Below are 142671 nucleotides of genomic sequence, written 5' to 3' on the forward strand. Positions count from 1 at the left end.
TGCAGAGGGAGGCCGCCTGGGGCAGGGTGGGTGGGGGGGAGCAGGGGGCGGGGTGGAGAGCTGTTACTCCTCCAGGAAGCCAGCAGGCAGACGTGCCAGCATGCAGGTGGCAGGGCAGGCAGGCTGGACACCCCGGGCTGGGGAACTGTAATATTCAGGGAATTTCAATTGGCACTGCTGTCCGGTCCCAGCCAACTGGTTAACGGTGCCGAGTTTGAATCAGTGACCCGCCTCCTGGTCCCTCCTCCTCAGGCAGCCTCTTTCCCTCCCTCCCTCCCTTCTTCCCTCCCTCGGCCCTCCGGGAGGGGCTTTAGTTGAGGCAGCTGAGCTCAGGCCAGCCGCCGCCCGCCTGCCTGCCTGCCTGCCTGCCTGCCTGCCTGCTGCTCTCTGCCTCTCCCCTCTCGGGGCCGGCTGATGGAGCGCAGGGCCAGCGCTGCCTCTTGCCGAGCGCTCGGTCCCCTCTAGCCTCGTCCCCAGAGAGGGAGAGGCCGGGGCCCTGCCAGCTAGCTGCCCGTGCCCCACCATGCCTCTGCTGGATGTTTTCTGGGCTTGCTTCAGGAAGGTGAAGGTAAGTGATTGCCCAATCCCAGCCCATCCCACCGCTCAGCAGGGAAGGGGGCAGTTGGGACCAGTGCGTGCAGTACAGCTGGGAAAGGCAAAGCAGACCTGATTTCTGAGATGGCTCCGGGCTCTTGGAGCTGGGAAAGATAGTTCACATCTTGCCTTTGTCCATGAACTAGCTCTGTGACCTTCTGCGGCTTTCCTATGAAAACGAGTAAGCTTGTTAGTTCTTTTTTTTTTTCTTTTTTTGTAATACTGGGTTTGTTGCTTTCCTGGGCTTGCCACAAGGGCAAAGATATTGTGTGTCTCTTAGCCTCAGTTTCCTTGGCTTTAATATGAGGACTATAGTGACACCAACCTTCCGGAGTGATGAGACGAGTGTTATTGTTTAAATATTACACGTAGGCAAGTGCAAAAGATAAAGTGTGTAAAGGTGCTAGCATGATGCCTGGCGGGCAGCATCCTCGCAAACAATGCTATCTGTTATTACTTATTTCCATCACCGTGTATCCAGCATTCACTCTGGGCTAGGCACCATGGGAGCTACACAAAGATGAAAGAGGATATAGCCTCTGTTCTCAAAGAGGAGATAAGAAAAGTGACAATTACTTATCCAGCACCTATGATATACCAGACATTGTGTTATATGGTTGCCAATCAGTAAATCATTGTTGAGTACCTGCTGTATCCTGGCTGGGGAAGTTACATGGGCACCACGGAACTCACAAGGATGGATAAAGCATGATTCTGCCCTCAAGAACCAAGAACTAATATTGACTTAGTACCTGCTATGTGCCAGACACAGGCCCTTGGGGTTCATTCCCTGTGGTAGTGGTCTTCACCAGCATCCGTTTTCGTCCTGTTTTTATATACGGAGAAAGGGCCCTGGGAGTGGTTAGGAACCTCTTCCAAGGTCACTCTGCTGCACCTGGCAGAGTCTGGGGTCTGAACTCCTAGGCCGACGCCCTTCTTGACACTCTGTGACTGCCCACAGTGCAAGCCAGTGGGAAGACTTTCAAACAAGTACACTGATGGCCAGATAGGATGAAAGGAATGCCGGGACCCTGGGGCAGGAGAGAGCCATTCCACCGGGAGGGACTGGAAAAGGTTTCACAGGAGGTCATGTTTGGGGCGAAGACAGTCCAGGCACGCCTGGCAGAGAGCAGTACATGAGCAAAGAGTTTGGAGGCAGGCAAGAGGTGGTGGGCTGGGGGAAGCGCTTGTTTCACGATGTGGCTCAAGTGCAGGGTTTAGGGGGAGAGGAACTGGGGTACAGGGTGGGGGGAACAGGATGCTACCTCCCAAATGGCTAGGAATTGATCTGAGAGCTCATGGCCCTCACCTAGTGGGGTGTCTGACAGATGTTTCACCCATCTGCAGTGCAACGAGAGAAAAGAGGGAATAATAAAGTGCGGTTCTTCATAAAGCCAAATTAATTCAACTCAAGGGACTGTTCTTTATTTGGAGATTATTGTGTGTTTCTCATGGGGATTTGGGTGCATATGAGCTTTCTTTTACAAAAGAAGAGTGAGAATTTTTTTTAATTGCACTGGGCAAAATAAAAAAAAATTTGTGACACACTGACGGTGCCCCTATTCATTTATTAAAAAACTGTTTTCCTTGGCCACAAGTTGTTACAGCGTGAGGATGGTGGCTGTCTTAGGGAATGGAGGGCTGGTTCCAGGACAGCAGAGAGAGAATTAAATGGAGGGCTTTAGGAAGAGCACACCAGTAGCAGTGGGTGGGGAGAGTGGGGAAGGGCCCGAGTGGAGGCTCAGAGGCCAGGAAGGTGGTGGTGGCAGTGATGTCAATGAGGGCAGGTGGGGACAAGGTGCTGAGAGCTGGATATGACGATAGACAGCGGAAAGGGAACTGAGATCTGACACCCAAGAAGTACCGCTGTCTGCTACCCTGGTTTACTATTCTGGGTGTTTGGCATGCATTTAAATCCCTTTGCACTCACTACCCCAAGTTCTCAGATGCCCACAAAGATGTTCAGCCCATGGCAGCTTCCTGGAAACTTTGGGGTAGGAGAGCCCCAGGAGAAGGTCGGGGAGCTCTGTCCCAGGTCAGGTCCCAGAGGCTTTTATGCACACACACACACACACACATTCACTCATATATATGTCCACGAATATAGGACACACACATGCATCTGTGCACACTCAGCTGCACACATATGCACAAGCATGTCTACACACATAGGTATAGATGTAAATGCACGTGCACACCCAGTACACATACACAAACAGCTCAACTCACACGTATTTGCATGCATGATTCTACAGAGGCAGGCATACAGGCACAGATACCTTCCCATGCACAAACACACAAGGATACACAGACCCAGGTGCAGGCACAAAATAATGTAAGTGGTCCGAAGCATGATGACAGCACAACCAAATGTGGGCATGTACACGCACACACGCACACACACACACACACACTGGGCTGTGTGGTTGTGTGTGACCTTGGCAGATGCAAATCAACACATGGCTAGATATCAGAGTGAAGAGGCAGCCAGGTAGACTCCCCCACATTTCGGCCTCATGCTCTGTCTTCCAAGGCTGCTGCTTTGAGGGCTCCAGGTGTCAGGCAGCTTGTCTACCCAGTCATAGGCAGGGGCTGCCCTGCGCTACTGCCCTATTTGAACCAGGCCCCTCCTTGAGCAATCTCACAACTGTGGAAGAACTGACTTGTGGAGCAGGGCCCGGCTGTGGCAGAGCCCACCATAGCTGGAAAGGGCTTCTCAGATCAGCTCACTCAGCCTCCTCAGGGTCCTGATGAGGAAACCGAGCACCCTGGCATCCTACACCTTATGGAGCTCTCCGTGACTTGAAGCGATGGGTGGAGGGCAGAAGCAGACACCTAGTGCTTCCATCCCACCCCAACCCCACAGGTATATATGCTAGCTGTGGGCCTCTGAGCCTCGGTCTCCTTGTCCATAAAATGATACTAACCCGTGCCTGCCTCATAGAGATGCCCTGAGAGTTTGTACAGTTGCATCTTTAATGTACCTGGCACAAAGTAGGTGGTAAAGACATGTGACTCATTGGAAGGTGACTTCTAGTGACTTATTGGGGAATAAGGGGAGACCTCATGAGTCAGGGATACTGGAAGGTGGAGAGGCCAGAGCAGGCCTTAGGATTGCTTTGAGCTGCTCTGGGGGTTAGGGGCAGCCAAGGGACAAGATGTTTGGATAAGAGATGAACCTGTATAACTCGTTCCATATGTGCTTGCTGTGTCTTCCCTGGAGGCCAGCAAGGGCTGGGAAGGCATCCTTGGCCCCTCAGTCCAACCAAGCCTGCATATGAGTCTCTCCCTCTCTCTCTCCCAGTCCCCTGCCCCAGGATCATTTTTGATGAATCCTTTGGCTTCCTTCCGGTGCCTAGCATGGTGTTATGTTATGCATATGAGCACCCGGCACGTGAACCCTCTCTCCTGGCACTCTCTGAGCTGCAGGTGTACGAATCAGTTCTAGAAGGTACTGGCCTGGAAGATGAGGGGGAATCCAATTGGAGCACCATGTCAGCCATGACCTCTGGGTGACTGGAAGAGCCAATTCCCCCCACTGTCCCTCAGTTCCCTCCTGGCATAACATAGGTAAATGATCACACAACACGAGAGATGGAAAGATCCGTAGGAGTCTTATATTCCTCCCATTCTGCTCCTCGTTCCAAACCACGGATGCAGAAACTGAGGCCTCGAGAGGAAAGAGATGTGTCTAAGGTTACAGAGAGAGGCAGGACGCATGTAGATTTGAATGTGGTCTGTGGAATATATGGTGATCTCCTTGCTTAGTCTGTGGCAAAGCCCCAACACAACTTGGCTCTGGTCAAATATGACAGCAATCCTGAGCAGGATGTCTGCATATTTGTCACACACACACACACACACATGTACCCATATTCTATGCATGCAGTAACAACCCTGCCCTACCTATAGACAGGCTTCTCTGGGAATCAGAACAAATCGTGGAGAGAAAAGTGCTTTGCAAACTGCAAAGGCTGAGAGAGGCCAGCCAGCCACCCGGCAGCCTACCACTGGACACCATGCTTTTCCCATCACTGGTTATATGAGTGCACTTGTGTACAAAGGCCTTCCTGAGTTCACGTGCTCACCCAACCTGCGTGTGCATGGGACTTACATGTGGCTGCTCTTGCACTTGCCCGCCCAGGCACCTGCTCACTGAGTTGTGCACAGACTCACATTCACACACAGACACACACACCCATAAGAGTCGAGCACACATCCTCTTGGCAGTGCTTTCTCGCCCCCCGGGTGCTCTCTGTTCCCAGGCTAGATGGAGCTCGTAGCTTCCCAGCCTTTGCCGGGAATCTGCCGGCAGGATACGGGGTGAAAGTGTGACAATGAGTGGGTGATTCAGCAGTTCCACTCTCAGCTTCCAGGATGTCTCTATTTTTCTGTCCCTTTGCCCCCGTCCTCCCAAGCAAGACCAGTTTCCCGCATGTACTGTGGATTTGGTGTGGGATGGGCGCAGGAGGCAGGGGAGGTGTAGGAAATTCAGGGGTGCACCAAATGTATACAAACTTGAGGCTGGGAAGGGACTTCAGGGAATTCTAGCTACTATCTCCATATTGCATGTAGGAGTCTGCTATCACATTTTACCAGAAGAATGACCAGACACTGTTCCATACCTCCAATGATGTGGAGCTCACCACCTCCTCTGATAGCCTGTTTCATCTCAGCATACTGCCCTAGGTCTCGTATCTTCATTTTTTGATGTGAGCATGGTTGTGACTATGCATGAAAGTGAGTGTATACATGTACACCCAAAATGTGTACATATGGCTATCTCTCAATTACTGGTTTGTAAGAAAGATAATATGAAATACGCTCTCAGTTCATAGGAAGACTGCTTGGGGGAGTGGGGAGCGTTGCAGGGCAGGGCCCTATATTCCATGAAGGAGGTTTTAATTCTGGGGCCTACTCTACAGAGTTCCCAAGCCCAGTCGAGTAAAGTGTCAGCTGAGTGGTGGGTACTGGCTCACAGCATGCGTGAACAATCCACACTCTATGGATTGTCCCTGCTTGGCTAACTGTAAGTCCCCGACATGCTGACCCATATGGTGTACCTGTGAGGCACCGGCCTGGAGAGCGAGGTGAGTGAGTAAGACACTGGCATCACTCCAACAGAGTTAGAGTTGTGAATTGGATTCTGGGTGATTTGGGAAACTTCCCGAGAGGAGTTTCCCACTTCCGAATAGAAGGCAGCTGAATGTAATCCAAAAAGCACTGGGCAAAGAGTCAGACTGACCTGGATATTGTGTCCACCTCCGCCACATCTAGGCTGAGTGATTTTGGTCAAGTCGCCTCTCCCCAGGGGCTAAGACTTAATGGAGGTTCCAGTGAAATGGTGCACAGGTAAGTCTGGAACATGGTGATGCTCCATTGAGTCAGAACCGTAAGCGATGATCTATGGAAAAAAGAGCGGGGAGTCTCTTCAAGGAAGACTAAAGCTGGAGACAGGAGAGGGAACAGGCACAGCTTCAAGGGACTTGCCATAGATGTAGAGGGCAGGTGTGAGTGGCAATGGAACCAGGAGGCAGAATGAGAGACTTTGCAATTTGTGTGTTCAATGTTGGTGCTTTTGATGCAGTGAAAAGACCAGCATATATCTATAGGAGGAAGGCATGGAGCCTAGCCCTTCGCCTCTCTGAGCCACAGCTTGTAAGCTATGTGACCTTGAGAATGTGACTTCACCACTCTGAGCCTTAGTTTTTTTGCTCCACACAATGTGGATAATAATATGGGGCTGGCATAGTGATGCACTGTGTTAAGCCGCCACCTGAGATGTGAGCATCCCATATCAGAGTGTCGGTTCACGTTCTGGCTGCCCTGCTTCTGCTCCAGCTCCCTGCAAATGTACCTAGGGAAGCAGTGGGTAATGGTCCAAGTAGTTGGGCCCCTGCCACCCACGTGGGAGACCAGGATGGAGTTCTGGGTTTCTGGCCTTGTCATGGTCCTGCCCCTGCCATGGTGGCCATTTGGGGAGTGAACCAGCAGATGGAAGATCTCTGTCTCCTTCCCATCCCCATCACTCTGCCTTTCAGATAAATAAGTTAATCAAATGTTTTAATTAAAAAATGTAGTGGCATTGTGGTGGAGCAGGTTAAGCCTCCACCTATGATGCCGACATCCCATGTGGGCGCAGGTTCAAGACTTGGCTCCTCCATTTCCAATCCAACTCCTTGCTAATATATGTGGGAAAAGCAGCAGAAAATGGTGCAAGTGCTTGGGCCCTTTCACCCATGTGGGAGACCTGGAAAAGGCTCCTGGCTTCGGATTGGTGCAGCTTCAGTCATTGTGGCCACTTGGGGAGTGAAGATCTCTCTGTCTCTCTGTCTCTGTCTGTCTGTCTCTCTCTCTCTCCTCTCCTCCTCCTCTCTAAGTCTGCCTTTCAAATAAATAAAAAAAAGTCTTTAAAAATGTAGATAATAATAATCCCCACCTTATACGGTTGTTCTGAGGTTTAAATGAGTTAATATATATAAAGCTATTAGAAAAGTAGCATGTTCTAAGGGTCAATTCTTTATTGTTTAGGCGTTGGGGATCATTGTAATTCTTACTTTACAAGTTTGTTTTGCGAGGCAAATGAAACAATGATGAAAAAGCATTAGTTATCGTGAGTGAAACACAGGGTTTCCTTTGGTTGTGGCTAGCTTTAAGAAATTCATTCCTTCACTCACTCAACCAAGCAATATTTATTCAGGGCCTTCTTCCTATGTGCCAGGCACTGGGTTGGATCCAGTCTAGACAGATGATGTTGAGCAATACTGCTGTAGGTCCCTGCCCTTCCAGAGCTTACTGTCCAGGGGGTAGAAGATGAGGTTTTCTTTTCCTTTTTTTTTTTTTTTTTTTGACAGGCAGAGTGGACAGTGAGAGAGAGACAGAGAGAAAGGTCTTTTGCCGTTGGTTCACCCTCCATTGGCCGCCGTGGCCGGCGCGCTGCAGCCGGCGCACCACGCTGATCCGATGGCAGGAGCCAGGTGCTTCTCCTGGTCTCCCATGGGGTGCAGGGCCCAAGCACTTGGGCCATCCTCCACTGTACTCCCTGGCCACAGCAGAGAGCTGGACTGGAAGAGGGGCAACCGGGACAGAATCCGGCGCCCCTACCGGGCCTAGAACCTGGTGTGCTGGCACTGCAAGGCGGAGGATTAGCCTAGTGAGCCGCGGCGCTGGCCAGAAGATGAGGTTTTCATATGCACAACCCCCAAGTTCTCCATTGGTGGATATGGGATTGATTTAGTCCAGGAATGGAATGGACTCCATGCAGGATATGAAACTCTTCATTCAGTTCACAATGTTAGTCTACCTAGTGCCTGGCCTTGACAATCAAGGCAAAAGGATGGCCCTCCTAGTGGAATCTGGGTCATTCCCACAACAGTAAAGCCTGAAGCAGTCTTGGGTGTAGCCTGAGGGATGGGGGCGGGGCCTCTGCCATGATTTTCCCTGATCCTAATCCTAACCCTTGCTCCCTTCCCCCACCTGCCCCATCTCAGCCACAACTGGTGTGATTTATTCAACAGTTAGCTGAGACTGGAAAATATTTGTTCTGGGCTGGGGTGGGGGTGGGGCAGGAGAGGTGGGATGGGCATTGGGAAGGGGAGATGGGGGGGTAGGAGGAATGGCTTCAGCTGCAGCTCACATCCCCTCAGATACTGATGATGAACTTTGTCTGCAGCTTCTTTGGTGCTAATAGGGGTACAGGTGGGAGTCCTTGGGAGAGGACATACCTGAGACTATGGCCGGTGCAGAAAGAAGTGGAAGAGGCTGCACAGTGGCAATGCTAGAGTTGAAGTTTTCCTCCCAAAGAGAGAGAAGTTTAGAACTAATACTAAGTAATAGTTACAGAGCACAGCATTTCAAACCCTTCATGCATGCTAACTCATATCACCCTCGCTATAACCCAGCAAGGCACGTGCTGCTATTCCCATAATTTTCATGTTCTTGATACCCAGAAAGGTTCAGATACTCATCCACCATCACACAGCTCTTCTTAAGTGGTGACCTTGAGATTTTTTTAACTCAAGTAATCTGGTTCTAAAATCTACTATGTTTATGCAGTCTGTGACTCTGTTTTACCACCTGTAAAATGAAGAAGGTAGGTGGATTTATTGCTGACCGTCCTTCCAAAGCTGATATTTCCATCAAATTTCACATATACTTCTCTGAACTTCCAGGCCATATTTAAAAAAAAAAGTCACCGATCCCAAAATGTCAGTGATTTCCACTCAAGGTCCCTGGGGAAGAGGAAGGGGTGCCTAGGCTCAGGGAAAAGAGCCTGCACTGGACGCTGTTCCTCCCAGCAGCCCCTAGGGCCTGAGAACAGCTGGAGGCCTTGGGGAGCTCCGGGAGCCAGGGCCCGGCCTGATTTCCAAGTTACTGATGACAGTAACAAGGAGCAGTAGCTTAGGCAGCCCGTGCTGTGACTTGGGGTCAGAGGATTCTTGCTGGGGTTGGGGACTAGAGCTCCTTGGCCTCATTCTTTGGCCAACCCCTGAGTTGCCACTGCCACTGCCAAGGACCTCAGAGTCCAGTTCAATCAGCAGTTGCAAGGCTGGAGTTTGCCAAAAGGCAGAAGCAAGGAAATTGTGCACTATGGGGAATGGGGTTAAGGCCCTGGAAATGGGTGTGGCCTGACTGTCCTTGGCTTTTCTTTCAGCCTGGGTTGGGTCATACTCTGGGCGCTGGAGAGAAGAATGTGGTGTGGTGGGGTAGTGTAGTAGCTGGAAACAGGACACTGACCTACGAGCCCAGGTTCTGCCCCTTCCCCCCTCTCTGAGCTTGACTTTCCTTTTCTACATCCTACTTCATAACTCATTGCAAAGATGACATCTGTGAAAGGGCCTGGCACACCTTCGGTGCTCAGTAAGTATTAGGTAAACGTGAAGAGAGCAGATCTGTCTTTGTAAGTGCTAGGCACATGGCTTACACCAGAATGAGAACAAACTTTAGCTTGCTGCTCTCTCTCTCTTCATCCCCCGGCTAAGAAAAGCCTAGGATTGGGGACACCCTGTGGAAATAGAAGCATGGTAGAAAAGACGGATGTTAGTACTCTGAAGTTCAGGAACTAGGTTATTCAGGCAGGTCCCCCATTTGTCCTATCCCCATGCCTAGGCCCATCCCCAGTCAGGCTCGTCCAGAGTCTGGAAAAACAGCTCAATCCCACACTGGAAGCACTGCATCTCTCCCATCCAGCCTCTTCCTCGACTCACCCCTCGAAGGCCTCTCCTGGAAAGACTCCCAAGCTCCAGGCAGGAAGGAGGATCCCTGTTGGCCAGTGGGAAAGTCAAGTCTTTGGGATATGAAATTCCTGAGATTATCCAGAGAACCCCTGGGGACTGCAGCTGCTCGCTCACTCTCCTCCCTGGCCCAGCTCTTGGCTGCTGTGGAGGTGGGGAGGACAGTCAGGCCTGAGGCTGGGAGAAGGCTGGCAGAGGAAGGCAAGGGTCCCAAGGCGAGGGCTTCGGTGAGCCAGCGGAGGAGTTGGGGTGTGCAAGGAGGAAAGGAGGCCCTGTTAGGACTGGCAGGAAGGAATTAAAAGGGGGAAAGAGCCCAAGGCAGCAGGTATTTCGCTTATAGGGGTGACCTATAAAACCACCAGGCCAGGTACCCTTCCGGGCACTAGATGAGGAGCTGGTAGAGCACAGTAATCCTGCTGGGTAGGAACAGAGTCAGGCATCCTGAGGGGCCCACACACTCCCAGCTCCTATGGGGCAGCGTACAGCCTCAGGGAGAAGAGGGAATGATAGGCCTTTTAGGGGTTCCTCAAATGGTTCTCCCATACTCTGAGTTCTGCAAAAGCCTCTAGAAGTTGTTTAAATCTGTTGCTGTTTCCCAGCTGGGACGATCCCCCACTCTCTTCCTTCTGATGGGAGGAGAGGAATGCTCAAGGGCCTGCCTATTGTTAGGTAGTCCGAGGCCTAGCAAAGAATCGCTCAAAGGTAAAGGGCCGAGCCCACAATGCCTGGATCAGTCAGTCCTTCTCGAAACCAGGTCTCCCCCCGCCCTTCCTGGGGATGAAGTTGGGAGCTGCCAGGGCTGTGAAATCCCACCACAGCCTTGAACACGAGCAACATGCTTCAAGGTCATTGGCATGGGGTTTAAAAGTGGTGCTGTGCAATTGATCATAATGAAAGGACTAAGAGTCAAAGGGAGCACATAAACAAGTCTAGTATCTGCTAACACTAACCGATAGAATAAATAAAGGGGAGAGTGATCCAACATGGGAAGTGAGATACTCAGCAGACTCATAGAATGGCGGATGTCCTAAATAGCACTCTGGCCTCAGAATCAGCCCTAAAGGCACTCGGATCTGGCTGAAAAGCCCATGAGAGTATTTCAGGCATGGAAAGCCAAGACACTCTGGCAAAAAGATCTCTGTGAGTGAGATCCCAGTGGAAAGAACAGGTCTTCAAAGAGGGAGGTGCCTTTCTCTGAAGGGAGGAGAGAACCTCCACTTTGACTATGACCTTGTCTAAACAAGATAAGAGTCGGAGAACTCAAGGGGCTTCCATAGCCTTGGAAACTCATGACTGGTGCATAGGGAGATTATTGATGCCATAAACAGGAGTGTCAATTTGTAAAGTCAACAACAGGAGTCACGGTGCACTTACTCCTCATGTAGGATCTCTGTCCTTAATGTGCTGTACACTGAGGCTTAATGCTATAACGAGTACTCAAACAGTATATTTCACTTTGTGTTTCTATGGGGGTGCAAACGATTGAAATCTTTACTTAATGTACACTAAACTGATCTTCTGTAAAAAAAAAAAAAAAATGAAATTATCAATTCCCAACTTGACTCTCACTGGGATTAAACATGACAATAGGTCTGATCTGATTTCATCATCATTTAAAAAAAAATCATCTATTATTTTTCACTTTATGTTTCTGTGTGGGAACAAACTGTTCAAATCCTTACTTAATGTATACTAAGCTGATCTTCTGTATATTAAGATAATCGAAAATGAATCTTGATGTGAATGGAAGGGGAGAGGGAGTGGGAAAGGAGAGGGTTGTGGGTGGGAGGGACGGTATGGGGGGGAAAGCCATTGTAACCCATGAGTCGTACTTTGGAAATTTATATTCATTAAATAAAAGATAAAAAAAAAAAAGTGGTGCTGTGAAGGAGTGAATGGTTGGCTTAGTGGTTAAGACCCTACTTGGGATGCCTGCATCCCATATCACGGTGCCCAAGTGCACGTTCTGCCTCTGTTCCCTATTCCATCTTCCTGCTAATGCAGACCCTGGGAGGCAGCAGGTGATGGCCCGAGTACTCGGGTGCCTGTGGCCCACATGAAAGACCCAGATTAAATTCCTGCCTCTCAGCTTTGGCCTGGTCCATCCCTGAGCATTTGGGTGTTGAATCAGAGGATGGGAGTTCTCTGTTTGTATCTTTCTGTCTGTCTGTCTCTTTCTATCTTTCTACCTCTTAAATAAAAGGGGACATCATGACACCAATGCTCCAACTGAAGGCCTGGTGGCAGCCTCAATCCAGCCCAGGTCCCACACCATCCTCCACACACCCAGCTGTCTCCATGTTGGACTGGGAACTCATGCAAGGACCCAGCCTATGTCTTTATCCATGCCTGTGTTCGATGACAGCACAGCTCAACACAGCTCCTGTTCTAGACCTACATAGAATACACACACATGCTCATGCACGTGCAAGCAGCCAGATCCACTGCACCCATCTCCCAGATGAGAGACCCCAAGAAACAGAAGATTGGCTCCAGAGGAGCAAGGAAGCCTGTTTGCCACAGTGGCCACAGTCTGTGTTGGCAAAACCCAGGCCAGGTCTGGGGGCGGTGAGAGCCCACCCCACTCTGGAGGAAGGGAGGGCCAGGCTGTGAATAGAGCTCTGTGTGGCCCAGCTGAGAGGGCTGGGGGAGGCTGGAATGTGAGGAACGTGCTCTCATGGCTGTGGCCCTAGGCCTGAGTCTATGGCGTAAGGCTGGCGGCCATGGCGGGGCAGGGTGGGGGTGGGGTGGGGGGAGATGCAGAGGAGAGGCGAAGCAGAGAAAGCTAGCAAGGAAAGACCCAAAGACTCTGAGGCCTCCCCTCAGATGCAGGGCAAGGACTAGTCCTAGAGCCTGCAGGCAGAGCAGAGAGGACATTGGCTGGCGAGAGCGAGCTCCACGCGGGGCTGTACCAAGTAGCTTGTTTCCAAACTGCCCCGTTCCCTTTTGCTCTCAACACCTCCCGACCTCTTTTATTTCTGGCTGCTCTGTCCCCCATTAGACTGCAAGCTCTTCCAGGGCTGGGATGCTGCACAGATCCTCTGAGAGCAACAAGTCCAAGGGGAGAGTCGTGACGACAGGGATGAGGGTCTGCTCATGACAAGGTCCCCTCCCTCTCAGCGATGAGTTACACCCTCTGCTCAGTTCCACCAGGCTTTGTACTTTTCAGCAGTGCTTACATGGAATTGTGCTGATGATTTGGGCCTGTGATTGATTTGCCGATGTGGCTGTGAATTCCTCAAGGAGGGGAACTGACCTGCTGTGTCTGAAACCCTGAGTACCCAGCCCTGAGGAGATACTTCATGAATGAATGAATGAATGAATGAGTGAACACAATATGAATGAATGATTACTGGGTAGACAGATGGTTACCACTAGTCTTGCAACTGCAGGACTTCAGGCTCCTGGGTTCAGAACTCCCAAGTGAGAGCCAGGGAAACCAAAAGAACCTTCTCTCCCATGCAAAAGTTCATACCTCGTCTTCTCCAGCTACTCATCTTCTGGCTACCACAACAGCAGCCAGGTAAAGCTCAAACAGCAGAGCGAGACTCACTGTCCTGGCTCAATCCAGGTTATCCTGGAACCAGAGAGAAAAGGGTAGGCTACAATGCAACTGGGAGCCTTACAGACCTCAAGTGAACCTGGTTCTGACCTTTACCAGCTTTGTGATCTTGGGTGAGTCACTTCCCTTCTCCTGGGCCTCATTTGCTTCATGGGTCACCTGAGGATAAGGAAAATGCAGCCTGCTTCTGACAGAGACAGTCACGCATTTGTAACCTGGAAATCCCTGTGTAGATGTAAGGCCCAGTTATCTCCCGAGTGATCTTCAATTCTGTCACACCTCTGATGGATTGACATGGTAGAGTTGAAGAGGTGATTGAATGTGACTGGAGCAAGAGTATGAAATAGCACTCTGTCCCAGCGCTGTGGCACGGTAGGTTAATCCTCCACCTGTAGTGCTGGCATCCCATATGGGCACCGCTTCGAGTCCCAGCTGCTCCACTTCCAATCCAGCTCTCTGCTGTGGCCTGGGAAAGCAGTAGGAGATGGCCCAGATGCTTGGGCCCCTGCACTTGCTTGGGAAACCTGGAAGAAGCTCCTGGCTCCTGGCTTTGGATCAGCTTAGCTCCCAGAATTCGTCTCCTAATTCCGCGGGCTTGTCACATGTAGGAACTCAGAGACCTACTTCCTCCTTCCTTCCCTTCCACTTCCTCATCCTTTCTCCTTTTTTCTCCCCTATTGTCTATCACTGAAATTGTATTGCCTTGCTTAATCACAGTTGCACTTTGCAGCTAGGTAAGGGACTTCCAGGTCCCTCTTGATTTGTTATTCTCCTCTGGTCACACTCATCTCGTTTAATAACTTCCTCTCTCTCTCACACTAACATCCCTGAAAGAACTTTCTTTTTAAAATAGAGATTTGCTTATTTTATTTGAAAGGCAGAGTGACAGAGAGAGAGAGAGAGAGAGAGAGAGAGAGATTTTCCATCCACTGATTCACTCCCCAAATGGCCACAAGAGCTTGGTCTGGACCAGGTTGAAGGCAGGATCCAGAAACTCCATCCGGGTCTCCCACGTGGGTGGCAGGGGTCCGAGCACTGGGGCCATCTTCCACTGCCTCCCAAAGCACGTTAGCAGGGAGCTGGACTGGAAATGGAGCAGCTGGGACTTGAACATGTTTTCCAACATGGGATAGCGGCATCACAAGCAGTGGCTTAATCCACTTTGCCACAACCCCCTTCCTCCCTGCAGGGCCTTTTCATTGAACACTCGGTGGTAGGCACAGCTCTCCTCGCTCTTATCTCCTGTGGACAATTGTGATCTGCAAAGGTGGAGCTGACCTTCAGTCATTTCGGGGTGACCTAAAGCTCAGCTACATCTCCAAGGCTTGAGAGTTATTGTGGTCAAGTGTCTGTACCTACTGTGGCAGTCATCGTGCAAAGGCTACGAGATAGGACACATACTGTGACAACTCCTTTCCTGATAACCTTTCTGTTGGTTTTAAGGCTGACTCTGGAAAGGAAGGTGAAGAGGCAGGAAGATGTTTCTACCTCTAAGAAGCACTCTTCTTCCTTTCCTTCCTCTTTTCTTCCCTTCTTAACTATTGAATTAACATCTCAATGACTACCATGCTTGCCAAAGCCACTGATGCAGCCTGCCTGAACCACCACAAAGGCAAAAAAAAAAAAAAAAAAAAAAAAAACAAAACAAAAAAAAAACACCATATGTCCCTGCTTCCATTGTATTACTTCAGTCTACTCCCCCCCAACAGCAGCCAGAGTGCACATCTTAGGGTGGAAATCAGATCTTTTCATTCTACTTCTCTACACCCACCAATGGCTGCCTACTGTCATCTGAATCAACGTCAAAAATGTCACTCCTTGCCTTGAAACCCTTGCATGATTTGCCCCTTGCCTCTCTGTTTAACCTCTGGAATGTTCTGCACCCAGATCTTCACATTGCTGACTCTTGATCATGCTTACACTTGATCTTAGCCAAAAGGCCGAGAAGTGATCCTGATCACTTTTGTCTCTGCTCAAAGTTGAGCTCTTCAGAGGCCGGCGCTGTGGCATGATAGGTTAATCCTCCACCTGTGGTGCCAACATCCCATATGCGCGATTTGAGTCTCGGCTGCTCCACTTCTGATCCAGCTCTCTGCTGTGGCCTGGGAAAGCAGTAGAAGATGGTGCAAGTCGTTGGGCTGCTGCACCTGCGTGGGAGACCTGGAAGAAGCTCCTGGCTCCTGGCTTTGGATCAGTTTAGCTCCAGTCATTCTGGCCATTTGCAGAGGGAACCGATGGATGGAGGACCTTTCTCTCTGTCTTTCCCCCTCACTGTCTGTAACTCTCTCTTGAATAAATAAATAAATAAGTAAGTAAAAAAATTTCAAAGTTAAGCTCTTCAGAGACATCCCCTCTGGCTGCCTCCCCATCTGTACTACCAGACCACTCTGCCTCATCCTGGTTTTATTATTTTAAAGAGTTCCTTCTTGCCATTTAGGGATAGTTGCAATTTCCTCATTTCTTTGTTTACTTATTTATTAATTACCCCTTCCCACTAGGATTTCAGCTCCACGAGGAGTTTGTCTAGATTACTGCTATACCCTAAGCAAGGGCATTGGTACTTTATAACTATTTGTCAAATGAATGAATTTATAAAGTATTCTGCCATTTTTTAAAGATTTATTTATTTATTTATTTGAAAGCCAGAGTTATGAAGAAAGAAGGGGGGGGGAGAGAGAGAGAGAGAGAGAGAGAGAGAGAGAGAGATATCTTCTATCCACTGATTCACCCCCTACATGGCTGCAATGGCCAGAGCTGGACCAGGCCAAAACCAGGAGCCAGGAGCTTCATCTGGGTCTACCACATGGGTGCAGGGGCCCAAGGACTTGGGCCATCTTCAGCTGCCTTCCCAGACACATCAGCAGGGAGCTGGATAAGAAATGGAGCAGCTGGAATGGGAACCAGCACCTATATGGATGCCAGCATCGCAGGAATCTTAACACTGTGCCACAATGCAGGCCCTGCTCTACTGTTTTCCAAACATACTTTCATATACAGTAATTTCTCACAAAACCTGTGAGGCTGGGATTATTATTCTCCTAATCTTATGATTCAGAAACTGGAGTCCTAGGGTTATGAACAATGTCCAGCGTGACAAAATCAATAACTGGAAGAGAGCTCTAAACTTAGGGCTGTTCAATGTTCAATGTTCAGTACTGTTCTTCCCACCAACACGTCTTCTGATGGGATACTATACTCGAGATGGCATGTGCCAAACAAATGTTGACTGATCATTTGATAATCTTTATTATCATGCATTGAGACAGTTCTGGGAGCTGTGCACATTGTCTCTAACCCCTTGACTTAGGGGCATGCTCCATTCCATGAGAGTGAAGTGAACAGGGGGAAACCAGCCAATGGGGTAGGAGAAAATAGTGGAGCAGGCAGTGAGGCATCTGTAATTCTAGGCTCCACTTTGGTCCTTATTTCATTTTCCTAGTCGGTGGCCTCAGTGTACCCTTCTGTAAAATGGGTCGATGGGACTTGCTGACCGTGAAGCTCTCTTTGGATTTTGACATGGCATTTCTGCCATGCTTTGACTTTTTTTGTTGTTGTTTCCTTTGCAGTGCTTCCCGTTGCTACAAGTGAGGAAGAATGCAGGTGAGTACACGGCACGGGGCTCACGAATGGCATACGATACGCAGCCTCTCGGTCCCTCATGGGGCAGCTGAGCAAGTTCCTGGGCAGGGGAGCCAATGGCTGCCTCTCGCCACTGGGCATTTTCGGGCCTCCTCGAGCCCCGCCTTTGAGCTCAGTGACAGAGTCTCTTGATTTCTCAGATGGGGGTTTTGCTCTTGTCAGAGAGCCACAGGAGTGTTTCTCTCCAAAGCTATCAGGAAGTGGCAGCATGTGCTTCCCTTGTTCTCAAACACCTTCTACCCCCCAGCAAACATGTTAGGGGTGGAAGATTCGGCAGAAGAAGCAACAGGTAAGTGGAGGATAAGAGAAGGAAGACTGGCATTTTGGGTTTGAGGTCGGTGATATTCCGAATACTTGCTTTATCTGGAAGGCTTCCAAGAAGAGGGAGGCCTCGGGGTTAGACTAAGGGGATATACACAGCCATGATGTGAGAAAGCTCTTCCCTTTTGCTCTCCAACAAGCTTCTTTGAGCCTGCCTGCCTCTGGCATCCTCGTTGGTAGTGGACAAGTGGCTGGCATTCTACAAGCAACTTCCGTTTGCTAGAGAGGACGCTGTTGTTTAGAGAGGGATAATCCGATGCCTTTGGGGAAGACGAAAAGGACAGACACTGGCCAGGAAAGACTTTGCTGCCAGAGCCTGAATTCCTGCCATAGGCCAGGCTTTGTCAAGCTCTCTGAGGCCATCCTATCGGCTCCAGTCCAACTGCAGTCCTTCCCATTGGCTCCATTTTATTTTATCAGGATGAGTTCATTATGACTTGAACGAGCATAGCTCCTGGGTGACCTTTAGGGTTGGGAATCCCTGAAACAGAAAAGCAGCGATTAACAAGTGGCATGCTAAGGGTCTGCGCAAGGCATCTTGGGAAGGTGTTGAAAGAGACAGCTGGAGCCTTTCTCATGAGGATCTCTTAAAATGGCTGGAGCCGCTTCGGGCTCTGTGTTACCAGGAGGTAGAGTGGGGATATGGTGATATCCCAAGGACCTTCCCACCTGAGGATCCTAAGTCCTGGAGTGGTGGCTGCCAAAAAAAAAAAAAAAAGTGCCTGAGTGAGGGGTTTCTTTGCAGTGCCATGACACTGCTTTGATCAGCACAGAATACACATCTGCTTCTCCGCCACCACCACCACCCCTCCCTGCCCTGGCCTCCCCCATTCCAGGGCTTCCTGCTGAGCGCAGTTCCTGCATCACACCAGAGACCGCTGGGGGCACGAGATCTGCATGTGCTGCCTGTATTGGGGGGGGGGGGGACAAACTTCTCCATTTCAGACGCACCAGCTGCAAAGGCTAAAAAGAAAGCCCTCGAGGCTTGAAATAGTGACACCTCCTCCCAGACGGCCACATTCACAGCTGCCAGGCTGAGGCGCCAGCCCTGAGAGCCCTGGGAGAGTGGGCACCCGGTGGCTTGGCTGAGAGGTCTGCGGCTCTCCGTGGAGAGAGGAGGGCTCAGCCAGAGAGGATGGTATCCACAAAGCTGAGATACGGCTGGCCTTCTTGCTCCTTTGGGTTACAGGTTCAATGTGTCTATTTAAGGGCAACTGTGAACACACGGAGGCTGATCTCAAGTCACTCAGGCAAAAATTAAGAGTTTTTGTGGCAACAGTAGGTGCAAGGCACTGGGAATCAGAGCAAATTCATTACAAAATCACTAGTGTGAGCTCAGGCAAGTAACTTCATCTCTCCGGACTGGTGTCCACGTCTATAAAAATGGAGCCAATTACATGGAGCTCTAGTTTGAATCAGAGAAATACAATTATTTTTTAAAAAGATCAAAATCAAATATCACTTATTTTACTCACACATAAACAGAACAGATTTAAATGTTTGTGTGGTCAAAACAATATATCATTTAAAAGATAAACACATCTATGTAGAATGCATGTTAATAGTACTTACTTTTAAGGTATAATTCAAATTTCCAGTATTACTTAACACCTTTTTAAAATCAAATATAATAAAGAAACAAGTCTAGAATACACACACGCACACGCACACACACATCAAAGTGCTGAAAAATGTGATTATTTCTGATATTTAGCCCAGGCAATGAGTAAAACTCTTCACTATTTATTTGTACAACAGGTAATTCCTTCTTCATATATTTCACAGTTTAGAAGATACGAAAAATAAAAAAGAAATCTCTTCCCACCCCTGTCGCCCAACTTCCTAGCAATCCTCCATTTTACTAGCTTGCTGGGCCCCTGATGGGTTTACAAAGTCTGCAGAGAGTGAGCTATGCTAGCCAGGACTGTAGTGGGGGCTGTTGCCACCTGATTGGGGGTGGGGATAGGGCTGAGTGGAGTGTGCAGCAAGGGCAACAGCAGGAATTGTGGGAGCATGAAAGGGAGGGCAGTGGAATCAACATTCATTGGAGACCCAGTCTTTTTTTTTTTAAGATTTATTTATTTATTTGAAAGTCAGAGTTACACAGATGGAAGGAGAGGCAGAGAGGGAGAGAAGAGAGGTCTTCCATCCACTGGTTCACTCCCCAATTGGCCTCAACAGCTAGAGCTGTGCCGATCCGAAGCCAGGAACCAGGAGCTTCTTCCGGGTCTCCCACACGGGTACAGGAGCGCAAGGACTTGGGCCATCTTCCACTGTTTTCCCAGGCCACAGCAGAGAGCTGGATCAGAAGTAGAGCAGCCGGGTCTCAAACCAGTGCCCATATGGGATGCCGACGCTTCAGGCCAGGGCGTTAACCCACTGGCGCTGGCCCCGGAGACCCAGTCTTGACTGGGCCACTCATGGTGGAATGCTCCTAAGAGCTGCCCCCTCTCAGAACCTCGATGATTCCATCTCTGTGTTGAGCCTGTTGTGTTTACCAATGCTGTTGCCCTGAGTGGAATAGAAACAGTGCAGAAGACCAACCAGGGACTTTGGAGTGATGAAAAAGGTGAAACACTGTGCTGAAGCTGACAGGTGCATATCATTTATCTATGCAATCTTCATGCTCTTTGGACAAGTCAGTGAAAGATTTCTGGTCCCACTGACAGAGGAAACCTTGGGAGTGGTTATCCCAGGATCCCATGGCACTGACTTATGGGAGGGCATTGGGAATGCCTCACTGGCTTCAACACATGTGGTGACCCGAATAACCTTTGAGGGACTTACCATCCACATTGGCTCACGAGCCCACCAGCACCACATTTCCCAAACGGCATTGATTTTGTGAACCAACTTCACAATTTTTGCCATAATATACTCAATAGCTTTCCTTACATCAACTCAGTTGTAAACAACAGCCTCACCTTAAACCATAATATCTGTGAAAGTAGGTTTTTCCTAATATGTTTATGTTAAATATATATATATGTATATATGTGTGTATATATATATATATATATATAATGATTCAAATTACCAAGTTGCTTCTCCAAGCTATGCCATGCCAGTATACAGTAACTATTGGACAGTACAGAACTAGTGGTAATACCAAGGGCAAACTGCAAGGGGATTCCAGCCTTAGGGCCTCCCTCCAAACTCACTCTGTGCTCCTTGCATCACTTCCTGCTTCTCCCAAGTCCTCACACCTTGTTATTGAGCGTGAATTGCTCCCCAAATGGAAATAAGTTCTGGATCCTAAAAGGAATCTCCTTTCTCCAAACAAAACCCACACTTCAAAACTGCCTCTTAGAGACTGTGCAGTGAGAACCATTGCCTGGGGGAGCCAGAAGCTCTGGGTTCCAGTTTTTGGCTCTGCCCTCTGCCAGCTGTGTGACCTTAGGCCTGTCCCTTTCCTTCTCTCGGCCTTAGGGGCCCCAGATACGGAATGAATAGTTTTCTCTAAAGGGCCTTTAGGGTATCTTTCTGGTCCTTTCTGCATTGAAATTTAAAGACTCCTGGACTCACAGACTCCACAGTTGTGCTGAACCCATCAGCTCCTCTTCCCAACAGCTTGCAGAGGTGAGGGGGCTTCTGACCTTCCTGCCCACCAGCTTCACACCAAATCCTCCCTGGCACACACTGCTCCCAGTGCACAGAACTGCTGTCATTGGCCAGAGCCATCCCAGGCTTCTCCACAGTCTCCCACTAGAGTGACTGAGGCGACCTGGAGGGGAGTAGTAGTCTCCTTGTAACAGGAGCCCCGGCTCCCAACACAGCTGGCTCCAGTCTGGCTACAGGCTTGCTCTCCACCAGACTCCATCCATCAGCTGCCCCAGACCCCTCCCCTTCCTCCAACTCAGAGCGGGTGGGAAGGCCGATTTGAAAGGTAGAAAATAGAAGCAAACACATTTTCTTGGCTACATTAATTTAAGATGCTACTGGGTGCCACCTCCAAGGCTCAGGAGGGCAGTCAGCTAAACTACTAAGCATGTGAAAACTACCCAAAAGATAACAATTCAGTCTCTTTCCTCTGTTTTGAAGGGACAAAATCATGCTTTTAAACTAACTCTTGTCAGATCTGGCCATTTAACATTTACTATTTCACAAAAAGCATTTATTTCACAGGCCATGGCTCATCTAATATTTCACAGATATTTTACCTAGTAACTTGGAATAGCATAAAGATCTACTTACTTAGGGAGTATCTGGAATTGATTATCATTTGAGACAGGAAATCTTTCAGCCATGAGCTACAGCAATCTCAGCCAAGGCAAAACGCTGGGCTTTGAGTCCAGAGATCAAGCATCGAGTCCTATCTCTGCTGTTAACTCTTTCTGTGGCTTTTGGTCAGTCCCCTCATCTCCCTGGGCCTCAGAGTCATTGTCCACACATTGAGAAGGCTGAGCTAGGAGGTCCCGAGGTTCTCTGCACTTTGACTCAGGGTTGTCCCCTGGCCCCTGCTTCTGCCCGATGTCAGACTGAAAGGAGGGGGAGGTGCCCGTCAGGGAAAAGGGCAATTTCAAGATGTTCTTTGGCGTGGGGGAAGGGTTTCCAGGATCATGGAGGAGTAGAGCAGCCTCCTTTGGGGCCAGAGGGGCTGGAAAGCCCAAGTTCCCAGTTCCTGTTTTCAGGAATGCAAAAGAAAAAAAAAAGAGTTAGGCTCAGACTGATAGATGAGGGTCAGGCAAATATCCTGGGGCACAGTCTCAGTGGCCTTTTTCAAAGCCTGAAGCATTCCTGAAGACCAGGGCTTGTGAGGGGATTGGAAGTATGGGGGGAACAACGGGTTTGAAAAGGATCTGGTGAGTGCTCTTGGGCACTTAACCCCAGAAGTGTGTGGCTGATCCTTCCAACTCAACCCTAAAAATCCTAATTCTTTTTTTAATTTATTTTATTTATTTGAAAGAGTTACAGAGAGAGGTAGAGCCAGAGAGACGAGAGAGACGAAAGAGAGAGAGAGAGAGAGGTCTTCCATTTTGCTGGTTCACTCCCCAAATGGCTGCAATGGCCAGAGCTGAGCTGATCCGAAGCCAGGAGCCAGGAGCTTCTTCTGGGTCTCCCATGAGGGTGCAGGAGCCCAAGGACTTGGGCCATCTTCTACTGCTTTCCCAGGCCACAGCAGAGAGCTGGATCGGAAGTTGAGCGGCCAGGATTCAAACCGGTGCCCATAAGGGATGCCGGCACTGCAGGCAGCAACTTTACCTGCTGCGCCACAGCGCTGGCCCCAGGATCCTAATTCTTGAATGAATCACCAGCTACCCAGCCACACAAGCAAGAATGATGGGAGTCACGTGGACTCCACCATCGTGGACTCCGCCATCTTTCTCACTTGTTGCCATTTGATCACTAAATCGTGCCCATGAGACCTCTTTGTAATGTTTCCTAAATCCCTCCTTCTTCGCCCACACTGCAGTACCTCCATCCAGGCCCATAGCAGCTCTGGTGTAGATGGTTGCTGCTGTCTCCTCACTGGTCTCCCTGCCATTGTGCCTTTCTTTCCAGTTCACCCTCTATACAGAGTTCTCTGTTTAAAAGAATCTGGTCATGCTCCGAAAACTGTTGATTCTTCCCTACCTTTGGTCAAGGACAACTTCTTTGTATTGGCGGTCAAGGTCCTTCACAATTTCAATCACCTGTCTTTGTCCATCTCCTAGCACATTCTCACGTTTCTGAGCTCTGTGGGGCAACTCACCATTCCCTGAACACACAGTGAGCCCTTGTTCAGGACATTCTATGGGGTGTGTCTTTGCCAGGCCCCCTCTGGACCTGTCAAGTCATCCTTTGTATGCCCTTCCCGTGCTGTCTGTTTCTCTGTTATACCACATCGCACTGCTCCTCACTGGCCTCTTCTCTTCCCTGAAACTTCTGTTTCATGAGCTCCTGGTGTAAGGTGGCAGCAACTTGACTGTCCCCTGTATTCCCTGAATTAAGCCCAGGGCTTCACATAAACAAGGAACCTGCCAAAGTCCATCTTTTATTTTTGATGGCACAGCAAAAGAACTTCTGGTAACCAGACTGGTGACTTCGTCTTCTCAGTGTACCTTCTTGCCTATCATTGCAGCTCTAAACCAGCCACGACGGCTTGGCACAGAGCTCCAGTCTCCAGCTGACAGAACTCTGAGGAGCCGGTATTTCCAACCGATGGTGTAGATCCATGTAAAACACATGTCCAACAAAGCCTTGAAACTCGCAGACTGCCCTCTATCTCTCAAGGCAGGAAGGGTACTTGAGGACAATATCAAGCATCCCTTGCATCCCCAGGGATACCCTGGGCAGGGGGAGGGGAGGACAGAGTTGATGAGCATCTCATTCCTGTTTCATTCATCCAGATCTATTTGACCTTTGGGAAGTTGCATGAAATGTTGTCTGTAGACTGGAGTCTGCCCCATGAAAGTCAGTGTTGGTGATCCCAGCTTGAATCCAGTGTTCCATGGCTAACTGGCTCCCTTTTATGCCATTCTTGCTACTGGCCCACTTGACCTCTGACTAAATTCTCCAGGTAGGGTGAGACTTCCTTTTTCATTCCCCACGTGGTTAAGAGTTCTTCTTTGTACTGAGTCAGAAGTTGCCCTCTATCCAGTGGTCCTGTTTTCACTCTTTGGCATCTCCTTGGAATAGTGTGTTCCTTCTTCCCTTGGCCAAATCTGCTGGCTTTTAGAATTTCTGAAATCTGGGGGATGGATCTTTCAGCTCATACATGCTGATGCTGTCATGGCAGTTGGGAAAACTGAAGCCCCCCAGGAGAGTAAGTGATCCACACCACAGCACTGTAGCTAGTCAGTGGCAAAACTGAGACTGGAACCCAATACCCTACTCATCTATAATGTCTTCCTCAGCCTCTGTCCTTCCCCAGAGCGAACCTCTGTGGCTCCTAAAATCATCTCTCCCAGTCCTGATGACTTTTCTCCAAACTTACTCCCAGTTGACAGTACGCACCGGCTAAACAGCAGCAGCTGACCTTGTGAAAGCTTCCTGGCTCCCATGTATTGATCCGCCCCGGGGAAAAAGGCCAAGGCGAAGGGGGGCAAACTGGCATCAGAAACAGAGCCGATCCCTCACCACAGCCTGATAGCCATTCCTCACCTCTTCCTCTTCTTTCCATGGGCCGACATTCCATTCCAGCAGCCCTCCCTACATGGCAGGGCAGTCAAAGGGCAGCTTTCGGGGGCCCCTTCTGACCTGTTTGCTCCAGGGGTCCTGCTGTGTGACCTTCCCCATCCCAAATCCAGGAACAGGAAGAGTTGGTTTGCTTTGCGTTTTGAGGAGAAAAATGAAAACATAGGAAGCAGGGCTTTGGAGACCAGAGGCCTCCGACGTCTGTGTCCATTTGTCCCTAGAGCAGGATATTTCAGGGAATACATTCCACAGGGGAAGGGAACGGCCTCGTTATTAAAAACCAAAACACAAAGCCCTTCAAGTTTAGAAAGAGAAAAAGGCTAAAAGGAGGCTCTTAAGGAGGGGAAAGGCAGTCATTTTGGAATTTCTAGCCCTTCCCTGCCCCCATCCCCAGCTACTTGGGGCTGTCATACTTTGATCTTACTGCTGTTATCATCACATCTGGTCCCCAGAGATGTTCTGTTCCCTTTAACCTTTGACCTAAGAGAAAGTCCAAACCCTTTGTTTCCTCAAGGATCACCAAAGTAGGTTGGCATTCAGAATCTTCCTTTAAAACCAAGAAAAAAAAAACAGACATAAATTAATTACAGAACACACAAAGAGTGGAACATGAAGCTTTCCACGATTTTTGTTTTAAGAAAACCAGCAAATGGGGCTGGTGCTGTGGCGCAGTAGGTTAATCCTTCTCCTGCGGCGCCGGCATCCCGTATGGGCACCGGTTGTAGTCCTGGCTGCTCCACTTCCAATCCAGCTCTCTGCTATGGCCTGGGAAAGCAGTAGAAGATGACCCAAGTCCTTGGGCCCTTACACCCATGTGGGAGACCCAGAAGAAGCTCCTGGCTCCTGGCTTCGTATTGGCACAGCTCCGGCCATTGCAGCCATCTGGAGAGTGAACCAGCAGAAGGAAGACCTATCTCTATCTCTCCCTCTCATTGTCTGTAACTCTACCTCTCAAATAAATAAATAAATAAACTCTTTAAAAAAAAAACAAGCAAAAGCAAGGAAGTGCTTTATCAGTCCCCAACTGTCTCCCAGGATAATGAGTTCATCATCTCTAATGAACTGCTTTGAGCTTGTCTCGCTTTCTCCCCCTCTTAGCTCTCTGTCTCTACAAAGGCGAATTGCCATCTTGTTTCCCCTACCACTGTTACTAAAAAAGCCAATGCTAAAAGTCTTTCACTGGGGATGGGGGGAGCCTTCCAGAATGTTTTAGGGTCCTTTTCAGTTCTGTTTTCTGCACTGGGCAACATGGCTAGTTCACAGCTGGTTGTCAGGAAGGAGTGTGGATCATTTTTGAGTGTCAGAGAAATGTGTAGCCTTGCAAGGAAACCAGCTGTGTCCATATCTGGGGCTTCTACAGGTATGCATGACCATGTGTCACATGTGTACCACACATAAACATACACACACACACACACACAACCTATCTTTGCCACAAATATTGCTTTTGCAGTATAACAAGACCTTCCCCACACAGAGACATACCACTGCCTCCTTAGGGTCAGAGGTAAGCGGAACCTCTTGCTTTTTGGAATGGCCTGTTTTTCCTAAAAGATGTGGGGGGCAAATAATCATTTTGGTACTTTAAAAAAAGCATAGATCAGTGGTGGAATAGACTGCAAATTCACATGAATTTGTAAGATACAAGTGGAAACTTCAAAGAGATTTCTCACTTGTGACTAGTTGTGTGGGATTCTCCTCCAGCTCTTACGCGGGAATGAATTCATTCTGTTCAGCCATTTGGGAGTACTTTGATGCCAGAGAGTGAGAAGCCCTATCTGAAATGGTGGGTCCCTTAAGGGTAGAAATTTTTGCTTCATTTCTCTCTGTAAACCCACACTGAATACACAGCCAGAGAGGCAGGGTGGGGGGTGGTGCTTGGAAACTATTCACTTGCTCCATCTATCCATCCACCCACCCACCTATCCATTCATTCATCCATCATCCATCTATCTGTACATCCTTGCCAAGAAATAAGAAAAAAAGTAATCTTAGGGTGGGAGAAAGAATTTAGTTTCTGGAGGATTCGACGGCCCTGTGCTTGAATTCCAACTCTGCCATTTATTAGCTGTGTGCTTAACTATCCAAGCCTCAGTTTTCTCAGTTTTGAAAGGAGAAGCCAAATAGACCACCTCTGGGTTACTGTGTGGCCTAAGCGTAATAATGAGAGTAAGAGTCCTCTGTAACAGGCGTGGGAAACCTTTTTTTTTTCTGCCAAGGGACATTTGGATATTTATAACATCATTTGTGGGCCATACAAAATGATCAACTTAAAAACTGGCCTGCTACAGGTTGATTGATTTTGAGTCCCACCTGCGGTTGCCTTGGCGGGGCCAGACCAAATGATTTCACAGGCCTTATACAGCCCGCGCGCTGGATGTTCCCCACCTAGCTAAGCTCACAGGCAACACACACATTGTAATTATTAAATGATTATAAAATGATCACCATGACTAGCCCAGGCAGCAGGGTGGGGAGGGGGGTTTTGTCCAGTCCAGAAATCTGACTTGAGACTAAGGAAGCAGAATGTGAGACCTCAGGAATGAGCCCTGGGGCTCCCAGGATGGGGAGGGCTCCAGGGCCCCACCCCCACTCCAGGGAAGCAGTGCACGAGGCCAGAGGGGGAACTACGGAGTAGAGTGATGGAAGGATCACATGAGCCTCGTACAACACAGATCTCCAACGACCAGACGTGCTTTCCCTCTCATATCGGCCAATGAGCCCCTTGGGTCATTCATCACTGGGGCTAAAGTACAACCAGGCATGATGTGTTGACCTTGGACAAGTCTCTTTTCTGTGGGCCCTGACTGCCTCGTAATTTAAATGATGGAATTGAATTGGGTGGTCTCTAAGGCCCTCCAAGATGTTACACATTGTGTTTCTGTGACCTTTAATTGGAAAGGAATTCGGCTTTCATTTTCCAAAATATGTGACCCATCTGATCATCTGAGAGTTTCGCACTGAATCCTGGACGCTGGTGACAAACAGTTAAAAGCAGCTGGGACAAGAAGTGCCTGGCTGGGTACGCCTTCTGTTTATAAGTGAGCTGATCCCTGTGGCTCCTTCTGCCCTTGTCTGGCTGAACTGGCCCAGCTGGACATCTCCAGAGCAAGCTGAGATCAGTACCTGTGAGGGGTGTGTGGAGAAAGCAGATGTTTCCCAAAGCCTGGGCTCTGGCCCAGGTACCTCACAATATAAAATGAGGAAAGGGAAGAAAACAGGAAATCCTACCCACTGCGTGCACCCAATTGTTCAGGAAGAATGCCTTCTAGACAGGCCCGTTGTCTCGGAAGGCAGCAACAGCTGCTGACTTGGAATGGCTGACTTCTGCAGACTCTGGGATTCTCGGATTCCCCCCCCCACACTTCCCAGTCTGTTGAGACCTTTGCCATTCTTCGAAGCTCAGCTCAAATACTGACCCCTCCCTCTTGCAAATCCCCAGCATACTGAGTCTCTGTCTTAGAGCATGGATCATGTTCTGCCTTATGTTTGAGCTATTTCCTTTCACATGTGGATTAAAAATAAAGTACATGTTCCAAGCAAAGAGTTTCAACCTGTATATTTGGATATAAGACCAAGAGCCAAAGTCCCATAACCCCTCACTCCCATTTTGCAGAGTTAACACTACTCAGAGGTTATTTTGGTAACTTTCCAGAAACCTATGGTCTCCATGCTATTGAAATGCAAGAGCATGATGTGTCAGACACAGCAGTGGCTGTGGCATCTAGACATTTGGCTTTGAGTCTCAGCTCTCCATTTGCTGCGCAGATCAGCTTGGGTGAATTCTGTCTCCTCTTTGACCCTGAGTCCTCTGCTCTGTGAGTGAGATAAGTTCCCCTCCTGCTATTATTTCCCAAGATATTGCAAGGGCCAAGTGAGACAAGAGATGGCCATGCCTGAAAGACAGCAGGGGGCACCCTATTTATCTCCAGGTTTGCTTGTGCATCTTGACTGTTAGTGGGTTGAAACAGGAACCTCAGTCCAACTGGAGCTATGTCCCTAACACTACTAGTTGTGACGACTTGTCTAGGACAGGCAGGTGGCAATGCTGGGAGATAGGGAACTGACTCCCTGGGGTTGTACGACACCTAGAGGTGTTGTGTTCTGCTCCTGCCTGGTTTTGGGCACATAGCTCCCTGACCTTTCTTGGAAGCCAGACTCAGCTGAGCAAACCATTTTTCTGAAGTTACTTGCCTTGCAAAAATGCTGTTCCTCTACCCAGTGGGCCTTGGCCCAGCCTCCTTGCCCCAGTGCACTTTTGTTACTTTGAAAATTCCTCAACTCTTGCTTCCACCCTCTAACTCCCTCAGCTCCTAATGCTTCCAATTCTGGCCCAAGTAATGCTTTAAAGTTGCCCTGCCTCCTCCTCCCTCCCCCCACCTCCAAAGCTTACTTCTATATGAAGTGGAAAGAAATGACCAAGATGATTCAATTTCTCTAAGTGGACCAGACAGAAGACGGTTGGGAATTAGAGCTGGAGCACTCTTCAGATATTATCTAGTACCCAACTCCATCCCTCCCCTTTGACCTGAGACAGGGAAACCGAGAGTCAAAAAAGGGAAGAGCCATGCCCAGGAAATTAGTGGCTCTGGCAGTCATGTGAAGGGGGAAGGGGCAAGCCTATGGGTCGAAGGGGTTAAAGCTGAGGGAACTAGCCTGGAGAAGGTGGGTGGGACTCCAGAAGAGATGACCATGGCCAGAGAAGGCAAGGTCAATCAGGAGAAGCAGTTGGGACCAGCTGCAAAGATTCCCCTAGAAGTGGAAATGGAAGAACTGTGAAGACTGTGGTTTAGCAAGCTATTATGAGACTTGCTGAGCATGGAGAGGGAGGAGTGAGGAAGAAAAAGATACAGGAAAGGGAAAGCTAAACCAAGTCATTGTTGATTCAGAGTGATTGGACCAGTAGAGGTTAAAAGAACACAAATAAAAAGTGTCATAACCTATTTGGGGCTTCCAGCTACCTTATAAGTTCCTACCAGAGCTGCTGTCTGATTTCTTCTAGGCTCTGAGCATGCGAGACAGTGTTTAATTTATTTTAAGGTCAGAGTTACACAGAAAGAGGAGAGGCAGGGAGAAAGAGAGAGAGGTCTTCCATCTGCTGATTCACTCCCGATTGGCCACAATGGCCAGAGCTGAGCTGATCTGAAGCCAGGAGCCAGGAGCTTCTTCCGGGTCTCCCACATGCATGCAGGGGCCCAAGGACTTACGCCATCTCCTACTGCTTTCCCAGGCCACAGCAGAGAGCTGGATGGGAAGTGGAGCAGCCGGGACTCGAACCGGCGCCCATATGGAATGCCAGCACTGCAGGCGGCGGCTTTACTTGCTAAGCCACAGCGTTGGCCCCAGTGCTTAATTTCTGAGCAAACCCAGCACTTTCCACTTTTCCCTCCCCAGGCTACCTCCTCCACAGCCATGATCAGATTTTGGTCACAGTCACATTAGCAGGCAGACTCAGGTCATTTTCCAGATAACAGGAGATAAAATAATTTCCCAGGGAGAAACGACAGCAACCAGCATATCTTGATGTTGAGAAGCAAGACAGGTACTGAAAGAATGAGGAGCCTGGAGCTCAAATTCCAGTTGCAGCCCTCATTAGCTGTATGATCTTGGATAAGTTGCCAAACTTCCCTGTCTCTCCGTGTCTTTATCTATGAAACAAGGTTAATCATAGTGCCTTTCTGAGAAGGTGGCGAAGGATCAAACAAGTACAGCTTTTGAACAAGGCCTACCTAGCACATGGTGTTCAAAAACGGTAGCTATTATTGTTATCATGATTGTTGTGGGCTGAGTGCTATTGTATGCACTTACTGTATGTACTTATTGTACGCACTTATTTTATCCTATGTGACGACCTCTCAGAAGGTAACTGAGTCTCAGGTGCAAGATGAACATATCTAGCCTGTAAGATTTATTTATTTATTTGAAAGAGTTACAGAGAGGCAGAGAGAGAGAGAGAGAGAGAGAAAGAGGGAGGTCTTCCATCTGCTGGTTCACTCCCCAATTGCCCAATTGTCTGCAACGGCTGGAGCTGCACTGATCCAAAGCCAGGAGCCAGGAGCCTCTCCCAGGTCTCCCATGAGGGTGCAGGGGCCCAAGGACTTGGGCCATTTTCTACCGCTTTCCCAGGCCACAGCAGAGAGCTGGATCAGAAGTGAGCAGCCGGGACTTAAACCAGCGCCCATATGGGATGCCGGCACTGCAGGCAGTAGCTTTACCCGCTATGCCACAGCCCCAGCCCCATAGCCCATTGGCTTTTAAAATGTTCTTAGGTGCGAACTCCATCCTCCTCCTCTCCTAAAATGGAATCTTATATAAAATCCCAATGTATAAAACATAAAAGCAACATGGCTCCGATGGAAGCAAAGTAGGATAGAAGTAGAGTCCTGGAGTCTCCTGACTCAGTTTCCCTTGTTTTTCACTCCCCCAGCATCCCCATGGTAGACCTTGAGGCTCCTTCCAGGCCACTGATCTAGTTCAGCCAAAACGTCTTTGCTCTGATGAAGACACTGTAACCCTGAGAGGGCACAACACATGTCCAAGGTTCCGTAGCAAGTCAAAGGCAGAGTGGGATATGGGTTGGCACCGCTGTGCATGGTGCACAGCAACTCAAAGAGAACACAGAGCATCCAAGGCTTGGCCCTAGCTGAGCTAGGAAAGGACGGTGAGCAGGAGGGAAGGGAGCTCCCTGACTGGACATGCATCCTGTTAGGGCCCCCCAGACTTCAAGACCATAGACGAGGCCTCATCTCCATGGGACCTCTTACTGCCCAGAGTTTGGGGTTCTGTTGTGGCAAAGGATATAGTCTCATCTCCCTTAGATCTCCAGGGTACCAGGATGCAGCTGACTCGGGCCTCCATGCCATCATCCAGGCCTTCTGATTGTGCTCTTGGCCCAAGCTGGGATTTTTCACGAGGATCCATCTTTCTCCTCCAGGGTTCCGGGACAGCAATGTGGGGAAGAAGGGGAGGCCTTGGCACTCTGCCCTTTTCACAGCTTAGGTGTGCACGTGTCCCTCTGTTCAAGGGCTGCCCTCACTGTCAGTGCTCTTTATCAAAGAACCTGCGCGTTGGCAGCTTTTATTTCCAGGACTTCAGCATGGGTTGCCTGGGGAAGCCACATCGAAGAGAAATTGCAGGAGACAGTCCCCCAAAGAATTTGCACTGGCAGCTTTGGGAGCTTCTCTTGAATCCTCTTTTCTGACTTGATTTCTGGAGCCACTCATGCTCCACGAAAGCCCTGAGGATGGTCTCTGCAGGGTCAGGCAATGCGAGGGCAGAGCCTGGGTACAAGGGCCCTGAATTGCTGCCTCTTTCTGGCCAAGCCTCAGGCTTCTCTGTCTAGTCCACTACAGGTAGACCAGATGTTTTCTGAGCACCCACAGCCTCTAGGGTGGGCTTGTGTGGAGGCCCTGACCACTCAGTGCTCTCTGTCACACACTGGCCTAGAATCCCAAGGGAGTATTCCAGCGATGGACACATACAAGGCCCTCCTGGCAAGAAGGGGGATGCAGGGGGCACAGGACTGACCTCCAGGCTGCAAACTGCCACTCTGACACAAAAGGAGCTTTTGCTCTTGACAAGGCCAGTTGCTGGAGCAACTCTATTTCAAGAAAATTTAAGAAGAAAAAAAAGACAAATGTATCTCAGTGCAAAAACACTGAAGTCCATGCAGAGCTTTTTCATAGCATACTTTTTTCTTTTTTAATAACAAAAAGATTTATTTATTTGAAAGGCAGAGTTATAGAGAGAGGGAGCAACAGAGAGTGGGAGGTCTTTCATCTGCTGGTTCACTCCCCAGATGGCCGCAATGGCAGGAGCTGGGCTGATCCAGTACCAGCAGCCAGGAACTTCTTCTGGGTCTTGCACATGGGTGCAGGGGCCCAAGGACTTGGGCTATTTTCTGCTGCTTTCCCAGATGAATTAGCAGGCAGCTGGATCAGAAGAGGAGCAGCTGGGACTCGAACCGGTGCCCATATGGGATACCAATGCCGCAGGGGGCACCTTTACCTGCTACTCCATAGGGCCGGCCCCCATAGTATACATTTTTCATGAGCTTTTTGAACTACCCTCATATATGTTGCTACCCTTCTAACAATCCTTCAAAGACTTGGCTGCAAAGGTACAGGAATTGTCCTGCTCATTTTAAAGAAACCCAAAAAAGGCTAGTGATTGGGTTCTAGTGAGAGACACAGCAAGAAAGAGACAGGCGAAGAGCTGCAACTTGGGGCCTCCCATTAGAAAGCTGCAGCTCACTGCTCACAGCAGCACTCCTGCTGCCATTCTAGCTGTGCCTGGGTCATTGTCCACTTACCAAGTCCCCTCAGATCCATTATCTTGATGCTTGCAGGGCAGAAAAAATATTTCCATTTTCCAGCTGAAGACACTGAGGCTCAGTAACTGGCCAAAGGTAACCCAGCTGCTGGGAGCTGAGACCGGCGTTGTGGCCAAATTCCCCTTTATTTTTCCATGCAGCGGGCGCAGGACGGATCGACTTCACTGAAGCCTGTTTCTTGAAGATGGAAGGCAATACACCCCAACCCCCAGCGGAACATCTAAGCCCTCCTCTCTTTCCCGCATGAGCCTCTGAATCAGGGTGCCTTTGAGGGGGAGACAGAGAAGCCAGTGAGTCTGGTTTCCCAGCACAGACCCAGAGCCGCTGGCTCTCGCGGCTCACTGGATGCCTTGTCAGCCTGAATGGCTTTGTGGTCAGGGTGCCGGGTTGGGTCCAGCCACACGGATGGCAGGATGGCAGGCCAGTTTCTCTGTCTTCCTCTCTGACCGCTGCGATCGCACTTTATGTCCCTTCACCTCAATGACATTGGGGAAAGGAACCTCCGAATCTCTCAACCACCATTTACTTAGGTCAAGGCTGCTTCTGGGTTCCTTGCTCCCCCACCCAACCACCCACTCACTATTCATCCAATCCTTTAACAAATATTCTCTGAATACCAACTCTGTGCTAAACCCTTTCCTGAGCAATGGAAAGGCTATGAATACTGAAATACAGTCCTGGCCCTCAAATAATTCTAAACTCAACATAGAGTGATTGTTGAGGTAGCTGAGCTGGAGAATCATCCAGAAAGGGAAATGGTTTCTGCTGCTGATGTAAGGTGCTAAAAGGATATGTAGGAGTTTGCAAAGCACAGCTGATAGGGCAAATAAAAGCTCTTGTGTCTCAGTTTCTCATCTGTAAAATGGGATAATAATAGTACCTACAAGATTTCTGTAGGGTCTTTGTGAAAATATACAAAGAACATAGAATGTTGCCAGTCATACTGAAGGCACCATATAAGTGTTTACAAAAAAAAAAAAGGAATTAAGGATGAGCATTCCTGGGAATGCCAGCTGCCTCAGCGGGGCGAACTTGTACAGCTCTCTGAACGCCAACCTTGGAAGTGTGGACTTTCCATCTAGGTGATGGACAGCTACTACTGAAGCTGGATCTTGGCCACAGAGAATGGCAGAGGACTCTAGGCACAGAAAGTGGCTGTCTCCATTAGCCCAACAGGTGCTAGGCCCAAAAGACTGTCACCAGTCAGGAAAAAAAAAATCAGTTGCTAAATATGAATGAAGGACCAGCTCTGTGCATGTCCCAGTTCTGGGCTTAGCTTTGATCTGGGGTGGAGAGAGAAACACCTGTCCTCAGGAATGGCTCATCTTGTTGGAATAAGGCCCATTTCTGCCTAGAGTCAAAGCAATGATCCTAGAGGGAAGAAGTGGAGGGAAGGAGCTAAGAGGAACTCACGTGGCCAGAGAGACAATTAGCAGCTGAGGCTGACTGCAAACTGAGGCGACTGTGGCAAATCACTTAAGTTCTCTGCAGTTTCCCATTGGAAAATGGAGGCATGATATAATTCGACCTTTCTGGAGCCAGTGTTGTGACACAGTAGATTAAGCTGCCACTGGCAATATCAACATCCGATATAGGTCCCAGAGTTTGAGTCCTGGCTGCTTCACTTCATCCAGCTCCTTGCTCATGCACCTGGGAAGTCTGCAGAAGATGATCCCAGTACTTGGGCCCCTGCCACCCACCTGGGAGACCCAGATGGAGTTCCAGGCTCCTGGCTTCATCTTGGCCCACTGTGGGTTGTCGCTGGCATTTGTAGAGTGAGGAGTGAGCCAGTGGATAGAAAACTGTCTTTCTCCTTCTCTCTGTGTCTCCCCGCCCTTCCCCCCTACCCCTGCTGGCTCCCTCTGTAACCCTGCTTTCAAATAAATAAAATAAATCCTAAAAAAAAAAAAAAAGAAAGAGACAAGGTAAGCAAATGCCTAACTCCAGAACAGGACAGCATGTAACAAGTGCCCTAAGAACACTGTCTCCAAAATAATAATAATTCAGCCTCCTTGTAGAGTTGTTGTGATGATTACATCATATGGACAAAGTGCTGAGAATGTTGGTTTACGTGGCCAGGCTCCGCGAGCTTCAGTTATTGTGGGTGGCTAAGGGGTCTCCTTGTGCTGGGATCTGGTACCCCTGAAGCACAAGGCAGTGGTCCCGAAGCATCTAATTGCACTGGACCCATGAGGTTCATCTTCCTGAAATGTCAGCTTTCCTCAAAGGCTTCAAGAAGAAAAACAGCAATTTGTCTTGAAAACATAGGGGACATACGCTGAAGTTAACTGGAAAATTTAAGTGGAATTTAAGATAAGAGCAGAGACTTCAAAGACATTCCCTGCTAGGAGTGGAGGCTTCAGGTTACATCTTCAGCTTTCCCCACATTCTTCCCCCTCACATTCTTCAGCCCTGAGGCTATCTGAACACAAAAGTTACAGCAACACAGCCACGGGAGCTCCTACTATATGGGAGGTTCAGGATTCAAATTCTACCACTGCCGCGTTTGAGCTACTGTGAACTTAGCAAGTTATAGTCCCTTCCTCACTCCTCAGTTTCTCCACCTAGAAAAATGGAGGTGATAATGATGACCACAATAAGAGGGAACTTCAAAATGTTCGTGGAAATGAGAATTTAAAGTGCATTTTGTTTTGATGCCCCCAAAGTCTGAAAGCCACACACATGAGAGCTCTTGAAGAAGTACATGAAAACGTGAATTATGGCAAATCTGTGAATAGATTTCAAAAATATTTTGCACTGGAGTGAGTGCTGTGGTGCAACAGGTAAAGCTGCTGCTTGGCCTGCCCGCATCCCAGATGGGAGTGCGGCATTGAGTCCTGGCTACTCTGTTTCTAATCCAGCTTTCTGCTAATGCATATCCTGGGGGCAGCAGAAGATGGCTCAAGTGCTTGGGCCCCTGCCACCCACATGGGAGACCTGGATGGAGTTCCAGGCTCCTGGCTTCAGCCTGGCCCAGCCCTGGCTGTTGCAGGCATTTGTGGAGTGAACCAGCAAATAGAAGATGGCAGGTTTCTCTCTTTCTCTCCTTCCTTCTCTCCCTTTCAAATACATGAAAATGACCTTAAAAAAAACCCTTTGCACCAAAACAAACTTATCTTTTTAAAAATCTGTACTTGTTTTTTTTTTTTTTTAAAAAAAGATCTATTTATTTGAAAGGCAGGGTGAGACACATGCACACACGCACACACACACATACACAGATTTTCCATTTGCTGGTTCACTCCTCAAATGGCTGTGACAGCCAGGGCTAGGCCAGGCTGAAGCTAGTGAAGTGGGAAAGGTGGGGTCTAATTTCATTCCAGGTCCTTGCTTTCTACTTAGAGAAGTATTCTAAGCACAGGCACATATATGGTGCACAAAGTAGCAAAGATTATTTAAAAGGTAAGGAAACACACACACAGAGGCATAGGGCGTAGGTGAGGAAGGTGAGGAGTGGCATGAAGGGAAGGAGAAAGAGAGAGAGAGAGAGAGAACCTCAGCACCTCCTCTAGTCCTCCTCTTTATTTGCAAAGAGAGCGAATCCTCCCCAGTTGTTGGTCTCTTTTATGGGGGTGGTTACATGGCACCTCCTTTCCCAGGTCTCAGGTGAAGGGAGATCCATCCTGGGAAGGGTAAAGCTTGACTGACACATAGGTGGGTAGGATTACGTAGGGTGGGAGTCGCAGGGGGAGGTGAGGGAGGTGGTGGTGTGGCCCTAATCTAGCTCCCTATGTCCCATATCACTAGGAGCCAGGAACTCCATCCAGGTCTCCGACTGGGTAGCAGGGACCCAAGTCCTTGGGCCATCTTTCAGAGATTTCCCAGGTGCTTTAGCAGGAAGCTGGATCAGAAGCAAAGCAGCCAGGACCCAAACCAGCACTCTGATATGGGATGCCAGTATTGTTGGGTGTGGCTTATTTCACTACACCACAATGCAGGCCAATCATTACTTATTTGAGATGCAGAGAGATAGACAGACTTTTCCACCAATTTGTTAAAGAATCTTTCTTTGCCTGCTTTAGAGGACTGCGATAAATAAATTAATCCTTGAAAAGCAGTTAGAACCACACTAGACATGATAGCTAGTGCTCAATACACCTTAGCTTTTACCGAATCCATTCTGGCAGTTCCCATAGCAACACTGTTAGTCAGGCGTCATCCTGTCCATTTTATGGGGCAGGCTCTTGAAGTTGTAAGAGGTTAGGTAAGAGCGCCCCCCCCCCCCGCCTTTGCTAACAGCAGGCATTCTTTGCTGTGGGGGAGACCAAGGGACCTCTAAGGTCCCTTCCAGCTCCCAGGTTCCGTGATTCAAGTGTATCCTTGGAGCCTTTTCACATCACTCTTCTGGCTGGGGCTGAAGCAGCAGAACTCAGGAAATAGGGGAGGGACTGGCCAAGGAGGGAGATGCCTTAGCCGGGTAGGAAATGGCCGCTGCCGCTTAGGGGCTGCGTTCTGCACTCCCGCCCCAGCAGAGAGCAAAGGAGAAACGCCTCTGCTCACAGGAAGCTGACTGGGGCCTCCCTTCCCTAAAGGGGGAAGCCATCCCTGTGGAAACTCAGAGGCCAAAGGGTCGGCAGCACCAAGCTGGGTATAGACAGGGGCATCCCAAGAGGTTGTTGCAAGCAGCTGGGTTAGTCCAGAACAGTGACTGCCGATTTCTGATCTCGGAGAACAGAAAGGATTCCATAAACTACAATGGCTCAGCGCAGGAACAGCAGACTCACAGCTGTCTTGGTTCAGAAAGGACTCACTGTGTGACCTTGGGCCAATGCTCATCTCCATATGAAGGCTTCAGTCCATAACCGTGATGGTTCCCAAAAGGTTCGTGGAAAATGCCTGTTATAAAAAAAATGATGCAGGGATTTCAAAAATCGGGGGATCCCCAAACAAACTTATCTCTTAATTCCATTTTCCACAAAGTTTTTGTAGGGCTCCCTGCTGGTTTTTTTTTCTTTACCCCAGCATCTGCTATGCGCCAGCACTGCCCTGGGGACAGGGGGAGTAGTGAATAGCATGGAGGTGAAAATGTTAACTTCTAACTCCCTTCTGGCTCTGACATGACGTGTATGGAACATGGGTGCAAATCGTATGCAAATCGGCACAGATCAACTGCAAAAGACGCTTCCTTTTCCTAGCTTATCCCTCCACAAATAGGATTGCTTAGCTCTGGATTAGAGGCACATCAAAACAGGAGTGGAGCGGCGATGGCTGGGTCGGGGAGCTGGTAACTCTTGGCCTTCCCTCTTCAGTAAACAAACTTAGCCAGGCCCTCCCACCATCCCCAGATCAGCTAATCCGAGTTTGCTTACTGCAGGTTGGGGGTGAGGGGGTAGAGGAAGGGTCATGTGTGTTAGAGTCCGCCAGGTCCTTGGCATTCTTGGATCTCCATTTTTCCACCTGTCGCATAAGGACTGCTGGCACTTCAGGAGATTCTTGGTACTAGAAGGCTTTCAAGTTATCCTTGTCGGAATCCAGCGGCTGCCACGGCTCTGCCCAGCTAGTCAGCACAAGAGGGCTGAGGAGCACGTGAAGAACAAAATGGTGCAAGCAACTAGGCAGTGAGCCAGTCCGCCCAAGAGGGCAGCTGCCACGACCCGCTCTCCACGTGGAAATGACACCAGCTCTTCCTCACGGTGAGATATTGTAGGTGCATAAGCTGAACTCCACCCGCACCCCGACTGCCTCACATTGTGGGGGTAACAGCAGGAAACAGGGAGATCAGTGGTGAGACGCCTCTCAAATAGAAGGCAAGGGCAGAAAACGCAAGAACGTGACCTCAACCCCCTGACTGGAGACCCAAAGGCGAGAGGGTGGCACAGTGGTGGAGCAGAGTGAGGCCAGTCAAGACAGCCAGCCAGCCAGCCAGCCAACTTGTCTTTTAATTCCATTTTCCACCAACTTTGTAAAGAACCCTGCTATGCCAGAGTGCTGGTGGTGGTGGAATTTTCTAGTCACTACTGAGGGGGCGGGGCCACCACAGCCGTCATTCACTAAGCTCCTCCCTCAGCCCCGGTCCTGGCTTTCCTGTCTGCGGCTCAGTCCCGGTGCAGCCACCCCGAGACGCCAATTCCGTGACTGGCGCGCGCGCGCGCTTGCGGGTTCCGCAGCCGCCTGGCGCGGCGCGGCGCCCCCGGACGCATGGCTGAGGCGCGGGGCTGGGGGCCAGCCTTGCGGCTTTCAAAGCCTCGGACGTGGACGCCCTGGGGTGTGAAGGGCACCCGCTGGGAGCCGCCGCGCTGGAGACCAGGTGACTAGCGCCCCGCAGAGCAGGCGGGGCGGTCAGAGCTGGGCTGCCTCTTTCATTGAGACCCTCCCGCGTCCAGCGGCCCCGCGCCGGCTGCGCGAGGCTCGTGGCCCTGTCGCCTCCGCCTCTTTGGTACCAGTTCCCTTTTCATCTAAAAGCCCGCTCTTGACTGGAGTGCCCCTTTTTTGAGCTTTCCAATCCTGCATGTCTGCTTTCTTCTGACTCCCGGTCAACTTTTGCTGCGTCCCAGCTGTCCTGGTCTCTTCCCTGTCCGCCTCCGCGTCCAACTTCAGCTGAAAAAGAACACCACGGTACTCACTGACACCTAGTAGGCAGTTGCTAAACAGTAGGGGCTTTAACCCGGATTCTTCCGGCGGCTTTCTTTGTCTCTGCCTCTGGCGTCTGCGTGTCCATCCTCTTGCCTATCTTCCTGTCCCGCTGTGTGTCTGACCCTCGGCTTATTTTTCCTTCATCATACGTTGTCTTTTTGTCTTTCTAGCACGTTGAGGATCTCCATATCCTTGAGTCTTACGACCTAGAAAGTAGCTCCCACCGACCACTGGTAGCGGGCTACTTAACCTGTCATTGTGCATGGCAGCCTTGAAGACTGCCGGGTAACCCAAGAGGCATCTTCATGGTCAGCCCCCATTGCCCCAACCTCCATGCCAAGAACGCCGTGGACTCCAAGGGAACTCTCAAAGTCTCTGGCATTGGGGCTCTTTAAAAATTGAGAAGCTGTCCATCTCTTTGAGCACGTCACAGGATTTCCACGTATGGACCGTTACTTTTCGCCCGCAATTCTCTCTTACTCTCACTCAAATAGCAGGAAGGAAAGAACAGCCCGGCTTGGTTTTCTCAGCACAGATTTGTCGTGGGACTTGGAATGACAAGGGCTCCAAGACCCTCTGCTCAGACTCTGATTCCGGTAGGAACACTGCAGTCCAGAGAGGGCAAGACTCTCCCCCAGGTCACACAGCTCCTCGGGTAGGAGTCAGAGTAGCCTGCTCCAGCCTCTGCCCCAGGAGCCACTTTGGGGAAGGGGGCATCAGTCCTGCCCACCCTGGGAGCCTTGCTGGCCCCTGTCCCTGTCCCGCAGGAACTGCCATGCCGGCCCGCCGGCCTGGGAATGGGCATTCTCAGTCTGGGGTTGCCATCCCTCCCCACCCCCAGCCTGGAAGACTGGGGCCGCAGCTGCTGGGCCAGTGTGCCCCAGCCTCCACCCCTACGCCTTGCCAGGGCCTGGCACGGACAAGGGCTGCGCGCCCAGGTTCTCTGTGTGCAGGGAAGCCCCAGGCCTGGCCAAGGGTGGTGTCAGACTGGTACCTGGGGCAAATGTGCGATGTGCACGTGTGTGGAGGGTACGGGAGGGAGACTGCATGGGGGAGGACCCGCTGGGAGGAGCAGGGATCGCAGGGCCGAGCAGTGGAGCCCAGATCCCTGTGCAGAGGGGCCCCGGACCCAGCACAATCCGCGTTCCCCTGGGGTGGCCTCGTGAGTCCTCTGAGGGCTGCCGTCCAGGGCCAGCGGAGGGAGGTTGTTGGCCAGGAATGAGGCCGGGCGGCCTGACTGGAGAAGGCCAAGCCTGGACGCCCATAGTCACAGGGCAGGGCTGCACCGGCCAGACAGAGGGCCCCAGACAGCTCCTCCCCTCCCCAAGCAGCGCCCCGCTGAGGGCGCCAAGTCTGCTTGGGCCCAGGTGACCAGCTGGTGGCAGAAGGCACAGCCTGCGTGTGTGCGGGAAGACAGAGCCGTCCTCTGCCCTCCTCGGGCTCCTCCTGGGCTCCAGGGCTTTGTCCCGGGAGCCACAGTCCCGCAGGGACCCAGGAAGGACCTCAGGCGAGGGGGCAGGCTGCTGAGGTCCTTACAGGGGCTGGGGGGCCGCGGCACCACTGGGGACAGTGACCAGGACTCAGCCTCTGGGCCGACTCGGCCTCAGCCCCTTCTTCCTGCCTGCCTCTCCCCGCAGCCGCTCACCCTTCCTTTCCCGCCTGGTCCCAGATCTGCTCTTTCCGCGCCGGCCCCAGGAGGACCCTTCTGCCACCTCCAGCGCAGTCCTCTGCACCAGCCCCAGGGATAGGGGGCGTCGGGAGCCCCAGCCCCAGGGGCAGACACGGAGACGCCCTCAGAGGCAGAGAATGTTCTGGAAAGAAGGGACCCGGGGACCCAGGGCCAGCCCTTGCTGTCCCAGATAGGAAAGTGGCCCTGCCAGGGAGGGGCGGTGGAAGGCTGAGGCGGGACCAGGCAGTGGGGAGGGCAGGGGGCTGCAGGGAGGGTCCGGCCTCTGCTGCTTCAGGAGTTGGGGGTGAGGGGTGCAGGGCAAGGCTGGGGGCAGCGTTAGCCGCGGGCTTGCCCTTGCTCATCTGCCCTCCACACACTGTGACCTTCCTGTAAAGGACAGGACAGGGCGGGGCGGCGCAGTGCACATCCTGCTCTGGGGCCCCGTGCGGGGGGACCCCATGGATTGGCCTGGGGGTGCTGGTGTGGGCCCCTGGCCCTTTGAGTGCCTGCAGAGAGCCAGGCCAGGGGCCCCTCCTGAGTGTGGCACGGGGCCCCACGCAGCATTGTGGCCGTGGGCTCTGCTGCACGCCTGCTGGGGGTAGGGGGGCTGCTCTCTGCTCAGGCTCACCCCTGCCTACAGTTTGTTGGGGTTTGGAGGGGCCGGCTGTAGGCTCTTGGGTGTGGGAGCGAGCCGGGCCTGGGGTGTCTGCCTCCAGCAGCCCAGACCCAGAGCCTGCAGGAGCCAGGAGCTGCCCAGTGCTGGCAGAGGGCTGGAGGGCAGCCCTGGGAGGTGAGGAGAACCCTGACAGCCCCTGGCCTGGACCCAGCTGGGCCAGTGCTCCAGCTTCCCCCATTCAGGCATTCTCTGGGCGGGGATGGGCTGCCCCGGGGGGCTGTTGGCCTGGGCTGGGGGCAATGTGTGTGTCCTGCCCGGATAGAGCCCTGTCCCCCACCCCCACTTGCCAATGCACAATGAGGTGCCTGTGTCCCCTCTCCTGTGCCGGCCCCTCCCTCCGCAGCCCCATCCCTAGAGCTCTGCCTGCTGGGTCTGCCTGCTCTTAGTGCAAATCCCACTGCCATGGCCATGGCGGCTCAGGAATCTGTGTTATGAATCGTGACTACTATCCCATGTTGCGGTAGCCTGTCAATAGCCCTCTTTCACTAGGCTGGGTGGGGGCCTGCAGCTCCCTGTCAGCCGGCCTTTCCCCTTCCTGGCCTGCCCTGGTGGGCTTTGATGAGGCATGCAAGAATGTGTGTACAGCGTGTCAGTGTGTGCGAGGGCCCTGGTGGTCATGTGCTGGGTGGGGCTGGTCTGAGTGTAGTTCATTTTCCCCCTTAGAACTCCTGCTCCCTGTCTACACTGCCTGACCCAGTCCCCCTGAGATAATTTGCTGCTGCTCCTTCCTCCCCCTTGGAAAAGAGTAGGCTCTGTTTGGTTTCTTCCTGACCCTGAGACTGAGCCCTTCCCGCATAGGGCGTGGGCTTGCCTGTGACAGCCTCAAGAGCTCTTGCTCGCAGGCAGGGAAGGAGGGGTGCGGGGACTGCGGTGGGTGCACAGCTAGGCTCAGGGCAGCGGGACATGGAGTTGGGCTTTGCCACCGCCTAGAGGACAGGGGTGGGTTGGCCCTGTGCAACCCCTGAGCTCTACTGCTCTTTCTTTCTTCCCAGGGCTCTCTCCTACTGCTTCTCTCCATTGCCCACTGGACCTGAGGCTCCAGTCCCACTTTATGGGTGTCGAGACTAATGGTAGATTGGCACAATGTCACCTTCTGAGTGACAACAGCCAAAATGTGGTAGAGCTGCCGTGAGCACCCAGCTCCCTCACTTTCTAGTTCTGAGCTTTCTCCACCATTGCTCAGTGACTCTGTCACTTAGGAGCAATGGCTGTGCTGGCCGGCACGCTAAGAGTTTATGTAGCCATGTAAGATCAGTGTCGTAATGATCATCAGCGATGTGCAGATGGGGAAACTGAGGCACAGAGTCACACAGCTGGAGCTGGGGTTTATACTCTAAGCCTTCTGGCTCCAGAGTCCATTACACTCCCTCCTGTGTGTGACCACTGGGCCTGAGGTGGTGAGCAAACGAGGGAAGCTGCATGCCGCAGGCATAGAAGCACACCTACGCACACACAGTCTTTTTTTTTTTTTTGAGGGGGCCCTCAGCCTGCATGGTGCACTGTACAGTTTGCTGCCCAATGACAGAGCTTGCATCCAGGGTTGCAGTGGCAGTGGTGAGAGTGGAGGCTTGTGGGAAGAGGGAAGCCAATGACTTAAAGGTTCCAGATGAGCCACTCAGGGTGCAGCTCACAGAGCAACCTGGGAAAAGGTACAATTTCCTCACTCCTTAAGGGTGCTATGTGTATTACTGAGTATTTGTTCTATAGAAGACTGGCTTAAGCTGAGGACGGGGAACAGGGCCTTGGCACTAGCATAGGGGATGAGCTATCTTTGTCTTTCAGAAGCTCAAGGGATAAATGAAGGAGATAAACAAAAGGCCCAAAGAAATAGTTCTGACATGGTTTGGACCATTTCAAAATGTCACAGTGTACATGGCAAGTACTAGAGTTATAGCTTTCCCTGAATGTTGTTGTTTCCTCAGTCATTAAACAAATGTTTTTATGGAGCACTTACTCCATCCCAGGCACTGGGAAGCTTTCACTGTAATTTTTTATAGTTAGTTGCCTTTTTTGTAGTTTTATGGTTTGATTTTTTGACAACTGGTATCTTGGAACCTATCATATCTGATTTAGTTGGATATAGCTACTAAAAGTAAGTTGTTGGGCTTTCTCATTATTCTTGTGATTGCAATCTCTTCATGGTTGTCCCTTAAACATCTTTCAGCATGCATACATTATTTCTTAGTAATGTGTACACTTTACTAAGAAACCATTGTAGGCACTGTGCTTCATGTCATGGGGTGAATGGAATTGGCTCTGACATGGTTTCTTGCCCTTTGGGAAATGGTAGGATCATTGTAGGATCCCCATTTTTACAGCTTTTCTAGTGTTGTGTACAAGCAAGAACTAGGAAACTTAGGGATGCTTACAATGATCACAACCCTCCAGAGGGAGGTCTTATCCCTTCTCACCTGTCATAAGGATTTCCGAGTTTTGTTTCTGGGAGTGAGCCTATGTGTGTAGGTCTCATTCACACCCAAGACACACAGGGGCATGGCTCACTTGAACCAAAGTGCCAGAGGATACCAGCTGGAGGCCTGCAGCTGAGAGGAAAGGAGAGGTTCCCACTGGCCAGAGCTTCGCCTCATTGTTGCTCTTCTGATTCTCCTGGGGGCCAGCCTGGAAAGAAGCTGGAGGACTTTCCATTTGGCCTCATAGACTGAGAGTTGGACAGGCAGGGGCCTCCAGGAGCCAGGCTAGGTCTGGTTTTGTCATTGCCTCGGGTGGCCCTTGGAGAGTTTTTGTCCTTGGAGAGTTTTTGTCCTGAAGAACAGGTATTTTTGCTCTTATGTGTGTTGGATACTCTAGCTTCTTAGATGAACAGTTTTTGCATTCTAGGAACTTCCACTCATTTCTCCCATCCGTTCAGTATCGAGAAAAGAGCTGGGGTGTAGGTATTGGCCATGCCACAGATTTGTTGGGTAGCCTGGAGGGAGTCACCTTTCCTTTCGTTCCGTATTCATTAATGTGGGCAGTAGTGGCTGGACTGCCTGAGGTGTTGGGAAGTTGTGCTGGGAGCCGTGCAAAAAAAGACAACCGAGAGGCCAAATCATAGCACTGTTTCTTACTGAACTTGAATGGATTTTCTTGCAATACTTGCTGTGAGAGCAACTCTTGGAAGCCCTCTTCTGCTGTGATTAATGGTGCTTCCCCACGTTTTCCATGTATGAGGTAGACTCTGCAAGTCGGGGACAGAGGGTTTGGGGTCCTGGGAAAGTTGCAGAATGCTAGGGCCTTGACAAGGTGGTGGTGGGGATGGCAACTTCCCTCTCAAATAACAAATGACCCGGTTCTCTCTTTATTGGAGATGTCACCTAAGTTGTGTCTTCTGGACTGCCCATAAATCATCCTGAGTTAGTCGCTGAGCCCTCTCTCGCACATGGCAAATGTATTTAAAGTCCCCACACGGTGCCAGACACATTCAGAACTCAATAAATATTAGTCCGTGTGCCTGGCCAACTCACTCCTTCACCCCCAGTCGTTGGCTCTGGGCTTGGGCTCCTCCCTTCCATCGGTGTGACCTGAGGGAAAAGGCAGCGGCTTGGGGATTGGAGGAGCCGGCAGGCAGAGCGCCACCCGCTCCGAGTTGGGCGGCTTTCTGGGGAGGCCAGTGGGCCGGACTGAACCCTCATTGGTCGACGGTCCTGTAGGTGGGCGGGGCATCCTTACAGCCCTGTCCGCAGACGCTCCCTCCCCACCTGCGAGGCGAGCGGACTCGGGTTGACAAGGGCTAAGCAGCAGCGGCAGCTGCTCCTCTGGCTGGCCCCGCTACCCTCGCCAGACCCCAGGCTCCACTCGTGCCCCGGACGGAGTAGTACTGTCTGCGCTCGCCACCCGCCCGCTTGCCGCTGTGTGGTGACCCGAACCCGAAAGGGTGGACGCGGCCTCCAGGTAACAGTTGGGGCGACGACAGAAGGGAGACCCAGCTGGGCAGGGCGCCCGGGCTCCCTCGCCCCGCTTCGCCTCTCTGGCGTGCTGGATCCGGGTTCCTCTCCTAGCGATTCCGCTGGGCAACGGATAGAGGAGACCTTAAGGAAGCGATCGGAGCCACCTTCCGCCCCCTGAGCGCGCTCGCTGCAATTCTTCAGGCTGTGTGGCCGGGTCACGCTACTTTTCCTACCCTCTTCTTCCTGTGCTTTCGAGGGCATTTTCAGGAAGCCCGGGTCGGGTTGTGTGGGCTTTCCCGTCGGCCGCTGCCTCACTGCTTTCCTTTCCGAGAAATGTGTAGTATTTTCCTGGTATTGAGGTACCTGCGAAAATCTCCAGATAAGTGGGAGCTTTCAACGGCTCAGTTTCCATATGAAGTCCGATATGGTTTGCATTAGAGAACATCTGAACAAGTAAAAAACGCCTTCTGGTGGAAATTTTTGGGATTTCCCAGTTAGATGGTCTGGGGTTCTATCGCTGTCTCTTCTTCCAACACTTGTTAAAGTCGAGCGCTGCATTACAATTTAGGAAACTGGGGTTCAGCCAGTTCATGTGTCCTTAGGCAGGTCATGCCACTGTGGGCCATGCTGTTTTCAACTGCACCTAGGTGGCAGCTGGATTTCCATATCTGAAGAGTCCAGTCTCCTGTGCCTTAACATCTGGTGCCTTAGTGCCCCGGGCCAGGCTCCTAACTGGCAGATAAAGGGTTGTCTCTGAACCGCTTGGCGCGACAGGAGCTATGCAGATGGAGAGTGTTGTGGTGATTATGCAGCTAAGCCAGCTGGAAAACCAGTGTGTATGTGGTGGTGGTGGGGGGGGCGGGGGAGAAGCAAGACAGCGGCCAGACTGACGGTGGAGAGGGGTGGGAGTTTTCTTCCAGAGACTGGGAATTGCAGACATTGAGCTGGCTTGGAACCTGTGCTCATCCTCAAGTCCTGGAGCCCTGGCTTGTCTGAGTCCCACTCAGAGCACCCAGTGCTGACAGGGAGGAGATGGAGGGTAATGAATCACACCCAGGGCTATTTTCAAACCCTGACTCTTCCAGTGCCACCAACTCCCGCCCCCACTTGAGAGGTTCCTGTGTTCCCCCTCGCCCCGCCCAGTCTGTATCCTTACTGTTTTCCACCTCACTTTCATCTTCCTGGAATGAAAGAAGGACAGCTCTTATGTGGGGTCAGGAGCACAGGCAGCCCTTGTAGAGGAGAAGGCTACTGCAGGTGGTTCCTCGGTGGAAGAGTGGCGGGGAGGGGAGGGTTTGTGCGGGGGTGGGACATTTTCAGCTGGTCCTTGTTTCAGAGATTTTGCCATTTGTCCGTGTTCTGGGTTTTTGATTGGAGATTTCTGCTCAGGGGGCCTCTATAGTTAGGGCTATGAAACACCACACTGGACAGAGTCTGGTCTCCCCTGTTCTCCTGCCTTCTTTCCACACCCTAAGCAACTCTAGGAGCCGTATGCTAAACCTCTCTGTGCAGCTGTGGCTCCCCTCCCCCATCTGGAGAGGGGAGGCTGCCAGGAGATGACACCTGGAGGTGTTTAGACCAAGAAGAGGGACCGAAGGGGTGAAAAGGGCCTATGTACCCTGTGTGGGTCTTGGGAGTGAGAACAATGACTCTTGCAAGGAGGATGGCAGGGTCTTCATTCTTAAAACTCCTGAGTTGGAGCAGACGAGCAAAACAAAGTAGTGTACAACGAAGCAGCACCAAGACACCTGAACTTCGATCCTCTTTGTCTTGAAGTTTTAAAATTCAATTCCTGGCCCTATGGATTGGACAGGGGGAACAACCTGGGGCTAGGTATAGGAACAGGGACACGGAAGCAAGAAGGTCACGAAGGGCAGAGGAGGATGGTGCCTAACCGGCAGGCTGTTCTGGCTGGTGCTTTTCTTCTAGGAGACTCCTAGTTCTCCTTCCCCCAGCAATGGAGAGTGCGAGTTCAACAGATGGCAGGTTTCCCAAAGGCAGGCTGTGCCTTCACCTCCTCGGGAAAGGTGGGGCAAGAGGACTCGGGCTGGAAGAAGGAGTTTCCTTTGGCTGGAATAGAAGACAGAGAACCTTCTCCTTGGGCTTCCAGTTTGCGTAGGTTCAAGAATCATATCCGTTGGCCCTGAGAAGGCTTTTCAGCAAATAAAATAGGGATCGGGGATGCCAGGTTTTTAGGATGGGATGGTTGAAGTCTAGGTGAGTATTCTTCTCCATGCCACAACTGTAAATGGGGTAGTTGAGCACTGGGCTGGGTACACAGTTAAAGTCTAAAGTGTTTAATTTGTGACTCAGGGTCTTGTGTGTGTGTGTGCATGCATACATGTTCATGTGTGTACACGCGTGTGCCAGGGGAGAGTGCTAGTAGATCTGAATCATTGGATGGGAGGCTCTACAGCACTGTGTTTGTGGGTGGAACTTCCTTTTGTGCAGCCACGCATGCTGAGCAGTTGTTGTTCCTGTTTACCTCACGGACATGCAGCAATTTTAGAACTGCATGTTAAGTTCCTTAGGATCTCAGGGTGGCATGGAGCAAAGCACAGGGGATTGGGGAGAACACATGGAGCTTTAAATCCTGGCTCTCGCTGTCCTCAACCTCTGAGACCTTGTGTTCCTCCCGGCCTTTTCCACTTCACTGGATTGCATGAGGGAATCCATGACTAAGTATTTTGTCAACTACCAAGTATTAGTTGCTAGGTTCAGGCTTGGAGCTAGGTCTTGTAGAGGAACCCTCGCCTTCAAGGACTCAACCATCTCCTTTGGAGGTTGGCAGTAGAAATGCCATAGAACACACTCCAGCTCTATGTCAGTGTGGGCTTTTAGAAAGACATGATCAGTTTTGGACATATATAAAAAGAGACACTTACTCTAATAAGGACTCATGTACCCATCACCCAACCTCAGTAGCCAGTAGTCCATGGTCAATCCTGCCCTATCCATGCCCCCCCCCAGTCCCTTTACCCCCTTTCTGATTGCTTTGAACCAATCCCAGACACCTGATCAGTTCATCTACAAATATTTCAATCTCTCCCTGTAAAAGATATTAATTAAAAAAAAGGCACACTACCATTAGCATACCTAAAAGGACCCCCTCGATGTCATAAAATATCTGGTCTCCATCCATATTTCCAGTTGTTGCCCTGGGATTCCAGACCAGGGAGTGATTGCTTTAGACTGAGGGGAAGGTGAGTGACGGGGCAGTGCCACTTGAGCTGTACCTTGGAAGAGAGGCCCACGGAAGGTCCCAGCTAAAGGGATCATGGAGCCCTAGTGCTTCCTTTCACAGAGCTTGCCCAGCAAGCACCAGCCCCTCAGCAACCAATATTAGCACCTCTGGGCCTCCAGATGCCAAGGCTGACATGTGGTGTCTTCTTGCAGAGACTCTAAGCCTTCCTTCCTCACTCCCCAGTGCCAGGGCCACCCAGGAGCTTGAGGTCAGCAGGCCTGGTAGAATTCCTGGGAGGCCGCTTCCCACCCAGGCCCCTCCCCTGCCCCTGGCCCCTGAGGCCAGTTCGAAGCAAAACAGGATGCATTCAGGATGAGCGTCTTTCCCAGCTTGTCATCTAATCACCAAGGCCCAGCTTGGAGCTTCCTCTCTCATTCATGATAAAAACCCTCACTGTCTCTCTTTTCCCTGCTGCCCCAATAAGGGCGTGTTGACTTCCTCCATTTCCGGGCCAGCCATCCTCCACCCTGACAGGGAGCTGAGGGAGAGCTGCTCTCAGCACAGACCCCTGTCTGCACCCGCTCCATTATAGCCCAGTCCTTCGGAGGGGCGCGCGGGAGAGAAAGACCCCAGGAATGCTGTCCCTGGCTGCCGCCTCCTGCTCTTGGGAGGTCGTTGGGAAAGAGTGGCCCCTTTCCAACAAGCCTAGGGTCCTGCCACTGCTTGGTTAATGATTGAGTCACTTAATAACCACTTGGGAAAGTCACCTCTAGGGGATGGTCATTAACTAGCTCCCTGTCCACCCCAGGTCTTAAAGGGCCCCCATCCTGAACCCTCACCTTTCCCCCAGGGAACACTGACAAACATTCAGTCACGGGAACTTCTAGAGCCAATTAAAATTCTGCACCTCTGTCCTTTGCTTGGGCAAACAGTAGTTATTCACCTTGTTTGAAGGACACACATTCACCCTGCATGGTATTGCGAAGGGCAGGGGAACTGAGTTGATAGGGGATTTGGATGAGCTTTGGGGGTGAAGTATTTTTTTTAAGGCATCAGAGTCAGAAGGGGATAGGGATATTTGATCCCCTGCCAAGAGTATGACCCTCTGACCTGGACTGGAAAGTGGAAAAGAGTAACAAATGCCCACCTAAAGGGTTTGCTGGGGGTGGGGGTGGGGGTGGGGGTGGGAGGAGGTTGGGTGCCTGTGTGTGTGTGTGTGTGTTTTCAATACAGCTGTGGGTTCCTTCCCACAGGAGAGAGGCATTTCCAGGCGCCCTGCTGCCTTTCCTCAGAGGGCGCCTATTAGAAAAGCAGTGGGGGGTAGGGAGGGTCAGGCCAGGACCCAAACCCAGATCCAATTTAGAATGCTCTAGACCACAAGCCGTTTTCTGCAGTTTCAGTGGGAAGAGAAGGAACTGACATTTACGGAACCCTGTGGGCCTACTGTAGGGTCAAGGAAATGGCTTTTGGTTCCGCCTTCTGTGAGTAGCTTCAGGGAAGACGTTTGTCTTCTCCAGGCCTCAATTTCCACGGTTCTAAAGTGGGCCAGGCTCCCCTCCGGCTGTGCAAGTATGCAATCCCTCTTAAGACCTTTTCCTTATCCCTAAGGCAATGGCGAGCTGACTTCACATTCAGCCAGGCTGAGTTACTGAATAAGGCTCAGCTGGCTGGGTCCCTTTGGACTGGCTGAGCCCTGAGCTCCCCACAAGCTGGGTTCTTCTTGGGCATGGCATTTTGTTCATTTTGCTCTCTGGCCTCTCCTCATGCTTGCTTCTGGCTCCAGAGGCCACCCTCTGACCCATTCAGCCGCAAGTTAATGAGTGACCTGCTCCCCCCGGGTTGTACCAACCTGAGGTGCTGCTGAGATCCCAGGCCTCTGTGGGAAGGAGCCAAGGGCCCAGCTGGCTCCAGTTGCCTTTCTGATTTCTCCCACAACTCCCCCCCACCCCCGAACCCCAGACTGCAGAGGTAGGTAGGTGGACAGCTCAGTGGCACGAGGTCCAAGTCTCCTCCTGAAACACGGTCCTTCTCACCGGGTACTCCGTGCAGTTCTTGCTCACTTGTTCTCAGTATCTGGGACCACATAGTTCAAGCAGTTGCTTTCAGCTGTGGAATGTCTGAAGCCTTTAGCTCATGTTGAATTTACCTGTGTCTCGTCTAGGTCCCAGCTCTGTCCCCCTGCAGCCAGCTAGACCCCGCCTGCTCTCTCTGACCTTCAGAGGTCTCATCACAGAACCCAAATATCTCTGTGTCTTCTTCAGGCCTAACAGTCTCAGCTCCTGCAAGTGTCCCCGCTCAGACCTGGGACAGCCCCCTTCCCAGCCTCATCACCATCCTCTCTGTGTGCTATTGTTTGTGGCCCCCTGAATGTAGGGAACAGGAAATGGGGCACTGGGAGCCCCTTACCCTTCTGATTATTTCTTGCCTGAACTTTTCCAAACTTTTTCCATAGTCCTTCTCTGGTAACCCTAACAGATAGACTTCAAACTCCCAGAATCTTGGGTGCAAACCCATCATACAGATCTCTGATTTGTTTGGGTCTAGCCAGCTCCCCTGATTGCGGGGTGGCCCTTAGACAGAACTTCTCATGAATGCCTCCATGGCCGAGAACAAGCCTGGTGAGCGTTGCTGCTCGCCTGGATGAGCTGTCACAACATAATATGTGAGCACGTCCGTCCAGTGTACCCCGCTTTTTCTGCCACTGGGTTTTTCATCTGGGGAGTTGCTAGGGGGTGGAGGGAAGGGGACATTCGAGGGAGTACTGAAGCCGGAAATGAGCATGAGCCATGCCCACAGAGAGGCCTAGAAGAGTGACTCAGGGGGAAACACCAGCTCAGCCAGTCCCCCTGGCAGTTGATGACGGAGGCAACAGGTCCACCCATTTCTTTAGTTTCCAGGGCACTTTCACATCTGTGGTCCCACTCTGTTCTCAAAGCACCCCTATAAAGTCGATAGTGTGATGCCCCGCCTCCCACTGTGGTCTTGGTGATCTGCAGCTGAGGCCCAGAGAAGGGAAGAGAACAGGCTCCTGTGAGGGAGGATTTGGAACCCACGTCTCCTGCTGCTCAGCAGTCCCCGTTTGCTCCCAACCACACTCTGCAGCCAAGGCAGCTGCGGCTGACGTGGTAGCCCCACCCCCCGCCCCCTGCTGAGCGCGTGCCCCCGAAGAGGAACCTCTGCCCCTCTGCAGCTCCGTTCCCATGGTAGAGGGAGTGACTTTCAGGGGGTGGTGGTCTAGGATTTCCTGCCCTTTATCTGGGCTGACCAAAGGCTGGCCTGAGGTGTGAGATAGGCACCTGCAGTCAGCAGTTCTGGCAGGCTGGGGACAGGGAGCTTGTAGGAAGAGCTTGGCCCCCAAACATCTGGCCTGAGCAGCGACACCCCCTCTTCCCCAGGAGGGGCTTCTGAATGGGAAAAGCAAGGAGGGGAGTGTGGGAAAGCAGCCAGAGTGGAGCAAGAAGTCTAGCACCTCCTGGGCTGCACCCAGCAGCTGAGGCAGGAGGGTATCACGGAGAAGGGCATGAGGTCTAGTGTGCACAGACTGGGTGATTTGGGGCCAATTACTTAACCTCCCAGAGGCTTCGTTTTTTTTTTTTTTTCAGCTGTAAAATGGAATTATGGACCGACTTCATGGGGTTGTTGAGTATTAAATCCAACGCTAAAAGTAAAATTCTCGCCGTTGTTACTTAGAAGTACTTTTTTTTTTTTGCAACTGGCTCAGCTTGCTGTTTTTCACTGACCCCGGGGAGGGGCAGTTCTCAAATCTGCCACCTCCTGAGCATTCCCTTGGGCTATTTCTGTTGTTTCAGATTCCACCTCATCCAGAAAAGCTGTCCCTGGCCATGTCCACCTAGAGGCTCCCGTCTTCTAACCTTTAGTATCAGTTTTGACATTGCAACAGGTTGTAGTAATGATGATGGCGCCAGTAATAATAGTGAACTCTTCTGAATTCTTTTAAAGATTTATTTATGTGTGTGAAAGGCAGCGTTAGGGAGAAGGTGATACACAAACATGTTTGGGGGGGAGAGGGAGAGGGAGAGAGAGAGATTGAGAGCATGAGTGCTTCAATCTGCTGTTCATTCCCCAAATGCCTGCAATAACCAGGGTGAAGCTAAGCCAAAGCCAGGAGCCTGGAACTCCATATCGGTCTCCCGTGTGAGTGGCAGGGGCACATGCATTTGAACCACCTTCCATTGGTTTCCCAGGAACGTTGCAGGGAGCCGGATGGGAAGTGGAGCTGCCAGGACTTGAACCAGAGTTCTAATGGGATGCCAGTAGTTTAACCTGCTGCACCATGATGCCAAACCCCTAAATTCTTTATATATTTTAACTTACTTAGCCCCTGTGGCAATTCTGTAAGGTGCTTATTGCTGTCATTGCCCTCATTTTACATATAAAGACACTGAGAGGTTAAGTGAAGACTTACCCAGGTTCCTGCAGTTGAGGAGTGACTGAGCTAGGATCAAGACCCAAGCAGTCTCCACTGCCTGCATCCTTTTTTTTTTTTTTTAAAAGATTTGCTCATTTATTTGAAAAGCAGAGTTGCAGAGAGAGAGAGAGGTCTTCCATCTTATGGTTCACTCCACAAATGACCACAATGTCCAGAGTTGGGTAGATCCGAAGCCAGGAGCCAGGGGTTACTTCTAAGGACTCCCACATGAGTGCAGGGGCCCAAGGACTTGGGCCGTCTTCCACTGATTTCCCAGGCCATAGCAGAGAGCTGGATCAGAAGTGGAGCAGCTGGGACTTGAACTGGTGCCCATATGGGATGCTGGCACTGCAGGCAGCAGCTTTAGCCACTATGCTATGGTGCCAAACCCACTGTCTACATCCTTAATGACCAGGCCATGACTCCAGATACCTGGCTGGGAGGTAAGAGGTGGGTTTGAGTCTCCCTTCTCCCTCTCTGCGGCCAGAGGGAGTGCTCATCACACTCACCAGGGGTCAATCACTGCTGGTCCTTGCCTGCCCTCAGCTCTCTCCCCACCACCAATGTGGACAGATGGATGGAGAAAAAGCACCACAGCATAGGTCTGGATGCTCTAAGGCAGAGCTCCTTAAGGGGTGGGAGGGCACTCAGGAGGAATTTGGGGGGTGGACATTCTGATGTCAGTACCAAGCCTGCCCGATGAGCACCTTCCAGCTGTGTGTGTGTGTGTGTGTGTGCGCGCGCGCGCATGCGTGCGGGGGCAGGAGTGGCGATGAAGAGCAGCCTGCTGGGTGGCATCAGGGAAGAAGAGACATTTTAATGTGTTGTCTTGACAACCAGGTTGCCTTGTTTAGAAGGTGTGGGTGGTTCATGGCAGGCAGTAGGCTGGCTGGAGTGACTCGTGATTCCTCCAAGTCGTGTGGCTCATGTGAGAATTGAGTGTGGCTGGGTGGGAGGCTGTCCAGAATATGTTCCCTTACCGCAGTGTTGCCATCTGAGGTTCCCTGGGGTTGTCAGGCTTCTTTCCTTCCCTCGGGTGGCGCCAGCGGCCAGCTCCATTGCTTTGGAGATTATTTACTGTGACGTCACTTCCGGACAATTTCTAGGGGATGCTTCGAAGGACAGTCCATCTTAGCCTCTGCCACCCTGAGAAGGATGGACCGGGCAGCAGCTCCAGCCCAAGTAGCCTAGGACAGTTTAGCCTTTGTTCTGTTTTCAGTGCTTGGTGCCCGGCAGAGGTGCCCTGGTACTGTTAAGTTGAATAAATGCACAGCTGATGGGGAGTGGGTTCAGAGGGTGCAGTCGAGGGAGGCTGAGATGGGGCCAACAGGATCGGGGGTGCTGTGGGCATTTAGGCAGGTGCCAGGTCTCATCTGCAATTCAGTAGAAACCGCTTGACATGTCGCAGCCCGCAGTTCCATTTGGGCCGGAGGTATAGGCTGCTCTGGAAAAGGTTCTTATGGGGCAGCAGATGAGCTAGGATATGAGCAGGTGTTCTCCCCACTGACAGGAAGCTGCTTCAGACTAGGGGCTCGTACTGCCAAAGCCCTGACAGGTGTGTTTCATGTCTGCCAGGTGATTTCTCTTAGTGGTGATGATTCTATTGTGGTAATGCTGACTCTGGGGCAAGAGTGCCTCGATTTACATCTTTGCACACCTCTTCGTAGCTACTGATCAAGTCACGCGGCTTACCCAGTAGCTCTGAGTCTCAGTTTCTTCATCTATAAAGTAGATATTATTGGAACACATACCTCGCAGCGTGGTTGTGAAGATCCTATGATATAATCCATATAAAACATGCCCGGAGCAATCCAGGCCTGGGATGGCTTCATACTCCTGGGCTATTATTATCATCTCATTTTATCCTTGCAAAAACCTCCTGTGGTTGGTACCATGATTCTATCCCTGCTTCCTAGATGACAACACTGAGGCATAGACAAGATCCATATAAAATCCTTGACCCAGGGCCTGGTGCATGCCAAGTACTCCCTATTGGTGCCTATTATTAATTATTACTAATAATTGCATTCTATCTCTAGTTAGTGTTGTCATTAACGAGCATAGCCTCAAGTGAAGAAATTGTGAGCCAGGACTGAAAGCCATGTCACCAGGTTTCCTGTCCGTCATTCTTCTCCTTGTACCCAAGGAGCTCCGTGTACGTAGGCCGTACACAGTTATTAGGGCACCCATTTGAGCTTCTCCTTTCCTTGACCTTACTATGGCCAATGTTCTAGGTGCCTGCCCCTTGCTGTGTGCTTAGGGTCGGGGTGGGGTTGCCGAGGAGGCCACTTCTCTCAGGCCATTTCCTTTCTGTCAGAGACAGTTTTCTCTGGATCTCTGGGTGGGGCCAGGCTCCTCAAAGCATTTCCTGCCCAGGAGTTTATATTTGGTCTCAGCCAAAGGAAAGGGAAGTAGTCAAGGGGGTGGGACACGGAGGTGGTGGCACAGGGTCAGAACAGGCGAGTGCCAAGACTTGGCAGAACAAGAGAGGGGAGCGGGAGCTAGTTCATGCCCCTGGTCTCAGGTGCACTTTGGGACAACCTTGTGTAGGCAAAGCTGCGTGCTCTTTGGGATCAGAACACCTCCGCCCTCAAGCGGAGTTCATTTTCTGTTTTCCCATTTCTGAGCCTTGATCTCTGGAGCTGTGGTGTCTGCCAGTGAGTGAGTCGAGTTTGAGTTGAAGGGGTGTGTATGTGTGTGTGTGTGTGTGTATACGCTCATGTCTGTGCTTTGTGCTGTGGTGATATCAGACAATGGGTTGGAGTCAGAGGCCTGCACATGGGGCTTCCTGTCTGAGTGATCCCAGAATATGCAGCTGGGGACACTGACACCAATAGGATGTAGTTCAGTGGAGTTCCTACTTGAAAGAAGGCGACAGAGCCATGTGCTGCTGAGAAGGTAAGAAGATGTGTAGGAACTACTTACATTGAACTAAGCCATTGGGTGGCAGGGAGCTAGTGACAGGGCAAGGGAGGTGTTATTGGGAGGGGTGTGTTTGACCCACCTCTTGCCCCATAGGTAGGAGTTTACAGCTTCAAGGCAGACTAAGTTGACTTGCGGGACCTGGAGTGCCAGGTACACAGCAGTCTGATGCCTGTCCCAGGCTGTGGGCAACGGGGAGCCTGCTTTGTTGCAGAGTAGGACAGTGACAGGTAAGAGCTGGGCTCTTGGGAGAAGAGATGGACAGGCTGGCCCCCTGGAAGGTGAGACTGGATGCTGGGAACTTGGAGGGTTGAAGGAATCCAGGCACAAGAACCTAGAGCACAGTTGGGTGTGGGAAACCCTGACCGATGGAAAAGCTGACTTTTCCTGGTGACTCAGGACCTGTGGGGAGAGAGGAAGACAAGACTTAGGGTTGAAGCCTAAGTGTTTGGTGCCTTTGTGGTCAGGAACTTCGGGAGAGCTGGTTGGCAGGGGAAGATGAGTTTGGTCTTGACTCCCCTCTGAGGGCCCTCCCTTGGGTCTTCTGGAGGAGAATGTGAAGGAAGAGGACCACTCCCTCTACTGAGCCAACCACTGCCCATCACTTGTGCCCCTGCTCTGACAGGGAAACTGAGGCTCAGACAGAAGTAGTGATTTGCATAAGGTTACATAATGAGTTGCTAGTGGAGCTAAGGCCAGAAGGTAGTTCCCCTGACCTTCAACACTTTCTACCCATACCACCCTGGAGAGCAGTTACTGCCTGTCTAACATCTGCCCCAGACCGGTTTGGCTGGCATCCCTTGCCTCCAGGCTGGGGACTGGAGGTGGTGGAGTAGCACGTGATTATTAAACACCTGTCTTTCCTTGTCACCACGACCTTGTCAGAGCACCTGGTACTGGGTTGGGGGCAGTATAGCCCCTGGGGCAGGAACACTAATGGAGCAACTATGGCAGAGCAGGTGGCAGCTTTGACCTTCACTGTCACAGGAAAGCCCTGGCCTGGACAAGAATGTCAGCTGTCTACTCTGGCCCTGCTGTATTCAACACTAGCCTAGGAGACCACAGGCCAGGCTGTCTCTGGACTCAAATTCTCAAGCAGCTCCAATGAGGCTAAGGTCTGGTTTAACCTCAAGACCCATGTGACCCATGTCTGTCTGTCTGTCTCTCTCTCTCTCACTCACACACACATATACACAAACACACAGTTATATACTGGAGCCCAGGCCACAGCTTCATGGAGGGGGTTAGTGAGGAACCACAATTGAGTTTCTTATATAACTTACAGTTTTACAAAATCTCCAAAGCAGAACCACGATGTCTGCCTGGCTGGCCCTGCAAAGTGTCCACAGCATGCAGAGGCAAGGGACCTCCACTGAGTGTTGCATTCATCCATCACCTCTGTCCCCAGGTCAACCCCAAGGTGGCGCAGGGCTTCTTGGAGGTGCCTGGGGCTCACGGTAAGGCAGAGGCTGAGCCACAGTCTCACACTTGAGATCAGTCTTTCTTCATTGTAAGAGCTGCCCCGTTGTATTATAGGATGTTTGGCAGCATTACTGGCCTCTACCTGGTAGATGCCAGTAACATCCCTGACTCTCCAGTTGGGAGACTGAAAATATCTCCCAGACATTGCCAAATGTCCCCAGTGGGGGTGGGGGGATTGTCTCTGGTTCACGGTCTTCATGAAAGACTAGAAACCTTGCTCTGTGCCCGGGGCATGGATGTGGTGTTTAAGAGAGAGGACTATTAGAGGGTAGAGCCACACATGCAAACCTGCCACTGGTTGGCCAAAAGAATTCACACTGGCTTGCTGCCACACAGTCTGAGGGATCTTCCTGGGATCTTTGCTATGGTGGTGCCTCATTTGTGATGCAGAGACTCCAAAAGTATTACTTTTATTGGGCCCGGGAGCTTGGCATCCAGCTCTATAGCTCTGGTTAGGACTGAGGCTGGCATCTGAACAGGTGCAGCAGAGCCCCAAGTTCTGCCCGGTGACCTAATAAGCCGGAGGCCAGCCAGTGTCTAGCACTGCCAAGCCAGGCCAGTTGAAATACAGCGGCCCCTTGCTGTCGTGCCCCTCCGCTGAGGTTTGGAATGTGGGATGAGAGCTATTTTGGTCCTGTCTTCCTTTCTCCCTGCACCTCCCTCCCCTGCAGGAATGGAGCTAGAGCTGAAGTTCCAGCTAAAAGCAGCAGGAGCAGAAAGGCAATGAATGCAGGCAGGGTATAGCAGATCAGCCCCCCCCCCCCCTCAAATTCTCACTCTGAGGTTGGCAGGGGAGTTCAGGGGCCATGAAATCCTCTACAAGTCTCAGGGCAGGCCCTTGTGGAGACCCCTGGTCCCCCTGTTTGCCAGATAAGAGGTGACAGAGCCAGTCAGCCCCTTGCCTCAGCATCTCTGCAGGGTCACGGCCCAATCTTGAGAGCATCTTCTCTCGGCCACAGCTTCTTAGTGTGTCCTTATGGGAGGACACATCCTTGTTCAGCTGGTTGGAATTAACTGGGGCCAAGTGTGGAGGATGCAAACTTCTTTCAGAAAGCTGGCATCCCATTGAGCAGGGCCCCTCTCTGGAGGTGGGGAGTGAACAGTGGAAAGGGACCTTGTATCAACCAAGAGCAATGATGTGCGAGGGTGTTTGCCAGGGCTTAGCACTGCAGTCCCTGAATCCCAGCCCTACCTCAGGGTACCAGCTCAGCCTCCCAGAGCCCAGCCTAGGGGGCTTGGGCTGCCACACAGACAGGGGCATCCCAGGTGTTTCTCCACTCCTTAGGACACTGGCTTTTTCTGCTGTGCCCAGGGAAGATGGGAGAGGACACTGCCAATCTCAGTCCTGGTTAGGGGGTACCCCGTCATTGAGTGAGGGTCCTGGAAGAGCTAAAGGAGGCCCTTACGTTTGTTGAAAGTTGCCCTGTGGAGCAAGTGAGCTAATGGTTTGGATCAGTTACTTTCATAAACACCCAGAGACCTGCCCTCCGCCAGCCCCTCACGCACATCCATGTTCAGGGCTTATCGCTCTCTGCTGCTCCCACCCTCAGGCCCGTGGGGAACATAGACCCATGTTTAGAACAGGCTTGAGTCCACCTTATGGCCTGCCTTTCCAGGGACCAATGCCTGTGGCTTTTGAGCTGACCATGTCTGGTTAGGGCCGTTGTTCCCTATCTTGGCCGCATTTTAGAATCACCTGGCAAACTCTGAGAAAGCAAACCCCCAAACGACCCGTATCCCCAGAGATTCCAATTTAATGAGTCGTGGGTAAGGCCCAGGCCACAGGCGTTTTTAAAAGCTCCCCAAGAGATTTTGCTGTGCAGCCAGAGTTGAGAGGTGAGGGAGAAATTGAATAGGACACCTATGAGCTCCAGCAGCGACAAAGGACATCCTGCCATTTCTTGTCTTTTTTTTTAAATGTTATTTATTTGAAAGAGAGAGAGATTGAAAGAGAGAGACAGAGACAGGGAGAGACAGGGAGAGACAGGCAGGCACAGAGAGGTATCTCCCACCTGCTGGTTCACTCCCCAAATTATTGCAACAGCCAGGAGCCCGGAACTCATTTTGGAACACCTGCATAAGTGCATAAGTGGCAGGAACCCAAATACTTGAGCCATCACCTGCTGCTTGAGCAATTGCACACCAGAGTTTACAGAATGAAGCAAGTTGCCTAAGATGGCTTAAGCTGCAAACAGGGAAGCCATGTTGCCTGGAAAAAGCACCCCCCCCCCCCCCCAGCTTAGTTATCTTTGGGTATGATTGCCTTTCCTCGCTGGGAATGTTGCTGCCTTTTTTCCTGGGTACACAAAGCCTATCCTTGTTCATATAGCATTTCTCAAGGACAGAAGCCCCGTTTTTCTCCTCATTCCATCTCCTCTGAGTGGCTGAATGCTCCATGCTGAGAGGCTGGGTAGATGTAGGCGTGGCTATTGTCGCAACCTCTGAAACCACGTGCTCCGGCTTGGTCATTGCTTCTGTGACACACCCTCTGGGAGACCTGTGGCTATGATCCGAGGCCTGAGTTGACTCGGGAGCTTTCTAGAAAGTATGCTCTCCCTCCTGACTTTTCAGAGGTTAGGTCAGCTGGGCTCCTCCCCAGGGACAGAGTGTGGGCTTACATCTCAGCAGAATCCAGTTTGTAGCAGCTGAGTGTTGTCACTAGCCTGTCTTGGCACATCGTCCTGGCTTTGACCACAGCACGACCCACACAGTTAGAGCAGTTGCAACTGCTGGCAGCCATGCCCTGGAATCTGCACATCTGGACACAGAGGTAGGGCCAGGAGCCACAGACATTCCTACCTCACTCGTCTCAGCCTGCCCAGTGTCACTCTCCCCGCCAGGCACATAAGCCAATCCTTAGTCTGGGCTGTAGCCCCAGGTGACTTGACTCCACTGGGGGTGGGGTGGGGTCACTTCTGGCCACAGCCTGGGCAGGCTGGGACGAGTGGGAGGGATGAAGGCAAAGCACCTTAGTTCAGTCCTTAATCACCAAGACATATGTCGCTGAGTGCTGATGTGGGAGGGAGCCTCAGGGCCTCGCAGTCCTGCATGAGGTGGTATATTGTCGGGAGCCAATGTCCCTGACATCCTGTTTGGTAATAACCCCATTACATTCCCTAGATTCCTGCTGAGGAGAGCTCCTGGCGACTTCAGCCTATGGCCCTGCTTCAAACTCTTTTGCTCCTTTGTCTTTTGGAGCAGTTTGCAGCCTCTTTGAAGCTCCTGCCTCCCAACCCCACTCGCTTGAGCCATTTGGTTGTAATTCTGACAGTGGTGTGGGTGCAGCCACTGTCCAGACTCAGAAAGGAGCACCAGTGGGGCCTCCTTCCACAGTTTTCTCTTTTCCTTTGGGACCCTTCCGAGTCAGAGTCGCGAGGGAACACAGTGTTGAGTGCCAGGGGCTTTTATTTTCCCCAGAATTTTATTTAGTGCTCTCTAAAGCTAAAAGAAGTGGCTGCTAAGACTCCCGTTTTACAGAGAAGGAAACTGAAATATAGAGAGGTTACGCAACTTGCCCAAAGTTAAAGAACTAGTGACCGACAACAGAGGGTTTGAACTCAGTTTTGGGATTCCACTAGAGCAGAAGCGGAAGAACGTTTAGCGGGCCTGAAGTTCGTTCCTTTGATTCAAAACTCCTTGCTTGTCTGGCATTTGAGGGCAGGTGGCGTTAAGCAATGGAAAAGAGCACTGAATGTAGAATTAGATCAGGGTAGGGGTGGGCGTTGTGAGGCAGTGGTTTAGGCCCCTGCTTCGGACAGCAGCATCCCATATCAGGGTGAGGGTTCAAGTCCCTGCTAACTCTGTACTTGGGATCCAGCTTTCTGCTAATGCACCTGGAAAAACAGAAGATGACCCAAGGCCTAGGGCCCCTGCCACCCATGTGGGAGACCCAGATGGAGTTCCAGCCTCCTGACTTCGGCCTGGCCCAGCCCTGGCTGTTGCAGACATTTTGGGAGTAAACCAGTAGATGGAAGATCGATTCTCTCTCCCTCTCTCCCTCCCTCTCCCTCCATCACTCTTCCTTTCAAATAAATAACTCTTAACCAAAAAAGAGATCAGATTTGTAGTCTCAGCTGTGACACTTAACTCTGTTACCTTAGGAAAGTCGTTCGAGCCTCAGTCTGTCTCATACTGTAGCTTTTAAAGAACACCAATGGAGGCGGTCCCACTGAAGACCGCCTCCATTAACTCAGCCTTCTGGGCATTGGGCCCTAGGCATTTTGCATTTTAAACATATGTCCTAGCTGGTTCAAACATGCATCCAGGGCTGAGACGCCCTGAGCTGTGGGATTTAGATCAGCACTTCTCAAATTGTGCGTGTGCAAATTTGCCTGAGGTTCTTGCCGGATGTGGACTCTGCTTGAGTGGCTTGGGCCACGGCCTGGGAGTCTGCATTTCTAACAAGCTCCCAGATGATATTGATGCTGCTGGTTTGGGACCATGCTTGAGGTAGCAAGGGGCTAGAGGGCTCCAGGTGGGAATGAAAGAACGGGGCACCCACCCCTCCCAAATAAGCTGGTCCCCATCCTGCCAGCCCCAGCTAAGGCATCAGGGCAGCAGGTGGCCTATCACTCTCCCATGGGCTTTGTGTCTTGGGTGGATGGCACAGATATATAGGCCTCAGGGTTTCCTGGCAGAGCTGGCTGCCAGGAGGGACACTGAGGGCTGGGAAAGGTCTTCTACTAGGGGAAGTGGTTGTGGCAGCCGGGTCAGCTTCGGTTTTTTTTTTTTTTTTTTCCTTTTTAAGCTTTTATTCAGTGAGAGAAATGCATAGGAGAGTAAAGTCCCTATCTAAAAGGAGAGAGGCAAATCTGGATTCATACCAAGTACCAGGAGCCTGCCACGTGGAGGAGCATCTAGGCCAAAAAGCATGGGGTGGGTGGCCCAAAGTACACACCCTGAAGGCGCAGGACAGCAGCAAGCCCAGCACTGGCAAAAGGCCAAGGAAAGGAAAGGGGTGGGCACACTGTGTCCCAGGCTTTTAATCCACTTCCAAAGGGGAGTGGTTAATTAACCTGATTGGCCGGTGGGTACACAGGTGTGGCCAGGTAGGAGCCGTGGTCTTCCAGCTCACAAACCTGATCAATTTCATTCTATATGCCTGCCTACAACGTCACCCCCCACCCTGAGACTCCATTCCCTTAATCCTAAGGGATGTTGGTGGACATAGAGTCATCATCTCCTCTGTAGCTGCTTCCTGTTTATGAGAGGTGTAGTGCAGGCCCCGCCTGTCCAGGGTCTGGAAGTCTCTGTCTATCCTATCTAACAAATTCGCTTTGTGAGCTGGAGCAGTCTCAGTCACTGCCAATTTCTGTGTCCCCTGTATGGTCAGTTACTCCCACAAGCTGAGTTCTGAAACATGCGAGTTTGTTAATTAGCAAAGGCAAAACTGGAACAAAACCAATTGTAAGTGGAGTACCCCTTAAGATGAAAAGAATGTATTTTACAGGCTCCCAGATAGTGGGTGGTGATTGGCTACCCTTATGTGGATTATAAACCCATTTAGCTTGAGTATAGAGAATTATAATAGGAGACCCTATTAGGAGTTTTATCATCAATAACAATTTCGAGAGAGAATCAAGAGAGGCAGGTACAGCATGTTTGCCTTAAGGTGCAGCAGTCTTGATGTGACAAAGGCAAAAGCTTTACTTACCCTTTTTGCTTTGAAGAGGTACTTAAGGTCTCTGATTGGCTTACGGGAATAGTCAGGCATGTTTTTTGAGTTCACCTGTGAAGACTTAAGAGTTAGAAGTTTAATCCTAATTTCACTGAGGTAGTTGTGCTCAATAGCACTGGTCAGGTCCCTTTCCTTTAAGCTGAAACTGATCTGAAGAGGATCTTCCTATGAATGGCTTGGTCAGGAATTCCTGATGTTGGAGTTTTTGTCAAAAAACTCCTTAATTCCTTGAAACATCTGTAGCTTCCCTGTCCAGCAAAGTGTGTCTGGGTCAGGGACTTTTTAAGCAAATATAGGGCTTAGAATCCAAATCCTGGAATCCATATTCCCTAGAATCCTGTCATCAGCAATTCCCAATATCAGAGCTTTAATTAGAAGCTCCTTAGTTCTCCTGAACAACTTTTGTAGCTACCCTTTTCAGTACAGTGTCTGCATCAGGGCATTTTAAAGCTATATACAAAAGCTTGGGATACAAATCTTGGAATCCAAATTCCACAGAATCTTGCCATTCCCTGAAATCTCCTCGGCTGCCTTTTAAATATCTGACCTTATGCTAAAACATATGAGATGGAAATTTCACAGAAAGACATGTATTCAAGAGCTCACATTTGAGGCATTTAACTTTAAGCAAACACCTAAGAATACAAGCAATGGAGTTTGACACTTAGACGTAACTAGAACTTATGATGCGTAAGAATATCACACACTAGAACAAAGTAAATCTTTGGGATCAAGTTTTACCATTAATGCTTATACTGTGGCTCTTTGAGAACAGAGGTCCTGCATGGGAAGTTAGTGTTGTTAATTTAACAATTAACACTCTTATGCATGACGTCAGTGATCACCCGAGGCTCTTGACATGAGCTGCCCAGGCTATGGAAGCCTTTTGAGTCCACAAACTCTGTCAGTATTTAGACAGGGCCATAAGCAAACTGAAAGTCCTCTCCTCCCTTTGGAGAAAAGTACATCCTTTGATGACCCGCTCCAGTTTCCACTGGGGTCTCACCCAGGGGGGTTCTCCATGTAGGGACACTTTTTGCACGAGTTTTTTTTTTTTTAATTTTAAGATTTATTTGTGGCCGTTGCTGCGGTTCAATAGGCTAATCCTCCACCTTGCGGCGCCGGCACACCGGGTTCTAGTCCCGGTCGGGGCACCGGATTCTGTCCCGGTTGCCCCTCTTCCAGGCCAGCTCTCTGCTGTGGCCCAGGAGTGCAGTGGAGGATGGCCCAGGTCCTTGGGCCCTGCACCCCATGGGAGACCAGGATAAGCACCTGGCTCCTGTTTTTGGATCAGCGAGGTGCACCAGCCGCAGCGCACCAGCTGCGGCGGCCATTGGAGGGTGAACCAACGGCAAAAGGAAGATATTTCTCTCTGTCTCTCTCTCACTGTCCACTCTGCCTGTCAAAAAAATTTAAAAAAAAAGATTTATTTGTTTATCTGAAGGGCAGAATTACAGAAAGGCAGAGGCAGAGAGAGGGAGAGAGGTCTTCCATTCACTGGTTCACATCCCAAATGGCTGCAATGGCCAGAGCTGGGCTGATCCGAAGCCAGGAGCCAGGAGCTTCCTCTGGGCCTCCCAGGCCATTGTAGAGAGCTGGACTGGAAATAGAGCAGCCAGGACTCAAGCTGGCACCCATATGGGATGCAGCCACTGCAGGCGGTGGCTTTACCCCTTGTACCAAAGCACCGGCCCCAAAACCCTGTCTTTGAGATGCTCCCAGGGCCGCCGCGCTAGTCTCAGGGCAGCCAGATCAGCGCTGGCCCAGAGAGCTGGCAACTTTCTCAGGCCTGCATTGCCCCCTGCCAGACAAGCTGAGGTACTACTAGTGGTAGTGCTTACATTTTCCGGGGCCTCTCAGAGCGTCCTGCTGATTCCAAAATCTCTATCATAAAATGGGAAGTTACAGTAATATCACACACACACACACACACACACACGCGTGCATGCACAGACTGAGGTGTCTGTGGGTATATACAGGTACGCAATCCCTTATGGATTGGGGACATGAGCAAAACTTGACTACAGCTACGTGCAGAGACACGTGCTGAGGTGGGCCCCGACCTCATGCACACGCTCACAGAAATGCATAGCTGTCCATCTGTGTCCTAAACCCTGGTTGCCACCAAAGCCTTCGGGGACTTCGGGGGCTGTGGAGCCTTCTCTTATCCCCCTCAAATCCTCAGGAGCCTATTCCTTCTGCCTGACTTCACGTCTTCTCCTCTTCTTTCCCTCGTCTACTTCCTGTCTTGGAAAACCCTGCCACTCTCCTTGGCGTCCTCTGGGCAGCAGGGCCCAGGCACAGCTGTAGCCATAGGCGCAGAGGAAATGGAGGAAATGTTGAGGATGGGACTCCATGGCCAGAGCAGCTCAGGTGAAGCCAGCAGCTGTTCCCTGCCAACCCTGCAGTGCCGGGGCCCATGGTCCCAGCTGCACTGGTCCTTGGTCCCATGTGGATGAGGAGCAAGTGGCTTCCTGGCCAGTCCTAGGACTTTGCTACTGGTATTTAACCTACTCTGGCCAGGAGGGCTTTTTGTGTGGCTTCAGTCCAGCTGCACCTCTCCACTGAGGCTGGCGGCCATGCCCAGCTCCCGTGCCAGGCACCCCCAGAGCAGAAGCAGCACTGTGTCCGCATGATGTTCGGTACTGGATTATGCCACCCATAGGCTGATCCACCAAGGAGAACAGGGCCAGTCCTGGGATGTGCCCTGGGGAGGGAGGACAGGATCTTGAAGAGTAGAAGGGGACAAAGAGCCCCAGAGGAGCTGTGCCAGAAGGGGTAGGCAGCCCCAGCTGGAGTTGGACTGAGTTGGGACTCCTATCTCAGTGCTGCTGCCTTGATCATTGCCAGACTGTGGACAAGTCATCTCCTTTCTGAACCTGTTTGTGTGTAAAATGGGGAGAATGCGGCCTTCTCCACAGACTACTGTGTGTGTTAAGGGGGAGTTGGCTATCCAAGTGCTGGGGAATATTCACTGTGAAGGCGAGAAAGAGAATCATAATCTTTGTTAAACACCTAGGATGGTCTACCCAGGGCCTTCGAAGATGGTAGGAAGCAGAAGGTATCCTAGCTGGCTCTGACCTTGGGGCAAACGTGCCAGCCCCTTGGTGCTGCTCTTTCCATTCCTGGATCCCTCGAAGTACACGTGGTTACCTGCTGCCGGGAAGCTTCGTGCTCCTAGGGGCCTTGCCGCCAGCAACCTGCTAACCCCATGTTTCTCTCTCTCTCACGCTCTCTCACTCTCTGTTTGTTCTGTTTCAGAAGCCGAGGCCAAAAAAGCATGCGAATGGCTTCGCGCCACAGGATTTCCTCAGTATGCTCAGCTCTTTGAAGGTAAGGCCGCTCCATTGCAGGCCCTCACTGATTCTGAGACTTCCCCTGTCCTTCAGGTTTGCAGCTCTAAAGTGGGGAAGATTCGAGCCTGTCTCCACGTTCACACAAGAAGCTGTGCATCCTGGCCCTGCTGGATACTGTTTTGGAAACTTTGCTCCCGTAGTTGTAGCCTTATGTCATCAGCTCTCCCACGTCATCTGGGGTCGTCTCTGGTTTAAAGTGCTGTGACTAGACCAGGGCCACGGCTCTGATCTGCTCCCGAAGATGCTGTTTACACAGATACAATGTGATAACCTCCTTGCTCTCTTGTCCTTTGTTTGTCTTCAATGTTCTTTTCGTTAGAGTTTCCCATGCCAGATGTCTCCATTTGGCTTCTTCTTCCCACATCCCCACTGCACCTTGGCTTCACCCTCACCCCTCACCTTGTCAAGCCCACCCAGAGACCTCCATGTGGTCAAATTCCATGGTCACTTCCAAGTCCTCATCTTGCTCCACCTCTCAGCAGCATTAAGTTAGCCACCCTTTCCTTAGGCTCCTGGAGCACGCTCCTCCCCTGGCGGCCTCTCTGGCCACTGTCTTCGTCTCCTTAGCTGACTCTGCATCCTCTAAGTGATAGCTAAGTGTTAGGGTGTCCCAAAGGTCAATCTGGGCCCTCTTGTCTCTTAACATTTCTTTCCCATGAGATCCCTAAGTCCCATCTATATTCTGATGACTCCCAAATGTCTCTGGCCAGACATCCTCCCCGAATTCTAGATTCATCTCTTCCACCCCCGATTCAGTATCAAGATTTCACAGGTCTAACACTGAACTACCGAGGGTGCCAGCATGCACCCCTTCGCCCCCAAGCCCTGTATCCAGGAATCTTCCTTAGATTCATCTTTTCCCTTGTCCCCCATATCTAACCCTCAGCGAGTCCCTCCCCTACCCAGTATATCTTGAATAGGTCCACTTCCTGTCGCCTCCACGACCACATCTGGTGGGACCCATCATCCCTGTTTGCTTGGACTAACGCATCAGCTTCCTGACTTCCTTTCACTTTTGTGCTCCTGTGCCGTTGTCTCCACGCTGCAGCTGGAGAGACCCTGTTGTCGTAGATCTGACTATGTCCCTCCTTGGCTCCCAACCTTCTGACGGCTCCCCGGAAGGCTCAATGCACTACGTCCAAAGGCTGTACTTTGGCCCCCCAGGGCCACACTACTCAACTTGCATCCGTGACTCTCCCCTTTGCTCACCTCCTTCCAGGACTCCTGTCTACCACTTGCTCACACCAGGCTCCTCCCCCTCCTTAGAGCATTGATGTTGCTGTTTCTTCTTCCTGGAACTCTCTTGTTTCTTTGCACAGCTGACTCTTCCCATCTTTTGGGACTCAGCTCAGAAATCACCGCCTCAGAAGGGGCCTTCACTGACCTCCACTCGACAGGTAGCCCCCACCTCACCAGCCTCTGTTTGCACTGTCACCCTGGCTGATGTCTTTGATGGCATGTATAACTGCATTCACTTTGTTGCATGTGTTGTTTATTGTCTGTTTCCTATGAGAGCATAGATTCCATAAAGGGAAGAACCATCCTCGACTTGTTCTTTGTTGTCTGATACCTTGCACAGTGCTTAGCACGAAGTAGGTGCTCAGTTAGTACCAGTTGAGTGAACACATGAAGGAATGGCTTGTTTTGCAGTCAGGCAGAGAGCTGTGAGACTTCTTAGATTCTCTCTCCCCTTCTGTTGACTCCTTCCTTTCTCTTCTCCCCCATCCCCCGAGTCTCAGGGAGTGGGCTTTGCTGGTCTGGGTAATGGGAGGAAATGAAACGTTACTTGGCTACACGCTGTCCTTTCTATTCTCACTCCCTCCCTCCTTACTGCCACCAGTTCACCTTAGGCTAGGAAGGAGGTGTCTGAGCATCTCAGGTTGCAAAGAGGCTGGAGGACTCTGGGTTGGTTTTGGTAGCCACCCAGGGTGCTGTAGCTCCTGTCCTTCATAGATCTGCCTCACTGACTGTTGAGGTCCTTCGGCCCAGCTCAACCCTCTAGCCTCGCCCCAACCTTTCCTGCTACCCTGAGCTTCCTGGGTCTCTCTCCTTTCCTCCTGGATTTTTCCTTTCTGCACTGGATCTTGCCTTCCTATATCCCGCATTCTCTAGCCACACCCCTTCTGACTCAGGGCTGCTGGGGCTGAGTTTCTGATCTACCATTGGGCTCATCTTTGCTTCTCTCTGCCATACAGAAGGTTCGTTTCCCCTGGATATTGGCTCTGTGAAGAAGGACCACGGTTTTCTGGACGAGGACTCTTTGGGGGCCCTGTGCAGGTAGGGCGGCCAAGGGCCAGACCTAGGAAAACAAGAGCCCAGCTTGGGGCCTCCTTACGGAAAAAACAATCCCTGTACCCTCCAAGAGAGGAGGGGTCCATCTTATTCATGAGGCTCATTTTCTGAATCCACATTGCTCATTCTGTTTGTTTTTTTTTTTCCCCATCTGTGACACTCTCACCTATTCACTCTAAAAGCCCAAACCTAGCCTTCTTTCTTTTCTCCTTAAGTGATACCCCCAAGCATTCCTCTGATCCTGCCTTTCTCAGCTTGCACTGGCCTCAACCCTTGGTTGATGCCAAACCATGACTTTTCCTTGGATCTATTAAAGTAGCTTCCTAACTGGCTTTAGTCTCTGCATTCCACACCCTCCCTCCACACACCTCTGAATCCATCCTGTCCACAGCCCCCAGAGTCAGCTCGGTAAAGCTTCAAATGGATGCCCCTTTGCTTCAAATTGGTCACTTCCTATCGGCAAAAATGCAAAGCTTTCTTAGCATGACACCCAAGGCCCTGTGCAGTGTGGCTTTTGACGTGCCTGTCAGTCTTCGATGCACTCTCTTAACACCCACACGTGTCTGTTTACTGTTTCTCTCTCTGTCTTGGCCTGTAGCAGCTGGGACAGGAGTCCCTGTTTCTCTTACCCTCCGACTGCCGTTTCTGTCCTCTGGGAAGCCTTCTCTGACTGGCTCCTCCTCCCTTCATGGAAGTTCCTTGCCTCATGCTGTGTGTGTCTGCCGCGCCTTCTGTCTACTCTTCTCAAACTGTCCCATTTCTGTAGTGGATGGTTCCCATATCTCTATAATCTCTTGAGGGACAAAGGCCATGATCTTCCACGCATCATTTCTGGCACTTCAACCTTCATGAACACTGGGGCTTAAGAGAACTTCTGATGGCTTGGGTGTTTGAAGTGGTGGATGACAACTTGGCAGTGTCTTCATAGGCTGTGCCAGATTTGGGGGGTTCAGGCCCTTGGGTGAACACTTTGATTTTGTTGCAGGAGGCTGATGACCTTGAATAATTGTGCTTCGATGAAACTGGAGGTTCACTTTCAATGCAAGCAGGTGAGAGTCATGGCAAGGATTGGGGGCTGAGGCACCACTGGGGAAAATCCAAGAAGTATATAAAACACTTGTGAAACCAGCTCCAATGTCCCAGGACTCTGGAGTATCCAGGGCAGTGCCTTGCACCAGTCTGCAGATGAGGACATAGGGGGCCCCCTACATTGAAGACTCATGGATTTTGGTGAGGCTGATCTAGAGGTTAGTGTGTGTGAGAGCAAGTGCCCTGGCCTGTGGCCTCATTGTTCTCCTCTCCACCTTGCAACTCATACATGCACACATGCACACACGCACACATACACACACTCGGGCCACATCTTGGTTTACCAATAATTTGACCCATTGATGGCCTGTTTTCAAAGAAATCCATCTGTCTCCACTGCTTGATTTGTGACACCCAAAATTCCTTGAATAGGGAGCAGAGACAGAATGATGTAATTGTCTTAGAAGTCAGGATCCACACCTCACCCCTAGGAGGTCTTACCTCCTGTGAGTCTCATCTCCCAATCTCTACAAGGAATGGGAAGAAGACTGGACTAAGGGCCTCCCAAAGTTCTTTTGACTCTGCTGTTCTGAGATTGTACAAACCACGAGGACTCTTGGTCTGCCTCCTGGGAATGAAGGCCTGGTGACCCCATCCTTTCCTGGGGAAGAACTCTGTTGCTTTCCTCTGGGGCGTTCTCCACTAGAGGCCTATAGTCAGGTAGGGCAGCCAAGTGGTCAAAGCCCTGGTCTATGAAACAGGAAACCTATGGGATCTGGTTCCACTGTGTGTGTGTGTGTGTGAGAGAGAGAGAGAGAGAGGGAGGGAGAGAGAGAGAACTCTTCCATCTGCTGGTTCACTCCCCAAATGGTCATAACAGCTGGGACTGGGTCAGGCAGAAGCCAGGAGCCAGGAGCTGCTTCTTCTAGGTCTCCCACTTGGGTGCAGGGGCCCAAATACTTGGGCCGTCCTCTGCTGCTTTCCCAGGCACATTAGCAGGGAGCTGGATCAGAAGTGGAGCAGGCAGGACTTGATCCGGCACCTATGTGGGATGCCAGTGCTGCAGATGGTAGCTTAACCCACTACACCACAGCACCAGCCCCAAATTAAAGAATCTTAACTCCTCTCCTGCTCTGCCATTCTGTGATTGTGATCTAAGATTGCAGCCTGGAGACCTGGCAGGCTCCCTCACTGACTTCCTATTTGCCATTGTATGCCCTTAGGCAGGTGGCTTCTTATTCTCAATAATGGGTCTAAGTGTTCCTATTTGTGGAAAGGGCCTGGGGGTGGGGGAGTAGATTATTCCCTGGCCCTTAGCTTATATCTGGGCTCTGTCTGTGACTCATGGTTTAGGCCAGCTCCTCCACAGGGCCCTTCACCTCAGAGCCTCCCAAGAGTTAGGGACAGAGTGGAACATAGGCAGGGACTTGTGGGTGGGACCTCTCTGATCACCCCTGTGGTGCCCTCCCCAGAATGAAGACTCTGAAGAGGAGGAGCAGTGTACTATCAGCAACCACTGGGCCTTCCAGCGGGAGAGCAAGCGCTGGTCTCGCGTGGGCTCCTCGGACCTGCTGGCCCCACCCAGCCCTAGCCTGCCGGTGACCTCCAGCTGCGAGAGTGTCCTCACTGAGTGTAGCGCCACCTCCCTGCCGGTCATCACCGTGAGCCTGCCGCCCGAGCCGACTGACCTGCCCTCGCTGGGCCGTACCCCTAGCCCCAGTGAGCAGCCTCTCCTGAGCCTCAGCTGCAGCCAGGAGGGTTCCCAGGATAAAGTCAAGAAGCACCGTTCCCGGAGCTTCCTCAAGCACCTCGAGTCCCTGAGGCGGAAGGAAAAGGGCAGCAGCCGGCCAGCAGAGCCTGAGCACAGCCCAGCCGCCTCCGAGAAGGCCTCCAAAGCCTCCTCTTTCCGTAGCTGCCGTGGCTTTCTCTCAGCTGGATTTTACAGGGCCAAGAACCGAGCCGCTGCCTCAGCCGGTGGCAGTGGTTCTGAGAAGTACAGGGCCTGGGAGGCCTGGCCCGTGGCCACGTTGCGGCATCCTCAGCGGAGACACCGGGGGGACTGCCGGGTGCACGTACCTAGGGACCACAAACCAGGCACATTCCCTCGTTCCCTGTCCATTGAAAGCCTGTGTCCTGAGGATGGGCACCCCCTGGCAGATTGGCAGCCAGGCAGGTGCTGGGGTTATGAAGGGCGCCGGGGCTCGTGTGGCTCGACGGGCAGCCATACCAGCATCTATGACAACTTGCCCGAGCTGTATCCGGCTGAGCCTGTGCCGGCTGCGGCTGAGGCTGAGGATGAAGAGGCTGAGGGCAGCTATGCCCGCCTAGACGACATCCTTCAGCACGTGTGGGGACTGCAGCAACGGGTGGAGCTCTGGTCTCAGGCCATGTACCCAGACCTGGGGCGTGCAGATAAGGAAGAGGAAGACGACGAGGAAGGGGAGGAGGAGGAAGCCGCTTCATCAGTGGAGATGGCCACTGCTGAAGTGGAAGGCCAGGCTGAGGCTGTGGCCCAGGGCGGGTCCTCAGCCTGGATCCAGGCCGAAGTTCAGCCGGTAGTGCCAGCTCAGAGCCAGGCCCCAGCTGAGGCTGAACCATCGGCACAGGGAGAGGCCGAGGCGCCGGCCCCGGCCCCGGCCCCGTCCCCGGCCCCTGCCTCTGCCTCTGCCCTGGCCACAGCCCAGGACAATGAGCAAGAAGCAAATTCAGGTGGGGAACCCACCTCTGCCTCCAGCCTCTCTGTGGAAGAAGGAAATTCCATCTCTGACACTGTGGCCTCCTCCAGTGAACTGGACAGTAGCGGCAACTCCATGAATGAGGCTGAGGCCGCAGGGTCACTGGCTGGGCTCCAGGCATCCGTGCCTCGTGAACGGCGTGATTCAGGCGTCGGGGCCTCGCTTACCAGACCCTGCAGGTGGGAGTTTTGGCTAGGGGCGGGGACAGGATCCCCTCCTGTCTCGCTCTCTGAACCTGATGACTTCCTAGTCCTAAGGCCCAGGGGAGGCAGCATCCTGGGGGTGTGATCCTCAACATCCGGGCAGCCAATCCCAGGGAAGAAATACAAAGAATCTAGGACTTGGGTGGCACCCAGAATGTTAAATTCACTGCTTGCCTCTGCTAGGACCTTGAGGAAACAATAGCTCTTCTTTGGGCCTTGCTTTCTGCATCAAATAAAGTGAGGGTATGCCCGGAGATGGTCTCTGACCCTCAGCTTTGCGGCCCGGGCTTCCTGGAGCAGTAGCCTTGCAACAGGAAGGGAGTGAGTACTGCTCATTGGCATTAAATGGGCCTGAGCTTCCTGGGAGTTTCTTGGCCCTGGAGCAGACCTGGAGCCTGAGACTAAGCTTTATCCACCTTGGGACCCAGCAGTGGCACTGAACGTAGTCTCCTCTGCCTGCCTTGATTTTCCTCTGGGAGAACAAAAGGAATCAGAATACAGCCTTTCCTAAGGTTTAACCAAACCTACTCCTCTGACCTTACCCACCCTCTCCATCTTCCCCCCGCTCCCCGTCCCCTGCTCCAGGAAGCTCCGTTGGCACAGCTTCCAGAACTCCCACCGGCCCAGCCTCAACTCAGAGTCTCTGGAGATCAACCGGCAATTCGCGGGTCAGATCAACCTCCTGCACAAGGGCTCGCTGCTGCGGCTCACCGCCTTCATGGAGAAGTACACCGTGCCCCACAAACAGGGCTGGGTCTGGTGAGTGTCTCCTAGGCCCTCGTGGGTGCGGAGCTGCTCCCTCACATCCCAGGCCCTGGGGAGGGTTGGCCCAGCAAGTGGGTGCAGGCAGGCAGAGCTGACAGGCCAGTGAACTGGTGTGATGTGCCAAGAAGCTGGAGCGAGTATGTCAAGAGGGGTGTGGAGTAGGGGACCCCTGTCCTCCAGCTGTGCCTTCTCCGTCCCTTCCTCCCTGCTGTCACCAGTGAGATTGTCCGAGATGCAGCTTTGGTTGTCACTCTCCTGGTGGACACCTTCCTGTGACTCCCCATCATCCCAAATCCATCATGATCCTTTCAAATTCTGGGCTTGCTCCATCTTTCTGGCTCTTGAGTCTGTCACTCCCAAGAAATGCCATTTACAGGCCAGAGGAACAATTCCCCTTTCTCATGGGCCTGACCCTGTGTGCTTGGCCCACTATGGTCCACGTGAATGGTCAATGCCCATTGACTACAGTTAGCTCCTTGGCACCAAACTAAGAGCTCCTTGTGTGCCACTATGACTCCTAGGGCTGGACCCAAAGCAAGTGCTCAGTGAGTGTTAACTTTGAAGATAAGATGTGTTCCTTCCCCACCCCACCCCTCTGCCTCCACCTGGTCCCAGTGAGACTGCAGATGGTCTCCAAATTGTGTCGCCCTCTCTCTGATGGCTTGTCACCACCACTGTCCAAACAGGTCAGTCCCAAAATTCATGAAAAGGAACAAGACCCCGGACTACCGGGGACAGCATGTATTTGGGGTGCCACCCCTCATCCACGTGCAGCGCACAGGCCAGCCACTGCCGCAGAGCATTCAGCAAGCCATGCGCTACCTGCGCAGCCAGTGCCTGGACCAGGTGAGTCCTCCAGGGGCGGGCTGGGGAGCGGGATGGGATGCTAGGGGCAGTTCAAGGCCAAGGAGCTGGGCAGGAGAACTGCCCTGGCCTCCCCACTGGGCTAGGCTGTTCCACCAGAGACCTTTCCTGTTCTTAGCAAGGACTGTGAGGATGGAGCCAGCGCTTCCTTCTGGCCCAGGCTCTGTGGTTGCCAGCTTCTAGGGGCCTGCTTGAGCCTAGGGCTGTCTACTTGTACTCCTCTCCACAAAGGTCATCTTTCTCTTTGGTCCCAATACTATCAAAGCCCTTGCCTTTGACTTTGCCCAACAGGCTTGGAAGTCTCCGGGGGTGACCTAGACCTGATCTGGTGCTGGTCTCATGGTCTCCCTCCTATCCCGCCTATCTCCCTCTCTCCCTTCCTCCCTTGTATGGGCCAGGTGGGCATCTTCCGCAAGTCTGGGGTCAAGTCCAGGATCCAGAACCTGCGCCAAATGAACGAGACGTCCCCTGACAATGTCTGCTATGAGGGCCAGTCAGCCTATGACGTGGCTGACCTGCTGAAGCAGTATTTCCGAGACCTGCCCGAGCCCATCTTCACCAGCAAGCTCACCACCACTTTCCTGCACATCTACCAGCGTGAGTCACCTGCAACTATCCCCAACACCCTGCCCCGTTCTTGCCCTCCCTGAATGCTGGGGCTCGTGCAGCTTAACCTGGTTTCCGGTGATTGCACCTGGTCCCACGCCCTTACTGAAAGTCGAGAAGACCCTTGGAGAGAGACTACATTCTACTCCCCAAACCCATTCTATGGAAGGCTAGACTTTCCTAAGGTCACACTACATGATGACGGCAGAACTCAATCTAGAACCCAGAGGCTTCCCAGAACTGAGTTCTTCTCTTTCCTTTCGCTGGTGCCCCTCAGGCCCATTGTGCCTTCCTTCCTCACAGTCCTACCCAAGGATCAGTGGCTGGCAGCAGCGCAAGCCGCCACCTTGCTGCTCCCCGATGAGAACCGAGAGGTGTTGCAGACCCTGCTGTACTTCCTAAGTGACATTGCCTCTGCCGAAGAAAACCAGATGACGGCTGGCAACCTGGCGGTGTGCCTGGCACCCTCCATCTTCCACCTCAATGTCTCCAAGAAGGATAGCCCCTCACCCAGGTGACATGGGAGCAGGGTGTGTCAGCAGCATGTCAGAACCAGGCCACAAGGGTTTGGGCCCAGTTGGACTTTTGGCCTCCAATAGCGGACACTGCCATTTCACTGTTGAAGGGGTTAAGTGTGCCCCGGGGGCTTGGGGCTGATTGGATGTTGGGGAACAAGACCTACTAAAAGGCAGCAAGCTGCTGTATAGTCAATACTAGCAAAGGTGGCTTCCCCAGGAAGCCAGCTTGTCAGCCATCTTGTCTTGTTCTCTTGTGCCATCCTCTCTTAACTGCCCTCTGCCTTCAGGATCAAGAGCAAACGCAGCCTGGTTGGCCGGCCAGGCCCTAGGGACCTCAGTGACAACATGGCTGCCACCCAAGGCCTATCGCACATGATCAGTGACTGCAAGAAACTTTTCCAGGTGCGTTACCCCAGGCCATGGTGGCCACTTAACAGATCCATGACCTTTACACCCCAAGTCAGGGATAGGGCTCAACTTGACATGTACCCTTCAACCTCCTTATTTCTACCTTCTTCCCATCTTGCCACACCCTTAACATACATTTCAGACTCCAGGGAGTCTTGCTCTCCCAGGCCCCTGGCCCAATGTGTGTCTGCCCTTACAGGTGCCCCAAGACATGGTGCTACAACTGTGCAGCTCCTACAATGCAGCTGAGCTCAGCCCTCCCGGCCCAGCCCTGGCGGAGCTGCGGCGGGCCCGAGCTGCTGGAGTGAGCCTGAGCCTCTACATGGAGGAGAGCGTTCAGGAGCTGCTACGTGACGCTGCTGAGCGCTTCAAGGGCTGGATGAGTGTGCCAGGGCCCCAGCACACAGAGCTGGCCTGCAGGAAGGTGGGCACCAGCCTACTAAGGGATTTGCCATGGGACAGGCAGGGCCGGGAGTAGGCAACCCAAAGGAAGGAGCTGCCCCTCCAGTCTTGTCGGGCCTGAACTTGATACTTGGAGAAGGTCAGCCAGCTGAGCAAGTGCCTGAAGGAGTTAAGAACCATATGAGACCAAGGGATCTTTCTCAGGGACCCCTTGCCTGAACGACCTTCTGAAGGCCCATTCCACCTCTATCACTCCTTTCATCGCTTCAACTCCCATATTGCTTCTTGAACCACAGACAAGCTGAACTTGCATTTCTCCCTTTGTGCTTGTGGTCAATGCTGCCCTTCTGCCTGGCCTGCCCTGCCCCCAGGCATGACGTTTCCCAAGGTCATATGCTCCCACCTTTGTTCAGAACCTTCGGTCTTTGTGACCCAGGCTGGAGGTGACTCCTCTGGCCCCTTTGGGTCTGGCCATGCACTTTCTTGGGTGCCAGTTGTGAGTAAGCTCCCTAGTCTGAAGCTTCCCATGTATAAAAGGGTCATGAGCAAACCTCCCCTATAGGTTCAGTGGGGGTGAGGGTGGGGGATGGGGGTCTGTCCACAGTGCCTTGACACATAGAAAAGGCTCCATGAGTGGCAGCCTCTGTTGTGGTTCTGTTTCACTTCCCGTGCTAGTTGGCCCATTCCTTGAGGATACTCACCATCTTTTCCTTCCTGCTCACTTCCAGAATTTCCCAGCACTCTGCCTGTGTCATGCTAAGGCCTAGTAGGACCTGGAGAATGGGTAGCCCATCAACTCGTTTTACGCTCAAGCAGGCTGAGAGGCAGACAGCCGGAAGGGACAGAGAGGACAGTGAGCACAGGGGTGGCCCTGTCTGGGTCAGCGAGGGTTAGCAGAACAACCCTGCAGCCTTCCCTTGTCAGGGGCTGGAGTGAGAGGAGCCCCAGGGCCCTGCAGTCTGTGTTCTGGACTCGGGGCATGAATCTGGAGTTTCTCCAGTGCCTGACTCTTTCCCGTCCCCACCTCTGTGGCTCCCAGGCACCAGACGGGCACCCGCTGCGTATGTGGAAGGCATCCACGGAGGTGGCAGCCCCTCCAGCCGTGGTGCTGCATCGTATTCTGCGGGAGCGAGCCCTTTGGGATGAGGACCTGCTGCGGGCCCAGGTGCTGGAAGCCCTGATGCCAGGGGTGGAGCTGTACCACTATGTCACTGACAGCATGGCACCGCATCCCTGCCGCGACTTCCTGGTGCTCCGGTGAGGGGCTGCTGTGTCAGCGGTGTGGGGAGCTGGGACGGGAACCACCACTGGGGAATCTGAATGTGGCTGTCTTCCCTCCCCACCCCCCTTCCCACAGGATGTGGCGCTCGGACCTGCCTCGTGGGGGTTGCCTGCTTGTCTCGCAGTCCCTGGATCCTGAACAACCCGTGCCGGAGTCAGGGGTGCGGGCCTTAATGCTCACTTCCCAGTATCTCATGGAGCCTTGTGGCCTGGGCCGCTCTCGCCTCACTCACATTTGCCGTGCTGACCTAAGGTACCAGGCCTGAGATTGGCCTTACCCCATCCCTTTGCCCCTGACCTTCTCCTCTGCCCTGCCCTGTGTCACTGATCCCTGGGATTGGCAGTGAGTTCTTTCTTGTCTTCCCCTTTGTGAGGGCTCCAGGGGGAAAAACGCACTGCTTATGTCTGGCTTCTCCTCCTTAGGGGCCGTTCTCCTGACTGGTACAACAAAGTCTTTGGGCACTTATGTGCCATGGAAGTGGCAAAGATTCGGGACTCCTTCCCTGCCCTGCAGGCAGCTGGCCCTGAGACAAAGCTGTGAGCTTTGGGCTGGTACCGCCCAGGTCCCCTGGCTCCAAGAGAGTAAGAAGGAATAAGAGCAGGTGGCTTCTGCTGCCTGTCTCCCTTCCTTCCAACAGCTCCTCTATATGCACTAGGAAGGAAAGGAAAATAGATATCCAGGCCCCACCTACCTTTGTCCCAACACCATACACTACTCTGCTGAGAGAGGAGAGTCATGTCAGCAACAAGAAGACCACTGCTGCCTGCCACCTGCCCCTGAAGCCACCTCAGCCTGAAGCCTCAGCAACCGCCCTCGCCCACCACCTGCAGGAGGAAGGAGAGAGAGAGAGAGAGAAGTGTCTGGCCGCTGCTCTCCCCCAGACTGATAGGCCAAGCCATCCTGTTTGGTGCTAGGGTCCTCTCGAAGTTGGACGGGAGGTTCTGGTCCTTGCTTTTGGGGCCAACATTGACGCTGAACTGCTTTTCCAAAGAAAATAGACTGGGGTAGATGGGCATAAGGCAAAGCACAGGGCAGTCCCGACCACCACGATCCGTTTTATTTGCGTAAATACGATGCCGATTTTTATGAGGCTGATGTAGGGGGGGCACTAACCGGCCCCTTGATAGATCACATGACGATTTGGGACAGCTTGGGACATGAAGAATGGGAATCATCCTTTCTCAAGTCTCAAGAGACCAATGAACCAGTCTCCCCTGGCTTGAGCTCCACATTCTGTCTGCCACTCCCTAGAGTCCCGGGTAGCCTTTGGCCATGCACTGTCATGTCTGGAGAGCAAGCAGCCTCCTTCTCACCATACAGGACAGACGAAAGCTATAGTAGTGAGGAGACAAGTGTTTGTGACTTCGTCCCTCTGGCTTCTGGTAGTAAGCTAACATAGCAGCCCCCTCCTTGATCCGAGACTCAGCTCTGGGCCAGCCAGCTGGGGCTTGATCCAAACCTGCTATGTCACACCCACTGCCACCATCTTTGTTCCTATCGAAATCCAACTGCTCTCCAAAGGACAATGGATGCTTTATTTTTCTTTTCTGCCAGATGAACTGCACTGGGATGGGTCCTAGCCCCCATTGTATTTTCAAGCCTATTTTATTTGTACCTATAAATATTGTACAGTGAGAATATGTGTATTTGCATGTGTATATATAGAGATATATACGTATATACACACATACATACAGAGATGCAGTCTCGTGTGAGTGTATTACAATCTGTGGGTGGGAGCAGTCTGTGGGTCTGGAAGGCCCCAGGGAGCATTGCACCTGCAATGAGATGAGAGATGGTAGAGAGCAGGTTAGAGCAGGCTCCCCGCAGAACAATAAAGCATTACTAGAGATGCACTATGGCTGTGTGGCTGTCTTTTTGTTGAGACCATAAGCTAATGACTGGGGCCAGCGGTTGCAACTCAGTGTTACAGATCAGAGGTCATAAGCATTCTCTTCATGCTCTCTTGAGTTCCAGCTTACTGGTGTGAAAACGTGAGAGAGAGAGGAAGGCTACCCATTCTCTTCTTTCTAGGAAGCGATAGTGGGGTGAGACAGAAGTCACAGAAATCAGGGCTTACGCAGATGCTGAGAAAACCCAGCCTATGCCCTGACCAGGGTCGTAGGTCCAAGCCACGCAAACATGTTGCCTCTCAGGCATGCATCATAACAATGGCCCCAAGCTCCTTCCTTCCCATTCAAGTCTTGGCCCTTGGGAAGAATGAGGAGTGGAGATGCAGTCTCAGGAGGCTGTTCCACCCATAAGCCAACTTCAGAAAGGTCTTCATGCCTTGAGGCAACCTGAGGTCTGGCTCCAGTGACCAGCACAGGCCAGGGGACCACAGGTGCCTCATCATCTTGGCATCCGCAAAGGACACTTCCTTTGCCATGTTGCTGTGGCCATAACATCCTCAGGCTCTATGGACTGGAAAGGATAGACTTTGCAATCAACCCTGCCTTTGTGTCTCTTGAGTGCTGCCAGTGGCCTGAGCAAGCAAGTCATGCTCTTGGAATCTCAGTCTGCTCATAGGAGTCTCATAGTGTGGCTCAGGAAGTGTTGAGGATGGCCCGACCGAGTGTACATGCCTCCCAGCTGAAACACACTGGGGATGCCTGCCAAAGTCTTCTTTCTGTATTACCTCCTTCCAGTCTCTCCTTGATTCGGTTGTCCCTATTGTGCCCTTGGCCTTTCCTCACTGCAGCTGCCTAGAGGTCTTGGCTAGCCCTGGAAGGGAGCAAGATGGAGCAGGGGACCAGTCACTTCTTTGCCATTCAGGAAGCAGCACCTCACATGTGGGTATGGGCTAGGAAATTCTGCAAGCAGTGCTGAGCTTCAGGGACACCAATGTGAAGCCCTGGCCAGTAGTTTTCAAGGAAGGCAGCACGGGGCCGTCTGGTACAGGCCTCCCGGAAGGAGACTGTGGTAATGTTATAGACACTGGTGTTCAGCCTGCTGTTAATGGGCGGTAGGAAAATGACCAACCAAGAGGTGACAGTCAGTAGGAGACAGTTAAAAGTTAGGAAGGAGGCCCTTGAGAGGGCTAATAAATCCCCCGCTTTGACCTCTGGATGTTGCTGCCCTGCACCAGTTGGCAGGAATTGGGAAGCCCCCCGGGGTCTTAATCACTACTCCATGCTCCCCGGTGGCCACAGGGCTAGTTCCCTGGGGGCCACCTCGTGTCAAGTGCATGCCTATAACTCCTCCAGTGGAGTAAGCATCAGTATCACCCACAGGGCCTGCTACAACGTGTGTTGCTGGGCTGCCCTGTTAGAGTTTCTGATTCTCTGGGTCTGGGGTGCAGCCTGAGAATTTACATTTATCCCTAGTTCCCAAGTGATGCTGATGCCAGTCTGGGCACCACACCGCAAAATCCACTGTTCCATCAAGTAAGGAGGCTAAAGAGGACAGTGATATAAGTTTCATTCAAATGAATTCAAATCAGACCATGTTTGAACTCCCTCCTACCTCAGTGCCATGTGCAGTCTCTGAAGACCAGGACTCAAGGGATCAAAGACATTGCTTCTGTCCAGCTATGGGGCTTACTTATCCTCTCCGAGCCTCAGTTTCTTAATCTTTAAAATGGAAATAATACTACCCAATGAGATGATGAGTAGTCCACTCTTGTTTCTGGCTTATAGTGAATACTTACTAATTTGTGGGTCACCTGAATGCTATTTGTTTTGTTCATAAAACTACACGTCTTCCTTTGTGACACAGGACAGAGATCACTGCTCTCTTAGGACAGAGATGAGCTCAGGAAGGAGGGGCTGTGAAAGAGACAGTAGGGGTGCCTGGATAGGCTTTGACTTTAAGGAGCTCCCTCTCTGGAGACCCACCTTCCAAGGTCATCCTCTGCTCAGACCTTGACGGCTTGTGCTTCCTTTCAATATGGCTACCCTTTCCCGTCCTGGGATACTACAGGAGTCACCACCTGAAACTCTTACAGGAGTCAGACAACAGCACAGACAAGCAAAGAATGCTGGGTACAGACCATGGCGATTGAGGAGTGCATGCCCCATCTGAAAGGTGCAGCATTTAGACCCATTGTGGGTAAGCAAGAATATGAGTCCAGACCTAGAAAGCTACATTTTCTGATTTGTCTAGAGAATCTAGAAGCCCAGATTTTTATGGGAAAATCTGTTCATTTTTTCAATGTTGGTGAGCCACTAGAAAAAAGTTTAACATACAACAGACCCAACATGCAAGCATGATATAGGTCCACCAGTTGGCACCCTCTACTCTAGAAACACTTGCAAAATGATGTGGCTCCCTGTCCAGGGTTGTGATCACGCATCTTGTCCCTCTTGGGCTCAGCCTCTGCCAGGGCCAGGGGCCACCCAGTGCTGCTCTGCACTAAAAGCATTTGATGGACACGGTACGTGGACTGGACTTGGGCACAAAGCACGACTGCACTCCCATTGTTGAAAGTGTGCCTGGGTAGGAGGCACAGGCGATAACCCAGGCACAGGTGTGCAGCAGCAGGTTCTCAAAGGAAGAGACGCTATCTGTGTTAGGCTTGTAGCTCTGAACAGTGTCAGAAGCTCTAGAAGTAACAGTTGGGATAAAGCAAGCCTGTATGACATGTAGGGCTGGTGGGTGGAGGGGGACTGTCAGCCCGAAGACAGCCAGGCCCTAACAGAATCCACAAGAGGGCGCTGATGCTCTGTGTGGGCACATGGTGACAAGACAGGAAGCTGGCCGGCGCCGCGGCTCACTAAGCTAATCCTCCGCCTGCGGCGCAGGCACTCCAGGTTCTAGTCCCGGTCAGGGCGCCGGATTCTGTCCCGGTTGCCCCCTTCCAGTCCAGCTCTCTGCTGTGGCCCGGAAGTGCAGTGGAGGATCCAAGTGCTTGGGCCCTGCACCCCATAGGAGACCAGGAGAAGCACCTGGCTCCTGGCTTCAAATCAGTGCGGTGCGGCGGCGGCAGCGTGCCGGCCGCAACGGCCATTGCGGGGTGAACCAACGGAAAAAGGAAGACCTTTCTCTCTGTCTCTCTCTCTCGCTGTCCACTCTGCCTGTCAAAAAAAAAAAAAAAAAAAAAGACAGGAAGCTGCTGGACTCAACCCCTCAAGTCTTCTCAGTATCCACAGGTGTCTGCCTCTTTCTCTTCACAGGGTCCCGCAGATTTTGTCCATTCTCCTGTCCCCTCAGGTCTCCCCTAGCCCTCACCCCGCCCCATCACTGGGCCCTTAAACCTTCTGCCCCCTTCCTACATCCTTCTGGTTCCTTTGGGTTGGAAAACTTCTCTGCAAGTTGAGATTCACTGTCTGATTTTATCTCCTAATGGCACACATGAAGACACTTGAGGAATAGACAAGTAGAGAGACTTGTCCAAGGTCACTAGGAGGGTGGGGGTGGTGCTGGGATGGAACCGGTGTCCATTAGATCCAAGGGTCAGTGATTGAGTCAATAAGTGTTGACTGAGTTTATGATGGGCCAGGCATTGCTGTAGGCACTGGGGCGGTATCAAAAATGAGCAAAGCGGGTAAGACTCCGACCCTCTAGAGGGAGAAACATACATGAGAACAAACATAATAAGTCAGTAATACAGTGTGTTTCTTTTTTGTAAAAGATTTTTGAATTTATTTGAAAGAATTACAGAGAGAGAGAGAGAGAGAGAGAGAGAGAGAGAGAGAGAGAAAGTCTTCCAACTGCTGACTCACTCCCCAGTTGGCTGCAACGGCCGGAGTTGCACTAATCCGAAGCCAGGAGCCAGGAGCTTCTTCCAGGTCTCCCATGTGGGTGCAGGGGCCCAAGGACTTGGGCCATCTTCTACTGCCTTCCCAGGCCATAGCAAGGAGCTGGATTGGAAGTGGGGCAGCCAGGACTCAAACTGGCGCCCATATGGGATGCCGGCACTGCAGGCGGCGGCTTCACCCGCTGTGCCACAGTGCTGGCCCCAGTACAGTATGCTTCGATGATGAGTGATGAGTGCTTTGGAAAAAAATTAAGCAAGGAAGGGGGATGAGGAGTGCTGGGGTGGAGGGAGGCTGCTTGTTGTAATGGGATGATGATGGAGAAGGTGACATTCAACAAAGGTGAAGTAGAGTGATTCTTTGAGTCACAGGAAGACAGAGTGGACCAGGCCTTGAGGGATGAATGGCAAAGTAGATCATCACAGCGGCCAGCAACTGCGAGGCAGTGCTTACCTTCCAGGAAGAAGTCAGTCTTGGTAAAGTTGCCACCATTTGCACTGGTTCACAGCGTGGATGAAGTCTCTGTGCCGTCCCAGCACAGCCCGTGTGAGGCCTGTGGACAGAATGCCTCACAATGGATTGGCTTCCCTGGCCCTGAGTTTGCTCTTTAACCCAGCCCTTGGTCTTTTGGCTCCAGCTCCCAGAAAGTGGGATCAGGTCCCTTGGATGGGGCGAGAGTAGGGAAGGCAGATTTGGGAGCAGAAGAGTGGGTGCCAGAACACAAGCCAGACTTTGGGGTGGAAGAGTATACTTACTGTTTTCTGTTTATTATCTGCTATGGTTTGAGTGTGTCTTCCCCCAAAATTCATGTGTTGGAAACTGCATTCCCAAATGCATGTGCTAAGAGCTCTTGGAGGTGAGGCCTTTGGGAGGCAAGCAGGGTTAGTGAAGTCCTGAGGGTGGGGACCCGGTGGTGGCATTGATGGCTTTATAAGAGCTACCTAGAGGGGCCGGCACTGTGGCATAGCAGGTAAAGCCACCACATGCAGTGCCAGCATCCCATATGGGTGCCGGTTCGAGTCCCGGCTGCTTTTCTTCCGATCCAGCTCTCTGCTACAGCCTGGGAAAGCAGTAGAAGATGACCCAAGTCCTTGGGTCCCTCTAACCATGTGGGAGACCTGGAAGAAGCTCCTGGCTCCTGGCTTCAGATTAGCGCAGCTCCAGCTGTTGTGGCCATCTAGGGAGTGAACCAGCGGATGGAAGACCTCTCTTTCTCTCTGCCTCTCCTTCTCTCTGTGTAACTATGACTTTCAAATAAATAAATAAATCTTTACCAAAAAAAAAAAAGTACCTGGGGCCACACAGAGAGAGGCTAAAATCCAGGGCACACCTTTTCTTTTCTTAGCAGTGGGATTTTGGGCAAACCACATTGCTCTTGGAGCCTCAGTTTTTTCATCTATAAAATGGGTTCAGGAGTGGCTACCTCAGTAGGGTATTGAGAATGTCTCATAAAATGTGTATGGTATGCTTAGTATAGTCCCAGCACAATTGTGGGCATAAAGTGATCATTTAATCCCTTTTTACTGTGTTGGCTCATTCACCCCAGGCCCTTGTTCTACAAGGTGCCCCTAAGACTTGGCACACCCTGTTTAGGGTTCACACTCTTAAAGCCTCAGTCAATCTTTCCTAAGCAGCCCAACCCTAAACTATTGAAGCATTGTTTTTCAATTTATTTTTTGTTTATTTCAAAGGCATAGCAACAGAGAGTGAGAGTGAGAGTGAGTGAGCAAGAGAGAGAATGAATCTTCCCTCCACTGGTTCACTCCCCAAGTGGCCGCAACAGCTTGGGGCTGGGCCTGGTCGAAGTCAGGAGCCTGGAACTCCATCCAGTCTCCCACATGGGTGGCAGGAGTCCAGGTATTTGGGCCCATCCTCTGTTACCTTTCAAGGTGCCTTAGCAGGGAGCTGGATCAGAAGTGGAGCAGCTGGGACTTGCGCCATGCTCCAATATAGGACATTGGTTTCGTAACCGTGGCTTAACCTGCTTTGCAACAACATTGGCTCCAAAGCAGTTTCCAAGTGGACAAACCTACCTCAAATGTACAAGTGAATTTCCTAGCCTAGACTGTGGCGTCGAAGACAGGGACAGGTGGCAGTCGTGTCTCAGTGTTCAGAAGAGCCAGTACTTGAGAGCTGAGGGAGCTCAGGGAGTGTTGCTGAGTGCAGTCAGACGTCTGTGGGTAGGAGCAGGGCGACACGAGAGGACGTGGGGCATGGTCTGGGGGGGGGTGCAAGAGGACACCAGAGCTCAAAGGAACCTGAGGAAGGGTGGGTGAAGACAGCATCAACCCTTCTGGGCACCCAGCAGGGAATGCTCCAATACTGAGTGACTACTGTATACCAGGCACCATGCCACATTCTGTTGTATACACAGGATGTCCTTCCAAGCTTCCAACTTCCCCTTTTGTGGGTGGAGATCGGAGAGCCCAAGAGACATGGAACTGGCACTTCAGCCTAAGCTCTCCAGTCTGCTTTCCATTGCAGTCCCAAGCAAAGGGAGAGGAGACTCACCTGCTGCTGGTAGCTTCAGGAGCCGTGTGTGTGTGGTGGGGGTGGGGCTGAGGATGATGGAAGGAACCAAGAGTGGTAAGTGGGAGAGCTGTTGAACGAAGGGCAGAAATGTGTTGGAAGGAGGATGTTGGAGGAAAACTGTGCAAGAGAAATGAGACCAAGAGGCAGGAGAACGAGGCAGGACTGCTAGGATGCACAGTAGTCTGTATAGGCTCCCTGCGCCGCAGCCCCATGTCATGCCCACAGCCTGCCGGGCTTGACCACCTTGTAATTTTAAGATTTATTTCTTTATTTGAAAGGCAGAGTTAGAGAGTGAGAGCGAGGGCGAGAGTGAGCGAGCGAGTGAGCGAGAGAGGAGCCAAGTCCGGCACAGGGACTGGAAAGGAGTGAAAACACGCTGCTCCCCGGGGGAGATGCCCTGAAGCCGGGGCACCCGGAAGCCAGTCTGTGCGCTTTGAGGACAGCTAGCCCACGTGAGCCAGCAGCACTGCTTGCCTCCCTCGTTGTCATAGAGACCCACTTTCTCATTTCCCATCTTTACTGCAAGCCCTACTTTCTACTGCAGAGAACCATGCGTGAGTTGCCGTCAGGGACTCTGACTTCTATGACCGTGGACAAGCACCTCGCTGGCAAATGACACTTTATGGCATAGGACTCCTGACGGAAGAGGGTGGAGCAAGGTTCGGGAAAGCTCCAGAGAGATCTCCCCATTCTCTTCACAGAGCTGGGCCCAGCACGTGGCTGGTCTCCTTCCAACCAGTGCCCTGATGGGGTGGGGGGTGGGGGTGCGGGGCAGGCAGCTGCATCAATGGCTCCAACTTGTCCATGGAGCAGGACACATTGTACAGGTTACAGAACAACAGCAGCATAAACAAGTACTGCTCGTGGAGGCACAGGAAATAGGTGCGTCCTGGCCTGTGACAGCTTTATGAAGAATGGAAGCAGAGGAGATGGAGGGGGAGTGATGTGGGGTAAAAGGGAAGGGTGTTGGGGCTGATGTGGCGTAGTGGGTAAAGCCACCACCTGCAGTGCCGGCATCCCATATGGGCGCCGGTTCGAGACCTGGCTGCTCCACTTCTGATCCAGCTCTCTGCTGTGGCCTGGGAAAGCACTAGAAGATGACCCAAGTCCTTGGGCCCCTGCACCCACATGGGATACCGGGAAAAAGCTCCTGGCTCCTGGTTTCAGATCGGCCCAGCTCTGGCCATTGAGGCAAATTGGAGAGTGAGCCAGGGGATGGAAGACCCCCCCCCCCCCGCCTCTGCCTCTGCCTCTGCCTCTCTGTAACTCTACCTTTCAAATAAATAAATAAATCTTTAAAAAGGGCAGGGTGCTAAGAAGGGAGGTAGGCCCCAAGCTCCAGAAATAAAAGAACAATCCCCTCCAGGGTGACTGACCCAGATTGTCCACCTGTTTCCTCATTAGATACTCACAAAACCTGAGAGGGAGATGTCCTCTTTTTTTTAGAGATTTATTTATTTATTTGAAATCAGAGCTTCAGAGAGGCAGAGGCAGAGAGAGAGAGAGAGAGAGAGAGAGAGAGAGAGAATCTTGCATCTGCTGGTTCACTCCCCAAATGGCTGCAAGGGCCAGAGCTGGGTTGATTTGAAACCAGGAGCCAGGAGATTCTTCCGGGTCTCCCACGCAGGTGCAGAGGCCCAAGGACTTGGGCCATCTTCTATTGTTTCCCAGGTCATAGCAGAAAGCTGGATTAGAAGAGGAGCAGCCAGGACTCAAACCAGTGCCCACATGGAATGCTGACATTGCAGGCGGCAGCTTTTCCCGCTATGCCACAGCACCAGTCCCCAAGGGAGTATCCTTTTTAATTCCCCATCTCACAGGTATAGAATGGGCTCAGAAAGGTGAAGGGACTTGCTCAATGTTCTACTCACCAATTTAAGGTGAAGCTAGATTGGAACGAATCAGATCAGTGAGACTGGAGTGCTTGTGTGGGTCAGAAAAGGCCAGCAGATGGTGGTAGTGAGGTGAGGGGTGAGTGACGCAGGAGCATTTTTTCTTGTGGTTTCACCCATACTGGGAGCATGGTCAGGGTGCACACCGTTTCCAATAAAGTACCCTTGATTTGTTTTCAAAAGACCCTGAGGTGGGACTAAGCAGAGCAGCACCTACAATGTCGCAAGCACTGCGTGCACACTTCCCATGCCTTTCTTCTTCTAACATTTGCTATAGCACTCATTATGCCAGACATGGTCGGGAGTCTCTCGTATCCACTGGCTCATTTGCTTTCCACACCGATCAGACTCATGTCGGCGATAGCCCCGTTTTATGCATGGGAGACCTTGAAAGCCAGAGAGGTGAAGAGACCCACCTGAGGTCAGGATATAGTAGATGAAGGATCTTGGGTGAGGAGTTTGGGCTGGCAGACTCCAAAGGCCAAAGAAATGTTGAGATGGGGGCAGGATGGTGGGCACTGAAAACAGTAGAATAAGAGCAGAAGAGTTGGGGGGACTGCAAAGGGAGCATTACCACAAATGAAGCAACAGATGACCCAGCATGGTCTTCACGCAGAGAGGGTGGTAAGGAGTGGCTCCCCACGCCTGCGGAGCAAAGAGAGAATGTGGATTGAGGCAGCAGCAGGAGAAGTTGGAGTTGACCCTAGGAAGAGTCTCCCCATTCTGTGGATCACTGAAGTGTCCACTTAGGTGGCTGCATCTCGCATGGAAGCAAGCGGCTGTCTATAACGAGTCCCGTGAGACCTGGAAATAGAGTCAGAAATAGGGGAGGAGATGCGGACTTCCTGGCAAATAGCAGCCTGAACTCCTCCTCTGGGGATCAGCCCTTGGGCACAGGTGAAGAGAAGAAAAAAAATGGGACAGAGCCCCAAGCACTAGATTTCTTCTACCATCCGATTCCTCCCAGGCCCTTGGATGTGTATTTCCTGTTTATAGCTGAGTAGAAAATATACTCCTCTCTCTGAGGCTTAGAGGCCCAGATCCTAGGAAAGCTTTGTACTCCCTAGTCCCCCAACACACAATCTGGGGAGCCTGGGGGATAGCCACCCAGTATCACAGAATCCTGGAATTAAGCACCTCCCCAGCTGAGGACTTGGACTCCTGGGTGCAGCAAGATTAGGAAGGATAATAGGAGGTCAATGTCAGACCCCTTCTTGCTATACAGGCTTCTTGGAGCTGAATCTCACAGAAATCCCATGTGCTGGGAGCTTAAGCTCCAGGGAAAGAGAACATCAGATTGTTAAAATCAAAGAGGAAGCATGGTGATGTGCCAAGTGGCAGAGAGGCTTAGAGCAGCACACGATTTCTTTCTTTCTTTCTTTCTTTCTTTTTTTTTTTTTAAAAAGAGATCTACTTTTTATTTTACTTGAAAGTCAGGGTTACACAGAGAGATAAGGAGAGGCAGAGACAGAGAGAAAGAGAGAGTCTTCCATCTGATGGTTCACTCCTCAGATGGCCTCAATGGCTGGAGCTGCGTGGATCAGAAGCCAGGAGCCAGGAGCTTCTTCTGGGTCTCCCACGCGGGTGCAGGGCCCAAGCACTTGGGCCGTTCTCCACTGCTTTCCCAGGCCATAGCAGAGAGCTGGATGGGAAGAGGAGTAGCCGGGACTCGAACGGGCACCCATATGGGATGCCGGCACTGCAGGTGGCGGCTTTACCAGCTATGCCACAGCATCGGTTCCACGATTTATTTCTATTGGGCTGAGGCTGATGAAGAAGTATGCCTTCAAGTTCTGAGGAAAGAACTTGAAGAGTAAGCACAATTGCAAGGGGCAGGGGCAGTATGGGAAATGAGGATGATGCCATGAGAAAGAGAAGAGCTTGAGCTAGGGTTGGGAGTTGAGAGAGCACAGGTTCTACCTGGTGGACTTGAGAACCCGGGTTAGCAGAACACCCCAGTGGGGGCAGGGAGAGAAAGAGAATGATTTTGGGGCAAAGGTTTGAACCTACATGCCCAAAGACACATTTGACTTTAATTCTTCAGGCCCCAGGGATACATTGAAGGTTTTATGGAGGGAAGTATAAAATTATGACTCCAATAAAGGAACAAAATATACAGCCAATAGTTGACCTTGAAGAAATAGAGATCTGTGAATTTCCTGACACTCCCAATTCAAAGTAATGAGCTGAAAGAAGCTCAGTGAGTGCCATGAAAATGTAGTAGGCAACTAAATTACACTGGAAAAATGAACAGGAAGAGAATGAGCACCTGAACAAAGAGATAAAAATCATGAAAAATATGCCAACATAAATTCTTGAGCCAAAGAACCCAATAACTGATTTGGAAAATTTCTATATAGAGTTTCCCTAGCAGCCTTGGTCAAGTTGAAAAAGTATTCAGTGAACTTGAAGACAGGTCATTTGAAATTATCCAGGGAAGTTAAAATAAAAAAGAATGATAAAGAATAAAAAGGCTGCAGTACTTATGGGACACTATCAAGTGAACCAATAATACACATCGTGGAAATTCAAGAAACAGAGGGGAGGAAGAAAGGGACAGAAAGCTTATATAAAGAAATAGTGCCCCCCAGTTCCCCAAATATCAGGAGGCAAGTAGGCATCAAGATCCATGAAACCTAAATGATCCCAAATAGGATGAACTCAAAGAAGTCTACACCGAGACACGTTATAATCAAAATGCCATAACCCACCAACAAGGAGAATTTGGAAAACAGCAGGAGAAAAGTGGCTCATCACACACAAGGCAACATCCAGTAGATTATCGAAGGGTTTTGTCAGCAGAAAGAGGCTGGAAAGAAGTGGGACTATACACAGGGTTAAAAGAAAAAAGAAAAAGAAAAAGAAATGCCAACCCCAAATGCCATACCCAACCCAAACTGCCCACTATAAATGAGGAAATACTAAAGACTTTCTCAAACAAAAGTTAAAGAAAAGTTCTTGGAGTTGAAGTAAAATGCCACTAAGGAGCAATACCAAAAGCACATGAATGGGCCGGCGCTGTGGCACAGCAGGTTAACACACTGGTCTGAAGCACCGGCATCCCATATGGGCGCCGGTTCGAGACCAGGCTGATTCAGCTCTCTGCTATGGTCTGGGAAAGCACTAGAAGATGGCCCAAGTCCTTGGGCCCCTGCACCCACGTGGGAGACCCAGAAGAAGCTCCTGGCTCCTGGCTTCGGATTGGCACAGCTCTGGCCATTGTGGCCATCTGGGGAGTGAACCAGCGGATGGAAGACCCCCTCCCCCTCCCGGCCTCTCCTCTCTCTGTGTAACTATAACTTTCAAATAAATAAATAAATCTTTTTAAAAAAAGCATATAAAAGTATACAACTCAGTACATAAAGGCAAATAGAGACAAGGACAGAATATTGTAACGTTGTAATGGCAGGCTGTAAATTGTCCTTAATTTTAGTTATACATGTTAAAAATGAGAAGTGTTAAGAAAAACTATAATTACAAAAATGTATTGATGAATACAACATACAAAAGGAGATACATTCTGGCAGTCATAACATAAAGTGTATCTAGGTGTCTGTGGGGGTAGTATAGATGCAATTAAAATCAAAGTGGTTTCCAGCTTAAAACAGGCTGTTATACAAGAAGATATTTTATATGAGCCGCATAAAGCACAAAGAGGTCCATCAGAGATACACAAGAAGAAGAAAGGAATCAAACAATATCAGAAAACATCATCACAACAACAGAAAAAAAGGAAGACTGTAAGAGAGTAGAAGTAGTAAAACACAACTACAAGGCAGACAGAAAACAATTAAAATGGTAATATTAAGTACTTTACTATCAATAATTGTGTTAAATGCAAATGGATCAAACTCCCCTGTCTAAGGACATAGAGTGGCTTTAATGATTAAAAAAAAAAAAAAAAAAAAAAAAACAACAAGGCCTAATCATTTTGTCTACGAGAAACTCATTTTGTAGTTAAGGTTATATACACAAGCAGAAAGTAAAGGATGCAAAAAGTTATTCCACACACATGATAAACAAGAGAGCAGGGATAGATACATAGGACAAAATTGAATTTAAGTAAAAAGTGGCCACAAGAAACATAGAAGAACATTATATAATGATAAAACTGTCATTTCCCCCCAGGGGGCAGGAAATAATTACATAGGCACCCAACACCACAGCACCCCGAAGTATGAAACACACATTAACAGAACCAAAGGGGAAATAGCAACACATAACAGTAATAGATTTCAATAACCCACTTTCTGGATAGAATATCCAGACAAAAAAACTAAACAACACTATAGAATAAATGGGCCAAACAGATATATGCAGAATATTCCATTCAAGAGAAACAGAATATTTTCCACCATATATGGAACATTCACCAGGATAGATCATAGGTAGGTCACAAAGCAGTCTTAACAATCTTAAGAAGACTGAAGACATACCAAATATCTGTTTGACCACAAGGAAATAAAACTAGAGATCAGTGGCTGAAGGAAAACTGGAAAATCCACAACTATGTGGAAATTAAACAACACGACTTCAAACAACCAATGAATCAAAGGAAAATTAGATAATATCAGAAGACAAATGAAAATAAAAAACATAACGTGACAAACACATGGGATGCAGCAACAACAAAGCAGTACAAAGTTGATAGCAGAAAAATGCCTACAACAAAAAAAAGATGAAAGATATAAAATCAACAAAAGAATTGGACACCTCAAGGAATTATAAAAACAGGAACAAGCTTAGCCGAAAGTTAGTAGAAGAAATAAAATAATAGATTAGAATGTATGCAAACAAAAAAAGAAATTAGAAAAATCAGTGAAACTGAGTTTTTTTAAAAAAAGAAAGTTAACAAATTTTTAGCTAGACTAAGGAAAAGAGGAAAACTCGAATAAACACAATTAGAGATGAAAAAGAAGACATTAGAACTGATACTTCAGGGGGAAAATGAAATAATAAGAGACTACTATGAACACTTCTTACCCAAAACTGTAGAACCTAGAAGAAATGATAAATTCCCAAAAACATAAAACCTCTCAAAACTAAACCATGAAGAAAAACAAAAGTTGCACTGATCAATAACAAGAAAGGAGACTGAATCAGTAACCAAAAGCATCCAAAGAAAGGCCAAGTCTAGATGATTTCATTGGAGAACTCTACCAAAACATTTACAAAATGAACACCGTCCCTTCTGAAACGCTTCCAAAACATTGAAGAGAAAGGGAAGCCTCCAAACTCATTTTAGCAGGTCAGCATTACCTGGACACCAAAACCAGACAAAGACAGTACAGGAAAAAGAAAATTACAGCCCAATCAATGATGAACATAAATATTACATGCCTCAACAAAACACCGGCAAACCAAATTCAACAGCACACTAAAAGGATCATACACTATGATCAAGTGGTTAAATCCCAGGAACGAAAAGATGTTTTAACACATGCAAATTAAAAAAAAAGATATGCCTGTTTAACAAAGTGAAGGTTGAAAATCAAGTGATTATCTCAATAGATGATAAAAATGATTTGACAAAACTCAACACCTTTCCACGATCAAAACACTCAAGTAGACAGGGTAGGTGTAGAAAGAATGTACCTCAACATAGGCTGTATATCACACTCATCAGTAAAATGAGTATGTATCATCATACTCAATGGTAAAAAACAGAATGCTGGGGCCAGCGTTGTGGCACAGAAGGTTAAACTGCCACTTGCAATGCCAGCATCCCATATCAGAGTGCTGGTTTGACTCTCATTTGCTCTGTTTCCTATCCAGCTTCCTGCTAATGTGCCTGGGAAGGCAGAGGAAGATGGTCCAAGCACTGGGCCCTGCCCCAGACCTGGCTGCTTTGGTCATTTGGGGAGTAAACCAGCGGCCGGAAGATCTCTCTCAAAGTATTTCCTCTAAGATCATGAACAAGGCAAAGATGTCCACCTCATCACTTCTATTCAACAAAGGTACTGGAAAAAGAGATAAAATGCATGCAACTCAAAGGAAATAGTAAAATTATCTCTGCACATGATATGAGCTTACATATAAAAATCCTAAATATGCCACTGAAAAACACTGTTAGGAATAATAAAGAAACTCAAAAAAGTTGCAAGATATAAAATCAATGTACAAAAATCAATTGGGGCCGGCGCCGCGGCTCAATAGGCTAATCCTCCACCTAGCGGCGCCGGCACACCGGGTTCTAGTCCCGGTCGGGGCGCTGGATTCTGTCCCGGTTGCCCCTCTTCCAGGCCAGCTCTCTGCTGTGGCCAGGGAGTGCAGTGGAGGATGGCCCAAGTGCTTGGGCCCTGCACCCCATGGGAGACCAGGAGAAGCACCTGGCTCCTGGCTTCGGATCAGCGCCGTGCGCGGGCTGCAGCGCGCTGGCTGCGGCGGCCATTGGAGGGTGAACCAACGGCAAAGGAAGACCTTTCTCTCTGTCTCTCTCTCTCACTGTCCACTCTGCCTGTAAAAAAAAAAAATCAATTGTGTTTCTATACAGCAATAATAACCTATCCTAAGAAGAAATCAAGAAAATAATTAAATTGACAATGCTATCAAGAAGGATAGAATATTTTAGAATAAGCTTAAACCAGGAGGCAAAATTTGTCCACTGAAAACAACACAATATTGATGAAAGAATTTAAAGAACAAATAAATGGAAAGACTTCCTGTCTTCAAGAGTTATAATATATATCATTGTTAAAATATCCATGTGACTCGGGGCTGGCACCATGGCTCACTTGGTTAATCCTCCGCCTGCGGCACCGGCATCCCATATGGACATCGGGTTCTGGTCCCGGTTGCTCCTCTTACAGTCCAGCTCTCTGCTGTGGCCCGGGAGGGCAGTGGAGGATGGCCCAGGTGCTTGGGCCCCTGCACCTGCATAGGAGACCGGGGCAGGGGGGCACCTGGCTCCTGGCTTCGGATCGGTATAGTGACGGCCATGGCGGTCATGTGGGGAGTGAACCAACAGAGGGAGGACCTTCCTCTCTGTCTCTCTCTCTCTCACTGTCTATAACTCTACCTGTCAAAAAAAAAATCCATGTTACTCAAAAAAATCTGCAGATTCAATGCTATACCCATAAAAATCTCAACAACATTTCTTAAACATACAGAAAAAAAAAATCCTAAAATTCATATGGAATCACAAAAGACCCAGGACAGTCAAAGTTATCTTGAAAAGAACCAAAGCTAGAGACATCATACATCCTGATTTTGAAGTACATTACAGGGACTGGCATTATGACGCAGCAGGTAAAGTGGCCACCTGCAGTGCTGGCATCCCATATGGGCACCGGTTCAAGTCCCGGCTGCTCCACTTTCTATGCAGCTCTGTGCTGTGGCCCGGGAAAGCAGTAGAAGATGGCCCAAGTCCTTGGACCCCTGCACCCACGTGGGAGACCCAGAAGAAGTTCCTGGCTCCTGGCTTTGGATTGGCATAGCTCCAGCTGTTGCAGCCAACTGGGGAGCGAACCAGCGGATGGAAGACCTCTCTCTCTCTCTCTCTCTCTCTCTCTCTCTCTGTCTCTGCCTCCCCTTCTCTCTGTGTGTAATTTTCAAACAAAAAAATAAAAAATAAAAAAGATACATTACAATGCTACAGCAATTAAAACAATAGGGCACTGGCATAATGGCAGCCATATAGACCAAGGGAACAGAATAGAGAACCTGGAAATAAATCCATGCATATATGAGTAACTGATCTTCAACCAGGGTGCCAAGATCATGCAATGGGGAAAAGACAGTCTCTTCATTAAATTGTGTTGGGAAAACTGGATATCCATATGCAAAAGAATGAAATTGGCTTCCTAACTAATAGCATAATACCAAAAGTAAGGTAAAATTTGGATTAAAGACAAATATAAGACCCAAAACCAGAAGAAAACAGGGAAAGAGCTTCTTGACATTGGTGTTGACAGCGATTTTTTTAATTGCCTGAAGCACTTGTTTTAATTTTTGTTTTTAAAATGTATTTCTTTTTATTTGTCAGAGAGAGAGAGAGAGAGAGAGACAGAGATACAGAGAGACAGAGACAGAGACAGAGACAGAGAGATCTTCCTTCAACAGCCATTACTGGGCCAGGCTGAAGCTGGGAAGTGGGAACTCCATCTGGGTCTCCCACGCAGGTATCAGAAAACCAACTGCTTGAGCCATTGCCTGCTGCCTCCCAGGATGCACATTAGCAGGAAGCTGGGATTGGAAGTGGAGCTGGGACTGAAACCAAGGATCTCTAATGTGGGATGTGGGAATCCCAAGTGAGGTCTTAATCAGTGCACTGAAGGCCCACCCCATGGCAATGATGTTTTCAATATGACAGCAACAGCACAGGCAACAAAGCAAAAATAGACAAATAGGACTACATCAAACTAAAAAGCCTCTGAACAGCAAAGGAAACTATCAGAAGAATGATAATGGGATGGAGAGAAAATATATTTGCTTATCACTTATCTGATAATGAGTTAATATCCAAAATGTTGAAACTCATACAACTCAAGAGCAAAAAACAAAAATAAACAAACAAAAAACAAATGATCTGATTTAAAAAATGGGCAAAGGACTTAACCAGACATTTCCCCAAAGAAGACATACAAATGGCCACCACATATATGAAAAGGTGCTCAGGTTCACAAATCACCAGTGAGATGTAATTCAAAACCATAGCAAGCTATCATGTCACACCTGTTAGAATGGTTATTATTTTAAAAAGAAAGGATAAATGTGGGGATGAGGTGTAATTGGAACTATTTACATTGTTGGCAGAATGCAAAATGCTGCAGATACTCTGGAAACCGATATAGAGTATTTACAAGAAACTGAATGTGTAACTACCACATGACACAGAAAATCTCAATTCTGGGTATATATACAAAAGAATAGCAATCAAGATTGTGCAGAGATATTTGTACTCCCATGTCCACTGCAGCCTTATTCACAATAACCAAGATACAGAAATAACACCAATGTCTATCAATGATGAGTGCATAAAGAAAAAGCACTATACATGATAATTACTTAAAAAGTTAATGGAAAAATGCATGGATTTCAATTTTTTTTTGCACCAAAAGAACCCTTGTATTTTATTTCCATTTCCACAAAATCTTACAAATTTTGACAGCATGGGTGAACCTGGAGAACATTATGCTAAGTGAAACAAGCCAGTTTCAGAAAGACAAATGCATCATGATTCCACTGACGAGGTATCTAAGACAGTCCAAATCATAGCAGGAGAGACTAAAATGGTGGTTGCCAGGGGCTAAGGGGTAGGAAGTGAGGAGTTGCTACTCAATGGGTGTGAAGTTATAGCTACGTATCCTGGAGAAGTGCTAGAGATCTGTTCTACAACATGGTACCTACAGTTAGCAATAAGGTATCATGCACTTAAAAATGTGTTGAGAGGGAGCTCTCATGGTAAACGGTCTTACCACACAGAAAGGGAGGGGGTGCAGAAGGAACTTTTGGAGATAGTGGGTATGTGTTCATCACTCAGATTGCGATGGAAGAAACTTTTCTGATTGTGGTAACAAGAAACTGGCAGCTGCTCCTAAAGCATGGGTCATGGGATTGATCCGGCAAGTGTTTCAGGAAGGTACTATATTAGCTTTTTTGTCACTATAATGAAACATCTGAGGCAGGCTACTTATGAAGAAAAGAGGTTTATTTCACTCACGGTCTTGTAGACTCAAGTGCACAGCACTGGCTTTGGCTTAGTTCTGGTGAAGACTTCATGGCTACACCACATCAAAGCAGGAGTATATGTAGGAATGAGATATTACTCCTTGACATGGGAGGTGAGAGAGAGTTGCGTGGGACCAGGCCCTGGATTTTAATAACAACCACCAGGAGAGAATTTCCATGGGCTTGCACAAGAACTGCCTTAATCTCTTCCAAGGGGAGGATCCTCAACGACAACCCATTCAAATTCCACTTCTTCAGTTCCTACCATCTCAAGATGGTCACACTGAGGACCAAGTGCCCAACATATGGACCCCTTGGAGACAAATCATCTCCAAAAATAGCATTCTGTTCCTGGCTCCCACATGATTCATGTCTGTCTCATGATGTAAAAAAAAATTATTTTATTTCATTCCCAGTAGTCCCAAAGTCTTAACTATTCCAGCATGGCTCAAATGTCAAAGTTCAGGTTCAGAGTGTCTGAGTTCAAGTCCTAATTCCACTTCCAGTCCTGGCTTCCTGCTAATGTACATCCTGGAAGACAGCAGACCATGGCTTAGCTGCTTGGGTCTCTGCTACTCGTGTGGGAGACCTAGACTGAGTTTCAGGCTCCTAGCTGCAGCCTGGTTCAGATTTAGCAATTGGAGACATTTGGGGAGTGAACCAAAAGATGGAAGATTTCTCTCTCCTTTCCCTTTCAAATAAAATGAAAATAAAATTTTATTTATTTATTTATTTATTTATTTATTGACAGGCAGAGTGGACAGTGAGAGAGAGAGAGAAAGATCTTCCTTCCGTTGGTTCACCCCCCAATGGCTGCTGCGGCCGGCACGCTGCGGCTGGCCCACCGCGCTCATCCGAAGGCAGGAACCAGGTGCTTCTCCTGGTCTCCCATGGGGTGCAGGGACCAAGCACTTAGGCCATCCTCCACTGCACTCCCTGGCCACAGCAGAGAGCTGGCCTGGAAGAGGGGCAACCGGGACAGAATCCGGCATCCCAACCAGGACTAGAACCCGGGGTGCCGGCACCGCAGGCAGAGGATTAGCCTATTGAGCCACGGCACCGAAAATAAAATGAAAATAAATTTAAACAAAAAAACACTCAAGTCTGAAGTCTCAGCCCTGATCTGAGACTTAAGACAAACTCTTCCAGCTGTGACCCTCTATTAAAAAAAAAAAAAAAAAAAAAAAAACAACAAAAAACAGTTACATTCTTCTGAGCTACAATGGCAGGACAAGCACAGAGTAAATGTTCCTATTCCCAAAGGGAGGAGTCGGAAATGCAAAAGGACTATTCAGCCCAAAGCAAGACTGAAACCCAGCAAAGCAGACCTTAAATTCCAAAGCTCCAAGTTCATTATTTTGATCATACCGTAGCAATGGGGTGGGCCTTAGGCAGTCCTATCCCTATGGCTCTGCTGGTCCCAGCCCCCATGGCTACTCTCTGAGGCTGCACACTGATGTCAGTGGCTTTCCACAGTGGGAGGTCCTTGTTGCTGGCACCTCTACCCTATCTGGTGTTTCCACTTTCAGCACCACTCCCACAGCTCCACTAGGGCATCTCCGCATTAGGGGCATCCTTCAAGGCTGCAACCCTGCAGCACATTTTTTTTCTTCCAGGCCTCCTAGGCCTTGCTTTGAAATTGCTACAGAAGCTGCAATCACCCCATAATGCTCACATTCGGACTGCCTGCAAAATCATCATGTCAATACGGCATCAAGGGCTGCTTCTGCTACAGGCTGTACCTGAGTCTGCTGGAGTCATAGCTGCAGCCGCAGAACACTTTGCTGGAAAGACTGCCCTGGGTTTCCATGAAACAGTTCTGCTTTGCTAGGCCCCTGGGTCTGTGATGGGAGGTGCAGCCTCAAAGATGTCTGAGATGTCCTTGAGCCTTTCTTCCCATTGTCCTGATGCAATGCACTTGGCACTTTTTTTTTCTATCTGTGCTAACCTCTTTAGCAAGCAGTCTCAACTAGCACCCTCCTGTCCCAAACACACGTTTTTATTCTCTACCAGCTAGCCAGGCTTTGAATTTTCCAGATCTTTCCATTATGATTTCTATTTTTTTAAAGATCTATTTTATTTATTTGAAAGGTAGAGTTGCAGAGCAGGAGAGAGAGGGAGAGGGAGAGGGAGAGAGGGAGAGAGGGAGAGAGGGAGAGAATGTCTTCAGTTTGCTGGTTCATTTCCCAAATGGCTGCAACGGCAGGGCCCGGGCCAGACCAAAGCAAGGAGCCTGAAACACCCTCTGGGTTTCTCACATGGGTGGCAGGGGCCCTAATACTTTGTCCATCTTTTGCTTCTTTCTTAAGCACATTAACAGGGAGTAGGATTGGAATGGAAAGCTGAGACTCAAACCTGTGCTCATATTGGATGCCAGTGTTACAGGTGATAGCTTAACCCACTGTGCCACAATGCCAGTCCCAATTCTGATATCTGTTTTTTAAGATTTATTTTTTTGAAGGACAGAGTTAGAGAGAGAGAGAGAGAGAAAGAGAGAGAAAGTCTTCCATCTGCTGGTTTACTCCCCAAATGGGCACATCAATCAGGGAGCTGGGCCAGGCCAAAGCCAGGAGCCAGGAGCTTCTTCAGGGTCTCCCATGTGAGTGCAGGGACCCAAGCACTTGGGTCCTCTTCCCCTGCTTTCCCAGGCCATTGGCAGGGAGCTGCATCAGAAGTAGAGCAGCCAGGTCTTGACCCAGTGTCCATATGGGATGCAGGCACTGCAGACAGCTGCTTAATCCACTATACCACAGCACCAGCCCAGACGCCAAGTTCTTTGGCATAGTGTAATAAGGATGGCCTGTGGTCAGATTTCCAATAGAATCCTCATTTCCATCTGAGACGAGTTTCTTAGCATCCTCGTCTTTAGCATCCCCCCCCCCCAGAATAATTCATAGTGCTTTGCTTTCCTCATTGTAGGCTTTTGCTAGCCTGCTCTTGCAAACTCTTCCAGTTTCTGCCCATTAACTAGTTCCAAAGCTGCTTAAACATTTTCAGGCAGAGCAGTAGCAATGAGCACACTCAGTATCAATTTTCTGTATTGCTCATTTTTTGTAACTATAATGGAATACCCGAGGCAGACTACTTAGGAAGATAAGAGATTTATTTAACGCATAGTTGTGTAGGTTCAAGGGCATGGCAATGACATTGGCTCAGTTCTTGTAAGGAGCTCCTGGCTGCATCACATCATGGCAAGACCATGTGTGGGAATAAGAAATTACATCTCAATACAGAAAGTGAGAGAGAGCTAAGTGAGTTTGGGCTCAGGCTTTTAAAACAACCTTGTCATGAGAACTACCAAAGGGTAATGCAAGAACTACCTTAGTCCCTTCCAAGGGCACGGTCTCCAGTGGCCTCCCACAAGGACCCTTCTCTCACTCTCTCAACATCACCACGCTAGGAACCAAGCTACTGATACATGGACCCTTGAAGGACAAAAGCACATGCAAACTACAGCAGGTGGGACAGCAGGTGGCAGCACTTTTGTGCTGTAGTGGAAAAAGCTCTCTCCATCTCCACCATGGGTTCTGAAGTGTAGAAAGGTGAGGGCGTGCCTGACGAACAGGCTTAAGCAGAACAAAGGAGTATATATCAGTCCCCAAAGAGGGCAAGATACTCTGTCACAAAGCAACAGGCCCTCGACAGGCTTCAGGTCTCTTTACCTTCTGGTAAGAAAACGTTTCAGACCTGAGACCCATTCTTATGTGGCTGAGATTATACACATAAGGCCACCCTTCCCAACACTCACTGGATGATGGTGTCTCCTCCAAAATTCCTGTTGAAACTTATTCTCCAACACAACAGTATTAAGACTTCCTGTGAAGTCAGCATCCCATATCAAAGTGCTGGTTCAAGTCCTGGCTGCTCTGCTCCCCACCCAGCTCCCTGCTAACACGCCTGGGAAAGCAGCAGATGATGGCCCAGGTGCTTGAGCCCCTGTAGCCACGTGGGAGACCTGTATGGAGTTCTAAGCCCCTGGCTTTGGCTCAGCCCAGCTCCAGTCATTGCACCATTTGGGGAGTTAGCCGACAGATGGAAGCTTTCTCTCTCTCTCTCTCTCTATCTCTCTCTCTCGGCCATTTTGCCTTTTTTTTTTTTTTTTTTTTTTTTTTTTTTTTTTTGACAGGCAGAGTGGACAGTGAGAGAGAGACAGAGAGAGAAAGGTCTTCCTTTTGCCGTTGGTTCACCCTCCAATGGCCGCCGCTGCAGCCGGCGCACCGCGCTGATCCTGGCAGGAGCCAGGAGCCAGGTGCTTTTTCCTGGTCTCCCATGGGGTGCAGGGCCCAAGCACCTGGGCCATCCTCCACTGCACTCCCTGGCCATAGCAGAGAGCTGGCCTGGAAGAGGGGCAACCGGGACAGAATCCGGCGCCCCAACCGGGACTAGAACCCGGTGTGCCGGCGCCGCTAGGTGGAGGATTAGCCTATTGAGCCACGGCGCCGGCTCCATTTTGCCTTTTAAAGAATAAAAACTATTTTTTTGGAAAAAGAGATGGGGCCTTTTGGATGCAACTGAATCATGAAGAATCTGCCCTCGTGAATGGGATTTGCAGCCAGGGTGGGCCTGGCCTCAGGCCCTCTTCTCTTTTATGAAACATTTTATGACTCTGCTCTAAAGGGGCTTTATTGGAAAGGCCAGCTGGACTGATGGCAGCAACGAAATGATGAAAGAGTGGGAAGATAGTGGGATAGAGGGAGGTGCAAGTAGCCTCATTTCTTTCCTCTGGTGAAGTATGGAGTCAAGGTTACAGGCAGCCAGGCCAGTTCTGTGGACAATACTAATAGCCGCGTTCCCCACATCAACACGTATGGTGTAGACTGAGCAAGACTGCCAGTCCTACTGAGACCCGGGCTGGCCCAAAAGGCTCATAAAAGGGAGCATGCTCCCAGGGACCCGCAGGTCCTCTCTCAGAGACACACATATGCCCACGGGTACGTGATGTTTTGACCTGGCTGCTTTAAATCATCTATTTGGACACCAGGAACATTTTGTTCTGACCGCTTTCATGAGAGTGGTTTTGACACAAAGAGATTTGTTTAGAAGGGCGAAACTTAAGCCATTAAACTTTCAGCTTTCTAGAAAAATGAGTACTTCCCAGTACTATTAGAAAAGGGCATATTCAACTCACCAATTAACCTCTCTCTATTGGTGGCCCAGGCTCTGATGGCGGTGGGTGGACGTTTGGGGAGGAGGGGCTGTTGGAGGAGCCTGGCAGAGGGTATGCCACAGCACTAGCAGAACAGTCCCCCAGATGTTCTCGGGGTTAGGATGTGCTGCTTCCTGCTCAGGCTTGAGGATACAGGGCTCAGTTATGTGTCCACACAGTGGCACGGAACACAACCCCAGGCACAGACACAAGTGCACATACCCGGACACACGTGTGCCCGCATGAACAAACAGCAGGGGGCGTCTCTAGCATGCAGCCCAGCCAAATCTCATCCTGGCTTGAAGGGCCAGCCCGGGGAGCCAGCCTCTGGGGAATCAGGCTGTGCGGTGGGCACAGCAGTCATGGGGCAGGGGCGAAGGCATGCAGGTACTTAGAGTGCTTCCAAACATGGGGCCAGTCTCAGTTGCCTGCCTGGGAGCTTGCTTGTTGTGCACATTGTGCTGGAGCTTCCACTGACAGTGATGGAGCCCCAGGCTGGGGCTGGGCCACTGAATAGCCTGTAGCTCTCACCCTGGGCATGGCCATGCCTGCAGGGAAAGACGGGTATTTGTTGGGTTAAGCGGCTGCCTGATCCCGCACTGTCTGCCATTTGCAGGACCCCGTCAGTACCTTTGTCCCAGGGAACCCAGCCTGAAAGGGAAGAAGGCAGCCTGTCTGGGTTTCTGGCTCCTCCAGCACTGCTCTGGAGCTTGCCATCCGCGGGGCTCTAAGGAGAGGAAGAGGACAGGGTTGGGGTGGGGGTGGGCTGGAAGGAGGTACTAGTCCACACAGTTCCCTGAGCTGAGCCCTCTAAATGAACCACCTCAGCAGAGGACGCAAATAGGAGTGTGCCATCCTCCCTTCCTTTGGCCCAAGCCTGGCCAGGTTAAGTGGGGAGGAGACTCCTCTGGTGGTCAGGGAACTCAAAAATCTTCACAGAAGACCAGGGCCAGCATTGTGGTACAGCGGGCTAAGCTGCTGCCTGTGATGCCCTCATCCCATTTGGGAGGGCTCACCCATGTGGGTGACCTAGATGGCTTCCCAGGCTCCCGGCTTCGGCCTGGCCCAGCCCAGTCCATTGTTGCCATTTGTGGAGTGAAGACTCTCTCTCTCTCTCCCTTTCCAACTTATTTGAAAGTCTTGGAAGTCACAGTTACACATAGAGAGAAGGAAAGGCAGAGAGAGAGAGAGAGAGAGAGAGAGAGAGAGAGAGAGAGACCTTCATCCTCTGGTTCACTCCCCAATTGGCGGCAATGGCTGGAGCTGCACCAACCCAAAGCCAGGAGCCAGGAGCTTCTTCCGGGTCTCCCACATGGGTGCAGGGGCCCAAGGACTTGGGCCATCTTGCACTGCTTTCCCAGGCCGCAACAGAGAGCTGGATCGGAAGTGGAGCAGACGGGACTCAAACTGGCACCCATATGGGATGCTAGCTTTGCAAGCAGCGGCTCTACCCGCTCCGCCACGGTGCCTGCCCCAATAAATAAATCTTTAAAAAAGAAGAACACTAAACCTCCCTCTTTCTCCAGCCAGATGCGCTCCCTCCATCTGTCTCCCACTGCCAAGAAGTTCCTCCTGCCATCTTACCCAAATCATTCATGTGACCGATTGAGCATTTGTAAGGCATTACTCAGCACTGACTCTGCCTCCACTCTCAGTCCAATGCAAAAGAAGTCTAACTCTTCTTGGGAGGCACTGGGGGAAGGTGGGACGTCCAGCTCCTAGGTTAAGACACAACTGGGAATGAGGATCTCCCTGGGGCCAGTGCTGTGCTGCAGCAGGTTAAGCTGCCTTCTGCAGTGCCAGCATCCCTTGTGGACGCCAGTTTGAGTCCCAGCTGCTTCACTTCTGATCCAGCTCCCTGCTGTTGTGCCTAGGAAAGCAGTAGAAAGTGGTCCAAGTGCTTGGGTCCCTGCACCCATGTGGGAGACCCAGAAGAAGCTCCTGGTTCTTGGCTTCAGACAGGCCCAGAACTGGCAATTGCAGGCATTTGGGGAGTGAACCAGCAGATGGAAGACCTCTCTCTCTCTCTCTCTCTTCTTCTCTCTCTATGTAACTCTGCTTTTCAAATAAATAAAATAAATCTTTTTTTAAAAAGGGTGTCAAGAATATTTTTATAAGGGACAGATGCGAGGACCCAGGAAAAAAGAGAAAAGGGGAGAAACATGGAGGAGAAAAGAACAGTAAACAGAAATACCGACAAGGCTCCCGGGACCCCACTCTTTCTGGGTGTTTAAACAAACTGCTTGTCTTTACTAAGGAATAGCCCTAAAAGAAATCTCTGTTATTAGAAGATAATGGCAGGGCTGGTGTTTGGGGCAGTGGTTACGATGCTGCTTGGGGTATCTGCCTGTATCCCACATTGGAGTGCCTGATTTCAAGTTCCCAGCTCTACTTCTGATTCCGGCATCCTGCTAATGCATACCCTGGAAAGCAGCAGGTGATGACTCAAGAACTCGGGTCCCAGATTGAGCTCCAGCTTCCTGGACCCTTCCTGCTCTTCCCTCCTTATTGGAAGACAGAGTTACTTCTCGGAGAGTCTTGAGATGTAATGAGATGTATCCTTGGGGAGGCAGCTTAAGGGGGCGCAGAAAGGAAGAGAATGGAAGGGAAGATCCCTGGAAGGGAGTAAGTGGATAGGCTGGTTGCTCCATGAGCTCAGTGTCAAGAAGCTAATGGGAAGCCATGGAAGGCTAGGTGCTAGGTGTGTTTGTGTGCATGGATGCCCCCAGAGTCTCCTGGCATAGCAGGGTTGGCAGAGGGTTAGAATGGGCAAGTAGGATTCACTTCAAACCACCCCTCCCATCAGCCCCAGATGGCATAGTCTAGCTCTCCCTTGCATTGCAGGGGCTGGGGGAAGCAGCCACAGGGAAACCGACCCAGGAAACAGGTCTGATGGGGGTCCACTTCCATTGAGGCTAAAATCTGCTTCAGGGAAGCATAGAGTGTGTCAGGGAGCAAAGAGGGAGTTCTGCTGAAACAAATTACAACAAACTGAATGTCTTAAGGCAGCAGAAGGCTATTCTCTGAACATCACAAATCCAGAATCCAAGTATTGGCAGAGCCACAGTCCCTTCTGGGGCTCTGCATGAGAATCTGTTCCATGAATCTCTCCTCTCTTCTGCTGGCAATCCTTGGGGTTCCTTGGCTTGTAGCCTCATCCGTCTAATCTCTGCCTCCTTCTTCGTATTCCTTTCTACTCCAGGTATCTCTCAACCCCTCCCCCACTGCCCTGCCTTTCTGTTATATGGATATGTATCATCGCATTTAAGGCTCACCCAGATAATCCAGGGTAATCTCATTTCAAGACCTTTAATTGAATTACATATACAAAGACCTTTTCTCCTAGGAATCAGGATTTGCCAGCTGGGGCTGGACATTATCCAATCTACTATGCAAGGGATGAGGGTGAGTAGTGAGAGGATTTCAGGATTTCTCTTGGATTTTCCCTGGTCCATCATCAGATTGGGTGCTTCATCCCGAATCTGCTTGCAAGACAGCTGCCACTGCTTTGGGTAGCCTTTCTGATATAAGAAAGCCCAGCAGAGGTTGGAGAGACTTCCTCTTCCAAGGCATCTCTGTTTTCAAACAAGACAATCTTTCAGAAGCACCTACAGCAAGCCTGAACTGTGTCACATGGCCATGTGTAAGCTAATCACAAGCTGGACGCTGACACCTCCATCATAGGCTCAGAATAATTAGAACCTACATCTTAAAGCCCATGATTGTGCAGAAGAGGGTGGACACCTGAACAAAATCGGGGTCCCAACAGGAAAGTGAAAGGTGTGGGGTGATGGTGACCCTAGGTTTCATACTGTCAATTGGCTATAACCATGTTGATTGTCTAGGGGGACGGTATTTGTATCTTGTAGCTGCTACTGGTTATCAGGCAAAGCTCTGAGTACATGGAAAATGCATTGCTCATGCAACAGAGGCCATGTGGTATGAGATCTGAGGAGCAGACTGCTCAGGCGGTATACCATCTGTTTACAGACAGCAGCTGCACTCTTACACAGGATATTTTAAACTTAAGCTGAAATTCACATAACACAATTAGCCATTTTAAAGTATGCAAGGGTGAGTGCTTGGTGCAATTAGTAAGATGCTATGGGGGACCTCTGCACCCCGAGTGCCTGGATTCAAGTCACTACTCCACTTCTGATCCAGCTTCCTGCTAATGTGCACCCTGGGGAGCAGCAGGTGACGGCTCAAGTACTCCAGTCTCTGCCACACACAAGGGAGACCCAGATGGAGTTCTTGGCTTCAGGCTTTGGCCTGGCTCTGCCCTGACTGTTGTAGGAATTCAGGAAGTGAACAAGTGGATAGAAGATCTCTCTCTCAAATAAAAATAAACAACAAAAAAGTTTTTTTAAAAAAAAATAGAACATGCAATTTAGTGATTGTACATTCACAATGTGCGATTATACCCCTCTCTAGCTTCAAAACTTTTCATCACCCCAGAACTCCAGATGGCCATTAAGCAGTCACTCTCCATTCCTCCCCCATTCCCTGGCAACCACTAAACCACTTGTCTAGGATTTGCCTTTCTGAATATTTGGTACAAATAAGGAATCACACAATATGTGACTTTCTGCATTGGGTTTCTTTCACTGAGCTTAACGCTTCTGAGGTTCATCCAGGTTATATACCACGTGTAAGTATTTGGTACTTCCTTCCCTTTTTATGACTCAGTAATATTTCACTATTCGGCTAGACCACAATTTATTTATTCATCTGTTGATAGACATTTGAGTTATTTCTACCTTGAGGCTACTGTGGATAGTGCTGCTATGAGCATTTGTGACCCAGTATCTCAGTACCTGTCTAAATTCTTTTGGCTATGCATCTAGGAGTGGAATTGTTGTGTCATATAGTAACCCTGTTTCACTTTTTGAGGAAATGTCAAACTGGTTTTTACAGTGACTACACCTTTTCCATGCCTGCCAGCAATATACACGAGTTCCTATTTCTCCACATCCTTGTCAACACTTGTTATTGTCCTTTATTATTATTTTAGATATTCTACTGGGCATGGAGGTGTATCTCATTGATTGTTTTTGATTTGAATTTCCTTAATGATTCACTATGCTGAACATCTTTTCATGCACTTCTAGGTCATCTATACACCTCCTTGGGAAAAATCTCTTCAAATCCTTTACCCAGAGCGGGGGTGGGGGGCATTTGGTGCAGCGGTTAAGTTGCCACTTGAGACACCCATATCCCATACTGTAGTGCCTGGTTCGAGTCCCACGTACTCCAATTCTGATTCAGCTTCCTGCTAATGTGCACTCTGGGAGACAGCAGATGATGCATCAAGTACTTGGGTCCCTGCTACCCATGTGGGAGATCCCGATTGTATTCCAAGCTCCTGGATTCTCTCGCTTTCAGATAAAACAAAATTTAAAAATGTGAAAATCATTTGTCCATTTTTTTTTTTGTGACAGGCAGAGTGGACAGTGAGAGAGAGAGACAGGGAGAAAGGTCTTCCTTTACCGTTGGTTCACCCTCCAATGGCCGCTGCAGCCGGCGCGCTGTGACCGGCGCACGGCGCTGATCCGAAGCCAGGAGCCAGGTGCTTCTCCTGGTCTCCCATGGGGTGCAGGGCCCAAGCACTTGGGCCATCCTCCACTGCACTCCTGGGCCACAGCAGAGAGCTGGCCTGGAAGAGGGGCAACCGGGACAGAATCCGGCACCCTGACTGGGACTAGAACCTGGTGTGCAGGCGCCGCAGGTGGAGGATTAGCCTAGTGAGCCGCGGCACTGGCCTTGTCCAGTTTTGAATTGTGTTGGTTGTTGAGTTGGATGAGTTCTTTTATTTTTATACTTATATTTTATGGATACTAAACCTTATCATGCATATGATTCACAAATACTTTCCAGTTTTGTGGCTTGTCTGTTCATTTACATGACAATGTCCTTTGATTCACAAAACTTTTAATTTTGTTGACATTCAGTTCATATGTTTTTTTTTCTTTTGTTACTCATGCTTTTTGATGTCAAATCAAAGGACATTGAACGCTTACTCCCATATTTTCAATGAATACTTTTTCATTTTAAGTTTAAGTTTCCAGATTTTTTTTAAGATTTATTTTTCACTTCTTTGAAAGGCAGAGTTACAGAGAGGAGAAGAGACAGAGAGAGAGAGAGAGACAGATATCTTCCATCCGCTGGTTCCTTCCCCAAATGGCTGCAACAGCCAGGGCTGGGCCATGCCAAAACCAAGAGCCAGGAGCTTCTACCAGGTCTCCCATGTGGGTGCAGAGGTCTAAGCACTTGGGCCATCCTCCACTGCTTTCCCAGGTGCATCAGCAGGGAGCCGGATTAGAAATAAAACATCCGGGTCTGCAACTGGTGCCCATATGGGATGCTGGCATTGCTAGCAGAGGATTAATGTGCTATGCCACAACACCAGCCCCTCATTTTAGATTTTATATTTAGATTGTTGAACCACTTTTAGTCAATTTTGTTTCTGGAATTAAGTAGGGGTCCGACTTCATTCTTTGCATGTGATTATCCAGTTTTTCTGGCATCATCAGTTGAAAAGATGCCAATCATGTATTTGAATGGCTTACTTTTTTAAAAAATAAGATTTATTCATTTGAAAGGCAAAGTTACAGACAGATGGGAGAGAGAGGGGCGATGAGGAAAGAGAGAGAGAGAGAGAGAGAGAGAGAGAGAGACCTTCCATCCACTGGTTCATTCCCTAATTGGCCATAATGGCTGGGGCTGGGCCAGGCTGAAGCCGGGAACCAGGGCCTTCTTCCAGGTCCCCCATGTGGGTACAGGGGTGCAGGGCCATCTTCTGCAGGTTTCCCAGGCACATGAGCAGGGGGCTGGATCGGAAGTGGAACAACCGGAACTTGAACCAGTACCCATATGGGATGCCGGCATTGCAGGCAGTGGTTTAACCTGCTACACTGCAATGCCAACCCCTAGTTGGGTGGCTTAGAAATTCAATGAGCCTGGTCTAGTTTTATGTGCTCACATTTTAGCTGTGTAACCACAGATAAAGCCCTTCACCTCTCTGAGGCTCAGTTGTCTCACATGCAGAATGGAAATGATAACTGTATATCTGGCAGGGTTGTTCTGAGGGCTCTTATTTTTTTTAAGATTTATTTATTTATGTATTTGAAAGACAGAATTACAAAGAGAGAGGGAGAGACAGAGAGAGAGTTTACTGGTTCACTCCCCAAAGGGCCACAACAGCCAGGGTTGGGTCAGGCTGAAGCCAGGAGCCAGGAGCTTCTTGCGGGTCTCGCATGCAGGTGCAGGGACCCAAGGACGTGGGTCATCTTCTACTGCTTTCCCAGGCCACAGCAGAGAGCTGGATCAGAAGAGGAGCAGCTGGGACACGGGATGCCGGCATCACATGCAGCAGCTTTACCTGCTCTGCCATAACGGCAGCCTCTGTTTGTTTTTCTTTTAAATTAACATCTTATAATTGTACATCTTTATGGGATAGAATATGCTGCATGTGATACATGAGTACACTGTATAATGATCAAATCTGAGCAGTTAGCATTTTAATTTCCTTATCATTTCTTTGTGTTTTGAAGCTTTGAATCCCTCTCTTCTAGTTCTTCCTAAAATATCTCATAGGTGATATATTCCTCTGCCCTGTGTTCTTTTTTTTTTTTTTTTTTTTTTTGACAGGCAGAGTGGACAGTGAGAGAGAGACAGAGAGAAAGGTCTTCCTTTTTCCGTTGGTTCATCCCCAAGTGGCTGCTACGGCCAGTGCGCTGTGCTGATCCAAAGCTAGGAGTCAGGTGCTTCCTCCTGGTCTCCCATGCAGGTGCAGGGCCCAAGCACTTGGGCCATCCTCCACTGCACTCCCGGGCCACAGCAGAGAGCTGGCCTGGAAGAGGGGCAACCGGGACAGAATCCGGCACCCCAACGGGGACTAGAACCTGGGGTGCCGGCACCGTAGGCGGAGGTGTTCTGATACCTGTTCCGACACCTGTTATCCCTCCTTGCCCCTTCCCTTATTTTTTTAAACAAAGATTTATTTATTTATTTAAAGGCCGAATGACATGAGAGGAATATATATATATATATGTGTGTGTGTGTATGTGTGTGTGTGTGTGTGTGTGTATATATATATATATATATATATATATAGCGAGAGAGAGAGAGAGAGAGTTTTCAGCTGGTTCACTCTACCCCAATATGGGATGCTTGTGTCACAGGATACAGTTTACTTGCTGTGCCAAAACGCTGGGTCCCCCCCTCCTTCTTAGTATGTAGGAAGCACTATTTTATTCTCTCCTACTTTGAGATCAACTTTTTTAGCTCCCACATATAAGAGAGAACACATGGTATTTGTCTTTTGGTGTTGAACTTGTTTCACTTAACATTATGTCCCCCAGTTCCATCTATTTTGCTGAAAGTGACAGAACTGTATTCATTTTATGACCGAACAGTATTCCATTGTGTACATAGAGCGCATTTTCTTCAGTCATCCATCGATGGACAGCTTGATTGATGCCACATCTGGACGACTGTGTCTAGTACAGCAATGAACATGCGGGTGCAGGTGTCTCTTTGATATGCTGACTTCATTTCCTTCAGCTATATACGTGGGATGGCTGGGTCATAGGGTAGGTCTAGTTTGAGTTTTCTGAGGAAACTCCAGAATCTTCTCCACAATGGCTCTACTAATTTGCTTTCCCAGCAATGGGTGTGTAAAGAGTCCCCTTCTCTCCACATCCTCACCAGCATTTGTTACTTCTTGCTTTTTTACAATAGCCATTCTACAGCAGGGTAAGATGGTATCTCACTGTGGCTTTGATTTGCATTTCCTTGATGATGAATAATGATGAGCACTCTGTCATGTACTAGTTGGCCATCTGTGTGCCTCCCTTTGAGAACAGTCTCCTTAGACCCAGAAGTGGTCTCCTCCCTCTTTTCTGTTAGCCATAAGCAGAATCTCCTCTTAGCTTATGCAAACCCCAGAAAGGAATCACCGATGCCCTGCAGTGGCCATTCTTCTTTGTATTCTATTAATTCCTCACTGCCGCCTGGAGGTGGGGAAGGAAATGAGATGCATTTATTTAAAAGGCCACATGCTGTCCCCACCCTCATGCGTTGGAGGAATTACTGACAATGGAGGCGATTAATGGCACCCTGACAGAGATGATAGCCCTTAAGGCTCATCTAGTGTTTTCCTTGGACTTTTTATGAAGTACTTTGCCAAGCCACTCAAGTGGTTCTCAGAACGAACTTTGGAGCCCTATAGGGCAAAGATTGCTATCAATTACCCTCTCTCCATCCCGCACACAATCTGACTGTGCAAGACTCCATGATTCTTGAGAAAAGTGACCCTGCCCAAGCTTGCCGTACTTGTAAGTGGGAGAATAACTCTGAGGATGCTCTGTCCCTAAGCCTGATGCTCTCTGTGCTTCAGCACCACCTGCCCTGAGAGACCCTCTCCTCTGAGCCCCTGAGTCCTCTCTTCCCCACCCCTCACAGTCTCTACGCCCTGAAATGTAGTGGTGAAAGGGTATCCAGCTCTTCCTGATGATAGCAGTCACCAGGGCTACTTGTCCAACAGACCCGTGTCTGGGCTCCAACCTCAAAACTGCCAGAGCACAAGCCTCCTTGTAACTGGACCTAGGAGAAAGGGTCATAGCAGTTGAGTAACTCCCTCTTTCTTCTCTTCCTGAAAGGCGTCTTAGGGCAAGCTGAGAGACTTGGCACTGGTGGCCTCCCACAGAGCCGTTGGCCATGGACTCCGCTAGCCCGTCTGTTGTAGAGACTCAGAGCTTCAGCAATCTAGGTGTACATGAAGCCCCACCCCCTGAGGACACCCACTCCTTCCCCTCCCCAGCCCTGCCTTTTAGCACCTGCAAACCCCAGGGCGATTTAAGCAAACAGCAGGAGTGAAAGGGAACTGGAGTAGAGGTTTCCCCATTGCCCCCTCATGCGTGGGAAAGATAGCGTTGGGCAGGTAAGCAGGAGAATACATGTGGGGAATTGAGGAAGAGGGAAAGGGAAGACAGGGGCCAGACTCAAGGTGCTGCATCGTTACTGGGATGTGGTCTCCCAGGCAGGCGTAGGGGACACAGAGCCAGAATCACAAATGCCAGAGAGTAAACTTGTAATATTCATTTAGCAGCTTTCAACTGAAGGGTAACCATGGTAGAATTGCAAAACACAGCTGTTGAGCCATTCTATAGGCAGAGCTCAAGGGATTGAAGGGCAGGTTTCTTTTTTATTTAAAGATTTATTTATTTATTTCAAAGGCAGAGCCACAGAGGGACAGAGGCAGAGTTTCATGGGCCAAACTGGTGCACATGCTCTTGCTTGTTTCATGGACTTTCCCGAAGTTCAGTCTCACTTGAAGGGAGGATTTGTATCATTATTTTGGGAGTGTAGAAAGCACAGGAGCTTTCCCAATGCCTTGGTGTTATAGATGAGAAGAAACTAAGGCTCAGTGTGGCGTAGCGGGTAAGCCGCCGCCTGCAGTGCCAGCATCCCATATGGGTGCCAGTTCCGGTCCCAGGTGCTCCACTTCTGATCCAGCTCTCTGTTACGGCCTGGGAAAGCAGAAGATGGCCCAAGTCCTTGGGCCCCTGCACCCACGTGGGAGACCCAGAGGAAGCTCTTGGCTCCTGGCTTCAGATCGGTGCAGCTCTGGCCATTGTGGTCAATTGGGGAATGAACCCTCGGATGGAGGACCTCTCTCTCTCTCTCTCTCTCTCTCTCTCTCTTCCTCAGCCTCTATGTAACTCTGATTTTCAAATAAAATTAATAAATCTTTTTAAAAAAGAGAGAGAGAGAGAAACTAAGGCTCAGAAGAGAAAAGGCACTTGCCACACAAAATCAGAGAGAAAAAAAACGAGGCAGTGGCTGCCCAAGGCCTTCAATTCAGGCTACCCAAGACTGTTTGAGGATCACTTTTAAAAAAAAATTATCTTCTCACAATTATTTTATCACTTTTAAAAAATGATTTATTTATTTATTTATTTGAAAGTCAGAGTTACACACAGAGAGAGGAGAGGCGGGGGAGGGGTCTTCCATCCGCTGGTTCACTCCCCAATTGGCTGCAATGGCTGGAGCTGGGACGATCCGAAGCCAGGAGCCAGGAGCTTCTTCCAGGTCTCCCATGTGGGTGCAGGGTCCCAAGGAGTTGGGACATCTTCTACTGCTTTCCCAGGCTATAGCAGAGAGCTGGATCAGAAGTGGAGCAGCTGGGACTCGAACCGGTGCCCTTAAGGGATGCCGGCACTGTAGGCAGTGGCTTTACCCACTACACCGCAGTGCTGGCCCCGCCAGTGCTCTTTGATTATATGGGATATCTAATTCAGTTTCACATCTCAGCTCCCTGTCCTCAAGCCAGGTAGGGCCTCAGATCATAGTAAGTGACATATCATCCACAGACTCAAGGCCAACTAGAAGAGTGGCGGAGGGCTTGATGGAATTGGCAGTGAGGCCCTGACTCGTATGTGCACCTCTCCTTCAGGCTGTTTGTGGCCCTGACACCATGGTTGTGGAGGATCTTTCCACCCAGGAATTCCAACTTGCATCAAACTTCTGGGTCAAAAGGTTCCCTGTTTAGTGTTCAAGCCTGCACACACAGGTATACATGAAGCATGCATATAGAGAAAGAGATTCATTCACCTACTCAACATGTGTGTTTCCCTGCCCAGAGTGAGCCTGAGTGCACCTGTCAACATTATTGCCATCTCTTCTCACACTTCAGGTTTACCTGGTGGTTCAGACTTCTGAAAACACTTCCTCACCCATTTTATGCTTTCCTCCTTAGGAAATTTGAGGTTGATCTGGTGACTTTACAATTATAAATGAGGAAACTGAGACTCAAAGACCAGGATAGACTTTCTAAAGATCAAGGTCAGTGGTAAAATGAGTATTAGGACTCAATTTCCTTGACTCTTGGCTCTGTATTTGAAGGGGAGAGTGACAGAGAGGGAGGAGGGGGAGAGAGAGATCTTGCATTTGCTGGCTTACTCCTCAAATGGCCATAATAGCCCAGTCTGGGCCAGGCTGAAGCCAGGAGCCAGGAACTCTGCCTGGGTCTCCCAAGTGGGTGCAAAGGCCCAAGGATTTGGACCATCTTCTGCTGCCTTCCCAAGAGTGTTGGCAGGAAGCTGGATTGGAAGCAGAACAACCGGGACTTCAACAGGTGCATCACAATGCTGACCCCCGGTTTTGCTGTTTGAATAACGCGTACCTGCTATTGTCTTTTATAAGCATATGATCCCAATCTCCGTGGCTGGCATGTACAAGCCAACTCTGATTTTGTCACCATGTTACATCTGAGACCTCAGAGAATGTCTTGCCAAAAGAGGTCCAAGTTTTCCATGTAGATATGGAGCGAAGAGGCAGATGGGGCAGAGACTGGTGGGGATTGGGTAATTCAAAGAGATTTCAATGCCAGGGCATGGAAAACAAACTTAATATCCTTGTTCATGTGTGTCCCCCATCACATTCCCCACTCTGGGATTCTAGGGCTTTCTGCTAAGCCCCAAGAAAGATGTTCGTATTCAGTGACAGAGCAATTCCCATGGAATCTAGCTGCGGCCCAGCTGGCCCCACCCCAAACAGCCTGGTCTGATGGCTCTAGGATGCATGCTTCTCAGATAAAGGTCTAAGCCCAGCTCAGCCTGCTGGAGGGGCTGCCACACCTAGTTTCTCAGTTCCATCAACCTTCTTGGGCATCTCACACCCTTCCAAGTGACCAGAACTTTCTCCAAGAAAGATATGACTGCGTGGTCTCATCTGTTGACCTCTAGGCAGCCTTGACCACAACCAGGCCCAAGGTCCACACTTTAGACTTTGCATTGACTCCATCCTATATGAACCTGCCTGCTAGGACCTCAGATGCTGGGTTCCATGTGCTGTCCCTGAGAGCTTACTGCTTCCAAAGAGCTGTCCTTGATTAACTCCATTTTCCTCATCTCCATTTCTCATCCTGTCCTCCAGCATCATTCTTTACTGTTCTCCACCCTAGTCTTTATCCCAATGAGGCAGGGAGCGACTGAGCGTTAGCACTTGCATCCCCTGGCCTGCCTTGCTGTCTCACTTCCTGTTGGGTTCAGTCAGTGGGAGGCACTGGCAGGAGAGGAGAAGGAAGGAGAGGTAAGTCTGGTTATTTCCTCCCCTCTACATCCTCCCTCTCAGCGGCCCCTTGGATCTGGCAGAACCGCCTTTCCTGTCGGTGGCCACTGTTCCGTGACTCAAAACTGAATGGGACAGCAAACAGGCTGGCCTCTTGCCCTTTTGACTGCCCACTGGGGAGACGTCTCTGAGGTCACAGACTGGGGAACCCAGCCCCGTCTCTGCTACCCCCAGGGAGGAAGAAGACAGAGGGCAGTGAGCGGGCAGCAGCCCGGAAGAGGGCTGGGAGCAGAAAGGACAGGTCTCCGTGCTATTGTCAAGCGCAGTGTAAGAAGGAAATCTGTGAGAACTTGACTCAGCCCTCTGTGAACACTTGACCGGCTGGAGGGAGGCTGTGCTCTCTTTCCTCCCTCCCTTTCCCGCACATCCCCCTCCTCCTCCTCTTCTCTCCCCCTGCCCTGGCTTTCACACAATCACATGGGTACTCACACACACCGATACACCCAGTCACACATATGAGGTCTTGCTCGAGCTCCCCTCCCCCCCCCCCACAGACACTGGCACACACACACACACACACACACACACACAGATGCTCTATCCAGCTTCCTTCCTTTGTCCATCCCCAGGTACTCCCAGCTGCCTCTCCTGCTCGGAAGAGTGAGTTAGGGAGCCTGGCCTGTCCCACAGTTTCAGCTGAGTCCCAGGACCCTATCAGCTCATCTGTGACCTGGAGAGTCAGGAATTAGTTACCCCTGAAAGAGAATGAGGTCTTAAACGGGACACTCACCCTTTGCGAAGCGCTCAGCCCCAGCCAGACCTTAGCAGGCAGGGCAACACCAAATAATCCCAGCTGGAAAAGGCTTGGATGACCCAACTGCCCTGGGCTTTTCTTCCCCCACCACGCCTGATCTCAGCAGGGGACCCGGAGGTGGGAAGTCACCTTTCCACCAATAAACAGTGTTGAATGTCTATTACGTGCTAGGTGTAGGGAATGTAGTGAGGAGCAAACAGAGATGTGGGCCCTGGCCCTGAGGAAGTTCACAGTAGCAGGTGAGACGGTCTAAACCTGCCAGACTAGTCATTAATGATGGCTGTTTGTGTGAACCCTAGGAAGGGCAAGTTCAGGGCAGGCTGAGAGCAGACACATGGGGAACAAACCCGTTTTGGAGGCCAGGGGGTCTTCCATAAGAAAAGGACAATTAAGTGTGAGCTGAGGCATTACCAAAAGTAAGGCAAAAGTGGGGCGGAGGAGGAGAAGGGCCTTTCAGGAAGTGGAAGCAGCACGGGCAAAGGCCCTGAGGGTGGGCTATTTGGGAGTACAAGCATATTTCGAAAAAGCCTGTGGAGGAGTGGGCTTTGACTTAGTGGTTAAGATGCCACTTGGGACACCTGCATTCCCATATCAGAGTACCTTGGTTTGAGGCATGGCTCCATTTTTGAGTCCAACTTTCTGCTAATGCGCACTGTGGGAGGCAGTAGGTGACAGCCCAAGTAGTGGAGTTCTTGCCACTCACATGGGAGGCCCTGCTTGAGTTCCTGGCTCCTGGAGACCACTAGGAAGGTATATCAGGCAGAGTCCAGCTAGGAATACAGAAAGCCCTCTATGCCTTCCACACAGAGGAATTTAACAGGATTACTGGGTTACACAGCAGGTGCAAGATCTGAGAAACAAAATGGGATGATTTTACAGTGCACAGTCTAGCAATAGCAGGAAGCTGCTATCACCCCTAGGCTGGAGAAACAATGGGAAGAGGTGGAGTTACTGGATCCCAGAAACCATGCCAACCCAGTGGATGCCAGACCCGCAGCAGAGGAGGTACAGCTGCTGCCAGGGCCCCCCATTCAAAGCATAGCAAGAGCGGGAGAAACACCCTTGGATTCTCACTTCCGCTTACCTTCTAGTCTTCCAATAGTGCCTCCATGGGCCAAAGTCAACACAAAAAAGACTGGCAGAAGGGTCAGGGATCTGGGTGCATGCTGGCAAATGACTGACACAGAAAGACTGGGATAGCTATGCGGGTAAGAAATGCTGGGGGAAGTAAGTGGGCCAGGTCACTGTATGCAACTCTCTGCACCCCAACATCATGACATGTCCAGCAGCTTACCTATGGTTTGACGGTGTCCCCTGAATTCATATGTGGTCACCAGTGTGGCAGTATGAAAAGGCGGAATTTGTTACCCAGAGATTGATAAAGATGACCCACCCTGGTTCCCACCGTTTCTGGCTCGCTCTCTCTCTCTCTCTCTCTCTCTCTCTCTGTCTCTCTGACACACACACACACACACACACACACACACACCCTGTCATCTTCTGCCATGTTATAAAGAGGCACGGCAGATGCCAGTGTCACACACTTGAACTTGCTAGCTGCCGGAACTGTGAGCTAGACTTCTCTTCTTTATAAATTTCCCTTTTGTGGTGCTTTGTTATCGCAAGAGAAAATGGTCCGTGACACCATCTCCTTAGAGATGGACCTCCTCCATGAGTGTTTGATGGTCAAGGAAGGAGGGGGCAGGGTTAGGGCACAGAGAACACAGGAGCCTCCACTCACAGGTCACCACATGCCCCTGAAACCAAACCCTAGAGCAGAGGTTTTGGGGTACTTAGATCACCGATGCTTTATCCCCATCCAATCTGCAAGATACTAAATGTCCCCCATCTACCGTGGACAGCAAGGAGACACTAGACTTTTCAGTCCTCTCTGAAGAGAGCCTGTCCTAGGACTCTGCTTCTCTGCAGTTTTCTCTGCTGTTCTTGGAGCACAGCTCTGACTCCCAGTGTTACTCAGCCTGAGACTCATCACCCATTGACTCTCGGTCATCTTCAAGAGAAGGTCTGAACTTAGACGTGGGCATCTGTGATGGCTCATGAGCCAGCCCACATCTACATCGCCAGTGTGATATTCCCTCACTCTGTGAAGTCGTGGCACCAGTTACTATTTAATGAGTGTCCACTATGAGCCAGATATGATTTTAAGGGCTTTGTCTGCAATTGCTCATCAAATTATTTTTAAAGATGTATTTTATTTGTTTGAAAGACAGAGTTACAGAGAGAGAGGTAGAGACGGAGAGAGAGGTCTTCCATCTGCTGGTTCACTCCCCAGAAGGCCACAAAGGCCAGAGTTGCGCCCATCCAAAGCCAGGAGCCAGGAGTTTCTTCTGGGTCTTCCATGTGGGTGCAGGGGCCCAAGGACTTGGATCATCCTCTACTGTTTTCCCAGGCCATAGCAGAGAGCTGGATTGGAAGAGGAGCAGCCGGGACTAGAACCGGCACCCATATGGGATGCTGGCGCTTCAGGCCAGGGCTTTAACCCGATGCGCCACAGCGCTGGTCCCAGCTCATCAAATTCTTATAACATCCCTACAAAGGGAGAGAGTCTATAACCGCCCCCATTTTGGCAGATGAGGGAACTGAGGCTCAGAGAACTCAGGTAAGCTGTCTGTGATTCCATAGCTGCGAGGGCCAGAGCTATAGCTTTTATCTGTAACATGCTTCACTCGGTGTGCAACTCAGCATGCCATGTACCTTTGAATGGCCCTCTCTGCTTCAGTTCCCTGGTTGTGTCCACCTCAAACGCTGTCCACCGCCTTTGAAAGCCGCTTCTGATCCAATATCTCAATGGAAGGCATTCCTGGTCGCCTCCTTCCGTGCCAGCTTGAACAGAGTGGTTCTGTGAGCAGGAGCCACTTGTGAGGCATCATGAACCCAGCCTAGGCTTCCAAGCCACAGACCACACTGTGAAAGCTGTTTCTCCCATCTTCTGGTTTGGGTGGCCTTGGGCAATCACTTCACCTGGCTGGCTGCCCCAGAGTTGTCATCCATAACATAAGAACTGATCATAAAGGGCCGGCGCTGTGGCATAGTGGGCTAAGCTTCAGCCTGCAGCACCAGGATCCCATACGGGTGCCGGTTCGGGTCCTGGCTGCTCTACTTCCGATCCAGCCCACTGCCATGGCCTGAGAAAGCAGTGGAAGATGGCCCATGTCCTTGGGCCCCTGCACCCACGTGGGAGACCCAGAAGAAGCTCCTGGCTCCTGACTTCCGGATTGGTTCAGCTCCGGCCGTTGCAACCATTTTGGGGGGTGAACCAGTGGATGGAAGACCTCTCTCTGCCTCTCCCTCTCTCTGTAACTATACCTCTCAGATAAATAAATAAAAATCTTAAAAAAAACTAATACCTTCCTCCAGTTGTGGCTGGGGAGATTCAGGGAGACAAGAGAGAAGAATGGGACCCCTGGCAATGGGATTACAATCTCTTGACTAAGAGCTGTCTCTGATATGCTGGTGTCCTCATCATGCCCATTGGTCTGCTCTCCTCAGAGAGTTAGGCCACAATCATAGCTTGGGGAGGCAACAGCCTGTGAATAGCTTCATCACCAAAGACAGAGAGGAGCAGGGCCGGCACTGTGGCATAGCAGGTAAAGCCGCCGCCTGCAGTGACAGCATCCCATATGGGTGCCGGTTCGAGTCCCGGCTGCTCCACTTCCAATCCAGCTCTCTGCTATGGCCTGGGAAAATAGTAGAAGATGGCCCAAGTCCTCGGGCCCCTGCACCCACATGGAAGACCCAGAAGAAACTCCTGGCTCCTGGCTTTGGATGGGCACAATGCTGGCCTTTGTGGCCAACTGGGGCGTGAACCATCTGATAGAAGACTCTCTCTCTCTCTCTCTCTGCTCTTGTTCTCTCTCTGTGTAACTCTGACTTTCAAATAAGTAAATATTTTTTTAAAAAAAGAGAGGGGTGTGGTCAGTTACTGAGATTCTCCTGCAGAGGCAGCCTGGTGCTCTATGCTCTAGATATGTCCTCTTACTGACCTCTATCACTGCTTTGTGGGGCACTGTCACTATCCCCATGCCACGGGTGACAGCACCAAGTCCTTATAATAAGAAGTGAGGGTAGAAAGCAAGAGGCAGCCTGAGGCTCAGGCCCCTGCCCTGGAGAACGTTCCCCGTGCATTGTAAGAGAAGCCCTTCTATTGCCCTAGAAGGGCCTGGTCCCTCCTGCTTTCCAGAGGCTTGGTCTCCAAGAGGCACTGTGTTCTAGCCCTGAGTGACAGCACCCATTATGTTTGATGAGCCTCGTCCAGAAAGCCACAATGTGCCTTTGAAGCAGCTGGTAGGATTCCGTCAGTTCCCAAACACTCTCAAGGAGTGACCACCCACAATATTGCTGAAGCTCCTCCCCTCGCACCGTGCAGGCAAATATGCACAAACTGTAAAGAGATTTCCAAACAACCTATAAAGGACTAGCACATCCTGCCCTGCTGGAATGTGGTTGCCCTTGGGTATAGGACTCAGTGTGGAAGCTAGCCAAGTCTGGTGGCAAATTCTTCAGCTATCTGGCCCTATTCACATACTCCAACTTATCATTTTGTACCCCATTGATAATTCTACATTTCCTCTAGCAGATCACCTGCAGCCTGGCCTCAGACTGTGGCAGCCGTACCACGAAAATTTGCAGCATGGAGTACAGAAGCAGAGGGTAGCAAACTGCCAGCCACCTGCTCCCTGATTTCTTTCAGATACCTTCCTGGGTCTGTAGACTACTGCTGTGCATGTCTGGCATCTGTTCTCACAGGCCCCCTTGGCTCACTAGCTCCTCGCCTACCGTCATGTATTCTGTTGAGTTTGTCTTTTTTATCCACCAGCAAGCCTCCCACAGCCTGGGCACTTGAAAGACTTGTTTACAGGGACCGGCACTGTGGCGCAGCAGGTTAAAGCCCTGGCCTGAAGCGCCGGCATCCCATTTGGATGCTGGTTTGAGGTCCGGGGCTGCTCCACTTCTGCTCCAGCTCTCGGCGATGGCCTGGGAAAGCAGTAGAAGATGGACCCAGTCCTTGGACCCCTGCACCCACGTTGGAGACCAGGAAGAAGCTCCTGCCTCCCGGCTTTGGATCAGCACAGCTCTGGCCGTTGTGGGCAATTGGAGAGTGAACCAGCAGATGGAAGACCTCTCTCTCTCCCTCTCTCTCTCTCTCTCTCTCTCTCCTCTCTCTGTGTAATTCTTTCAATTAAATAAATAAATATTTACCAAAAAAAAAAAAAGAAATACATCTGTACGTGCTGAGAACTCTCTCCATTTCCCTAAGAACAATTGCCACTTCCACATTTGTGAAGGTATCGGATTTTTTTTTTTTTGAGATTTAAAAAGCAAGATTTATTGGAGTCAAAGTAGGTATTGGAATTCACAGCTTGGAAAGTGCTTTCACATAATTTAGTTTATCTGACTCCCAAACCGCAGTCTTACTAAAGATTCCTTAGTTTGCCCATTTGCCAGATGAGATAACTGACGTCCAGAAAGACACGATGAGGAGCTAGTGGAATGCACACTGAACACGGATGCAAAAGTCTTAGGGACAAATGCTGGCATAGCTACTTACTTATCCTGTGGCCACGAAAAACTTATTTTTCACTCTCTGCTGCAGTCTCCTTGACCATGAAATGAGGGGATTCCATCAGGATGAGGATGAAACTTTTTAAAAAAAAATATTTATTTATTTGAAAGGCAGAGTGACAGAGAGAGAGGGAGAGACATAGAGATATCTTCGAACAACTGCTTCGCTCTCCAAATAGTAGAATGGCCGGAGCTGGGCCAGGTTGAAGCCAGGAGTCTGGAACTCCCTCCTGGTCTCCCATATGGGTAGCGGGGTCCCCGAGCACTTTGGCCATCTTCTGCTGCTTTCCCAGGCTCAGTAGCAGGGAGTTGGATTAGAAATGAAGCAGCTGGGACTCAAATCGGTGCTCAAAGGGCATGTTGGCATGCGGCTGTTTAACCCACTGCACCACAACACCAGCCCCAATGATGAAACTGTTTAAACAATAGGTCACGGCTATCTGGAGTGCTGTCTGGAGCTGGATGGGGAGGCACATCTGGGCTAAGGGGGAAGAGTCTTGTGATGCGTTAAGGACAGCTACCACGGCTGAGCTGGAGTGGGGGCAGCTGCACAGGTCAGCCCGTTTGCTACCTTCAGTCTAGAGGGTATTTCAGAGCCCTTTTTGCAGCTCTAAGGATTTGCAGTTTCCAAGTGCTTTGCTGCCCAGGTCACTGAGGAAGTAGAAGCAGAGCTAGGACTGGGCTCCTTCCCCTGTGCAGCAGACTTTCTACCTCCCTGCCAAGCTCTACTGTGGGGTGCTGCACTCAGAACTGACCTCGGACCTAGGCATTTAGACAAGACGTCCTAAGTGTTTGCTTTGTAGTTTGGGGAAATCCATTTCCCCTCTGTGAACCTCAAGTCCCTTCCTGATTGGCAAACCAGGGCTTATCAGACATCTGTCATAGGCTTATGGGGATTCAGTGAGATAAACTGCTCACACCAACTTCCGGCAACTCTGTCTCACTATTTGTCAGATTTGGAAATAAGACTCGCTAAGAAAAATAGCTGAACCACTTACGTTCAGATCCTGACTGTGCCACTGTGTAAACTTTAGCAGCTTATCAGGCAATGCCTCAGTTTCTCTATCTGTGAAACACAGCTACTAACAGCTTGTGCCATACAAGTTGACAATGAATCAAGATGCTCTACGTAGTGAATGCTTAGAAGAATGTCTGGGTCATTATCTGTGCTACGGTTTGGTTGTGGTTTGTCCTGTAGGCATTCTTGCATTGGAGGCTTGGTCTTCAGGATGACAATGTTCAAGAGGCAGAGGGCGGGACCTTTAAGAGATGGGGTTTACTGGGAGGTCATTAAGCCACACGGGCACTGCCCTTGGAAGGGATTGAGGTAGTTCTCGTGAGACCCTGAGTTAGTCCTTATGAGAGTGAGTTGTTATAAAGAGCAAGGCTGCTATTGCTCGGCTTCCTGTGTCACCATATGATATTCTCTCTCTCTCTCTCTCTCTCTCTCTCTCTCCCACCATGATGGCATCTACCATGATGTCATGCAGCTAATGACATGCTATTTGGACTCTCAGTTTCTCAAACTGTGAACTAAATAAACCTTTTTTTTTTCATTATAAAGCACCAACCTAGGGGTCAACATTGTGGCACAGAAGGCTAAGCTGCTGTTTGTGATGCCACCATCCCAAATGAGTGCCAGTTCGAGTCCCGGCTGCTCCACTTCCCATCCAGTTCCTTGCTAATGCACTTGGGGAAGCAGTGGAAGATGGCCAAGTGTTTGGGTCCCTGCCACCCATGTGGGAGACCCAGATGGAGTTACTGGCTCCTGGTTTTTTCCTGGTTCAGTCCCAGCTGTTGTGGGCATTTAGGAAGTAAATCAGCAGATGGAAGATCTCTCTCTCTCTCACTCGCTGTCTTTCAAATAAATAAATAAATTTTTCTAAAATCTTTTTTTAGATTTATTTTATTTATTTGAAAGAGTTACAGAGAGAGGCAGAGCCAGAGAGAGAGAAAGAGAGGTCTTCCATCTACTGGTTCACTCCCCCAATGACTGCAACAGCCAGAGCTGAGCTGATCCAAAACCAGGAGCCAGAAACTTCTCCTGGATTTCACACATGGCTGCAGGGGCCCAAGGACTTGGGCTATTTTCTATTGCCTTCCTAGGCCACAGCAGAGAACTGGATCAGAAGTGGAGCAGCTGGGATTCAAACTGGTGCCCATATGGGATGCCGGCACTGCAGGCCAGGGCTTTAACCCACTGCACCACAGCACTGGCCTAAAATCTTTCTTTAAAAAAAACTGTCAGCCTTAGATGTTTTATTAAAATAGCAGACTAAGTCAGTGTCCAGAGATGTTGGCTATGATTACTGTCCCAGGTAAGGTAGCAAGCAAGAGGCAGACCCGGCCACCAGGACAGGAGATCCTTCCATTAGGCGTTCCTTCCATTAGAGTGATCTAGGGATAAATGAGAGAGCAGGAACAAGAAGCCTAGGTCCCTGAGCTTTGCGCAGAGCTGGCTTCTGACCCAGCATATGCAGAGCAGGCCTTTCCCAAGGCCTGTGGGCAGGTGGCAGAGGTTCAGCTGGGTAAATGTGTCAAGATGTGGCAGCCTCTTTCCCCAGTTCAGCAGAACCTGGATTCAGGAAGAGGAGGAGACTGCAGAACTTCTAGGTCCCTGGATTGCACCTGCTGGGGTGGTGAGGCCACTTGGGATAGGAAGCTCTATCTCTGAACTGCTCTCTTCTTTTCCTTCATTACCCTCTTTTCTTCTCCTCCTCTCCCTCCCTACTTCCTTATTTTTTTTTAAAAGATTTCTCATATTTTTTAGATTATAACACTAATATGATTTTTTTAAAAAAATTACTTATTCAAGAAGCAGTAAGACAGATGGTGCAGATGGTGATATACAAATGGGACCAGGGGTGGAGCACTCCCATCCATTGGTGCACTTTCCCAAATGCCTTCAATGGCCAAGTCTTGGCCAGGGCTAAAGCCAAGAGCCAGGAACTCAATCAATTCAGGTCTCCCCCATAGATGGTGGAAATCTAATTATTTGAACCATCACTACTGCCTCCCAGGGTCTGCATTAGTAGGAAGCTGGACTCAGGTGTTGGAGCTGAGAATCTCACCTAGATACTTTGATATGGGATGTGGGTGTCTTACGTGGTGTCTTATTGGCTAGGTTCAACAACTGCACTGTAACATGCAGTTTTTTAAAGTTAGATTTCATTCATTGTGCTTTTGAAATAACAGCTTTATTGAGATATAATCCATACACCATAAATCTATCCCTTTAAATCATACAAACCAATGCTTTTTAGCACATATTCAGAATTCTGCAACTATTCTCATAATCAACTTCAGAGTATTTTCATCACCCTCAAGAGAGTCTCTGTACCCTTTAGCCAATACCTCCTAACCCCTGACATCTTCAGCTTTAGGCAACCACTAATTTACTTTCTTATCATTTTTCCAAGGTTTACCCATGCTGTAACCTGGATCAATACTTCATGATTCCATGTATTTATTTATTTATTATTTATTAATATTTTATTTATTTATTTGAGAGATAGAGTTACAGACAGTGAGAGGGAGAGACAGAGAGAAAGGCCTTCCATCCACTAGTTCACTCCCTAAATGGCCACAATGGCTGGAACTGTGCTGATCCGAAGCCAGCAGCCAGGAGCTTCTTCCAGGTCTCCCACTCAGGTGCAGGGCCCCAAGGACTTGGGCCATCTTCTACTGCTTTCCCAGGTAATAACAGAGAGCTGGATTGGAAGAGGAGCAGCTGGGACTCAAATAGATGCCTATATGGGATGCGGTGCCACAGGCAGAGGATTAACCTACTGAGCCACAGCGCCAGCCCGATTGCAGATATTTGATGCACAAACTTGAGAAATACTGACAAGTACAGAGAAGAAAATAAAAATTATACACAACTGTGATCATCTAAAGTGTATGTCACTGTTAATATTCCGATATTTTTTCCAGTTCATACACACACAGAAAAAGGGATTTCAAGAAGTTCATGGAAATAGAATTAAAAGATATACTTGTTTTGTGCAAAAAAATTGATTGAAATCAATCCATGCAAGAGATCTTCAAGACCTTCATGAAAGTAACTGCTGGAAGGAGTGAGGGGATAGAAGGAGTTTGAATTTAAAAAAGGGGGAATCAGGGGCCCGCACTGTGGCGCAGCGGGTTACAGTCCTGGCCTGAAGCGCCAGCATCCCATACGGGTGCCGGTTCTAGCCCCAGCTGCTCCTCTTCCGATCCAGCTCTCTGCTAAGGCCCGGGAAAACAGTAGAAGATGGCCCAAGTCCTTGGGCCCCTGCACCTGTGTGGGAGCTCTGGAAGAAGCTCCTGGCTTTGGATTGGTATCACTCGGGGTATTGTGGCTCATGGCTTTGAATCAGCGCAGCTCCGGCCATTGCATCTATCTGGGGAGTGAACTAGTGAAGAGTTAAAATTGTATATGTGCGGGTGTAAAAAGTTAAGCTTAAGCTTACAGGTTTAAACCTTCCTGGTGCAGCTGTGAAAATAAGACAAAGTAAAGTAGCACCTTGACAGTAGGGACTCCATTTTGGAGCACTTGAGACTCCATTCTGAGACAGCACCCCCCACCGTGAGACTCTGGTCTGAAACTATGATCTCAAATAGTCCGACAATAGCAGTGCACTACATCACCCTTGGCAACGCGCAAAAACCCCCTAGCATGATTGCTCAAGCTTAAAAGTAGAAAGGTTGCACCTGGGTTACCTGGGCTAATAATAAAGATGTGATTTGTCTGTGTCTTACATTAATGTCAAGTCCTAACTGCTAATTGTAATATTGTAACTGGTATTGTCAAGATGGGGCTTGTTTTAGGTTATGTTGACCCCAGTAACCATATACTCTCTTTTGATTTTATGTACTCTCTTTTGATTTTAGCAACTGTGTATAGCAACCGTGCATAGCAACCATGTATTCCCCCCTTCCCGGTTTTGCGGTTTTTGCCTTTATAAACCCTAACCTTTGGTTATTCGGGGCTGCTCTGCTCATGTATGATCAGACAGCCCCAGCATGCTGGATAATCAATAAATCTTTAACCCTTTGCTGGTTGCATGAGAGAAAAGTCTCTTGGAGTCGTTCCTCGGGTGGTGGGCTTTTTCAGACTCTAACACTAGCAGATGGAAGACTTATCTTCCTCTGTCTCTTCCTCTCTCTGTAACTCTGTCTTAAATAAAAGAAATAAATATTTAAATAAAATAATTTTTTTAAAAAAGGGGGAATCAGAGTGTGGTTTATTAATTAATTGGGACAAATATACTAAGATGTTAATAATAGAGGAAGCTGAGTGTGGGGTATATGGGAACTCTTTGTACTACTTCATAATTTTTTTGTGTAAATTTAAAACTAGTCTGAAATTAAAAGTTTATTTTAAAAAGTGCATACTATAGGGGCCAACATTGTGGCACAGCAGATTAAGCCACAGCTTGAGATGCCAACATCCCATATCAGAACAGCAGTCCCAGTCCCGGCTGCTCTGCTTCTGATCCAGCTTTCTGCTATGGCCTGGGAAAGCAGTAGAAGATGGCCCAAGTGCTTGGGCCCCTGCACCCATGTGAGAAACTCAGCTGAAGCTCCAGGCTCCTGGCTTGGGCCTGGCCCAGCAGCTCCAGTCATTCTGGCCATCTGGGGAGTGAGCCAGTGGATAGAAGATAACTCTCTGTCACTCTGCCTTTCAAATAAATAAAGTAAATCCTTAAAAATGCATGGTACAAAACAAACTGTGTAGATTTCAAAAGCTTTTGTACCAAAATAGACTTATTTGTAAAAATTACTTATGTGTTTATTTTATTTATTTACTTGCAGAGAGAAAGAGAGAGAGAGAGAGAGAGAGAGAGGGAAATCTCCTATCTGCTAGTTCACTCCCCAAACATCTGCCAGGCTGAACCCAGGAGCCAGGAACTCATTCTGGGTCTCCCACATGGGTGACAGAGATCCAACTATTTGAGCCATCACCGGCTGCTGCCCAGGGTGCACATTAGCAGGAAGCTAGAATGGAGGGAGGAGCTAGGACTCAAACTCTGATATGAGGTGTGGATGTCCCAAGCAGTTTCTTAACTGCTATGCCAACCACCTGCTAAATTTATCTTTTAATTCCATTTTGGCACAAGCCTTTTGAAATACCCTCTTTTACAACTGAGCTCTTCGCCCCTGCCGTGTCCTTTGACTTGATGAGACCACTGAGGGACAAACCATTCTCCTGGATCAGAGCCATTCCTCTGAGCTGAGAACTGAACTTCGACAGCACAGTCTAGAGGGAAGGGACTCCCAGCCAAGGCATAAAGGAGGCTTCAGGCTTTCCCTTCTTTTTATTTTTTTAAAGATTTTATTTATTTGAAAGTCAGAGTTAGAGAGGGAGAAGCAGAGAGAGAGAGAAAGAGAGAGAGCGAGCTTCCATCCACTGGTTCTCTCCCCAATTGCAACAGCCTGAGCTGCGCCGATCTGAAGCCAGGAGCCAGGAGCCTCTTCTGGATCTGCCACACAGGTACAGGGGCCCAAGGACTTGGGCCATCTTCCACTGCTTTCCCAGGTCATAGCAGAGAGCTGGATTGGAAGAGGAGCAGCCGGGACTTGAACCGGCACCCATATGGGATGCAGGCACTACAGGTGGTGGCTTTACCAGGTACGTCACAGCGCTGACCCCCAGGGCTATCCTTCTTTGGGAGTGGTGAGCTCCCTGTGGCTGGAGGTGTGCAAGCAGAGGTTGTGAGAACAGTTGCTGGAGATGCCGCAGAGGAGCTTGTATCATCAGATGCTGGTGGCAGTAGATGTGGAGTGAGACTAGACAAACCTGTGTCTCCTGTCCTTCTTGGAGAGTTGAGATTTTGGAGATTCTGCCTAGCTGTTTTCCAGAGATGATCCCAGAGTACTACAGCCAGAGAGTGAGGCCAGACGAGGCGGGGCAACACAATTTCCCAGCCTGCTCAACAAGATTCTCCCGGGGCTAGGGAGTGATCTCAAAGAGACTCCTTGATATCCCTGTCATTCTCCCTACTTGCATTATGCAACTGAGGGCCCCACCCTCCATGTGGGCCCAGCTCGTTAGGATGCTCAAGGCAGGCCCATTGTGGTTTGGCACCTGCCAACACTTACAGTTGATGTGGAGGTGGTGGGACACGCTAGAGATCAGGCAGGGACTTGTCTGCCTCCTAAGGTATACTCCTAACATGATCTGATTCCAGCCTTGCTCTCCTATCTGGCTGACTTACCTGGAGCCTTAGTGTCTGAAATTCTCACTAGAAGCAGCGTATATAGGCAGGAGGTTCTCAGGGAGCGAGCCGGTAAAAGACGAGAGGCAGAGAGAGGGAAGAAATGAAATTGCCTTGAGCTCTTACCTATGTGCCAGGTACCACAACGAAGCACCAAAGGGCTTAATGGAATGAGAAAAGGCTTTAGACGTTCATTCACCTGGTCAAAATGTTACCCATTTCTGTAAGAAATATTCGCAGAGTCTACTATGTGTCAAGGCATTGTGCCATATCGTGGGCATACAATCACAAAACGTGTTCTCCCTGACCCCATGAAACTAGGCAACCTGGAGAGACAGATATTAAGCAACTCATTCCTCAGAGTGATCTCTAATTGCAAAGTATGATAAATGCTCTGAAAAATATAATGAAAAAATTTGAGAGCACAGACCAGAGGGAGCTAATTCAGATTGTGGGGCAGGGGAGTTTCAGGCAACTTCCCTCTATGAGGAAAAGGCCCAACAATGAGACTCACAGCATTGAGTAGGACATAGCCAAGTCAAGAGTGAGTGGGGGAATGTTCCAGAGTCAGGGACTATTCCATGCTAGGGCATCAGGAGAAGCAAGAGATTAGAATGCTTAAAGAATTGAAAGAAAACTGGTAGAACTTGGGCAAAGGGATTGGATTTCCCTGTGGGATTTGTTCTTTGCTAATTCCCTTCCTGGTGGCCTAGGATCTGGGACTTTGAGCTTCCCTGGAAGGGGAGAGAGAGGTGCTGCAGAGGTAACCACCAGCTACCAAGCTGCCCCCGGCCGGAGCACAGCTCTCCCGTTCATCCATCAGGCAGCCTGCTATGATATGGAAATGTTCAGTGAGAGATTCTTTAATCTGGAAGGGGCCTAAGCCAGCCTGGCTGCCTCTACCTCGGTTTTAGAAATCCGCTTCGGGAGTCCCCTCCTCCAAGTGTGTTCTGAGTGCCTGCTCTGGGCCAGGCCTATGCTGGGTGCTGGGGATGCAGAGATGAATTCAGCAGTTTGTCCCGCCTGGAGCTCACACTCCGGGGGGGAGGCAGAAACAATCCCCCACCTTTAGCACTGGGAAGTCTTCTGCATCTGTCTTGGTCCATTTCCTGCTGCTGTAACAGAGCACCTGAGACTGGGTAATCCAGAAAGGCAAGAGATTTATTTGGGGCGGATGGTTCTACAGGCTGGGATGTCCAAGCACACGGCACTAGAATCTTGCTCGTCTTCTGGTAAGGGCCTCCTGCTGCTTCCACTCAGGGTGGAAAGTGAAGGGCAAGTAGGCAGTGCAAAAGAGAGGAAAAGGGCTGAAGTCCAGCCATGCCTAACCCCCCTCTTATGAGACAGGTATTCATCCATTCATGAGTGCTCCAATCTCATGAGCCAGACACCTCCCACTAGGTTCCATCTCCCGACACTACCACATTGCAAGCCAAGCCTTGGCAGGAGTTTTGATGGGGACAGACCTTATTCAAGCCTTAGTGTTATCTATCTTTGATCACGCCTGTTACAGATCAGGGCCATGTCACCTCAGACTTCCTCCCACCAGCCCTCTCTCACTTTCCAGACATCACCTCGGTAGGGCTGTTGTAGGAGCTTCAGACATCAAGCCAAACTTCAGAATATCTTGTCTGCTCGCCAGGACCAAGGACTTCCAGTTTCCCTTTGGGTTTTTGTCTCCACTGCTCTGTCTGCAAGCACTCAAAACTCAGCAGGAGAATATGTGAACTTGAGCTAGTGGCAGGGCTAGGGGGAGGTGGGGCTCACTGGTTGCTTTTGTAGTCTGAGTCCTCTGAGATGACAGAATAAGAGAGAACACTGTACTTCTCCTTACTCTACGAGTAGACACAGAAAGCACCTGGGGCCTGAGAGGTTAGATAGCAAGAGAGGCATGGAGCCGGCAAGGAGGGGATTCAAGCACTCACCTCTTCTGTTCTTCCCACACCATGGCAATTACCCAGCTAACTCACAAGAGGGGGTCCATTCATTCCTTTAGGGGGCATGGGAGCAGTGGAGGCCAGTGAGAAAGAAGGTAGACCTGAAACTCCAGCAGCCCAGCACTGAGTCATTTGCTAGCTGAGGGATTGTGATAGGTATCATGAGTGTTCACCAGTATCAGCGTCTCTGCACTGCTCGATGCACAGAGGATCATACAACCCCACCCCTTTTAAGGTAGATGGGACCACGTGCCTCGTTATGGCTGATGAAGTGAGAGCAGAAGTGACAGAGCTCACAACTGGGTGTAAGCACTTAATTGTATTTCTTTGATCCCCAGCTGTCTCTTCCACTGTTTGGGTGATGGTGGAAGCCCATGTTGAGAAAGTGATGAGTAGTTATTCAGATGGTGGCTGCTCCTCCAGCCTGGGTCCTGCAACCCTCCTGCTGACCTATGATGGACATGTCAGATGAGTGAGAGGGGCTGGCGCTGTGATGCAGTGGGTTAAAGCCTCGGCCTGCAGCACGAGCATCCCATATGGGCATCAGTTCAGGTCCTGGCTGCTCCACTTCTGATCCAGCTCCCTGCTGGTGCACCTACGAAAGCAGTGGAGGATGGCTCAGGTGCTTGGGCCCCTGCATTCATGTGAGAGACCTAGATGAAGCTGCAAGCTCTTGGCTTTGGTCTGGCCCAGCCCTGGCTGTTGCAGCCATTTGGAGTGTGAATCAGCAGAAGAAAGATCTCTTCTCTCTCTCTCTCTCTCTGTCTCTCTCTCCTTCATTCTGTCTGCAACTCTGCCTGTCAAATAAATAAATCTTTTTTTGACAGGCAGAGTTAGACAGTGAGAGAGAGAGACAGAGAGAAAGGTCTTCCTTTTCCATTGGTTCACCCCCCAAATGGCCGCTACAGCCTGCGCGCTGTGCCAATCTGAAGCCAGGAGCCAGGTGCTTCTTCCTGGTCTCCCATGGGGTGCAGGGCCCAAGCACTTGGGCCATCCTCCACTGCCCTCCCAGGCCACAGCAGAGAGCTGGACTGGAAGAGGAGCAGCCGGGAGAGAATCCAGCGCCCCAACCGGGACTAGAACTCGGGGTGCTGGCACCGCAGGTGGAGGATTAGCCAAGTGAGCCGCAGTGCCGGCCCAAATAAATAAATCTTTAAAAAAAAAAAAACAATTAAATAGGTCAGTACATAAGGTGCTTAGAACAGTCTGAGGCATATAATGAAACATTCAGTCAATGTCACATTTGTTATTATTAGCTCATCCTCTTCTTTACCTAGCAACTTTTCTCCTCGAAATTGATTGGATTAACCAGAGAGTTTTTTTTTAAAATTAGACATTTGGGAATAAGAAGGAATTTAAAGCCCTCTGAGGGGCTGGAACTGTGGCTCAGTGGGTTAAAGCCCTGGCCTGCAGTGCCTGTATCCCCTGTGGATGCCAATTCAAGTCCTGGCTGCTCCACTTCTGATCCAGCTCCATGCTAATGCGCCTGGGAAAGCAACAGAAGATGGCTCAAGTCTTTGGGCCCCTGCACCTATGTGGGAGACCAGAAGAAGCTCCTAGTTCTTGACTTTGGCCAGATTTAGTCCTGACTGTTGCAGATATTTGGGGAGTGAACCAGCAGATAGAAGACTCTCTCTCTCTCTCTCCCTCCTTCTCTCTCTCTCTCTCTCTCCCCCCTCCCCCCTTCTCTCTGTTTGTAACTCTGCCTTTCAAATAAATTAATAAATCTTAAAAAAAAAATAATCTGGCTCTATCCTTGTTTTGTGTTTGGACCTTGTGGGCAACATCCTGGCCAATTTGTCTCTGGGATTTCTGGAAGTCTCAGCACTGGTTCCAAAGACAGAGCTGCAACCAGTTCTCAGATGCCTTTCCTCTCCTACCCCTGGGCATTTTCAGTAGCGCTGAGATGCACACCTGCTATATTAGTCAGCTTTGTTTTTAACTATACTGGAATTCGTGATGCAAGCTAACTTTATTTAAAAAAGTGTCTATTTTGGCTTACAGTTTTGGAGGTTCACAGTCCAAGGGGAAGGCAGGCTCCATTGGTTTGGCCTGTGGTGAGGGCATTCTTGCTGGCAGAGGCCCAAGGTGGCACAGGGCATCATATAACAAGGGAGACAGGAATGGTGTCTGTCAGGATCTTTCCTTATAAAGCCATCAGGGGCCTCAACCTAACAGTGTCATCGCATCTAATCATTCCTCAGAGACCCTCCCCCATCTCTAAATGCCATAATTGGATTAAGTTTTTACTCTGTCAGTAACATTTTTTTTTTTTTGACAGGCAGAGTGGACAGTGAGAGAGAGAGACAGAAAGAGAAAGGTCTTCTTTTGCGTTGGTTCACCCTCCAATGGCCGCCGCTGCAGCCGGCGCACCGCGCTGATCCAAAGGCAGGAGCCAGGATCCAGGTGCTTTTTCCTGGTCTCCCATGGGGTGCAGGGCCCAAGCACCTGGGCCATCCTCCACTGCACTCCCTGGCCATAGCAGAGAGCTGGCCTGGAAGAGGGGCAACCGGGACAGAATCCGGCGCCCCAACCGGGACTAGAACCCGGTGTGCCGGCGCCGCAAGGTGGAGGATTAGCCTATTGAGCCACGGCGCCGGCCCAAGTAACATTAATAGAAGGACTTGGTGGAGGGGGGGAACCAAACTCCTGAGTTCAGGGAGACAGATATTCAAGTCACAGCACCTGAGGTCCCTGCCTCCTTGTCTGAGGTGCATTTGGGGCCACCGACACCATGCAGGATGCTAGCTTCTGCTGTCACGGACATACACATGGCACGAGGGGACTACGTGACCTTGCTCTCAAGCCACTTGGCAATCATCTGCTGTCCTCCCCTGCAGAGACCCCGCCCCACTCGCCTGTCAGTCTCTCCTGAAAGCAGTTTCCCTGAACACAGAACACATTTTCTGGGCTCAGAGTCCCCTCTCTTCACCTCCCCCAGTCATTCTATCTCCTTTCCTTCTACATTCTTTTTGGAAGGGGCTCCCTGCTGCCTTCCTCCACCAAGCCACCGCATGTGCTCTTCTCAGACTTGTGAAAATTGGCTCCTTGCCTCTCCATCATCTGTACATCCCATGGTGGTCACAGCTCCCCTCCACACACACACACACACACACACACACACACACACAGCCCAAGGGAGGATTGGGGCAGAGGCTGTGAGCAAATGAAGCTCACTTGGCTCAAATGGTAGCAGATGGAAATGGATTTGCACCTTGGGACCCCTGCAGTCACGTGCACGACGGGTGCCATCTGAGAGCAGGAGAGCTTGGATCTCAAATGTCATTCCCGCCTGTCACTCACAGTGTCTCAACTGCCACCATTTGAGACAAAGTATTCCCTTGTGCTAAGCGGTAAAGAACAAGGAAGCCTGCTGTGTGGCCACATAGATAAAGCTGGAAGCTGTCCTCTGACTCCTGTCAGAGGAACTTATTGGAATCAGGTAGGGGGCAAGTGCAAATGCAAATTTCTGAAGTGGCTTCATGCAGCTGATTGTTATTGGCAGACGGGCTGTGGAGGGAAGAGGGAAAGCAAATTTGGAGTGCAGGTCCTAAGTCCTCAGCCTCTCCGCCTAATGGCCACCCAGATCGTACCTACAATTTCTGCCTGTCACAACCCTTACAGGCCAAAAGTCAGAAACGATGTGCCTTGCAGCTCCTGCTTTTGGGTAAAGAGAGTGGAGGCAGTAGGAAGAATTCCTGACAATAAAACTTCCATTTTGTTGGTGAATATGCTTTATCCAGTCATTTCATAACCACACTCTTCTTGAAGCCCACAGCCCTGTGAAGTAGCTACATTTATTTTACAGAATTGAAAATCGGGGCTCAGAGAGGTTAAGTGACTTGCCCGAGATCACACAGCTACAAAGTAGTGGAGGAGAGATTTAACTCCAGGTTCCCTGTCCCGATGATAATTATGGGTGATTTTGTGCAATCTAAAAGAGGGGATCAAGTAGATGGGAGCCCCCCCCCCACATAAAATCCTCCACCCTCCTTGTGATACCTTCTTCCTCCCTTGGGGAGGTCTGGAGGAGACAGACCCTGTTCTTTGTAGGTAATTAACCTTTAGTGCTCTCCACTGGACTCTCAACTATCAGTAGCCACTGTTTGAACAAGGGAGTTATCTCGGGCTGGCTGATAAGGCCACCGCTCCAATGGGGGACTGTTGAGTTTGCAAGGCACAGATCTTACTTCTAGTCCCATGGGCTGATCCCAATTGCTTTCAGCTGAGATGGTCATCTGACTGATTACTGTTTGAGAGGTTCTGCTTATCTCAGTGAGCTTGGGAAGGTGGCAGAGGCCAGCCTCGTGCAACTCCGGTCTCGAAGGAGTAAAGGCAGAGTCCATTGCACAGGCACAGCCATTCTCTGCTGGAGCAGTGAGCAAGAGATTTCATAGCGTCTCTTTTATCTTCACAGCATGGGCCCACCTCTCTGTTTGCTGATGTCTCAAGCGTCCCTTTTGGTGCTGGGAAGAACCCACTGGCTGCACTTGAGCACCAGCCTGGGGTACAGAAAACCAGATTCTAGCCCCCTCTCAGTTCTCAGTTCACGGTGTGACCTTGGCACCTCACCTGCCTTCTCTGATCTTCACATTCTCAGGGCCCTTCCATTTAATAGCTCAATAGATCTCTGATCAGATGGTACTATGCCCAGGACTCCATGTATACATCTGAGGTGTAAAACTGACCGATAGCAAAGAGCATAGCATATGAATTGAAAATACAAGGGGTCTTCCAAAAGTTCATGAAAATGTCTACTACAAAAAAAGAATTATGCATGCATTTAAACATTTTACATCAAAATAGACTTATCCTTTAATTCCGTTTTCCATGTTGTTTTTCAAGTATCCTCATACTAACAGTCCCCCACTTACTATGATCCGACTTAAAATCACCTCAATGGCATCATGGTCCCAACCCAACTCAGCCTCTTTCCACTCCTGATGCAAATCCTCCAGTCAATTGGTTTTTTCCTCCCCTCCCAATCTCTGGAGTTTGTCTCCTCTCCCACCTCCACACTGCCACCACCAGGCCGCCATCGTCCTTCACCGCTCACCTAGAGTATTATTGTGCCTCCTGATTTCCCTGAGCTCCTCTGGGTTCCTGCACCACACTCCCCAGCGCTGAAATCCCCTGCAAATGGCTTCGTGTTACTGTTCGGATAGCATCCGGACTTCACCTGATGGTTTCCCAGGTTCTGTGGAGTCTGGACTCCAGCTTCATCCCCAGTCTCACTTCTTGCCACTAGCGGTGCAGCTGGCGACACTCCCATCTGACAAAACGACTCCTGCTCATCTCCAGACTTGGGCACACACTGCCTTCTCTGCCCGAAGCGCCTTCTCTTCTTCCTGCTTCGTCACTTGGAGAACCTTTTCTCACTCTTCAAGAGACAGCTTACACAGCTCTCCTTGCGGGAGCCGCTCAGGGTTGGGGGTTCCACTTGTGGGCTCCCCTATACTTCTCGCTGCCCCAGAACAGATCACATTGACAAGTCTTCTATGCTCCTTCACCAGACTGGGCTAACCTCGGCGCTTCATTCCAGTTTCAGTCCCATTTCCCACTCCACTTCCCATTCTCACCACACATACATGCAATGTATGAAGTCTCATGGCCCTGAGCTCCTTGAGGACAGTAATCATATATATATATATATATATATATATATATAATATTTATCTATTTATTTGAAAGACAGAGTTACAGAGAGAGGTAGAGACAGAGAGAGAGGTCCTCCATCTGCTCGTTCACTCCCCAGATGGCCGCAATAGCTGGAGCTGCGCTGATCTGAAACCAGGAGCCAGGAGCTTCTTCTGGGTCTCCCACACGGGTGCAGGGGCCCAAGGACTTGGGCCATCCTCTACTGCTTTCCCAGGCCATGGCAGAGAGCTGGATTGGAAGAGGAGCAGCTGGGACTAGAACCGGCGCCCATATGGGATGCTGGCACTTCAGGCCAGGGCGTTAACCTATTGTGCCACAGCGCTGGCCCCAGTAATCATATCTTTTTTGTCCCAACATAGCATCTGGTAGATGCTTAACAGGGATGTTAATCCATTCCAGAATGGATGTTCTGGGAACAACCTTTTACCTTGTGCACAATAAGTTGATGTTTATTGGAGTCAATATCCAATAATCAACATCTAAGGGGCAGTAGATGGAGATGTCAATGAAAGATGGTGGGGTTGGGAAGGAGTTCATGTTCATGGGGCACAGTTCTGGCTGGAACCTGAGGGTTTTGCTTGGAAACACAAGGTCAGTTGAGAGAAAAGGAAGCCTGTGCAGCTTGTAGGCGCCAGTTCGAGACCCGGCTGCTCTACTTCCGATCCAGCTCTCTGCTATGGCCTCGGAAAGCAGTGGAAGATGGCCCAAGCTCCTGGCTCCTGGCTTCAGATCAGCGCAGCTCCAGCCGTTGCGGCTATCTGGGGAGTGAACCAGCGGATGGAAGACCGACCTCTCTGCCTCTGCCTCTCTGTAACTCTGCCTTTCAAATAAATAAATAAATCTTTTAAAAAAGAGAGAAGTTAAGTAGCTTGTCCAAGATCACACAGCTAATAAGGGGCAGAGCTAGGAATTAAACCCAATGAGCCTGGGCTCTTGGGAATGTGCAAATTACTTGAAACCCTGAGAGTTTCTCTACAGGATAGAATGGCAGGACGACATGGGCGAGGTAAAAGGTCATAATGCCAACTGTAGCCTGAGCTAGCCCCCACCCCCACCCCAACTCATCACCCCTAAGTGGAACCACCTGCGGCTCTTTCAAGGGCGGGGCAGAAGGTGATGGAGCGAGGAGTTGGGTGATTTCCATGCCGCAGCAAAGAGGGCGCCAGGTGGCATCCACCAAGGGCCTGTAGAACCCACTCTAAACTTTGTGCATCCTTTTTATCCTTCTGTATCCTGCACTGGAGGTAGGGCAGAGGTTTCATATTACAAATGAGGGACCTGAGGCTCACAGAAGCAACAGGAACGTCCCAGAGTTTGCGAGGCTGCACATACAAGGTACTCTGAAGAGCTTGTGTGAAATGGAATTAAAAAATACATTTGGGGGCCAGTGCTGTGGCGTAGTAGGTTAAACCTCTGCCTGTGGCACCAGCATCCCACACAGGTGCCGGTTTGTGTCCCGGCTGCTCCTGTTCTGATTCAGCTCCCTGCTGATGGCATGGGAAAGCAGCAGAGAATGGCCCAAGTGCTTGGGCCCCTGCACACACATGGGAGACTTGCAAGAAGCACCTGGATCCTGGGTTTAGATGGGCCCAGCTCTGGCCATTGCGACCACTTGGGGAGTGAACCAACAGATGCAAGACCTCTCCCTCTCTCTGTAATTCTGCCTCTCAAATAAATAATTAATGCTTTTTTATTTTTTAAAAAAGATACATTTATTTTGGCACAAAATCATTTTGAAATCCATGCATAGTATTTTTCATCATACACACACATTTTCCATGAACTTTTTGAGACTCCTCATATATCTCTTTTTTTTAAAAAAAGATTTATTTATTTATTTGAAAGAGTCACACAGAGAGAGAAGGAGAGGCAGAGAGAGACAGAGAGAGAGATCTTCCATTTGTTGGTTCACTCCTCAAATGACCCCAATGGCCAGAGCTGGGCTGATCCGGAGCCAGGAGCTAAGAGCCTCTTCCGGGCCTCCCACACGGGTTCAGGGGCCCAAGGACATAGACCATCTTCTACTGCTCTCTCAGGCCAGAGCAGAGAGCTGGATCAGAAGTGGAGTAGCCGGGTCTTGAACCGGCACCCATATGGGATGCCAGCACTACAGGTGGCAGCTTTACCCACTACGCCACAGCGCCGGCTCCATCCTCATATATCTTTTCATTTCATTCTCTACTACTTTTTTGAAGTCCCCTTGAAAAAATCGTAGGGCCACCATGCACACACAGAACTTGGAGCACTCTGGGCACACTCATGGCAGCCGTTCATTCACACTCAGCCATGCCATCATGATCAGGGGGAAGTGGAGAGAACAGGGACAATCTGCCATGGGGAATCTGGCTTGGCAGTCACACTCAGGAATGCACACCAGTCTCAGCTCACAGGGAGGAGGAGGAGGAGGCATGGCGCATTTGGCAGCAAGAAGCAGTTCTGCACCATGAGATTCAATGAGCTGGCCTGTTGTGTGTGTGTGTGTGTGTGTGTGTGTGTGTGTGTAGGGTGGGCAGCTAGAGTGGGAAATGGGCAGAAACGGACTACAACTGGGATGAAATTCCAGGATGAGCCCAGTCTCCAGGGTGCCTGCTTTGGTTGCTGGACTCTCACTGTAGCCTTCACTTCCGGCTTGGGCCAGGGACACCACACTTCCTGGCCCTGTTGGTCCTGCCTACGGCATCTCCATGGGAGTTGCTTCTCATCTCCTATGGGCTTGCACCTGATATTACCTTCCTAGCAGTGGCTTCCCTGGTCTTCCTGCCGACAATCAAAGCACATGGGCTTAGCTCCCTTCCCTCTCACCCAGTCCACTTCCAGCACTGAAGCTTGTGTTTGTCCTTAGGGCTTCCAGGTCATGGCATGCACCCCCGCCCGCTCCTACAAGCTGCACAGGCTTCCTTTTCTCTCAACTGACCTTGTGTTTCCAAGCAAAACCCACAGGTTCCAGCCAGAACTGTGCCCCATGAACTTGAACTCCTTCCCAATCTTAACTTTGAAGGGAAATTGCCTACAGGAGCTTCAGTGGAGAGGGAGGACCATAGGCCACTGGAGCCCCCCTCCCTATCCAGGTTTGGTTTTTTGGGTCAAGTTGGCCTTCTGACCAAAGGGTGGGCTACTGGGTGGTGCCTTCAGGGTGAGCTGGCAGGAAATTCTATCCAAAAGGAATCTCAATTGGGAAGTCAAGAAAATTAAGCTGCCGGCACTGGAAGTTGACTGTGGGGGCAGTTGCACACATCTGTGCACAGACCCCAAACTATTGAAATACATACTTTATGTGAGTGAAGTGTGTGGTACGTGTGGGAGGTTATGCATGGTCGCTCCACTGAGACCATGAAATGAAAGAGGCTGAACTTTATTGAACTAGACCTCAACACCATTTAGTAAGGAGAAATAAGTATATTTGCTTACACAAAACTGGTTTGTGAATGGTTGTTAGAGTGTTATCCATAATAGCTGAAAGGTGGAAACAGCTCAACTACCAGTCAATTGCCAAATAACCTAAATATTCTTCTACTAACGGTCACTCCCCATTCACCCCCCCCAACACCTGGAAATCACTACCTACTTTCTGTGTCTCATGGGCTCACCTAATAAGAGCATTTCCCAGAACAGGTCTTCAAAGAAGGAGGTACCTTTCTCTGAAGGGAGGAGAGAACCTCCACTTTGACTATGACCTTGTCTAAGCAAAATAAGAGTCAGTGAATTCAAAAGGCCTCCATAGCCTTGGAAACTCATGACTGGAGCATAGGGAGATTATTGATGCCATAGACAGGAGTGTCAATTTGTAAACTCAACAACAGGAGTCACTGTGCACTTACTCCTCATGTAGGATCTCTGTCCTTAATGTGCTGTACATTGTGATTTAATGCTATAACTAGTACTCAAACAGTATTTTTCACTTTTTATTTCTATGTGGGTGCAAACTGTTGAAATCTTTACTTAATGTATACTAAACTGATCTTCTGTATATAAAGAGAATTGAAAATGAATCTTGATGTGAATGGAAGGGGAGAGGGAGCGGGAAAGGGGAGGGTTGCAGGTGGGAGGGTGTGGGGAGCAACTGGGAGCAACTCGGACTAGACTGTTACTGGAATTAAGACTTATTCTATGCATCTGCTCTCCCACAATATGGCGCTGGGAGAGGAGGAAACAGCTTCTACACAGCTGCCTCCAGTTCAACCAATAAACTGTAGGACCTGCTCCTGATTGGAGGAGAGCAGCGTACTCGGCGTGTGGGTAGCAGAGTTGGGATTGGTGGAAGAGGACTATAAAGGAGGAGAGAGACAACATGCAACAGGAACATCTATCTGAAGGAACACCTGTGCAGCCCCCGAGAGAGCCGGCCGGCGGTGTGCCGCTCCCCCGCGGAAGTGGGGAAAGCGGCAGGGGGAACCGCCCTTCCACGGAGGTGGAGGGATGGTAGCCAACCCGGGAAGAACCAGCAGCAAACCCGGGGAGGGCCGAGCAGATAAAAGAACAGCGCAGGGTCCTGTGTCGTTCCTCCACGAAGACGGGGAGCGACAGGAGGGAAGTTATGAGGGGGGAAGCCACTGTAATCCATAAGCTGTACTTTGGAAATTTATATTCATTAAATAAAAGTTTAAAAAAGAGCATTTCCCATAAATAGGGTTATATCATAATGATATACGCAAATATATATATATATATGATGACTCTTCACTTAACAGTGTTTTCAAGGATCATCCATGTGGTAGTATGTATGAGGACTTCATTTCTTCTTGTGTACTAGCTTTCACTGTATAAATACAGAACTTTCAGTTTATTCATCAGCTCATGGGTGTTTGAGTTGTTTCTACCTCTCAAATATTATCATCCATGCTGCTACAAACAATTGTGAAAAATGAATGAAAAACTACTAGTTTTCGTGTAAACGTATATTTCCATTTCTCTTGGGTATATACCTAGCAGTGGAATTGCTGGGTCATGTAGTAACTGCGTATTTACTGACAAGCTAGTTTCCAAAGTCATTGGTCCAGTCTACATTCCCTCTGGCAGCATATGAGGGCTGTGATTTCTCTATATCCTCAGCCACACCTGCTTCTGACTTCCTGATTATAGCCATAATATTGGGTATCAAGTGGTATCTCATTGTGGATTGGATTTATATTTCTCTATTGACTAATGATTTCAAGACTTTGAATGTGCTCATTGCCCATTTTTTTTTGACAGGCAGAGTGGACAGTGAGAGAGAGACAGAGAGAAAGGTCTTCCTTTGCCGTTGGTTCACCCTCCAATGGCCGCTGTGGCCGGCACGCTGCGGCCAGTGCACCGCGCTGATCCGAAGCCAGGAGCCAGGTGCTTCTCCTGGTCTCCCATGGGGTGCAGGGCCCAAGCACTTGGGCCATCCTCCACTGCACTCCCTGGCCACAGCAGAGAGCTGGCCTGGAAGAGGGGCAACCGGGACAGAATCCGGCACCTCGACCGGGACCAGAACCCGGTGTGCCGGCGCCGCAAGGCGGAGGATTAGCCTAGTGAGCCGCGGCACCGGCACTCATTGCCCATTTGTATATCTGTTTTTGAAAAATGTCTATCTGGCTAATATGCTTTTTTGTTCTTTAATTCAAATTTATTGTTTATTTATAAAAGATGAACAACTTTCAAGTATGTCATATATGCAGATTTAGAAACACAGTGAACTTCCTTCCCTACTCTCCCTCCCTCCCACCCTCCTCCTTCCTTCCTTATTCCTACCTG

At 50.1% G+C, this 142671-nt stretch overlaps 1 protein-coding gene across 8 annotated transcripts; it reads left to right on the forward strand.

Annotated features, from left to right (window-relative positions):
* Nucleotides 1-292: 292 nt before the first annotated feature.
* On the forward strand, nucleotides 293-79612 carry STARD8 (StAR related lipid transfer domain containing 8). Of its 8 annotated transcripts, XM_008272731.5 has the most exons (15): nucleotides 293-568; nucleotides 16956-16989; nucleotides 66558-66629; nucleotides 68848-68929; nucleotides 69930-69993; nucleotides 71446-72887; nucleotides 73497-73670; nucleotides 74363-74522; nucleotides 74939-75137; nucleotides 75450-75660; nucleotides 75952-76066; nucleotides 76272-76496; nucleotides 77514-77731; nucleotides 77832-78008; nucleotides 78179-79612. In XM_008272731.5, the coding sequence occupies exons 1-15, from the start codon at nucleotides 524-526 to the stop codon at nucleotides 78294-78296; spliced, it is 3336 nt and encodes a 1111-aa protein (XP_008270953.3). In that variant the 5' UTR covers nucleotides 293-523; the 3' UTR covers nucleotides 78297-79612. The 8 variants fall into 8 exon arrangements, with proteins under 8 accessions (XP_008270953.3, XP_089180015.1, XP_051683119.3 ...); XM_089323889.1 differs by lacking the exon at nucleotides 68848-68929 and having other exon boundaries at nucleotides 305-568; XM_051827159.3 differs by lacking the exon at nucleotides 16956-16989 and having other exon boundaries at nucleotides 305-568.
* The last annotated feature ends 63059 nt before the right edge of the window (nucleotides 79613-142671 follow it).

The sequence above is a fragment of the Oryctolagus cuniculus genome, chromosome X, assembly GCF_051225735.1.
Source record: "Oryctolagus cuniculus isolate XC-2025 breed Fujian yellow rabbit chromosome X, ASM5122573v1, whole genome shotgun sequence".
In the NCBI taxonomy this organism is placed as follows: Eukaryota; Metazoa; Chordata; class Mammalia; order Lagomorpha; family Leporidae; genus Oryctolagus; species Oryctolagus cuniculus.

Coding starts and splice junctions, on each gene's coding strand:
- STARD8 (XM_008272730.5), top strand. CDS start 38,936: ATGGCTGAGGCGCGGGGCTGGGGGCCAGCCTTGCGGCTTTCAAAGCCT. Junction 68,930..69,929: donor TCTTTGGGGGCCCTGTGCAG/GTAGGGCGGCCA, acceptor ATTTTGTTGCAG/GAGGCTGATGACCTTGAATA. Junction 75,661..75,951: donor AAGGATAGCCCCTCACCCAG/GTGACATGGGAG, acceptor CTCTGCCTTCAG/GATCAAGAGCAAACGCAGCC.